This window comes from Cydia splendana, chromosome 15 (genome assembly GCF_910591565.1).
Source record: "Cydia splendana chromosome 15, ilCydSple1.2, whole genome shotgun sequence".
In the NCBI taxonomy this organism is placed as follows: Eukaryota; Metazoa; Arthropoda; class Insecta; order Lepidoptera; family Tortricidae; genus Cydia; species Cydia splendana.
This window is the reverse complement of record NC_085974.1, coordinates 8,699,472-8,843,650: the sequence shown is the minus strand read 5'-3', so window position 1 is coordinate 8,843,650 and position 144,179 is coordinate 8,699,472. Positions and strand designations below refer to the sequence as shown.

General features: G+C 36.5%; 2 protein-coding genes across 4 annotated transcripts in view; both read right to left on the bottom strand.

Moving 5' to 3' along the window:
* The window catches only part of LOC134797524 (rap1 GTPase-activating protein 1), a 432,711-nt gene extending 412,989 nt beyond the window's left edge, over positions 1-19,722 (bottom strand). The window contains exon 1 of the mRNA XM_063769789.1: positions 19,585-19,722. The gene's annotated coding sequence lies outside the window, so the exon portion shown is untranslated. The remainder of the gene's footprint in view (positions 1-19,584) is intronic.
* Positions 19,723-50,959: 31,237 nt separating this feature from the next.
* LOC134797520 (cGMP-dependent protein kinase, isozyme 2 forms cD4/T1/T3A/T3B) lies at positions 50,960-143,555 on the bottom strand. 3 transcript variants are annotated; one of them, XM_063769771.1, is made up of 12 exons: positions 110,311-110,435; positions 101,534-102,056; positions 95,851-96,017; positions 76,807-77,026; positions 67,922-68,063; positions 58,630-58,721; positions 58,065-58,211; positions 56,341-56,660; positions 55,294-55,381; positions 53,971-54,155; positions 53,411-53,627; positions 50,960-52,722 (listed from the first exon to the last, which is right to left on the bottom strand). In XM_063769771.1, the coding sequence occupies exons 2-12, from the start codon at positions 101,950-101,952 to the stop codon at positions 52,557-52,559; spliced, it is 2,163 nt and encodes a 720-aa protein (XP_063625841.1). In that variant the 5' UTR covers positions 101,953-102,056; positions 110,311-110,435; the 3' UTR covers positions 50,960-52,556. The 3 variants fall into 3 exon arrangements, with proteins under 3 accessions (XP_063625841.1, XP_063625840.1, XP_063625839.1); XM_063769770.1 differs by lacking the exons at positions 101,534-102,056; positions 110,311-110,435 and adding an exon at positions 142,987-143,555; XM_063769769.1 differs by lacking the exons at positions 95,851-96,017; positions 101,534-102,056; positions 110,311-110,435 and adding an exon at positions 81,647-83,388.
* Positions 143,556-144,179: the final 624 nt, after the last annotated feature.

Below are 144,179 nucleotides of genomic sequence, written 5' to 3'. Positions count from 1 at the left end.
AATTCAAACTTTTCTGTTTGGTAACCGCGCTACTAGTGTTAGGGCAACGAAATGACTAATTTTGCCAGCTGGCTAGCTCATCCGTCATTCACCGCTAATGTAACCATTGCAAACATGGTTGAATGTCTTAAAAAGGTGTAAAAGGGGGTTAATTTCAGATATTAAGTGTTTTCACGCCCAAAGGTGGCCGTTGGCTTCGCACTGAAGGCATCGGAAGCGGAATCGGGTCTCATTCAAGCTTGGCCATTGTTCAAATTTCAAGCGTTGCTCCCTCGCAGCCCAATCTTTGGCCTCGCATCGCTCGCATAGAAGTAAGCCGCTATCTGAACCTCCAAGTTTTCGACCCTGTTTGTAGCCTAACTTTAGGCCTCGCTTTTAAAATGCTTGGTCATTGGTTCTTCTCCGATCTTAGCTCCACTGCTGCACAGCCTTTGGCCTCGTACAAATGCACCTGCAGGAAAGCTCCAGGTCTTTAACACTATGGCCTCGGTCTTTATCGGCCTTCGGACTTGCTTACACTGGACCAATAGTTCAATTCCAGCTTTGCTCTTTTGCAGCTTGTCCTTCGGCCTCGCAAAGAAGCGCGCCGTAGTCGGCGCTCCGCGCATTCGGCCTTCAGCCAAGCTCACACTTGGCGTTCGATTCTAAGCTGTAAGCTTACCTGCAACTCAGCATCTAGCCTCTCATGGGAAGGCGTCGGAATCAGGTCTTCGGTGTTAGGTGGAGCTCGGCCTTTTTGACATTAATCGGTTTGTTGGGTCGATATTGGTTCATGACGGAGTTTGATTTTCCTCACTTCGGCTCTTTGGACTGTCGACCAGACGTTTCCATGATACAGTCAATCCGCTACTTTTTACTTAGTACAAAAGATAAGGGCCACGGAAAGATCTTCCGGCCAGGGCCTCGCCAAGATTAAGACCGCCTCTGATGATGCGCGCTATCGTTTATACTATATTAAAAAAACCGGACAAGTGTGAGTCGGACTCGCCCACCGAGGGTTCCGTACTTTTTAGTATTTGTTGTTATAGCGGCAATAGAAATACATCATCTGTGAAAATTTAAACTGTCTAGCTATCACGGTTCGTGAGATACAGCCTGGTGACAGACGGACGGACGGACGGACGGACAGCGGAGTCTTAGTGATAGGGTCCCGTTTTACCCTTTGGGTACGGAACCCTAAAAATCGTATCTTTATTCAATAAATTTTGCTTGAAATTGAAAAATGCACTTATTTTATAACTTTCTTACAGAAAAAACATGTATTTTCGGTAAAATTTTGGTTTGATTTCTTTTTTCATTAATCAAAGGTGTTTCAAGGCCACGCCGCCGATTCGCCGCCGCCGCCGACCGATTTTGACCGGCGCGCCGCCGCCGGCTAAATGCCTATCGGCGCTCATATCTAAACCGAAGTACGTATTTTTTATGCAGGTGGTTGTGGCACGTGGCACGAGCGGTTTTACTTAACAATAGACAATAGGATTAGCCGTCGAGCTCTATTTGAAAGCTACACAGTATAATACGACAAGTAATGACTTTTTAAAACGTTTTGAAACACCTAACATCCCTCTGTTTAATTTATTTACCATAAAAACTACCAGAAAATTTGATAATATTACTCTTCGCATACTTGGCAATGTCCAACATACTGGACTTTGCAAAAGTGCCGTGTAATCGACAACGGTTAAAACACTGGACATTATACTTTATAAGTGTGTTTTACCCGTTTTACCCATACATACAACACATTTTTATGTAAATCATACTGCCACATAAGAAATACTTAGTATGGTGTTGGTGCGACATAGAATAGTAGAAATTAAATTATATAACCAGAAACTTTCCGTACTAAATTATTGCCATCTTTAAGTTAGTATTCTACGTCAAAAATGTGAGAGTTACGTCGGAAGTCACGCCCGCAATAATTTTCAACTATTTCTTATCGGACTATAACCTATTACATATTTTAACGCTGCATAATACTGTCTTATAAAAAAATATTCGGCGCGAATTTTAAACTACCGGCGGCGGCGGCGGCGCGCTGACTCCTTATGGCGGCGGCGCGCCGCGGCGGCGCGCACGTCTAATGGGGCCTAATACGACTCCACGACGAAAAGCGAAGCGTCTCCGTTTCAGTTCGGGCAAAAGTGCTTTCGTATGTCTGGCTGTCCAGTTGTTTTCGTATACATGTCACAGCTATAATTTTAGTCGATACATTTTTTTAGTTATTTTCTAATGAGCTGTTACATGAATTTTAACCATACAAGTAGAACTGTAAAATTGTTTTTAAACTGGCCACACTGCATAAAAGTAGTCCTTTTGTTTAGCAGATTAAGGTCAGATCTGAAAAATCACATCAAAAAAATTCATCTAATAATTCTTACTGTGGAGTGTTATAATTTTCAGTAGTTTAGTGGTAATTATCCCCATCCTGTCTTGGTCCCCATCCGGTATCCCGGGGTTCGATTACCTATTGATAATAAATTTGGCAGCTTTCGAGATGTTGTCGCAGGATCTCAGTCTATAATAGTTTGGCTGATTCGGGACGTCATCTGAACGTGACTCGGGGGCTTCCTATGGCACTCGTTCCGGCAATTTCCGGCGCAAACGTGCCGCCACTGTACGGCAGCGTTAGACGGGTTAACGTAACAACTATCTTGGATTTCTTAGTAGGTATTGTATCAAATATGTGGTTATCCAATGTCTAATGCTTCCATGAGGAACTTCGATTGGACTTCCGGAATAGGTAAAAACTAGCTTCTGCCCGCGACTTCGTCTGCGTGGGATGATGATGATGATTGATAAAAACTATCCTATGTCCTTCGTGCTCAGACGAAGTTGCGGGCAGAAACTAAAATGTAATAAGTAAATTCAAGAGGTATCTTGGTTTAAAGTGATATAGGGTTAAACCAATAAAAGTCTGCAGCGATTTTGATAGCCCACGCAGTGTAAGTGTTATTTATACGTCATAATTTCATAGAAGTTTTACGTTTAACACTTGCACTGCGTGGGCTATCAAAATCGCTGCAGACTTTTCTTGATCTAACTCTTATTTGATTTTGGAAATGTAACTTTAGCTAAGGTTTGCCAACAAATAAACGAGGATCTTGTTAAGAATGTATTTTTCCTTACTCCTGTACACTGGCGTTCAAAAGTGCACGGACATGTGTCAACCGTAATATTAAGGCGCTACGGTCGATATCTATCCATGCACTTTTGAACGCCACTGTACATATTTCCATTTTTTTACGATACTGTGTCACGGCGACATCATCGACCACGCACGTTGCGGCTCGCAATTAGCCACGGCTGATCGACTTTTTCATCCGCCGGTTGAACACGACCTTTTTATACTGCGACCAATAACATACGCTAGCTCTTATCTGGTGCGCTCTAAGAAATATGTACAGAGTAGAGTCTGTGCGGAAAGAGAAGAGTCGTGGAATGTATGGGCCCCAGTACATTCCACGACTCTTCTCTTTCCGGACAGACTCTAACAGTTTTTTTTTGTACATTTTTAATAATTATGTGACATTGACATGGTGAATATACTTTTATTTGAAAATAAGTAGGGTCAGTTGTTCTACATTGAAACAATCGGACACAGTGTAACTTTGCGATATCTCAGAAACTAGGTGTTACCAGCTAGTGCCGTCTGTCAAGCAAGGGCAGGCTCAGGGACCCCCAGCACCTCCCCAAAACACGAGCGCGCCTCGGAGAAGGAGCACGCTGCTACGAGCATTATTGTGAATTCGTGCAACAAAAGTAAATTTTTTCATTTAAGTTTCGCAATTTTTTACCAAGATATAGACTCGAGTTTGGCGTTTTTTAAGTTTTTGTTATGTTCTATGTGTATTAAAGTTTATTTGGAGCTAAATATTTTTAAATTTCTTTCACTCTTTGGTGCAGTTTTTATTAATTGATTAAAAAAACACCCCCTAGTCTCACAATGAAACATTTTTATGTAGTATACAATGAAACATGATGGTCACTGAACACCAGTACCAGCACACAATGAAACAAACTCATTATTTTTTTAAATACTTAAAACCTATGTGCTAAATTTGTGAAACTAAAATACCATGAAAATTGGTAATAATTTGTCTATCATATGACATAATATAAGATACTTAACTTTAGGAATGGCTGAGATAGGATGGCTTATATGTTGAATGTTTCATTGATGGCAAGGTTAAGGACACATGTCCTACATTGAAACAGTCGTGTATAAACACTATGTTGCAAGAAAGTGTATGAAATCAAGCATGGAGATGCTCAAAACCCTCCCGCGTCTACCTAGTTGGCAATCATGCTCCGTGGACATAAAAGGCGCCTTTTTCGCAGCATGCCGTACCTGCCGACCAGATTTTCGATTCACAATGAAACTCAGGTGTGTGTACAATGAAACACGTCTTTCGCTTTTAGATATTTCAGCAATCTTATAATGATTCCATATGCCGGAAACCTTTTAAATAACTAATTTCAGCCTACCACTATTTTCTCCTTTCCTTTCTCATTAATTGAGTGAAAGCATATATGTATTAATGTCACTTATTTATTACACCGTTTCAATGTTTATTAACGATATTTCATGGTAGACTATAATTATTACATTTGTTTCACTGTAAAAATCAGAGTGTTTCATTGAAAACATACACAAGTACACAATGAAACAAAACTCATTTTTCAAAAAAAGGCTTATAACACAGGAACTGTTACAGATAAGTAGAAACCAAGAATGCCATATGATAGCCAACGAAATTGTTTATCTTCATACGAAATGTCACACTCATAACTTTAAAAACACCAGAGATAGAAAGGCTTGAACTTTTAGTGTTTCATTGATCAACAAGTTACCCTACTCTTAAAGCACAATTATCAATAATTATTGGCGACAGATTTGTTGATGCGTGCTGTGGTCCCGCGTCGATAACAATAAGAGTCATCACTTGTAGTTAGGACCTAACCACAAGTGATGACTCTTAGTTAGGACCTAACTACAAGTGATGAGTCTTATATCTTACGCACGACTTTGTAATTAACAATTTATCAATAATTTATCATTGATAAATTGCGATAACAATAAGAGTCATCACTTGTAGTTAGGACCTAACTACAAGTGATGACTCTTAGTTAGGACCTAACTACAAGTGATGAGACTTATTGTTACGCACGACTTTGTAATTAACAATTTATCAATAACATATATCATTGATAAATTGTTAATTACAAAGTCATGCGATTTTTATCACTTTGTTAGTGACAAATTATATTTTTTACTGTAGCGTCAGCATCTTCGGTAGGGGACCTGTCACGCGGGAGACTGGGGTTCGATTCCCCGCCGGAGCGATTCATTTTATAGTTTTTATTAATGATAAGTATTGTAAATATGAACCCATTTTTAGAAAGATATTTTTGTTGATACAATCTTTATACTCGTATTACATCTCTCATCATTGCATCGTATCATAGCTATAAATGAATAGCTATTTATTAGATGTATTATGTTTCGACTATCTGGTCTAGCCATCCTACCAACGCTCCAGTTCCAATTGTAGGTAACTATCAATAGTTATCAATCGAAATAATAAGAGCCTATTGCTTTTCTATAATAGATCCAAGTGAATAGGATACCTAGTTCTCTATTGACAATCATAATAAATTGGCCTCGATATCCAATATAACAGATATCAAGTCTAGTCCTCTGTACCTCTACCTCTACCTCTACCTCTACCTCTACCTCTACCTCTACCCCTACCCCTACCTCTACCTCTACCTCTACCTCTACCTCTACCTCTACCTCTATTTCTATTTCCACCACCACAAGAATGCATAGATTGTCGAATAGTGAACACGTTATCTACGCCCGTCTCAAACAGGATAGATAGAGTTAGACCAAGAAAAATCTGCAGCGTTTTTGATAGCCCACGCAGTGCAAGTGTTATTCTGCCGTCATAATCCCGATAATTCACAACAAACACCGATAACGAACTCTGCGAAACATGAAGTCATAAATGTCATGTGAAAAATGTCGTTCTGACTTTTTGACTATTTTAAGGTTAGGCTACAGGCCCTTAACCCGATCGTCTTTGTTTTAGGCTCAAATTCTGGCTGACTAAATTGTCCAGAGCCGTTTTTCTCAAATTTTTGATATCATTCTTCGTTTCCAAATTATCGAGCACCAAAATCAAAAATTCGGAAAAAATTGAATTTTATTTTCACTATTTCGACAATAACTTTTTTCGTTTTTGACTTTCTCATATCTTCACAACTTTCCGAGATATAAGGGGATCGCACTTTTTCGTGAAATCGGACCCTATCGGGAAATCGGAGCGAACGAAAAGACATTTCCAATGTCAAAATAATGCTCTTTTTCAGTTTTTTGCTTGTAGTTCAAAAACGGTACGTCCGACGGAAAATTTGCTCTAATCATGATAAAAATTGACATCTGAGGATCCGAAAAGTACTTACCTTAATATGGATTCGTAGTCAAACATTGTAAAAACTGGCCGCCACTTTGAATTTCTTTTTTTGAGTCTGATTGCTTTATTCTCTTTTATCTAACAGTTTGATTAGAAAAATGCAATTGCGAATGCAAAACGGTGTTCAAATCCAATTATGCACAAAATTGATAGAGCTAAGATTACGAATGGGTTCACATTTATGTTTGGAAGTATGTTTAGCTCAAAAATATTTTTTTGTGTCATTTCGCTGGTCATAAAAAGGCACGTTTTTTTGTCATTGCATAGACAAACAGTACTTTTAAACCATAGGTCTCTTGTCAAGATACTACATCTGTACTACCATTCTATGAAGTGGTTATCGCAAAGAGACGCATCGTTGTCAAACTCTATGGCCGGCTAAAATCCGTCGACAATAGTTTAATAATAGTAAAGTAACTAATATTTATAATTTATGAATGAAATCAGAAGAAATGTCTTGAAACATACATGAATATAAAACCCTGCGAAATTCGCAAATATAATAAGCCGCATAATTTAGTCAACCGACCCAACCGATATATTATGAAGTGAGGATCCTATGATTATCCGGCGGATTATATTCCCCATATCAATACAGTGAAGTGTGAGAGCACAGTACAGTGTGTAAGACGGAACTACCCACTCGCGTATTGTACTTAGCAATACTGTATTCTTCTTGTAACAATATGATCGATACTACGAAAAAAGCAGCTTGTGAACTTTGTTTACCTGCGAGGTTATCAACATAGTTGAGCGAGAAATTTACCAAGCTTAAGAGGAAAGTGGAAGAACAGTCCTCCGTTCAAACAAAATCGTAATTTCCCTCCCAGGATGTTGATTATGGAAAATATTATAACAATTTGATGTATATTAAATCATAGCTTAACTCCTTTGACTTTATTCTTCGTTTAAAGTACCTACCTCTATACTCATACAAGAGGAATGCAAAAAAAGGTTTAATTATACGTTTAATTACTGGATTACAGCACCTAAAGCAATTTCAAAATAGTAATTAAACTTTTTTGCGTTCCTCTAAATTTGTCCATGACTATTATAAAAGTAATGAGCGAGAAAAAAAAGTTTTTTTTTTAAGCTCCAAACTCAAACTCAAAAAACTTGCATTACAAAGAGGCATAGCTCGTCAACATTCATCAAATTGTGTAAACATCTATAATGCTAACATTCAGAGAGGATAATGGGCACCAGGTTTGTCTGGAGAAGCGGTCGCAGTATAAGTTGAGAAGCACGTCCCTTTCTCGTCAAACCTACGGTCGCTGCGGTTATCGTAGGGAACAAAGTAAAAGATCAAAAGATAAAAGAAACTGCAATTAAACATACATCGTGTAATGATGATGACGATGATAATTGCCATCTGCGCGAGATTCGGCACGATTACTCAACTGGTATCATAACAATAACAACGCTCACCGACACGCATTCAAAATGCGTTAGATATGTATCCAATGTATGATGAATTTGTTAATGATGATCTTACCTCTCGCGTATTGCAGTAAGTAAATATATAAGAGGCGGGCAGTGAAGAGAGGAAGTACCGAAACTAATAGTAGTGAGCTAATTCCTTGCGAGTCCTATTTTCCACTTTGAATTTTTTTGAAAATCTTAATCGACAAAAAATTTAAATTATCGAACTGCTCACAAAATTTTACAAGAGTTGGTTAACGAAATATTTTTTTCCAAAGTAAAGGTAAAACGGAGACTTCTATAGAAGACAACCAGATACTTAGGTATATTTTAATATAACTTATATTTTAATTTAATAAGTATCAGTTTTTAATATGTTAAATATGATCTCGAAAATTAAGCGGATTACACCATGATTGTGTGATCTCAACTGCAATTACTTGAGTTCTCCAATTATATTTTATAAAATTAACTACGGTCTACATAATTGTATACTTATTAACTTATGTAAGTAGGTACGCCTTTTAAATAACTGTTGTACACGATGTATAAAGTAGAGAGCATTGCACATATAACTTATATCCAACAACCTTAGATATTCAAGATATCGGTCGCAATAAGTGCAAAGTAAAGAATATTTCAGGAACGCGGAAAGGATCGGGGAAATATGATATAAGGACTGTTCACACACCGAGCAAATAGTCAACAACCACAGGTAAACCAGTATAAGTCTAAATCTCATTTATGGATCATTGTTTGGGTTGTCATATCAAGTTATATTGGAGAGGACGAAGAGAAAATGTTTTGTGAATGAAGTGAAGATCCGCCCTGTGACCCAGTTATTGACCAGGGATGTTTACAGAGTTTTAAAGTGAACTATGTACTTTACTGAGTAAGTACACACTGTGCTTGATAACCGTACTTAGTAGTTGCCGCGTAAGCATTATTATACTTATAGCGTTAATTACCGACATTATTATGTACCTATTCAACCCTGCCAGTGTTCATAACTCTGTGATAGGGACTTCTTATTTGTAACCGTTATTTGGATAAATTAATTCGCAAATTTCTCAATAAATGATGTCATTTGATAAGATAAAATGATGGCAAAATTGTATTTTTTAAAATTATTATTTATTTTTATAAGCCCAGTCCAGTCAGCAAAAATGTTCATTAGATTAATTTCCGCCTTAAGACGGATTCGGACGACCACCGCCCATATATCGCCTTTTCATACAAACGTAGGTAGTCCCCATTTTCCTTTCTGGACATAACAATACTTACTACGGTGACGCAACGATCCAAAAAGAGTCCTGGGCTCCGATACCAGATCACGCCATATTTCTCGGTCTTGCGATAGCTCTCGCCAGTCGCTATGGCCGAGGTTGAGCAGGTCTTGAGCAACGACGTCGTTTCTGCGGTACCTAGGACGTCCAATCGGGTGTCTCCCATTTCGTTGTCCCAAGTACGCTCTCTTCACGGCAAGATCCTCTCCCATTCTCTCTGTGTCCGAGCCACTGAAGCTAAGCCGCTTTGGTCTCTCCAATACCCAAATATATCGGAACACATCCTTATTTCTATGGCAACAAAGTTATATTACGATATATTTGGCTACTTTAGCCTGATCTATTTCATACTGACTGTACATTGGCTTCATGAATGTGTAGTTGCCATTAGATATATATCGTAGCCACCAAGGTCGCTCAAAAATATCTGAACATGCACTTTAAAGTTACATTATAATTTACATTGTTCAGACTTCAGATATTTGTGAATACCTCATCCACTCCGATATATCTGATGGTGACTTTCAGCAAGAAGAAAAATCTTACCTGGTCGAGTCGTATCGTATTACGCGAGAAAACAGTTTCCAAATTGATTAAGTATACCTATCTCTAAAGTCATCCCTTGAACTGATGGACTTCATATTAACGTATCCACTTTGTATTTCTGGCCTATCTCGGCAGCCCGTTCCCCGGACGAATGGCAATGTTTGCCGAAGTCGAATTTCTTTTTGACTTGATTGACTGTGAATTCAAATTGACTCCGAATAATATAACTCAAAATAAATTTAAAACAACAAAATACAAATTATTAATAATATGATAATATTAATTTGATTGATGTCATATTTGGCATAAGTCACTCGTATGGGCGTACACTAAGGTTGAGGTTGACATCACTTTTTATATTACTTCGTATAAAAACACGTAGGAATAACTGTATACCAACATGACAAACATAATTTAGATTACTTTACACCGAAACGAAACCAACCGAGAGTTTCCGAAAATAGCCGATAGTCGTAAAATGAAGAATGTTATGAAAATTTATTTTGCTTATTGTAAATTAAATACGCATCGAAAGCGATAGTTTTTATGATAGTTTTTATTATACGATATTCTACCCTACGCTAGCGCGAAATAAACATGTTCGTAAAGTGAGCTCCTCAAATATAATTAATATCATGCGTTTAAAACAACTATTTAAGACCATATTTGTGCTGAAAGTGTAGTTTTATATCGTCACTATTAGACTGTTATGGTGTGAACAATAGAAAGTGAACTTTTAACATGTAATCAACGAGATAATGTCGTCTGTGAAACAAAATAAAACTGTGTAGAACAACGTCGTAAGCCCACGCAATTTCCTGGCGCTTACGCCCTTCCTGTGGACAACTATTTTATGTGTTGGACGGTTATCGAGTGTCAGCTTGTTAAAGGATATTCGTATATTTACATCGAATTACGAAGTAAAAGGAAACAACTACGGCTAGAAATTAAATGTCCCGATTCGTTTGATATTGTTGGTTAACTCGGCCCAATTAACTTTTCGTGTTATAAAGACCGTATGCTGTCACGTGAAGGTGTTTTGTTGCTTGACTTATAACTGTGACATTGTGGTTTCGATTCAACTTGCTAAGATCTCGTTTAAATACAGTACAGTAGCAATATAAGTATTTGTTTTTACTACGCAGCCGTTACTGAACTATAAATATGCTTTCTGACGCACGCGAATCTTGGGGATGTTGTGACAATGAGGGCGTAGAAGATACACGGTCCGTCGACTGTGTCAAATGTCAGTTGTCATATCACATAACTTGCGTGTGGACCCCGGGCTTTGAGCCAGAGTCTGCAACCACAAATGACTGGACGTGCCCGGCATGCATATCTAACGTACCCAAAGCCGCCAGACACGATTCGACTCCTGTTCGAAACGTCACCGTTGTCAGAGGTAACAAGAGACAGGCCCTGAATTCCCCTCCCGCACCCGCCGCGGCCGTCACAGCTGAAGATGTACGTACCATTGTCCAAGACCTATTACAGCAAGAACTGAAGAACGCTGTAACGGAAATTAGCTGCACGTTGGGTAAAACTATTGCGGATCAATTGAAACCAATAAAAACGGAAATCGAGGCACTGAAAAATTCAATGGATTTCATGAGTTCCAGGTTCGATGAAATGGAGGTGGAATTAGGTGACTCCAAGAAAAAGATGATCGAAATTCAAAAGGAGCGAGAATGTTTCCAAACTCGCATTGCCTGCCTGGAAAACGAGCTAAAAGACGTCCAATTGAGCTCGCGCACGTCCATGGTGGAAATAAGAAACGTGCCCAACAAAATAAATGAATCCACAACCGAACTCGCACAAGTGGTGACCAAGATTGGCTCAGCACTAGATTTTACTATCCAGCCTGCACAAATTCGGGACGTGTACCGTCTCCCTGCAAAACCTGGCAGCAACAAAACCATTATTGCGGACTTTAACTCGGTGCAAACCAAAGAAAACCTGCTTAGGGCAGTCCGCGCGTACAACAATGGTAAACCAGCTGATGACAAACTCAATGCTAAACTATTGGACACCAATTGTGAGCCTGCGCCCATCTACGTCAGTGACTACCTCCCACCAAGCAAGCGAAGATTGTATCTGAAGGCCCGACATTTTAAAAAGACGCACGGGTACGAGTTCTGCTGGACCAGCAACGGCAACATCTTCCTACGCAAAAACAAAGAATCTAAATACATTCAAATTAACTCTGAACAATGTTTAAACGACTTGCATTCTGAGTAGTTCCGATAAAAACACCACCACTTATCTTCACGCAAAACCTTTTAGTTTAATTACGTAATACTCTTCCAGGAAATTCTGCCGTTATTTTTTATTTTTTTATTTTTGCGTACTTATAAAAAAAAATTGTTAATATCTTTTGTTTTACCTACCTACTTCCCATTTGTACCTAATAGGCTCTAAGTATTTCTTTTTTATTTTTCTTTTGTTTTTATAACTGTTTTTTTTTTAATATTTTATTTCTAACTCAGTTGTTGTGTTATATACTTTTGCAATAAAAAAAAATAATAAGTTGTCATTTGCTTGCTGGCACCGCTTTGTAGGTATATACTTTTAGTTAATTGTTTTATTCACATTTCTTGCTAAACTCATTGTTGTTATAAGCCACTAATAATACCGAATAAAAATAAACACATCAACACTTCTCACGTATACTCAAAATACATCCTTATAATACATATTATAATATAATATATATATAAAAAAAAAAAACATTAATAAAGAGGTATTGTATTGTATTTATAATCACATATACATTTATATACTAAATAAAAAAATTACGGATATTGACACTACCGCAACCGAAATAGACGAGTTTAATATCTCGAGCTCCTATGTTTGCAAACCCGACTCCTGCCTCAAACACGTTAAGCTGATTCGGAAGCCGCTCAATGTAATTCATATGAATATTCGAAGCATTCATAAAAATATTGATGAATTCAAAGTTTTGCTAAAAATTTTAAAAATAAACTATGACGTGATCATTTTCTCTGAATGTTGGCTAAGTAAGTATTCACTAATTCCACACATCAATGGATACTCTTCTGTGCATACTATTAACAATGCAAACCAGAACGATGGCGTAGTCATATACACAAAAGACTATTTACAATGTAAAATCTATGAACCCGCGTTTGTAGACGCGAATTGTCTTGTCTGCACAATTAACAATAACACGGCCATAATAGCTTTATACCGTTCTCCATCCATTAGATGCCTAGATAACTTTTATAATAGTCTAAACAATGTATTATCATCCCTTTCGTCTTACAAAAAAATAACGGTAATTGGCGATCTTAACATAGACATAAAACTGACCAATACTGATAGCCGCTCCTTCGAATACCTTAATTTTATGGCTTTACATGGACTACTACCTGCCCATTTATATCCGACTAGATATGAAAACTGCCTAGATCATGTATTCCTTAGATCTGATACACCAGCCATAACTATAGTTGTAGAATCTTTCATAACTGACCACACTCCCGTCATGCTCACTATAGAAACAGATGCGCTAAGTCCCAAAGCCAATGACACACGCACTCGAATTGATCATAATGCAATTCGTCTGGAGATTGACGCAACTGACTTCTCATCTGTTTTAGCAGCAACTGATGCCAATACCGCGACTAACCTACTTCTTGCTATCCTTGGTGCGATTATTAAAAGACACACAAAAATTATCAAAATTCCCAAAAAGAATAGAAACATTAAGCCATGGATCACCCCCGGTCTGCTACGCTGCATCAGAAATCGAGACAATCTACATCAAAAAGCCAAAAAGTCACCAGACAACTTTACTCTTAAAGTCACCTACACCAGATATCGGAATTTTTGCAATAGACTACTTAGAAAACGAAAACTAGAGTATGAACGTAATGAGTTCAGTAAGTGTAAAAATAATCCAAAAGCAACCTGGAACCTCATAAAAACCATTACCCATACAAAACGCCCCTTCTCATCTTCCAACGACGTAATCCATTCTTCAGGCACACCTAGGGAAACAATAAACTCCATGAATAAGTTCTTCGCCAGTATTGGCACAGCATTGGCCACTAATATTAGATCTAGTACTCCCCCTTCAACTTTTACGCTTCGACCTACAATGTCACAATGCAACTCCCTAGTTATACTTGAGGTCAGCGAAAGGGACATCGAAAACATTATTAAAAAACTGCGTAGTGACTGCGCCACCGGTTGGGATGGTGTTTCGGCATTAATGTTGAAAAACTCGCTTTCGTCGCTTACCCCATCGATTACCCATATCTGTAACACCTCGATACGAACCGGGACCTTTCCTAATAATTTTAAAAGAGCCATCGTGCACCCTATATATAAAAGTGGCGATCACGCTGACTTTAATAATTATAGACCGATTTCCGTCCTAACTGCTCTGTCTAAGATCTTGGAGAGAATCATGAACACTGCCCTAGTTAACTTCTTGGAATGCTACAATCTCATAGCAGATAATCAGTTTGGCTTCCGGTCAGGAAGGTCAACTGAAGACGCAGTTGCCGAGCTCACTACCTTCTTAACTCATCACCTAGACCAAAAGCGCCGGTGCCTTGGCATTTTTCTCGACCTCTCCAAGGCCTTCGACACAGTCTCGGTTCCTATCCTTTTGCACAAATTAGAACACCTGGGCGTCCGAGGTACCTCCTTGGATATGTTCCACGATTATTTATCACGCCGGACGCAGTCATTAAAACTGAGCTCATACGTAAGTAACGAAGAACCAATTAGTTACGGTGTCCCTCAGGGCAGCATTCTGGGTCCCACGCTCTTTCAGATATATGTGAACGAACTGTGTAAGCTGTCACTTCCAAATTGCAAAATCCTCGCATATGCCGATGACACGGCCTTACTATTTTATGGCTCTGACTGGGCTGAAACAAAAATGCATGCCGAAAAAGGCCTAAAAACTGTAATGCAGTGGCTTAAGAATAACCTCCTCACTCTTAATTTAGATAAAACTAAAGTCATGCCTTTCGTCATTGCTAATTCATCGTTACCCTCTGAACCACTTACAGTACAAAGCCACATATGTCAGTCTCCTTCAACTAACTGCCTATGTCCTTCTCTTACTCTGACCTCTAGTATTAAGTATCTTGGAGTTGTCCTTGATCAAAATCTGAATTGGCACACCCATATAAACTCTGTGACAGCTCGAGTCCGGAAGCTTATGTACGTCTTTAAGCAACTCCGTCATTCAGCCGACTCCAAAATCCTAATGATGGTGTATAAATCGTTGTGCCAAACTCTCCTCACGTATTGTTTACCACTCTGGGGAGCTGCCGGTAAGACAACCATGATAACAATAGAACGTGCACAGAGAGCTGTGCTAAAAGTGGCAACTTCTAAGCCATTTAGATTCCCTACTACTCAATTATACGCTGAGTGTAGTGTCCTCACAGTTAGACAACTATACGTTCTTCGTGCTATTCTTCGCCGACATCGTCACCTCCCTCTCTGTGCCAAAGTATTAAGTAAGCGAAGTAAGCAAACCTCTTGTCCGGTGGTTCCCCAGCGGACAGTATTTGCTAACCACCAATACATATCAATGAGTGCCCGTCTTTATAATAAAATTAATAAACAATTAAATATTTATCCTCTAAACTCCTATAGCTGCAGAACAAAACTAAGTGCCTTTTTACAAACACTATCATATCAGGAAACTGAAAATCTCTTATCGTGCTTGAAATAAATACCCATAAATAACTCTTGCTCTCCACCTTAAAAATATCATGCTACTTATAATTACAAACTGCATTACCTACACTCTCTCTAACTTCACACCTCCCCATACACACTTCATACACACCTACACATACTATACACATGAACCCGCGCATGCACTGACTTACTCACAATTACAGACATACACTTATCTTGTATTAGTTGGCTTATTTTCTTTTTCTTTTTTTTTTGTATATTACTGTTTTTTTTTTTTGTCATTTGCTTTGTTACCATATTGAGAGCTCACACCTAGAAGAGGAGGAATCACTGACTCCCGAGTCACAGGCTTGGACCTAGTTCGGGAGGCAGAGGCTCAACCCCACTACCTAAATGTGTTACAAACCTGATACATCTGTTTTATAATGTTAATACATTTTATAATGTAAAAAACAATGTAATGTTTAAGGTTTAAAAGCAATAAAGATTTTTATTTTTATTATTTTTATTATTATTTATTATGCTCTAGTTATATTCTCATACTTAGATAATAGATTAGAACAGTTTTTTCTTATCATACGTGCGTCGTATTGGAGAAACGTGTCAAAAACTTTTTTAGAAATTTGTAAGGCGCCATCTCGCTTCTTCCCTCGTTTTTTATCCCGTTCTGGTTTTTCAATTTTATATATATGATTAGTGAGAAAACTGAGGACGAAATTGAGTTTGAAAAATAAAGAAACCAAAATCAGCAAAATAAAAAAACCAAATGTGCTTGAGTTCATAGATTACATTCCTAAATAATGAGGTGAGCCTAATTTCATACAAATACTTAATACCTATTTAAAACAGCAGTTTCCAATTTTTTGTTTAATGTTTAAATTGTGATAGTAAAATTGAAAACTTCTTTATTCATTTGTCCATAACTTTTCTGTGGTTCTTGGTCGCGGAAAAATGTATATAAGTATTTAATTTGATAATGTATCATGAATGACCATTATTATGACTTTTATGACTAGATACGAATTCTATAAAACCCAGTCATTGCAAGCCTATGTTCCGAAGACATTTATTGTTAAATGATGTCATGTTTTGATTCAAATTAAAAACAAAATGTAGGTGTTAAGACGAATTGACCTTCGGAACATACAAACGGCATAGGTATTCAAAGACAATAGGACTCCCATTTTTGGCTTCACTGTCGCTTGGCACCATTGAGGTCAAACGTGATACCACAACCACTAAAAGGAAAAGTTGTACCCAATCAAGCCGTCTGGAGGTACTACATTTTGAAAACTATCCATAATCCAAGCTAGATACCACCAATTGTTATTTTGGCCGAATACCGAATACCGTATTTTTTACCAAACTCAGCCAAAGTGCCAAATACTCGGCAGCCGAATAGGCCGAAAAAAAAATCGCGTCATCTCTATCACATACGATATGCATGTAAAACTGATTACAATAGTAAAGTCGATTGTACAAGACTTATGTAGATTGACTAAGACGTAATACAATACAAAGGTTCATTCATAAAGATTCTTGCTACTTTCCCCCATCGTAGTAGATAATGAACTCCGTGACCGACATTTTCGCAAGAAGCGTTAGTTACATCTAAATTATGTATTTCTTACGTAGGTACAATTAAGAACAAAAAAAGCTTAAGAACTTGTTTAAAAAACTGGTCTTGAATTTATGATGTTTGTTTGATTCTTGGTTCCCGGCCTAGGTAGTTTTTTTTAGCACTAAGTAAGTCAGCGACCGAGATGTACTGAGAGTTATGTGGAATCAACTCAATACCAAATCAAACCCAGGTTCTTAAAATTATATTACTAAGCTGACTATATTTTTCGGAAACCTGAGCAAATTTCTTTCAAAATAAATAAGTACATAGGTAAATGTTACTTATGACGGTTTCATGTTTCAATTCATAATAGTGGTCAACTTATAATTTCAATTGAACACGGAACAAAATGTTTAATACATAGATATTTATTATACCAAACTAAAGATAAATGGAACCAAAATGTGCTTGAATATGACGTCAGGCAATATTCAATGTGCGTACAGGCATCTCGTTGACAAGAATTTTATCTTTACCTTTGTAGGTATTTTAGGTACTTTATTGATAAACCATTAGTCATTATTTATAGCAAGATTATTATGACAGTCAATCAATACTCAGCGGAGATAATGCGTGGTCTCAATGCCTGTCGGCACACCACCAACATATTTGTACAATACACTCATTCTTAATTCAGAGACGTAGAGTTTATTATTGCTTGTTTGTGCATTAGATAAGTTGGTCAATGAATAATTTGTCACCGGTTCGGTGAGATAAGAATTCAGTCAGCTGATTGAATTACGTTTTGATTGGATGCATATTTTAGGTATATGATGGACGTTGAAGTCAATGAGAAATATAGCTTTATATTTGTTAAACTAATTCCAAATCAGCTGCATATGAAGTACTTACGTAACTATGTAGATTTTGTGCTTTCCAAAATATTTTGTAGATCAAGTTAGGGGTTGATTTTTAATATCTTTGAATCCAAACCATGCTGCATACCTGTTGCCTAAACTTAAGTAACCAAAGCGCTGTAAAGATGAAGAAACTCAATTTAGACTACCTTTTTACCTATATGTATTTATATATTTCCGTATAGTTCCAAGATCCTAAAATACATGTTCGCGGTCGCGATACACACTGTGTGCCCATTTGATCCCCTTTGAAGGATTTTTACCATCCGTACTGTTTGTCTGTCTGTCGCTGTACGTCTGTCACTAGGCTGTATTTTCACAGATGATGTATTTCTGTCGCTACAACAACAAATACTAAAAATTACGAAACCCTCGGTAGGCGAGTCCGACTCGCACTCGATTTTTTATTTTTATTACTAAGTTTTTTCTTGTACACGAACAGTGCGAAGCCTCTAGAATTTCGTAGAAAATGGCGAAACAAATATTGTTACAAAGTCTCTGCGAAGTCTCAAGACTGGCTTTAAAAACTTTTCCTCATACAAACTTTTAACCCCTTTTTAACTTGAAATTACATTTCGTAATAGTCCTTAGATTTTCGTCACGAGTACGGCGTATAAATGCCTCCTGAAAAAAGCTCCAGCTCCTAGTTTCAGTATATTTTGGATAATACGTTTTTTATAAGTGTATCATTCAGTCGGTCAGTCAATCAAGACTTATACTTTGATATATTACGAGTATACAGTCATTTTCATTTGACAGCCCAGTCTCCTAATTATTAGGTATAGGTACGCAGTAGGGTTGCCAACTTTTTTTTGGTGGAATATAGTATTTTCCAGAATAAGGCATCAAAAATATAGTACATTTAAAAAAAATATAGTACTTTTAGATAAAATACTAAACATGAGTGTAATATACGTTTAATCGGAAATATAGTATTTTAGCGTACCTACTAGTATATATTTTTCCAAAAGTAAATAGTACAGAGAGCCAAAATATAGTACAATACTATATAATATAGTACGGTTGGCAACCCTGGTACGCAGACAGAAATGATTCTGCGGTGGGATTATTCCATGAAAAAGGGCTGCATTTCATTCGTGGAGAACGAGGGTATTGTTTCAGCAACATCGTTATCTCTCTGCAAACGGATAGTGCCTCCTAGCGCTGAAGATTTTCCACGAAAATTGGTAGAAGCAAAGAAGTTAAAATTAGTTGTAACTTGTAAACTCTGTCTTCTTCATTTTCGTAGAATAAGGATTTGCAGTACTTTCATTTCACAGCATTTTGAATACTCAGTAAACACATTTTTTCCTGGAAATTTATTAAGATTTATACAATCGCGTAAAAGTATTTTAAGCGTCTATCGAAAATAACAAACGGCCCGATTCGAACTTAAAGATATACTTAAAGATTTCTTCAAACAAAAACGTCACTTTCGACACTGACACATCTACTTAATCCATATCGTTTCTAGACCTAATATTTGACGTGTCTCAAAGTTCGAATCGGGCCGAGAAAATCAAAACGGTTTTACACGAATTCGGCAACAACCTGTTGCATGTGCAGAATCATATTTCAGCCAACTATCCGTCTGTCGGAAACCTCAAATAGGTACAAACAATTTTAACGAATCATATACACACGAGGAAAACATAGCCGGCATTTTTAATGCAACTGCCTACCTGAAAAACTGGAAGTCAACGACCGGTAATAATTGCCACTAGTCCTAAGTCACACACACCAATCACTAACGAAAACAAATGACACAATAGTTTAAAAACATAATAAATATCCTGGATCACGCTATTGTTTAGCTACGTTCATGTTTTGATTCATCTTTTTCGTTTTGTTTATGTTTCGCGATCTCGTGATCGAGCGAGGGCGCGGCGTGCGCTCGCATCCACAATCCGCTTGCAACTGACACAGCGTGAAGAAAATCGTTCGCACCGTAGCCATCCGAGTGTGGAAAACGCTTTCGTCACTACGCATATACGGTAATACTAAGTAACGTCTTCTCGGGCTGAGGAAATCATTCGAGTTTTAATTGCAGCTGCGCTGCGAGGTTATTGCAATAGCGGTATTGTGCTGGAGAACAAAATACTACTTTGTACTACTATACTTAGTGCGCCCTAAAATGGTAGAAATTAAATAAAATGGAACTATAGTTGGTCAAACCAATTTGTCAGTCACTAAGAACCAGGAAAACTATACTCATCCTTTTCTTTTGGGTGCTAGTACTGCTAGTACTAGTGTAAGACAATGATAGTATGATTCTCTCTGTCTATGATTGAAATGAGACAGTCCTTTGACAAACTATAAAAAAAAACCATATTAAATTGTTGCCATGTTTAAGCATTTTACGTCAAAAATGTGACAGTTACGTAGGAAGTGGCATTCATTTATTTTCTACTATAGTTTGTCAAAGGAGAAATTTCAATCATAGATAGAGAGAATCATCTATCTTTGTTTTACACTAGTACTAGCACCCAAAAGAAAAGGATGAGTACAGATTTCCTGGTTGTTACAGACTGACGAATTGGTTTGACCAACTATATATTATGTCGCACTATAAGTGTAGGTATACCTATATTGAAGCATTTAATTAATTAAAAAAACATCACATTGGAATGACTTCGGAAGGGGATATTTCCGAAAATAGCAAAGCAATATTACATTAGAAAACACTTCGGGCTGCAAACCAGGGATGTTGCGGATGCAGATTTTTTGACATCCGCGGATGCGGATGCGGATATTTAAAGGCTCACATCCGCGTCCGCGGATATTAGAAAACGTCAAATATTACATTTTTAGTATTTTTTTATTTAAAAAAACCGAAACGTTTAGTATTTGAGCAAGAATATAGGTGCGTTATATTTAATTAACAGTAACTTGGCCGACTTTTCTGTATTTAGACGATTTCGTTATAGGTAATGACGAGACACTTACGCCGCCGCTAAGACGTTCCTGTACCGACTTGTTCGACATCCGCATCCGCATAAGCTCCGCATCGATTGCGGATGCGGATGCAGATGCGGATGTTGAAAATAATGCGGAAGTTCCGCGGTTGCGGATGCGGATGCGGATGTTCGCAACATCCCTGCTGCAAACTAATGAATTGACCTTTATTTTCATCAAAGGGCATCGTTCCCATAGGAGCTGAAAAAAGAGATTGATTACTTAGGTACTTTTGCTTTTGGCATCCCCTCAGACATGTATCGTAGTAGACCACTGAACATCAACACACTGATGTTGTCATGCACATGTCAAGTGATATAACTCTAGCTACTGTGTAAGCATTATAGCTAGTAGTTGTTTCTTCAAAGTGAATTGAAATAGTTATATACGATACAAGTGCGGAAAAGAGGAAATTCGAACAAGTTGCGAATTACCTATTCGCACGTGTATCGTACAACGTTTTACAGTCCATATGGCCCTTTAAACTTTTGACATCGCACGAAAAGTGGTATTTTACGCACTAGTGCCAGAAAATAGACCATTGTACTGTAAAAATATTTTTGAGCATATATTTATAGGTAATTTGAATTGCTTTTATTTTAATATGTACATGCAGGGCCTTGCCCAAAGAGGTACCTAACAAGACTTTATCTTGTACAAGTATTTTCTGGTTTGTTTAACTATAATCAAATTTTTGTTAATAAGGGGCAATAAAGATATAAGATCTACTAAATCGATTAACTGGTTTAATAAAGAGAAACAAGTCAGTTACTAATATTATATCTGGGGTATAGTGGTCGTCACATTATAATATCATTCATCAGTTCATCACAGATATTATAATGGTTGGTCGTAGGTACTTTTTTTTTTTTTTCTGGCTTACTCCCTGGAATTTTGCACAGGGTGGATTTGCCAATGTCGGTGTTGTCGTAGGTACTTGTCTACTTAAGAGCTTGACCATGACATGATGACAGTGTCTGTCTCTATCAATCGAGCGATGTTAAAAAGTGACGTTTATTTTATTACGTGGATAACGCCATCCGACAAACGCGATGAGGTAGGTGCATTTGGTACATGAGATCACTATTTCTTGTATATCTCTAGCCATGTCCAAGGAAACAAAGTGGGTCATTGGAGCTTTTCGGATTCAGAGAGCGCACCTGCTACCACTAGGCCTTTCCGAGCTTGGTAGAGAAATAAGTTTTTGGCAAAAATTCCATTTTTGGTACAAGCTTTCATCGCTGACTGTAGGTAGTTTTCTTTCCCAGACAACTAAATAATACTTATCGAGACCATTCTATAATCCCCAAACACAATTAGGTTGCGTTATTTTATCACAGACTTTTTATGGCCACCTCCTGTCTCCATCATCAGATCAGCTCGATGGTACCATAATATTGCATTGTCACCCGACTTACATAGGTATGTATGCAAATTTTCAGCTTCATTTGAAGTCGGAAAATGGGTCAAATTTAGCTTAGATTTGACCAGTACAAACATAGTTACATAACTACATATTTACATAGGTACATTGCAAGTTAAATAAAAGCTTGTAACTTGTAAAATCAGTACGACGCGCAACATAACGATCTGATTGTAGTGAATGTAGGGTTGCGCCTTCCGACCTTCGTCGTCAATCTCGAAGAAATACTGCGTAATACAGTCGATAAATTTATTTTTTCGCACCATATCGTAGGTATCTTTTAAAAAGCGACAATCAATATAAAAACCGCTATTAGATCTCATATTATTGCCACTGTGACAAGGGACGATGGTCAATGACCTTTTATTTATGTAGACGTGTGACGTTCATAGTTGACAAAATTAAAAATTGATCCAACGATTTTGACAGCTTGACAGGTTGGCGTCACCCATACGCCTAACTAAATATAGGTTCCGGAACCTATATTTAATGGCTCACAATCGTGCGCCTGGTACCATATCTACCTCAATTTACTTACATCTATGACGATGGTATCATCAAATTCTTTGACCGTTCCCACAGAAAACCGCCTAGGTGGTTGGTCTGTGTCCGTACCTAATACGTATTCTTCTTCTATGGTTAGTAGGAGAATGATGAGTTAATATCAAACTATTGATATGAGTAGTGTAGCTGGTTTGTTAGTGCACGACACCTTGCATTTTGAGACTATGCGCTGAAACTTGGCACAGTTGGCAATATTTAAAAAGGGGACCTTAGAATTTATTTTCTCTCTTTAATATCGTTTTTAATATTGATCCTAGCGAAAAAGTTTGAATGCCTTTTTTCGTAGGAAATTTTATGTAAATTATTCATGTAATAAAACATTTTTTGCTATTGGCCATCGTTTACGAGATATTTACGAATGACTAAAAGAGGGGACCTTAGAATTTATTATCTCCCTTCAATATTTTTGATCCTAGCGAAAAAGAAATTTTTTTGCTTTTACGTAAAATATATTTTTTTGCTGTAGGCTACCGTTTACGAGTTATTTACGAAAAACTAAAAAAAATAAACGATTGTAGAACAAATTATAAGTAACCTTCCCACCTTCATATGAGATCACTCTGACCCACGCTTAATATTATTTTTTATCTCCCATTTATCAACAGATTTGTATAATAAACCATATTTTTTTTTAACGTAATAAGTGTAGCTTTACGACTATATTTTTAATTTCAGATACCTGCAACGCTTTAAAAAAATTGGTAATTATAAAAAAATCAAAAATAACAATAAACAATAAACAATGCACTTTCTAACAAAAAATTTTTTTGTTAGAAAGTGCATTGTTTTTGTTCTAAAAATAAATTCCTCATCCTTAGTTTATCTGAAAATGATATATCATATGCCCTAATAGTATAGTTTTAGAGAAATGTTGCTCCAAGTGAAGCGCGGCAGTTTACCACTCTCCCCCCACTAAATGAGAGGTGGCTCTCGATGTCTCCCGGTCTGTATCTGCTCAAGACCAGCTAAGAACCAACTGTGCCAAGTTTCAGCGCATATTAGTCTCAAAGTGCAAGGTCCCCATACAACGGTGTGCACTAACAAACCAGCTAGTGTCTATGTCTGTGTAATCATAATCAATCTCAGTGTCTTAACTTAAATGGTGAGAGAGGAAAATATCAGAAACTTCGTCAAATAGATGCAGGAAGACAAAAGTCTTCTTCTATTGCCAAAAATGAATGCGCTCGATGCACTACGAGTAATGTCATATTAAGATTTTTAATGACCGCATACTTTTCCAAGCTACATGTTTAAGTTGGGTCTCTGGAGGCCTACCAAAATGACAACAACAAACACAACAATGAAACATATAAAGTACCTGGGCCATACTAAAAGTTTCTGGATTCTGATATAAGAGACGACTTCTTTTTTCTAAGTGGCCAGTTCCAGGAATTTTCAGTATGCCCTAAGTATAAACGCAACGAAAAGTGATCTGATCATTTCTAGACATTATTTAAGATTCGTTTGCCGTTTTCTACAAAAGATTGTCAGTTGGCTAGGCCCGCTGAAAGCAAACACACTTCCAATCTAACATCAATCGGAGGCTTATAAAGGAATCTTCCGCGATCCTCATTGACAACTATCACGCTCCCGTCAGCTGACTGACAATTGGGTCAAGCAGGCGAATTCGAACTTACAATGTTAAACCAGTTAAACCTAAAGATGTCATTTTGTTATTTATTCGCCCGTGCGTCTCGTTCGCGCCAATAAGTATATCACAAGTAAGAGCGCAATGCACGAGCAAATGATGTCAAAATGACAGCAAAATTCAAAATGTAACTTTGATTTGGCTTAATGATGTAAGAAGCCTTACGGCCCGATACTCACAGCTACAATAAACAGAGGAAACACTTTTTATATAATTAAAAGTCAGTGGACTCAGTGGAGAGTTGCCAAAGTTATTTAAGTAGTCTACTGCTTGGCTTTTTAAGCCAAATAGCTCGTAGAACCGATAGGCACCGGAGTAAAAAATTCTCTGGATCGCTCAGTTTTCGCATGAAAACCATTTCAGCGCGCATAAGTAAATAACATGCTCTAATGAGTTTCCACATGACTGTAGAAATAGCAATGCCACTATAAGTCATAAGTTAATTACGATGCAAAAGTGTAAACATATCTACGTCACATATTAACACATATTGTTGTAGTGTAACATACTGACGTCGACTGTACCTACAACATACTCATGGATCATTTAAATGCTGCCCTAACTACTGAACCAGCGGGTATCTAATTAAGTAGAAGAGTCTAGAAGAGTGAACAAAAAGGTACCAAAATCTTTTTTTGTATGAGTTAAGGTTATACTTTTTTCCTGTGTACATTATTAAATGAACTTCACACCCTAATTTTCATACAGAACCCGGTCATATGAAAACATTCTGCCCAAGGGAAACGGAAACGCTTTTCGCTTACAGCATCAATAATATGAGCAAACGTTTTCGTATGTACCCTAAATAGGTATAAAGCATGTGGTAAATGTCAGCTGTTTATTTCTTTTTGTCGTGATTTTCTGTCACTTCGGCATCGGCCTATTTCGCCGACTAATCGTCGACTACAATTGAGCCCCAATAGACGGCTTTCCCGACTAGTCGAGACATCCCTAGTTACTAGTAAACTCCGAAGGCGAACTTAAAGACTTTTTGAAATCAGTGGATAAGCTGTTTATATGTCAAGCTGTGTTAAACAACTCCAAGCGGATTTTAAGAAGGCAATAGATCCCTGTATTCCCTGTAACTGACATCGATGTTCTTCAAGTTTTCTTAAGGAACGTTGATAAATGAAGGTGAGGTTTTGATTTTCGTGGCCCTTCAAGAGCCGGTCGATATCACAATTCAGCTTTAACTGACTTGATGGTTAGGTACTTATAAAATGTATGTCTATTTCATAAGTCTATAATGGTACATTACGATACAAGTGCCAAAAATAGGAAATTCGCAACGAGTGGCGATAAATTAAAAAACGTGTCGAACACGACAACGTAAATCGATACGTGTTGCAAATTACCCATTCGCACATGTATAGTACAACGTTTTACAGTACATATGGCCCTTAGAATTTTCGACATAGTTGCGTAATGTGCTAATTATCGCACTAGTGCGGTAAAGTAGCTCCGTATGTACTGTAAAGATTATTTTCAACTCTTTTGGTATTGATGATGTTATAAATTCATGGCCGGTATTTTACGTATGTGTCTTGTAGAAGTTACGAAGTGCATAAGTGTTCTAATCGAACTTAACAGCTGTTTCAGCTATAAGGTTTCACACGGACTGACCCCGTTGCCAGTCAGCTATCGAGAGCATGATAGTTCTCAATTAAGGTCTCGAGGAAGATTCCTCATCCTCATCTATGACGCATGCATGGGTATACAGTGGAAACTGGATAAGTGGAACCTGGGTTAGTGGAAAACCTCTTTAAGTGGACCCAAGTTCTCGGTTCCAGTCCCTTGGCAACGAATTACCTCTATAAGTGGAATTTTGGGATCTCTATAAGCGGAATCCATTTTTTCGAAAATTTCTTATTTTTACCTCTGTAACTGGAAGCAGCCGTCTCCGAAACCTCTATGAGTGGAATAGCTCGGCGTTATAAAATTTGTATTTTTAATAAACCGTCACAAGGAGGGTAGTTTGTTTCGTTAACATTATGGTTCGTGTTTTAACTACGTATTTTGTATGAGATCACACATCGTTCAGTTTTTTTTGCATTAAAGTACAATCGGTACATTGATTTATTTAACCATACTGGTTTCTCTTGCATAAATAAATATTAGGAGTGATTTTGTTTTTGTAATTTTGAAAATTGTATACGAGTAGGTACTGTGGATTATTTACAGTATTGCTTTTTTTAAAGTCAGGATTACATACCTATTTTTGTTAATATATACATATCTACATACATATTTAATAAAAGATGATTATTTCAGTCTTGATCATACCATACGTGACCTCTATAAGCGACATTACTAGCATCCACAACCTCTGTTAGCGAGAGCCTCTGTAAGTGAGAAAATGTTTTATTTGAACCTGGTTTAGTGGAAAACTGGATAAATGGAAAACCTGGATAAGCGGAACTAAACAGCCGGTCCCTTGCGATTCCACTTATCCAGTTTCCACTGTATATATGGATGTATGTATGTATGTGTAGGTATGAGTTTTTTTTTTATATTAGGGGACATCTAACACAGAGCTAGCTCCAAACTAAGAAAAGCTTGTACTATCGGTGCTAGTCGACGATATACATACTTATATAGATAAATACATACATACATAGTATGTGGTTATGTTCTCGCCAAATATAAAAGATGTTTGAGCTATAACGTTTCTCATAAAGTAATTCCACAATAGAATAAAATAGAAGAAGATTGCTGAACTGTTTTATCTCGCATAATAAGTACCTAAGCATAAACTAAAAGCTCCATTTTTCAAAAGGGTTTTCTAGTATTATTTTTCCTTCATATCGACCTTACTTCCTTCATTATTTTGATGTCATCATCATCAGCCCGTTTCACTCCACTGCTGGACATAGGCCTCTCCCAAGGTACGCCACGTGGCCCGGGCTGCCGCTTTATGGCTCCTCTACACGATGGGCCAGCGCCGGCCACTCCAAGGGACGCAACCATGCGGTAGAATGAAATAACAATATCACTTGCTCCCACTAACGCATAAATTCGTCCCTTGGAGTGGCCGGCGCTGGCCCATCGTGTAGAGGAGTTTTATACATCCAGTCGCTGCCATTTTGATGTCGCCCAGATCTATATGTAAAAGATAGTATGAGACAACAGAACGTTAATTGCATGCACTGTTGACTTCTAACGAGTGTCAAAGTCAGTGCACGCGGAATTACATGCTGCATACATATTGTCGCATAACAAAATGCACAGAATGCACACCCTCATTGTTTTCCCTCTCGCCGAACACGAACGCTAACAAACAACGATGTTATGACAACGATATAGATCGTATGTGTGTTCAATAAGGACGCACACAGACACAGACGGACAGAGGTTTTAAGCGTTAGGGCGAACAAATTAAGTAGGTAGGTACCGGTAAAAGGGTGATTACTTTGAATCGCGAGGAAACATTGAGTGTCGATTTTTAAACTATAAGGAATTGGGTTCTGAACGTTTTGTGTGTATCTGTCAAGGTTGCCAACCACATCATAAGATTTTTAAGCGTGCATTCTAATCTATTTTTCAATAATCGACGATCAATGTTTTCCCGTGATTAAAAGTAACCTCAGTTTACGGGACGTACATTTTCCTAATAAAATTGTTTAACATGTACCTACAAAACATATTCAAACGGTAGTTGCGATATCACTCGTAGTGAAACATTTGTAAAAAATCTGATAATTTTCAAAGAGTAATAAATTAAAGTAAGTACATTTTACTCTAAATCGCTAGAATTAAAAGTTATTTTGACATAGCACTGCCGAATTGCCAAACTTAATAACATAAATGCAATAAGGCCACTTGTACCATCCCACTAACCCGGGGTTAAGCGGTTAAACCGTTAACCCAGTGTCAAATTGTACTGGTAACCATGGTAACTCCAGGTTTAACCGCGGTTAACTCCGGGTTAGTGGGATGGCAAGATGGCGCTAAGTCGGAACAAAAAAACTGCGCGTCCATACGTTTCGTTTGTCGCCGTTTTCAAACGACACATGACGTCGTGTCTGAGGATGGTCGGCAATCAGAAAACTAATTGCTTTGTTAGACAATCATCACGCAAGAGATGGATTTAATGTATCGGACTGGAATTTGCCCGATTTGATCCTGATAAGACGGTAGTGGGCTGTAATTTGTGTACCGAATATTCGCAAAAAGGGATTTTAATAGGTTGTAATTTACCTATCGGCGCGATTCGGGAAATGAATTAGAGAGATCCACTAGATATGAAATAGTAAAGATATGTGACGTTCCACGGCAAAAGGCACCTTATGGCGGCCGCAATAATATTGGAGCGGCCTTAATAATAGCGTAAGCGCCAACCGCCATAAGGTACCTTTTCTCTTGGAACGTCACATATCTTTACTATTTCATATCTATAGTGAATCTCTAATTCATTTCCCTATTCGCGCCGTATGTATCGAATCTTCGCAGGAAGTGTTTTTTACATTTCCATACTAAATTGCTTATCCAGAGTGGAGCAAATCATATCTGACAATCACTAATAGAAATCGAAACTTAAGGAAATTGTAAGTATTAGGTAAATGTACGCTTGGAATGAACATACGAATAGGTCATTTTTAGGGTTCCGTACCATAAAGGTACAAAAGGAACCCTTATGGTGGGACTCTGTCCGTATTTTTAAGGTAAATTTAAGAACATGGATTTTAATAAAATATATCATATAACACAGATAATCCCTCACGGCTTAACACATCTCGTAGCGCTACGCCGTAGCTCGTTAAAGCTGTTTCTCGTTTTGTAGCAAAATTCCTCCGTATACCTACAGACAGGTCTATTCGGATTTCGAGATAATCACAAGATCTTGAGACGATTTAGAGATCAACTAGATCTACATTAGATATCGACTAGATGTGACTTGGATATCTAAGTCATAACTTGTCGAAATCGTTCAAGAATCGCGGAAACATCAAATTTGACAATCTATCTTACAAATATCTTTAAATTATCCGTATCGTAACTTGTTGAAGTCTAGTAGAAATCTAATTCATTTTCCGAATCGAGCCGAGAGTGGCTAAAATAACTACATTCCCGTTGCCAGGGATTTCGCGATTTCGGGGTTGGTCCCATAGTCAAAGTTGGTCAGTATAACCCCAAAACCTCCTTGGCAACGGGAATGCAGTTATTTTTAGTCACCGTGTATAGGTGCGACGACTATTTGTCGTAGGTACTTAATTAAGTTAGCGATACTTAAATCGGTTAAAATGATAAATGATAAAATAGGTTAGGTGTTAAATAATTTTACATAGGTACTTTTTTCGAATAAGTAACAAAACAGTAATTAGTGTAACACCTACTCAGACGTAATTTTCATAACGCCACCCCACGCAGTTCAATGACCTCATGCAGTGTTTTTACGCTACACTCGCCAATTTGTACCCGGACCGTGGCAACGTCTCCATTACTATGTCACCACAGGCATGCCATCTCATTCTAACTCACGCAACATATGAACGGACTGACAGTGACGGCGGTTCAATTTTATTTTGACAACTTAATTTTAAAATCTCCTATCATTGCTGTTTATTAGATAGTATAAGGAACTCTAAATTGAGGACCATAAAGTTGAAATTTCAATACTTTTAAAAACTAGATATCATGTTGTCAAAGTAACAAATAAAATATGATATTTGCTACCAATGTGTAGTAGGGTGGACAGGGTGGTTTGTGTATACCTATGGTTTTTATTAATTAGACTTTTGTTCTTTTATACAACAAAGGTGCGACGTTTTGATTAAATTAACCTTCCTTTTGTGCTGGCATTGTTTTAATTTAATTTAACTAAATTACGTGGGTATTCATATCGAAATGAAGCAATAAAATTCAATTTGAAACCTGGGATTACGGCGAAAATTGAATTGCATACTATTTTTAGGTGTTTGGATTGACATAAGTACCTAAATATGAATGAGAATATGTCGATAAGAAATCAATCAATCAATCATGGGGTCCCAGCGCGCATAAGTTGTTCGCAGAAATCGCGAAGCGTCTGGTTGACGTGACTGGTGACCGAAGAGCTGGCGGCTACCTCGCACAACGTATCAGCATTGCGATACAGCGAGGAAATGCCGCCAGCATCCTTGGTACAATGCCTCAAGGGCCTATTTTAGATTTAAGCTAGTTATTAATTTCGTTTAGTAGTACTTCAAGATTTCATACAACTTTTTTGCATTGCTGGTGGTAAATATATACTTATATTTAACCGTTGTTAATAAACGCATTTAGTTAAACAAGTCATAAATTCTAGCACAAGTCTTGAAGAAAATAAGCAGGCTAAATAATCTTTAACTTGCCCAAACACTATGAATTGTGATTCGTACTTAGAATTACTTGTTTGCAACCCATGAACGGACTTGTTTACAAAACTGACTTCATCAATACACAATTCAACCGAGAATAGAGTTTATATATAGAGCAATAAAGCACAAAAAGCAAAATACGGCGTATTTCCCCTTGCACCAGATAAATTAATTATTTAGTAGAGGGAAAATTTCAGCCTTTTCACCACCCTTACTCAACGTATATAGGCCATTCGGACAAATACCCGATGCACTCACGAAACTAATATCCAATCGCATTGACTCGTATTACAAAGGTAATATGGTTGATAATTTACGTAATTGCGTTTTTTGATTGTATAATGTATGTTTGTTTGTAGTGTTAGGTTCATTTCATCGTATTCACACTAATAAGGGGCACGCCAGGGTTGTCCATTGTAATAAAAACGATTCATGTTATGTGGAAAGGATTAATTGCATGGGAGTAGTGAAGATCGGAAGTGTTTTCGATCCGGTTCTCTAGAAATTGTTTTGTGGCAGCAATGTAAACAGATTTGGGTATCGTCGAAGTCTAAATATTTAAATTTATATCTTACGGTCCTATAGTATCCTATATATTAGAATGTATAGGTATAATAAGTCTTCGGGAAAAGCGCTGTTAGTACAGAAAGTGCTATTAATTAATCTTTTTATTTAAAATTTCTATCGATCAGTTTCGCTCCGATCCGATCCGATAATGCAAGGATATTCGTATGTTCTTTTTAGTCCTGTCAATTTTGAGAGTGAGAAAATGTAAATTTATGTGAGCAGAAATTTTTATACCATTTGACATCTGCCGAGGGTCAAACAACATGAAAATTTGCGCCAAACGGGGGCCACTACCGTCGCGCACACCGCCAATACAATAATACTTTGTAATTGTGACTATAATCGTAAGCATAGAGAAATATAGTAAGAAAGGACTATTATTTTCGCAGTCGACATCTAGCATCGAGTAGCGGAATTATCAGATGTCGACTACGAAAATAATAGTATTTATGGTACTAAAACGGAAGATTGAAGTGAGCACTCTATGTATTTTTTTCTCTATGTCGTAAGCGACAACCCTTATTAACACTCATGAAATGTTACGTTTAAATTATTAATAATTAATTATCAACCCGTCTAGCGCCCTCTGAAATGTAAATATGCTAATACTAACACGACCTGAGCTTACACATGAATTGTATTAAGAAACGGGCCTCAGTAAGGCGTCATATTATGATACAAAAGGTATGCATGAATACAATTGTGCTTGTGTATAACCAAACCACTATTTAAAGCCGTTGACAAAAGACGTACAGCCTGGCAAAAAAGAGTAGAAATTAAAAAGTGGCAACACTGTAGTGTCGTCCCGTTCTCTTATATAAATTGATTTGAAAGGGACGACACTACAGTGTTACCACTTTTTAATTTCTACTCTTTTTTGCCAGGCTGTAGGTACCTATTTACTAAGCGAGACATTAAACTTGGAAGGGGAGTAAAACAGAAACCATGACGAGAATGCATGACAAGCATTTTTGGAAAACTAAATAAACTGCTGTTCTAGTATTTGAAAAAAGCCTCAGACAAGGCTCGGATAAAAATATCGAATAATCTGTTAGAATTATTTTTTTTTGTAGGAAATTAAGTCATAGTCATCATCGGAATTTTATTTGTCATTTTTGTTTTTTGAAACTAGGCCTTATTGGGATTAGTCTAAGGTCTGTGTACTCCCGAAAATTACTTAATATTATTGTATTTAAGTACCTAATATTACCTCAATTTGCCGATGATTCAATCACTGTAACTATTACATTCAGTAATTATTTGCGAGAACATAAAATGTATATTTTCATGTTCATACTTATTGCTTGTTATTCGTGTTCACACATCCATTGTGTGTTATTCATAATAAATCGGCGTTTGTTCTCCATTATAAATGATGGGATAGTTTTGAATAATCTTCATGAATGGACCATTATATAGCATAGCGCTTTCTATTTTCAATTAAAAACTGACAGTTTTTCAAATCAAGCCCGTTTCTGAAAAGCTTGTAACTTGTAATACAAGCGGATGTCACTTTTTGACAGCTTTTGTTAGAAAGGGACTTCCACTTGTATTACAATACAAGCTTTTGAGAAACGGGCCCTAGGTCCGAGGCAATTAAGAGGGAAAAAGCCGGTTTGTATGTAAAGAAACCATCTTCTAAAACTCTAAATTAATCAATCCGGATTTATTAGAAAATCCTTCCGGCTGGATCTTGCTGTGCACAGTTGCACACGCGCATGGGTCCGGTGCGGTCATGCACTCATCCAAAGATCCTTGTGATATTCATTATGAGTCCTTGTTTGGGCTCTTCTCCGTTCTCACACTGCGTTTCCGGATTTTCTGTCGCTACGTTAAAATGATTCTGCCCCATCGGCCGTTAGTTCTACGAACAATGCCCACACTTGAATCATCTGTGAAGTTCCTCTGTTCTGGTCCGATCTCGCAGAAAGACTTTGAGTGACTTTAACGAAGACCAGACCTGCTAGCATTCAATGAGCTACGTTCGCGCGCGCGACTCCATACATCTTGCGCGACTTCAAAGTATAGACTCGCGCGCGAGAACGCAACTGATGCTAGATTGCCTGTTAGGATCGACCACACCGAAACTTGATGCAACGGATTACGCAGTAAAGTGTCGTAGGTATGCGTTCCGTTTTTGTCATATAAATTGCTTACAAAACATGCAGACCACTCAAACGTACAATGACATCAGAATGACATCTACTTATCTATCGATCACTTATCTCAGGCAGTTGGTCTTTACCAACTTACTGATTTTCTGGTAGACGATAAGCGATAACTGAGTTTGGTGACTGAAAGTAGTTTTAGCATATGTCACATTATTACTTAACATAATACAAATCAGCTTCATGCAGTCAAGCCTTCAATCACTCCGTAGCTAACCATACAAACTTCTTACCAACCGCCTCAGGACGGTAGACCAATAATAGTTATGTTAATGTAGGAAATAATGTTCAATCTTAACAAACACACTTAATTCACAATGCCAAAAGCCAAGCTCCTTCGAATTAAGTCTTGACCCGTGTTTTTTCATTTCGCCTTTGCAAATAAATTTTAATGCAGCCGTCAAAGAAACTCCAAGAATAATAAAATACAAGCGAGTCCGCGCTGGGGTGAGATTAATTTGGGCCTCTTTCATTCCTCGGGTCTCCTTTTGAAATATGTTTCGGGCTGTATTATTTTATTATGGACCTTATCTATATTCTATACACATAAACTGGACGGACGTACCTACTAACCTTTTAAATATATTAAAACGGGTCACTCACGGATTTTAAGTCGAAACCCTGGACATGAGAGTGAGCGGTTTTAATATATTTAATACGTCTGTGTCTCACGGAAGTTTTGTTATTAAAACTACCTACTGACAAGTGACAATCTAGCATGAGTTGCATTCTCGCGCGCGAATCCATACCTACTTAAAGTCGCGCAAAATGTATCTAGCCGTGCACGAGAACACAACGCATACTAGCAGGTCTGATATATTGAAGCCAAATTAGATATTCATTTCATAATAAGCCCTATAATAATTCGATTATTTTTATTATTTCGGTCAGGTCAAGTCCCAGACGCAACCCTTTCCTTTCAGAACTATCTGACTTTGGTGACATACAATTATTTATGTAAGAATCCTAATACCTTAAACTTTCGCCATCACCATGTTCTGAACTTCTGACTGAAGGAATAAAGTATTTATTGGCTGGATGTTCACTAAATTTATTGAATTCCAATATAGTCCGATCAAAATAGAGATAGGTGTGTTACAATAGTATAAACTTTTTATTCTATAAAAAAGGCTGTATCAATATTACATTTCCAGTAGTAACTATGCGTATTTTTTTAAATTGATTCTTTCTTTTATTTTTAAGATTAAGCATTTTGTAATCTTCCCTTGCGCCAGTATAGTGTCGAGACAATCGGAACTGTGGTGTAGGTTACATAGTTGGTGGTAGTTTTTGACATTCATAAGTACATTGTAATGTGCCTGAATTTACGAATGAGGATTTTCAAGCGCGGTCTTCACAGATTATGGCACACATATACCTATTCAAGACAAACTATAAATTAGTCACTATTGTCACTAAGCAAAAATATCAATTTCAGCAAGTTATTAGCGAAGTTATTTCTGCTGCTAACTTCACGTCAATGATTGGACTACTTTCGAATTCCTGCCACGGTAAAGTTGGTGAATTGCTCTCAACTTCAGAGTTCTTCGCCGATATTAATGATATTCGCAAATAACCTTTACTAATGGATTAAACAAATATGAGGTCGTCCTTTTCTCCTTTGTAATGTGTAATCGTAAAACACACTGCCCGATTCGAACTTTAAGATACGTCAATTAATACCTAGATCTAGAAACGATATGGATTAGATGTGTCAGTGTCAAATGTGACGTTTTTGTTTGAAGAAACGTCACATTTGACACTGACATATCTAATCCATATCGTTTCTAGATCTCTTAATTGACGTATCTTAAAGTTCGAATCGGGCAGACAGACAATTGAGCGTCTGACTCGCGTCACTTTGTGAAGCTTCTGTCATTTATTACTAACTTAACAAGATAAAATTTTATTTTGCAGATGCGATATTATTATTCATATAGGTACCTACATTTATAGGTTGAAAACGTTTAATATTCTAAAATAACATCACACTACATACCTTTTCTTGGCCAATTTAGCTTTTTTTCTTGATGCCATATGGGGCATTATCTAGCGCCGCGGGTAAAACGTAGTGATTTAATTCTCTTTGCGCGGGTCATTGTATTTATATCGGAGCATCGTTAATAATGGCGTAAGCATCATCGACAATAAGGTTTCATAGATAACGTCAAATTTATCTACTTTGTCATGACTATCTCTATTATATTCAAACAAGTACCTACGCAATATCTTTAATTTGCTAGAATAATCTTATCTGTTTGGGGGCCCTAATGGCCCTATATATCTACAATGTACAAAATCGCCTGAAAAATTAGCTGAGTGGGGGGGTTCCTTTTTAACGTCCATCTCATCTATTTCTTGTATGTAATTAACTGGTTTGGTTTGACGTAAATAAATGTATTATCTTTCTTTCTTTCTTTCAAAAACATCTTTCTTTCTTTCAAAAAAATCAAAAGCGCGACTAAAATCAGAATAATCCCAATTTTCCAAGTGCCATTGGAAGTATTGAATTCAGAATTAATATGTGATTGCTTAAATTATTTCCTTACGTATATATTCCAAGATATAACCACCCATCGTACCTCCTAAATGCAGTTTTTCCTACTCAAGATTTATTAGACGCTCAAAACGTTGTTTCATTTGTCGCCTGCCTCTTTCGCACTCATGAAATGTCCATATTATTCGTGATGGCTTCCTTATTGCACACTTCAATTACATTTAAGCATAAGCGACATTCTTGACCTGTAACCCCTAACAAGGTCGTCCTTGTATCCACGTGGATACACTTCGACTTAATGACATATTTTGTGAATTAGTCCACTCTCTGTACCATCAATTTAATAAAAATAATGATGAAGCCCATTGGTAGTACGTGGCTAAGGTACTCTGTATCTTCATCATCATCATCAGGCTATAGTAGTCTACTGCTGGACATAGCCCTCCCCTAAAGAGCGCCATAGCGCCCTGTCCTCAGCTTGCCGCATTTTGTTTACTCTTTTTTAAATACCTAATGATACAGACATAGGTGGCAACATACCTAAAGATACACATCTACTCTCAACTGGCTTAAGAGCCAACGGGAGTGGTCATTTCTCCATACAAACGTACTCCTCGTTTTCCTCCGTGGTTTTTGAAGCTAGAGCAATGATTTTTTCAACACAGATTAATATTGTCAATATCTGTGTCGGACCGTTTTGCTTTTTTTGATATTTTTGTTTTTTAAGGCGCTAGAGCCCTTCAAAAATGGCCAAAATGGCCTAATTGACTATGCCGCAATGAGAGGCGTGGCATTCAACACTGATATCAATTAGCCAAAAAAGCAAAACGGTCCAACACAGATAATTTCATAATCATTTAGATTTCCAAATTTGGTTACGATTGGTTAAGTTTTGGAGGAGGAAACAGAGGAGTACGAAACCTCGATTTTTGAGATTTTTACGCAGGATTTTTCGCCTTGTCCTTATCGCACTACTTTTAGGTGCCGCTTCCGTTAGCGAGACGGGTATATTTACCTAAAATATTTAAAACTCAGCTCCTCTTTCGTCTTAAGAAGCCATTTGAGAGTAGAATTTGTTTACTCTTTTTTAAATACCTAAAGATACAGACTTATACACGGTGTAACATGAGGAAACCGAATAATTTTAACAGCGTATTCCTGGTCATATTTAGAGACAAAAATGTCCTATAAACTTTTTTGAAATTCGCCTAGTTTCAGATATAATATTAATTAAAAAAAAAACATGTTTTTATTGTTACATAGTGTAAAAGGCCTTTTTGATGGTGATGTTGCTGCTATGGGACGTAGTAAGTAAGTATCCCTATTGATAGATGTCAAAAAGTGACAAGTAACACTTTGCAAAAAGTAGTTTTTACGCAAAAAAAGTGTTAATTTTAAGTGACAAGTTTACCAATAACATTTATTTTTTATGTACAAATAATACTTCTTCTTCTTCTTCTCTTCTTCTTCTTTGCCATGTCCCGTTATTTGGGGTCGGCCCTCCTCGTACGAAGGCGCCAGGTTTTTCTGTCCTGGGTTGTCGATGTGTTGATCTGCGCCCGCTCCATGTCTTTGGTAACGGTTGTCCACCACGTGGTAAGCGGCCTCCCTTTGCCGTTCGTTTTCTCTGGGATGGCCAAGGCTTTTTTGACTGCATACTCTTCGTCACGCCTCATCACATGTCCGAACCATCTCATACGGCTTTCAGCCATCTTTTCTGCAATGGGAGCGACCTTAAAAGAGCCTCGTACATATACATTTCGGACTCTGTCCAGTCTCGTCACTCCCGCTGCCCACCTCAGCATTTTCATCTCATTGGTGTGCATTTTCTGTTCATGTTTCTTCTTGGTCGCCCAGCACTCGGAGCCATACATTAATGCCGGTCGTACTGCGGTTTTGTAGACGCGCCCTTTTAGCCGTATTGGCATGCGGCTGTCACAGAGTACCTCGGTTAGGGTCCTCCATCTCAACCATCCTGCGTTTACTCTGTGGGTGACGTCTGCGTCTATGTTGGCATCTGTCGTCAGCATGGATCCGAGGTACTTAAACTGATCAACCTTAGGCACTGGCTGTCCTTCAATGACGATGTCTGCGCTTGGGATTGACTGGTCACTGAAGCTGCATTTTAGATATTCGGTCTTGGATCGACTGATGCGCAGACCGTTGTCCTCGAGCGCTTGTCTCCATTGCTGGAGGGTGGCATTTAATTTGTTCGCGCATTTGTCGATGAGCACAATGTCGTCTGCGTAGAGCATTGTCCACGGGAGAGAGGACTGGATATCTTTAGTGAGATAATCCATAGACAGGTTAAACAGGAATGGGCTAAGTGCTGATCCCTGATGCACTCCTACCTTTACTTCGAACGGTGCGCTGAGTCCGGCTAAGCTTTTAACTTGCGTGCTGATGCGATCATACATGTCCTGTATTAGGGATATATAGTGTTCGGGTATTAGCTGTGACCTCATAGCCTGCCACACTAATTTGCGTGGTACCCTGTCAAAGGCTTTTTCGAGGTCTATGAACACAAGGTGTAAGTCTTCCCTATTACGCCGGTGTTTTTCCATTAGGACTCTTATGGTCTGGATCGCATCTGTTGTAGCTTTCCCTGGCGCAAATCCAAATTGGTTATCAGATATGGAAACAAGCTGGCCTATACGGTTTTTGAGAACGCGTTCCCAAATTTTGAGTGTGTGAGAAGTAAGTTTGATGCCTCTGTAGTTGCTGCAGTCACTGACGTCTCCTTTGTTTTTATAGAAGGGGACTAGAATGCTATGGCGCCATGAATCTGGGATCTTCTTCGAAATAAGGATTAAATTGAAAAGTTTAGCAAGCCATTCTCCTGCCACAGGTCTAAGGTATTTCCACACGTCCGCCGGTATATTATCTGGCCCTACTGCTTTGTGGTTTTTAACTTTCATAAGGGCATTCAAAACCTCCTGCACACTTATTCTGTCGAGGGGTCCAGCAGTTGTTGGTATAGCACTTAAGGGCTTGTTCGGAAATTCCTCGTTGAGAAGGCGTTGATAATATTGACACCACCGATGATTGATCTTATCGTTTTCGGTCAGTAAAATGCCGTTATCGTCTTTGACATATTTGTTAATTTTGATGTCGAGACTTGCACCGTGTCGATGTTTCGCGAGCTTAAATACTTCTTTATCGTTAGTGGCTTTCTCAAGTCTGGTGTAGAAGCGATTTCTAGAGTCTGCCCTATTTTGTGCTACTATGCGTTTGGCCAGCTTCTTAGCGTTTTTGTATTCAATATGGTCGGTGTCTTGTCCTGTGCTCTGCCATTGTTTGAAGAGCTCTTTTTTACGCCTCAGAGTCTCCTTCACTTCTTCATTCCACCATGTGGGATCTTTGTTGGTGCTTAGACTACCTTTTGATACTCCAAGTGTTATTTTGGCTTCTCTTACACATAGCTCTTCGAAACGCGACCACATCTCTTCCGCTGTAGTGTATTTGTCTTCCATATCTTCTACCATCTTTTTCCGAAGTGTATCTAGTAGGTTGCCTCCTTTTTCGGTGTTAAGTAAATGCCACTTAATTTTTGGGGTTCTGTTTGGAATAAATTTTATCGGTTTCGGAAGCCTTATACTGCTAACCAAAATCCTGTGTTGCGACGTAAGCGCTTCTCCAGGGATCACTTTACAGTCCTTAAAGGTTTTAAGCATGTTCCTATCAGCTAGAATAAAATCGATTTGAGATTTTTTATTTCCACTTTTGTATGTAATCAAATGTTGTATGCTTTTCTTGAAAAATGTATTAATTATTGCCAGATTATGTCTCATACAAAATTCTAAGATTTGTTCCCCATCTTTGTTAAGTGTGCCATATCCAGACTCTCCCTGAATAGTCCTATACGCTGGGTTGCGGTTTCCCACATGGCCGTTGAGGTCGCCTCCGATGTACTTTACTTCTCCTGGACCGATCGAGTTGAGCAGGTCATCAAAGTCTTCCCAGAACGCATCCTTTTCGGTATCTGTACATCCGGTTTGCGGGGCGTACGCTGATATGACATTCAGGGGTGGTTGTCCGTCCATGGCCAATTTTACAGATATAAGTCGGTCACTTCTTCTGTCTACTTTAATTACACGCTGTTTCAAGTACGAGTCCAGTACCACGGCTACTCCGTTTCTTGTGTTGGTGGTGCCGTGATATAACAGCTGATATCCAAGTCCCAAATCCCGTGATTTTGAGCCTTTCCATTTTGTCTCTTGTAGGCAGCATATATTAAGTTTTCGCGCCTGCATTATTTTTGCTAGTTCTTGACTTCGTCCGGTAAGGGTGCCGAGATTCCACGTGGCCAGCCTAATGTTTGACTGTATTTGGGTATGCGAATTCTTGTTCTTGTCATCCATTTCGTCGCTTACGGGGGACGCCCTAGCACTATCTTCTTGACTCGCATAGTTCGCATCTCCATTTCCAGCGTCGCTTCCGGGGTACGCCCTAGCAGTAATCACTCTCTTTGTTTTGCCTTTATTCATATTACGAGGAGGAGTGGGTTGACTTTAAGTTTTACGGCCGGTTGTCACCTGACGCCAAGGCTGTATCTTACACTAAGGTGTGGGCGCTGCCGTTGACCGTTTTTTGGTTCATCCGCCACCATCCCTTCTGAGCGCTCCAGCCTAAACACTCAGCACTGCATGGACCTCTACTTTAGTTACGCCAAAGAAGCTCTCTGCAGGGGTTTGGTATCGAAGTATCCATCTCCGGCCTGTTGGTCCGCGGAAGCTATTTAATTTCACTCCTACCCCCCAGATTCTTAGAGAAAGAACCTGGTGAGTGTTCCCCTATCCGCCACCTGGGGACGCGTTCTCTAGGGGTGAGGCTCCCCCGAGAATGTTATGTACAAATAATACATTCAAAAAATTGAAAAAAACAAAACAAAAAAAAAATTTTTTTTGGCGGATTTGACCTAAACTCATAGGTATTACATTTTTTTCTTCTTTTGACCTCAGAAATGCGTGGTTAAAATTATTCGGTTTCCTCATGTTACACCGTGTATATAGGTGGCAACAGACTTATAGGTGACAACAGCAAAGTAAGCATTTCATTCTTTGTCTATCGAGGGCGTGGCATTCATATATTATGTTGTTGCACTGTTTCCTTCTCCTGGCCACACATGCATTTTATTAGCTTGGTGAGATAATGTGCGTGGTGGCTGATGAAAGCGATAACGCCACCACCATCACGGTAAAATTGTGAACATCTAAGGACCCACATCATATCACCATTATCTTCTCTTCTTAGTCGGTACACTCTTGCCAGAGTGGTCGTGGTCATCATTGTGAATCTCGATGAGTGATGATCTTGCTAATACGGCGCCATTCGTCGCGGACTGCAGCTTTCCGGGTACATTCGTAAACCGAGCACTTATCTGGTCTGTCCATCTCATTGGTGATCTACCACGTGGCCTGGTGCCTTCGACCTTTCCCTGCACTACGAGACGCTCTATGGAGTCATTACCACGACGAGAAACATGGCAGAAGAAAGTCAGAATGCGTGACTCCACTGTGGTTGATAGGCGCTGCACGCTGTCTGATGCCGATTTCTTTTAATATGGAGTCATTTGTACGAAACTCTGTCCACGATACTCCTAGCATCCGTCTCCAGCACCACATCTCCAAAGCGTCAACTCTTTTCTTCTCGGTTTCACGAAGGGTCCATGTCTCCGACGCATAAAGGAAAATGGGTCACCATTATAGGTAGATACTATTAGGGTAGGCACAGAATAAATAATAGTACTAAGTACCGTACAGAAAGGAAACTTCCTACAAAACCGAAGTTTGACAGCGGTTCAGGGTCGAATCATGCTGTCCTTTTCTAATATATGGCACTAAAGTGTCATTCTATGGAACTTGCTAACTATGTAAACAAAAGTCACTAGTAAATTCATCATACTTTGACAATTTCAATATGGCGGTTTGTTTACATAGTTATCAAGTTCCATAGAATGACACTTTATCCCTTTCGGCTATTATTTAGGGTTGTCAAAATTCAAGCCATTATCTTATCTGTGGTCGTGCACGCAAAAGGACATCAAGTTGTGTCAATCCTAAAAATTTCTCGGAGCAATGCTGAGCCGAACGGTGCCGAGTTTGCCCGAAGAGAGGAGTTTCGCACCCCTGGGGTAGGCAAAGGCAGGTACTATTTATTGCATACCATTACGTTCCTACAAACTGCAGTTTATCCACCAAAGTCAATCACTAACCATTGACATGCCAATAACTGAGGGTCGGACCCCTGGCACGGAACCAAATTATCCCATTTAACAATAGACCGAAACACTAAGGCCTTCGCTTTGTACGTGGTCTCATACAAGTGAGAGATCAAGTAACATTTTGCATTGGGACCACAGGAATGATGTGATCACCGCGCGAAAATGTATTGCTTCCTTGCCTCACGCTTAGGGCCGGGGCAATCAAAAGGGAAATTAATTTCTGGTTTTAGAAACTGTTGCAATCACGAATCTATCTGTTGTTCTACGGTCCCATCTCTGTAGTAGCCGATTTCGAGTAAAACAGCAATTTATTTTCCTCTTGAAAATCGCCTTAATAGTTTAACGCTAGGATGGAACGCGCGACACACTTAAGGATGACTCACGTTAGACCGGGCCTTGTCCGGCCCGGAGCTTCCGGCGCATCGTTTTCTATGGAAACCATCACGTGATCACCTGTCATGTCATATAAAAGTAAGCTCCGGAAGCTCCAGTCCGAACACGGCCCGGTCTGACGTGAGTCATCCTTTAAGCACACACCTACGAATCAGGACTGCGAAAAAATCATACCTAAGCCTTCCCTTTTGCTTTGCCGTGTTCAGGTAAAAAATAAGTAAAAACTGGTTAAATAAAGTTAAATAAAAGAAAGTAGAATCCTCGAGCGTAAAATGAGCTAAGGTAATAACTACTATACGTAACTGGTATTTTTTCTACCTGCTTTAAAGTTATCTACTCCTGATTTGAGTAGGTAGTATTTTCCCAAAATAATTCAAAACAATGACTGAATTTTTTCCTCTTTTAAAATAAATGTGGTGATACAATAGGTACCTTACCTACTTCAAATACCTGATTCATTTTTTGTAGAGCTTATAAACGTCGCCATAACGTGGAAAAATCATAGCTTTATTAGTTTATATTAGAAGTTCCTAACACAACACTATATTAAGATGAGGTGCAGTCTCTTGTACCACCCGATGGGCAAGGTTTCTTATAAGCAATGTGGTTTACATTAAAAACATGAGTCATGTTCATTGGTCTGTCTATTTCAGCCAAGACATATGACAGTACAAGACATCTCTTCAACTTGTTAACAAATATTTCTTTCTGTGACTAGAATTTGTTACGTTTCTTATAACACATGTTCAATGTCTAGAAAATGCGTTGTGAATTATACGCTCATTGATCGTAAATAAGTGACATCGGTCTAATAAATGTGAGCCGTTATATGCGGTAAACTGACGTAAGTTTGTGTAGAAGGCATTTAGAAAATGTGTGTAGATAACCTTAGAATACTAGTACTCGTAGCATAATCTAGAAATCTAGGTCCTAATGGAGTAAAAAAAATGAAATTAATTACGTAGATCTTATCTAGGTACTTACGTAATTTCATTTTTTTTACTCCGCGAGTATTCGTTATTCGTATTAAAATGAAATATCACTTAGGTACATTGTATTATGTTGAAAGGCATATTTATTTGTTTAGCACACTGACAATGACTGACAATTGTTAATGTTTCTTCTATTTGATTTGTTTTAGTTTCAAAAATGTTTGTGTTGGTTTTCCTTTCATAAATATTCTACAAAATATGAGAAGCATCATTTATCTAGAACGTGCAATGCGAGGGAGAAGGGGGATCGTTATAGGGGTTTCATAACACAAAGTGAAAAATATCACTTTATATTAAGGTAAACATATTCGGCATAATATACACTGAGGTGCACACACATTTATATGAAGAATTTTCATGCATTAGCTCGCTCGTTCTAAATCAACATTACGATCCTTGTAAGTACAGGATTCTGTTCAATTTAACTTTGTCTATTGTAACTGACGTTATTTACGCTTGACCCCATTATGCTGAGCAAATATACGCAAACATTTGCGAACGCAACCCACTCGATACATACGGAAGAGAAAAGGGGTGTTATTCCAGTTGCTTAGGCCTTAGTCTTATGTTGATATCGTATGCAGCGCACAATAGATATAAGTAGACTTCGACCACGCTAAGCTCGCATCGCATTGGAGCGCCATACTTGGTACCTATGTATATCATTGGCATAAAAACATCGTATGATCCTACTCTAACAATAAGATTCAATAAGATTTATTTAATAACATAAGCTTGCAGCAGAGACAATACTCTTATAAAATACTAATTGTAACGACTGGTAGCAATGTAGATAGCGTTACATGGCTATGGACATGACATTCGTATGGCTATGCATTTAAAAATGTTTGCAGAGTCGTGAAAGACATCTATTTTGGCTTTATGAACAGCCAATTCGTTCAAAAGTAAGAATGGCCGTATAGTAAAAATCCTAAAACGTGCTTTTTAAAATATCTTGGAATTTACTCTACCTACACGCATACAGACTTAGTACACTGGTTCGGCCGAGAATTTGTTCGACTCACCCGCGCTTGATGTTAAAGGAATATCAGGAATAGGCTAGCAACTTTGTAGGGAGTCGGACAGGATAGGGAAGGAGGTGGTGATAGGGCGCGCGGCGGAATTCCGGGTTCTGATGCAGTTGGAGGACTTTGGGGATGGTGCAGTGGAAAGGCGGCTTCGGACCAAAGAAAGGCAAAGATTAGGTACTAATTCTCTAATGTCTACTCCTACTCGATCGCTCGGAAGTGATCTCAGATTGTATAGAAGTAACATGTATGTGACTGGAGACAAAACAAGATGCACACTGCCTAAAATGATGATATCATCCGCCCTTGCCACTGTCAATGCTCCGGCTATTCTCGAACCAAACGGCGTCTCGAAAGACGATGGCAAGAGACCGGACGACATTGGTCATGGTCCTGGTTCCTTGGACCCATCTCTATGTCCCGGCAGCCCCAGTTATAAGAATGCATATGACATCTCATCATAATGACTGAACGTACTTTTTCCTCTTGGTCCTCGCCTTATCCCGTTACGCGGGGTCGGCTTTCTTGATCTTAAGACGCCATCTATTCCGCAGAGGCCACATTCTTTTATATCCTTCTGGACGTTGGTCACCCAGTAGTATATGGCCTGCCCTTCCCCGTTTTGTGTATTAGTCATGGAATAATACTTTTTAAAAATGTGGTCATCGGTTGTCATTCATGGGGTCGGGGGTGAAATTTTCCTGTAATAGGGGGTGCAACTTTCAATTTCCTCCTTACTGGACGTACTTTAATTCTCAAAATCGCTTGAATCTGTTTACTCGCGTCTCAGCTGTTCATGCATCTACATACTGTAATGTAAATTTACATGTAAACATAAGTTTTTAGAAATTATCCGATACAGCGAATTAAGTTAGTTGCTTACGTAACTCACAATTCGATAATTGATGTTAAATATTTTCTGTAAATTAAATTAATGCAGCAGAAATAAAGCACTACCTACTAGAAACTTGTCGTAGCAAAGATCTTAATATGCGTTGCGTTCTTGCCATGGGTTCATTTTTCTGTGTAAACGGTGCATCGTCTTTCGGGATGTGCGTAGGCGGCGTATTTTGTGATCGATAACTTACCAACCTCTTGGAGTGAGTGTCCGAGTATGCCACTGATACTGATTCCAGGGGGCCGATTTTTGAAATTCGACCGCTCGATTTCGTGTATTTTGTTCAATAATATCTCCACTACTAGGCATTTAAATTCTACTAATAGAATTGAAAACGAGTGGTCAATACCACTAGATTCCCAATTTCTATCGCCCGTATTTCAAAAATTAGCATTTCGCCGTTTTCCACCGATTTTCGAGTGACGAAATCGAACGATTGAAATTCAAAATTCGGCCCCCTGTCATCTTTCTAATATTGTCGTATCAAGTTGGTATACGGCCAACGCTTCTTTTTAATAAATTCTCCATCATCAATATCATCACTATCATCAGTTATTGTATTAGCCGACGTACTTAAACAATGAGTCGTGGACTTCGCAGAAGGTTTATTTAATGATTCTTTTTTTATTAATTTAAGTAGTTACTGTAATCTTGGCAAGAACTCGGAGTATGAAAAAAGTAAATCCCTCTAAAACCGTACCATGCTCAGGCTTGTTGGGTGTAGATAGTGGACTTAAGCTGCCCAGCCGTAAAAACTCATCTCTTTAACCCTCTTACCCGTTTGAATTAGTTTCAATTTTCATTTAGTTGGACAAACTACTAGCTGTTGTTAAGAATATAGAAGTTGGTTGTATTTGGTCGAGCGATGCAGATGAACGAATAAATTCATTGTAGGTGCTCTGTACCTATTAGTTAGCATTTTATAGACCGCGAGCCAGGAACAGATTTCCATAACCAATCGCCTCCCGGGCGAAAACTCGTATAGTGGTTAACGGCTATGAATGATGAACCCTCGTGGACGTCAGCTGCCGCTCCGTCAGTGGGTTGAGGAATGGCAGCCACCGAAACACGTAAAAAAAAAAAAATTTAGTCATCGCCGCTTGATACTTTGTCGGATGATAGTTTAGATGCTATTGTGAATAAAAATATTGTCAGCCGGTTGTATCACGGTGGAAAGAACGTCCTGGCCCGCGGTCTATTACCTATCGAATATTGCATGCATCTAAATGGGGCTTAAGACATATTTTTACACAAGAGTTCTTTAAAACTGTCCGCCATTTGTACTTATAATTTTATGTGCAATAAAGTTTAAATAAATAATAAAAATAAAACTATAATTAAAGTAATAATAGAGTTAACAATATGTGTTTACTATTTGATCAGCTGCAACTCATTCATTTAGTCAGCCGTAGGCCTTCATTTCGAAGACATTGCGAACGATATTGCACGTGGTTCAAGATGGACAGAAAAATATTTTTGTACTCTTTATTGATACTGGTAAGTAGGGACCTACTGCCGTATTCGAACTTCAAGATATTCACAAGAGACGACACGTACTAGATCCATTCTAGTTACGTTATAGTTTCTGGTTATAGTTTAGATATCAACTAGTTCTCTTTTGCAGCGCAATTCGGGCAACCAATGTCACTTTTACGTTAGATAGCGTATCTATTAGATGTGAATTGGATCTCTAAGTCATATCCTGAGGAAATCGTACAAGAGTATCTCCAGAATCGCGCAAATGTCATATTTGACAGGTTAGATCTTAAACATATCGTTATCGTATCTTGGTGATGTCTAAAAGATATCTAATAGATGTCTATTTCAAAATCCGAATCGGGCCCCTAAACACTCTTATCAATTTCTTAATACACTTTAGGTACATTTCTTAACTCAAAATTTAATAAATTGAATCATATGTATGGGACTCCGCAAGACAGGCTCAGTCTATAGTTCTTTTTTTTTTAGCATTAGAAAAAAGGTAAACAATCTTGACGTGTCTTTTTATTGGAAAATACTTTTGAAAATTAACTCACGGCAAATATTATGAATCATATAGGTATAGGTCGATTATTTACATTCTTTTGCATAAGTAATTAGTTCGGTACTGAATTTATTGATTTTTAAAAAGCTGTTTTCAATTAAAAGACACGGCAAGATCGCGTAGTCTTTTTCTAATGCTAAAAAAACGAACTATAGTGTCAGTCACAGTAAAAAATTTAGGTACAGAATGTTCTCTGTCAATGAACATAATTTTATATATTTTGTATTTGTATTTAGATATTTTTCACTCGCAAGAGGGCTTGGGCTATAGTCCCCACGCTGGCCCAATGCGGATTGGGGACTCTCCGGCGCCCTCTTGCGGGTGAGAGGAAGCCTGTGCCTAGCAGTGGGACGTATATAGGCTGAATGATGATGATGATTTAGATATTTTTGTCATAGTAAATCTGAATAAGCCTGAAAATTTCAGTATCCTAAAAACCTTAGACTAAAACAATATTTCTTCAACAACCTATTTTTTTATTTTAACCCAGAACCAAAAGAGACTTAAGGAACTGTCATTCATAGGATGGTCCCTATGTATGACAGTTCCTTAAGACATTCGACACATTAGGTATAAATTATGGATAGGTACCTAGATGAGTAAATGTTGTGATTAAAATAAGCGTTTTCTTCTGAACAGGCGGCAGCTTGTGAGTTGTTCGACAGTTTGGTGGATGAGGCAGACGAACTAATCTTCCGCCCAGTTGGTGAGTAAAATATAATTTCGAATCCTGGATAGGTAACTAAGAGCCTCACTATAAAAAAATCTAACTTCCCAATATCGGAACGAGTAACCAATAGTCTAAACTAAATGAATAGTAAGTTCAAGCCGTCTGGCTTGGTGTGTCTACACCTCATATCGTCCTTAAACCAGTACATTCATTAAATTTCACAACAGAAAGACCGACCGCTTACATGAGTCCTGGCTCCTCGCCTGCGCAAGCGCCCGCCGCCCGCACCTTCCCGCCACCCTTAGTCGTCCTACCCCGGCGCCCCCGTACCGCGCAGGCGAGGACTCATTTAAGCGGTTTATACATATGTAGAATGTTTTAATTCTCAAAAAAAATATAAATTGATATCTAATATAAATAAAAGATAAAAAAATATTCGTATGTGGTTTTAGATCGTTAGGATATTTTAAACTAAAACTTAGGTACTTAGTAGGTACTTGTTTCAGATTACGCCTTAGACAGTTTGCCGCTGCCTCTTACCCACCGGCGGCGCTTTCGTGCTACAACTGATTCTCCGACAAATGACAAATTCAATAACTTCAACAACGAAGACATTGATGACGACAGTTAAATTTAAACAAATTGAAACTACCCTCATAGTTAATATTGCCATCCACTAACGCGATAGTTATTAATGATTAGCTACGCGCTACGCTTGCTTGTACCAGATAGCCTCTTTGTCAGATTTGTAGCGAAAAGCGCCTTCTGACAGAGAATCTGCCTGGCGGGTCACTGGCATCGAGTGTAGTTAATAAAACATATTAAACGAATTGTATCGTGTACCTATATAAACAATTTATACAAAATGTCGGGATGCAGGCAGGGTTGGGCAAAATACTGGCTTCCACGTATTTCAAATACAAATTACAAAATACATTTTTAAAAGTATTTGAAATACCAAATACAAACTACTTTGGTGACTGGTATTTGAAATACAAAATACAAATTACAGTGTTTAAAATAATGTATTTCAAATACAAAATACAAAATACTTTTAATTTTTTTTTGTTTAATCATTTAGTTTTTTAGGGTTTCGTACCCAAAGGGTAAAACGGGACCCTATTACTAAGACCCCGCTGTCCGTCCGTCCGTCCGTCCGTCTGTCACCGGGCTGTATCTCACGAACCGTGATAGCTAGACAGTTGAAATTTTCACAGATGATGTATTTCTGTTGCCGCTATAAAAACAAATACTAAAAACAGAATAAAATAAAGATTTAAGTGGGGCTCCCATACAACAAACGTGATTTTTGACCGAAGTTAAGCAACGACCGTCTTTTTTTGCCGTTTTTTTGCATTATGGTACGGAACCCTTCGTGCGCGAGTCCGACTCGCACTTGGCCGGTTTTTAACGAATATCCTTTCCTAAAAACTTATAGGGTCATTGTGCTTGTTTTCGTCCAGCTCTAGTTTTCTTCCACTTGACGAAATTTGAATAGGTATAAACCTACATTGCTGCACAAATTTGGACTGATTTCAATCCTTAGCTAAACAATATACCTGTCTACATATAAAAATTATATTTGGCAAATAGTAAATAAAAATGAAATATATTATTTGCTAATCTGTCAAGTGGTCGAAAACTAGAGCATGGACGGAAACTACTGCAATGACCATATCCCCTGGCTGTTGACGATAAGTTCCGCGCAGAATAGCTCGCGCATTGTACCTACATATTTGCACCTCGTACAAGTCGTACATTAGGTATATTTAAAAAAACGTTCCATTTTAGGATCAAAGAATTTAATAAAAAAATGTATTTTGTAGAAATGTATTTTGAAGCTTAAAGTATTTGAAATACAAAATACAAAATACATGTGAGTGCAGTATTTGAAATACCAAATACAAAATACTTTTCCAGGTAGTATTTGAAATACAAATACAAAATACTAAAATGTATTTCAAATACGTATTTCAAATACATGTAATTGAAATACTGCCCAACCCTGGATGCAGGATACGAGAAGGTATAATAATTATAAATAATGTATAACTATTATTATACAATAATATTAAGTATCATCAATAATCCGTAGCTGTCCTAAATTTAAGTAAATTCGTTTGATTTAAAGAAAATGTAAAATTATTTTTCATTTCATAGTTTATTATTAAACTGACTGAATCTTATGACATTGAAGTTGTTAAAAATAAAACTGCCTTATTGTAAGACAATAACCTTCGCCATGACTAATATATTATTTATTTGAACAGCATTTCTCTTGCTTTATTAATTCTATATCAGTACCAGTAAGGAATGTTGTTTTGTTTGTGGTGAGAAACAAGCGCATAGCCATTGTTCAGAACGCATCTTATGTGACGTCAGGACGTCACGGACGGCCGATTGCTGAGATTCGAAGATCTGCAACGAACCAGCAGCCAACGACAAGCTTCCAAAATATATTGAACGACAAACTCGAGTTGTACTATATTAATTTAATTATAATTTATAAAATAAATCTTTGTACGTACACAAGTTTAAATAACAAGTCTTCATTGAAGATCCACTTAGCATCCCTGCACTACCTAGGTTCAGCCTAGGCCTCAGCAGCCCTGATAGTAGAACCATGCGGCAATGAGAGTAAATAATACACAATTTATTTAAACTAAAGTATATTTTACATACTTTCTCAAATATTCGCGTAATTACTTAAACTGATTACAAAAATAGTGTTCTTATAAATAAAAAATATATTTCATAATTACAACATCATAAATTCACGTCTCAAAAACAATTTTTACTTACAAATTCATACACAATTTAATTATAAATGTTATTTATAACGTTATCGAATTTTACTAATAGGATATTTACAATGACGTGTTGTTAAATGGAAGACTTAGAATTAAATTGACTATTTTAATTATTCCGATTTATATTATAGTCTTAACAATCTTACAATAGGTATGTCATGTTTACGAGATAGCTACCAGTAGAGAAAGCAACCTACGTTTAGTACATGACAAACTAAACTTTAATAACGTAAATGTCCCAGTACTTGGCACTAGCCCAATAGTTGCCACCTTATTCTTAATGTAGCAATATAGGTTACAACGGTGTTAATAGTTGATGTCAAACATTGGGACATTTACCTTAGATACTTATCAAAATACTAAACAAAAGATTAGTGGACTTTTGGATATTAAAATATAATTCATAAATTATTTTAACTCCTAGTAAATAACTAATATTTAATACATAATGTGGTTATGTATATTGTTAGGAATTATAAAAATAGCAAACTCTTTTATACACCATTTGAGCACCATGCTGAATTAAAATATAAGTATAACAAAAGTAACATACACTTTACACGCAGAATAAATGAAATGTTTTAAACAATGTCATTCACTGTCATTTTAAAAGCATAAAGATGTGGTTCAGTAATTGATAATTGATGAAATAATTGTAGTGTGTAATAAGCCTTAATATGTAGTCAACTAAGTATTAGATTCAGTTTTATAAACTGTATTATATACAAATATAATCGGCCTTTACACGGGAGAAGAAATAGAAGAATAAATAAAAACATACTCACCTAACAACACGAGTGGTATAATCGGGGATATTCTATAATAGATACTTAATTATTATATTATGGTGACTATGGTAAAAATTTAAGGTCGGTAAAAATAAAATAAAAACGGAAACGTTATTGAACAGCATTAGCAAATTGATATACATGCACATGTATTTTTGTTATTGGAAATATGGTAACACGATATTTTGGCATTCCGGTCACCCTGTTAAAATATAACTTAACTAAAGTTAATGGCAATATAACATTAACTACGCCGCAACGTAGGATTGTTCTGACAATTGCAATTTAAAAGATTTAAGTTGGCAAGGTTTGAGACTACAATTTCGTACTAATAAATAAACTTTAGGATTTTGCCATCTCCGAACCTAAGTCGCATTTACCCGCAGTGACGCTTAATAGCGACCTCTCGTGGCCAGCTTCGCCAGTCGCGTTCTCGAATATCGAGTCTCGACGACTCTTAAATTAATTTCATCCATGTCTTTTTCATAAACAAGTTTCATATCTTAAAATGGCCATAAACTTTTCCACAGTAGACCGGTAAAGTCCACGATAGTAATGTATCTCCTTGTTACAAAGGTTATCTCGCTTTCAAAACTCTTTGGGCCAATTTTAGGTTAGAAAGTAGTTTACTAAAAAGCACCAGCTTATTCTTTAGAAGGTGGCGTCCCAGCCGGAGAGGTCATCCGGTGGCGGCTCGTCGGCGTCAGGAGGGTACTGGTCGAAGTTGTGCGTGTCCACCGGGTTCTTGACCACGGGCATGATGGGTGGGTCCAGGGTGCGCTGCGCCAGGCCTTCCCAGTTGAAGCCATCGAACCATCTGGAATGGGATTTGGGAATGAATGCTTGGTTGGTTAAACTGCGCGTACACATTGTATGGGGAGACAAGCAAGTTATATGGAATATGACGCTATAAGCTGCATCAGAGTTCAATCGGATAACTTAGAAATGCAAGTTATTGGAAAAGCCAACTGTAAAAGGAGTCTGACTTTTAACGGATTAATTAGCTGGCCAAATATTATGAACTCAATTTCCTAGATTTTCGAGATATACAGCTAGCTACACTTCGGTGGATTTTACTGAAATTAGAATTGCCTTATTCACTGCTTCTGATAGGTGGAAGATAATGATTTATTGAACAAATATAGAATCAACGGTAGTTTTTGCAATTGAGAACTACAATCCCAGTTTGTTGGTATTAAAGGCGTTACTTGGAAGTTGTTTAGTTTCATCTATCGAATGAAAAACTTAAAAATAACAACCATTTCATCCTATCGCCTGGTATTCCACATCCACTCGTCGATCGTCTGGTAAAAATATTATGTGCTTAGTTTATGAATTTTAACTTTATGTGATTTTATTTTTATTTTTATTTAACATTTATTAGTATTATTGTGATGTATGATTATTATTGTTATTTGTAATTGTATCTAAATTTATCATGTATGGATCATAGTTATCTGCAATAAATGTATTTTGATTTGATTTTTGAAAAAGTAAACACTTACTTGTGCTTCTGTATCTCCGTGATGCCTCCTCGTTGGTAGCCAAGCCGCTCGGCAGGGTTGTCCCTGCACAGCTTCTTGATAAGATTGGCCGCGTTCCTCGTTATGCAGCGCGGGAACTCCACGGCGTCGATGCCCTTGAGGATCTTATTATAGGTCTTCATCGGGTCGGCGCCCGTGAACGGCGGAGAGCCCGTGAGCAACTCGAACATGAGGACACCTGTAATGTTAAGATTGAAATGTTAATAACAGCGCCATCTGTCGGTGAGTAGCCGAACTGCTAGGACAAGTCGTAAGCGGGAGCGCTAGAGCCATCTTTTGAGCAGTGAGGATTATAATTGTTCTCTGCTTGTGCTTGGTATTTGAGAAAACAACATACTCGGTTTAAACATGTCTAGTTTAACATGTATTACAAAAAAAAATGAGGTACCTGCTGAATCTTTCTCACTACATAACACTCGAGAGCAATGCGAGCGGGTCACTTAGTGTTAAAATTTCCTTAGAAAGTGTGAGTTTTATTCGCATTCAGTCATACTGTGCTGTATTTTCTTCCCATATCTTACCTAAGGACCAATAATCCGCGCTAATGTCGTGACCCCTATTCATGATGACCTCAGGCGCCACATACTCCGGCGTACCACAGAACGTCCACGTCTTGCGACTGGCCTGAAGCTTCTTGGAGAAGCCGAAGTCCACGAGTTTTACGTAGCCCTTGGAGTCCAAGAGGAGATTTTCGGGTTTAAGATCCCTGGAACAGAATAATAGTGCTTAAATAATATATCTACAATTCTACAGAAATGGGGAGATATGAATCCTGATTACCGATAGTAAAATACCAGTTAGTAACCTTTCTGTCTCGACAAACATGATTTTGATTTAAATAGCTTCAAGCGACATAATGACATCATCAAATTTTAAAACAGATAAATTTAAATTTAGAACGACTCTTTAGTTTATTTAGGCATATTGCTGATTAGCATGTTACACACTTCTTTATTTTGATCAACTACTGTCGTTGCTTCTTGTAGGTACAGTCGCCATCAGATATATCGGAGCGGCCAAGGTGTTCACAATATCTGAACACGCGCTCTAACGCCCTGACAATAGAGGCGTGTTCCGATATTTGTGAGCACCTTGGCCGCTCCGATATATCTGATGGCGACTGTACATGGATTTTTGTAAGGAGATTAATTATTAAAAAGTTACTTAATCACGTACATATACTTACATTTATTTATTTGTCTTGATGTATCAAACATGAGAAACAATAATATGACAGCAAGACTGAACACCACACGTTTATAGTCAAGGAAAGTAAAATAATGAAATATATAACCGAGTAAAATAATTAAAGTGTAAAGAAATAGTTATTTGTTTTACAAGGGGGCAAAGTTGTTGTTTAACCGCTCGTGCTAATATTGATACCCGAGCAAGCGAAAGATTCCAAAATTGAACCACGAGCGTAGCGAGTGGTCCGAAAAATGGAATCTTGAGCGTTGCGAGGGTTTCAACGCACGAGAGGTAAACAAAATTTGCCCCGAGTGAAACACAAAATTTTTCACCACACCAACCTGAAGAAAATATTAACTGTAAGATATCAAACAAAAACAAACAAAATCAAATCCAAATGTATGTTATTAAATATATACCTATATATTATTGTATATCATTCAAAATAATCATTTAAAAGTCAATTCAACCAGCAAACATAAGAAAACAACTCAAAATATGCATTTGACTACTTTGCCTCACATGTGAATAAAATGCAACTTTTCTATCGGTTTTTGAACAATCAAGAGACCCTTTACCAGCTCAGGTGTGGCGAAAATATTGTGGGAAATTAGTTCTCCTGGACGAACAATACATTAACAGTAAGTAAAGTTTACCTGTATATAATATTCCTAGAATGTAGATAGTGGAACGCCTCTACTACACAAGCTGTGTAGAATCTTGTAGTTGCATCGTCAAATTGTCCTGAAACGAAAACATTAATAATTAATTATTATGTAGGACAAGTTTAGACAAGTTGACCAAAATAAGAATGGTTTCTTCGCATACAAGTCATCCGTAACAAATATGCTTGTTCATCCCACAAAAACATGCCCATATTGTGATTCGAACCTTAGACCACCAATTTCGTAGGTCACAAACAACTATGCGAATGAGTTCGTCGACTTAAATTGGACAAAAGATTCAACGGCTTATGTTGGCCATATTAAGGCTACAAAGGAATGTATTTACAAAGGCCCCAAGTATAAGCCCTTTTCTATATTTGGTTAGTAGTTATTGCCTTCATTATAGAATGTATAATTGTATATAGAGATATTCAAATATCTATAGAAGCTTTGAATATGCTTGCTTTAGACTAAATAAGCTATACAACTGGTAATTTAAAATGGCATTCATAACATAATAGTTCGCTCTTATATTTACCTAACATTTATTGCACAAGAAATACCTGTATTATATAGTAAATATTGAATATATTAAAATATAAGGCATTCTGTAGAAATGTATCTAATAAGGATCGCTCACAAAAAGGATGAATTATATAACCTATTGTAGATGTAGATCATGTGTTTTTGCTTCATTTTAACGTTTTCATTATGGTCTTTTCGGGTATGGTCGGGAAGCTAGAGGATAATACGACTAACAAGAGCTCATCTTTATCCCTGAGTATCGTCCACAACTCTCCTCCAAGACACGTCTCCATCAGCATATACAAGTACTTCCGATGCTTAAACGTCTTGTAGAGTTTCACAATAAACTCGCAGTTCATCTCAGACATGATCTCCTTCTCCGACATGATATGCTGTTGCTGTCTCGTTTCAACGATCTGGGCCTTCATCTGTTTCAGCGCGAAGGACCTGCTCGAGTATGGTCGGGACGCTAGAGGTAATACGCTAATACGACTAATAATAACAAGAGCTCACCTTTATCCCTGAGTATCGTCCACAACTCTCCTCCAAGACAAGTCTCCATCAGCATATACAAGTACTTCCGATCCTTAAACGTCTTGTACAGTTTCACAATAAACTCGCAGTTCATCTCCGCCATGATCTCCTTCTCCGACATGATGTGCTGTTGCTGTCTCGTTTCAACGATCTGGGCCTTTTTCATCTGTTTCAGCGCGAAGGACCTGGTCGGGTCTCCCTGGATCTGGACGAGCTCTACGCGCCCGAAGCCGCCGATGCCGAGGGTCGCGATGATACGCAGGTCTGAGAGGCGCAAGTTTGCGAATTCTTCGTTAAGTCTGGAAATATTGGAGTTAGGTTAATAGACATTTTCAATTCAAACTAGGCACCTACACACTTACACAGGTACGTATATTTGTCACTGCTACAGTTTCAAACAAACTGTAGGCACGAAGTATAAGTTTTTTTGGGAGCTAAAAATCTAAATTCGTTAGGGAGTTTAATAAGCCAGCTACCGATTCAATACCTATATCCCTATGTCCTATATAGCATCATACACTAGTAACATTTTGTGGCTAGTATGGTCATTTTCTTTAAGAATAAGACTGTGGAATTTTGACTGTGGTTTTCAATTAACATAAACGGTAAGTTCTTTTCTGACAATAAGATTGAGCAATATACAGCAACGTAGACAATTTCGAAATATTTAATAGTCCTGATGCAATGGCACCTGCAATCAACTCTTTTGTTATTAATTAACTTTTGTTCATTCTCAATTTCATTTCCATTATATTTGACGAAGATATCTTCTATACAGGCGTATTGTGTTCTCAGGTGTCATTCACATCGCTTGCAGAGCTCGGGCGAGTTGATGATTCGATTGAACCAATATCCAAACGCTCTCCGATATCCGACGTTTATTACGGATTTAGAGACCAGGATACGCTGGTTCGCTCAAAAACTCGACGCGCCCGCTCTCCGGCAAACGAAGAATTCACAGACTGTGCTTAGCACTTCACAATCGCATAAAACCGCGGGAATGGCAATTACTACTCAATGCCGCTTGTTAAAACAGGTGTTTTCCGAGCTAAGAGAAAAGTTAATAACCATCTTAAACACTGGCTTCCATCCTATAATTAAAGACTTCTTTCAAACCGCATTGACATTGAGAAGTTTCTGTAAATCAACCATCATGTTGTGACACTTATAAATTATTCAAAAACACAAAAAAATGTTTTTCAACACTTACCACAATTTTCCTCGCAATTGTTGGCATCAAAGAAACAGAACGAATTAAAGACAGTGAAATCAACGGGCGTAAAACACCAAAATATGCATTGTTTTGGTGAAAAATAAAAGATAAGCGACACAATAGTAGAGGACTCATTCATTTGAGATCTATTGTTGCGTCGAAGCCTGTTTAGCTCCGGTTTTTATGATGAACTTGACATAGGAAACTTGGCTACTTCATTACTTTTTCAAATCTCATTAGTCATTAGGTGCTTGGGTGATTATCATCTGAGAACTGCCATTCATGCGTCATAGCTGGGACCTGATCATCGACAATTAGAATGTCTGTGACTCTTGATTCGGTAATTTGAACTGCAGGCAATTTTTAGTTACCCAACAACTTGGGAGTTCGATACGTTAGTTGGAATATAGTTTGGCTTAGCTGCTGGACTACTGCGCGTTGACAATAGGTTTTGCCAAAAAGGAACAAATAAATTTAAAAGAACCCTTACCTAGCTCTGCTCTCGCCTTCATCCTTATACTTGGTACGGATCTCGTCAAGGGTGGAGATGAGCTGGTTGAAGGTCTCCCTGTCGATGACGAGACAAGTGGTGCCTTCAGGGGCGTCAGCAATGATGTTCGCTGTTCGGAGGTCGTCACTGAAATTTACAAAAGTTGTAATTAATTTTCAAACTAATCGGCTTACTCGTATGTTCAAAGAAAATAATTAGCAGGAGCACTTAAATAATTATGCATAGGTAATATTGAAAGTTCTTAGAATGGTTCACTTAGAGATCAAACAGGATGGAGGGTTCAGTACGGATCAAAAGAAGTCCGCTGATAGAGAACCATAGCAGTTACCGATCAACGAATTGACCCCATAAGTTCAGTGATAATTAGGTACCTAAAGGTGCATCATATATGATAGGACCAAACATAACCAGGCATTATAGCACTAGAGATACGACTTTCGAAAACATGTTTTGCATTAGGTACGTCTTAACATTCAACTTAAAAAATATAAAACATATAAAAATATAAAAGGAGTCAGAAAAAAAGATAAGATTAAAAACTTACCCTTGTAACGCTTTTTCACCGAAGAAGTCTCCTTTAGTGAGGCTCCTGATGAATTTCTCGTCATTATTAGGTAGCTTCTGTGTAACTTTGACCTGGAAAAAATAACATACAATTTAGCCTCAATTTTCACATCACACGAACCGGTTTAGTCCATAGGGAGCCTAGTCATTATTAGAATAATTATACTTAAGAGTACAAGTTAAGCAGGTTCATTTAGAGTGGCGTGCGTGTCATTATAGAAAACAACTGCCGACTAGGTGCCTACATAATATATTTACTTTGTATTGTATAACCTACTATATGAATGCAGTATGCTACGTGAGATTTGCGTTCATATCGCGTGCTATCACAACATCGAATATCTAACACAATAGCTAGGTAGGTTTTATATATAATCATTAGACCGTTTTACATAAATTTTAGGTAGGTGCCTGCTAAATAACAACTACATGCTGGGATGTAACGATTTTTTTTATTATACAATCCAGTCTAAAGTTACGTGATGCCTAAGAAAGTTATATTATTTTTTGTTTTACACAATGCTTAATGGGTTGGTTAGTTATTCTGTAGCTATTATGTAAAACCTTTTCGCCAACTTCATAATCATAACCGGTTTAAATATTTTTATAAATATTGTTATTTTCATAACTCACATTATGCAATGAGGTAAGAAACGGTTAATTTAGCAAACCACACAAAAAGTCATAAAAAGACAAGTTCCTAATCCAATAAACTTGCAACGAACTGGATAAGATCAAAAAAGTGACTTGCTTATTCAGTGAGGTAACCGTATCCAGTCAAACTAAAATGGTCTAAGCGTACTCGTACTTACTCCACTAACTGACACTGTCAGATGGTTATGATACTTTAGATTTTCTACCTTATCACATATAAATAAAGTCCATATTTATAACACGTCACCTAAAAGTGTTACCTATGTGATATATACCTTATGTTTATAAAACTAAGGTTGTAAATCAAATGTAGCTCACTCCCAAACTTGACCATAGAAGACATAACTTAAGCTCTTTTGCAAACCCGATGACCTAAGGAAGCGGATGAGATAACCACGGTTGAAGTAACTAGTTTACTTTACGTAAATACGGTCATTTCACAAGTACCGGCCATTCTCGTTACGGATTAGTTAGCTCATCTACTTTCTTTTGGAAATATTGTGTTTATTGTAAGATTTGTCAGGGTTAATTGGGTGTTCTCGAGGTTACACTTTCCCTTTGCCTGAGGCAAAGTTTATTTGTGACTGGGTTTAGTTGAAATTCTAATGCATTTTGGTTACGTGATGCGACTTCAATAGCGTTTGGCGAAATTGTCTGAGAGTGAGATGAATGGGTTGTGACAAAATAACATTATCGGTACAATGCTTCCAAAAGGCTGAGCTACTTAGAGTACTTAGTAATGACATACATATTTTGTAAACTTTGACTTCATATCCATTCTAAATATTTGCAACAAGGGGCAAATACGGATCCGTCTCTCGTTTGCCACCTATTTTTAATAAAAATCTATAATTTACTAGGATCATCAAATTCAAAATTCTAACCCCTGCGTTAAGAGCCAACAGGAGTGGTCATTCCTCCATACAAACGTAGTCCTCGTTTTCCTCCGTGGTTTTTGAAGCTAGAGCAATGATTTTTTCAACACAGATTAATATTGTCAATATCTGTGTCGGACCGTTTTGCTTTTTTTGATATTTTTGTTTTTTAAGGCGCTAGAGCCCTTCAAAAACGGCCAAAATGGCCTAATAGACTATGCCGCAATGAGAGGCGTGGTATTCAAAACTGATATCAATTAGCCAAAAAAGCAAAACGGTCCGACACAGATAATTTCATAATCATTTAGATTTCCAAATTTGGTTACGATTGGTTAAGTTTTGGGGGAGGAAAAAGAGGACTACGAAACCTCGATTTTTGTCATTTTTACGCAGGATTTTTCGCCTCAGCTGCAGTTGTCCCTATCGCACTAATTTTAGGGGCGGAGTCAAGTTTCTAAATACGTACACAGCCAGAAAAGTGATGGGCAATAGTCGACATTTAATGTCGATAATCTAGTGATGTAAGAAGTTATCGATAAACCGTCTTGTGTGAAAATATCTAGATCCTAAGATACAAGGGGTTTTGGGTTGAGAGTAGGGAACACATTTTTGTAGTTATGATATACAATCTATTATGAACTTTTTGATTCTAATATTTCAAATTAGAAATCAAAATCAAAAATATTTTATTGCATGGTTAAAATGGGTTAACAAAATTTTTAGGTACCTACAGGCACGCTTCGTAATTGTCGAGCAATTTAGGGTCCTAGCTGAATTGGTTGTTCCATACTTACTCGTGCTCTATGGAATGTCCAATTTAGCTAGAACCCTAAATGGCTCAACAATCACGGAGCGTGACAGTACTAATGATTCATGTTCTGTATATCCTGCCCTACAATGGCGTTAATATTTGGTTGTCATGTCTATACTTCGTTTTTAAGCATTATTGAAAAAAAAATAGTAAGTAAATACTAATATTAACCACTAAGTACATAACTATTACAAAAAAAGCTAAATAATTATACGATTGCATGCTTAAAAAAGACACGTCACCTTCACTCTAATGCTAAACAAACGAAGAATAAGAACTAACAGCGATAAGACCGCCTGTTGCTACCTTTATCTACATTGTAAATCGGATTTAGGGTTCCGTACCCAAAGGGTAAAACACGGGACCCTATTACTAAGATTCCGCTGTCCGTCCGTCCGTCTGTCACCAGGCTGTATCTCACGAACCGTGATAGCTAGACAGTTGAAATTTTCACAGATGATTTATTTCTGTTGCCGCTATAACAACAAATACTAAAAACAGGATAAAATAAAAATTTTAGTGGGGCCTCCCATACAACAAACGTGATTTTTGACCGAAGTTAAGCAACGTCGGGCGGGGTCAGTACTTGGATGGGTGACCGTTTTTATAAATAATGGTACGGAACCCTTCGTGTGCGAGTCCGACTTGCACTTCGCCGGTTTTTTTTTAATTTGTTTTTATGTTTGTGGTGTAATAAAGAATATTTTAGAGTCAGACCAAGAAAAGTCTACAGCAATTTTGATAGCACACGCAGTGCAAGTGTTATTTATATGTCATAATTTCATAGAAGCGACGTTTGAAATAATACTTGCACTGCGTGTTCTATCAAAATCGCTATAGATTTTTCTTGGCCTAACTCTACTTTAAATTACAAAGTAAGGCCTAAATTATAAAATAAGGCCCATCAATGTTTTTTTTTTGTGTTTATTAAACTTGACATTTTGTCTATAGTATTAGCGGACATGGCCTCAAAATTTAAACCCGCTTAAGAATCGGGCCTTATTTCGTGCATTATATACAATACTACCCATTTTTGTGTAGTCATTATTTATACTATAGAAGCATTGTTTGAGTAGCCAATTATTTAAACAGTATTTTTTTAAAGGGCAACGGTGGCAATATTTTAAGGTCTGGATAATAAGATACAGATCTTAATAAGGATATCAATGTAAGTGAATGTTACCATGACTACCAAACAAACAAATGTGATAGAATTTGCCAGCTGGCATTGTAACATTCAGACAGTTACCTATGTACCTAATCTGAAATATGAATAAATTAGTAATATTTTAAACAGGAAAGTAAACCGAATTTTGGCCTTTTGCTGGACACAATCACAATAGTAATTTGTTTTACAAGAGGGCAAAGTTTATCGCCACCGGTTGATGCATTTGCAGCACCAATGGTAGAAAATGCAAGCTCATCATCAACTGCATAATCGACGTTTGATATGACTATTGAATCCGAGCTTTTTGATCATGAATCATGATAAAACAAAATTTTAGAAGGTCGCAGAATAGTGGATTTAAAATATTTATTTTCTGTGATCTCAAATATCAGGCACGATCATACAAATTGTACATTTGCTGATCTTGCCTTTGTCATTGAAAGACGTAAGGGTTTACACAGAGAATATATATTTAAGTGTAATATGTGCAAAAAAAAGGAAACGATACACTCTGAAGACCCAAAAAGAAAATGTTAGTAAATACTGCTCCTCCCCATGGTTACTTGGTTCCTTATTCAACCTACCTGAAATTAAACGAGTAGGTTAGTAAATTATATCATTTTACATTATAAAGTTAAATGTTTAGGTATCTCAATCACTTACTCACTGGTGGACATGGACGCAAAATTTTTGCCCATCTACTTATACTATCTTATAAAAAATGAAATTTTGAAAGTTAGCACGCTTAAAGTTCGTTGTTTTTGCATTAAGGTAACAGATTTTGACATGTCTTATTAAAAATTACCATTGAAAAATAAGTCATAGCAAATATGTTAGAATTATAAATCATATTAATCATATTAATGAGCAAGAGCACCCTAAACCGGCGAGCGTGTATGAGGAATGTTATGAATGTGAAGGAAGCGAAAGTGGTATGTCAGGATCGTAGCAAGTGGAAATCCGTGGTCTCTGCCTACCCCTCCGGGAAATAGGCGTGATTGTATGTATGTATGTATTAATCATATACTTTTTTATATTCTTTTGCTTTCATAAGTAATATAAACTAATTTTTGAAAGCGTTTTTCAAAAATTATTAATAAAAAGACACGTCATGATTGTTTACCTTCTTTCTAATGCTAAAAAATAACGAACTATAATAACCGGGCCTTATTTGGTACAGAACCTTGATTTGATAGGTACATCGGATATTCTGGGCCCCTGAGTTTGTTACGTAAAGGACAAAATGGTGACATGTGGTTAGAGCTGATACTGTTAAACTAGTGGTTCTGTGCGCTAAGTATAAAAAATAAGCTTCAGCGAACTCATTAAGCCTAGAAAAAACCCTACACCCTACTGCCACTTAAGTCAGTCTTGAGTCTTTGAATCAATTTCCGTAGTAGTACTACTACTACTAAGGTACTAGGAGGTAATAAGGCCTATAGTAGGTATAATAAGGCCTACCTGAAAAATAATGTTCTTACAACAGTGTAACCGTGTTAGTTATTTGAGTAACATATATGTAAAGTGATACAATTAAAAGCTAACAGCAAACCAGTACATAAATTATATCTTATGTACTTCTTATGAATTACACTCTTATAAAGGTTTCGGCTAATTACTCTTAATTACTTGAATAAAGGTAGATGCATTGCGTCCGGTCCAATAGGTAACCACAACTCACGGAGTCCAAAACAATAAGCTGATCAGCAAAGTCAAGTAAACAAAGCCAAGTCACAGTAGTAGAAAGATTATCGAGTTCCGTAAACGTAAGCCGGGTCAAAAAATTCAATCGCAACACAGTAAGTAATAAGTGAACGCCTCGTGGCAGTAACGCACGAAAAATAACATTGCAAATTGTCGGCAATGAGGCGCGCGCGGGTGCAAGCGTACGCATCTGTGTGCGTGCATTACACACACAAATACAGTCTCTCACGCCCCGTCAGAGCGACGGGTATATTCAGCTTGAAATCTCAAAATTGACTTTTAGCTCAGCTCCCGTTTCGTCTTAAGATGTAGTAGTAGTACATTTAATTTTCCCATGATGATTGATAATAAGCAATAGGTAGGTACTTAGCATAAAAGTATATATTTGGGTTCTGCTCGATTAATATGAAAATTTATAATTTTGCTTATACAATGCCTCTGTATTGAACCCAAGGTCAAGTACCTTACAATAACCGAATGAACGAGGAAACTTGCTTTGTACTTGCAGTTTAATTCTCACGGTAATAAATATTATAGCAATTCACTTTAGCAGTTAAAATAAAACATCACGTGGTCGAAGGTCCTTTGTTATAAAAGCAATGTTAATACTCGTATTTCTTATGCATTCAGCACTTAAATCAGTATATACAAGTACCGTCCACCGGGGTGAAAGGGATGGCTGGGGTGAATAGGGACAATACTTAAAATGTGATTTACCTGTCAATTTCTTAAAAAATACCCACACAAATTGTATTATTCGATTGAAAATAATCGTAGGTTTTGTATGATACAATTTGTGTGCGTATTTGTTTAAGAAATTGTCAATCACCTTTTAACAGTGGTCCCTATTCACCCCAACCATCCCTATTCACCCCGGTTGACGGTACCTATTTTATTTACACAGTTTATACTCTCGTTATGCTTATTAAAAAAAATAAGAACAAAAATTCAAGGAAGTAAAGAAAATATAAAATTAACTGCGTAAATTAACAAAGGTTTAATGTTTGTTTTTATCTGTCAGTGGCCTAACATAATATGTAACCTGTGTGACCTAATATAGGTTTCACGGTCGATTATCTCCTATGCACCACATCACACATGTAATAGGTATAGTAAGCTTATCTATGACGCAACGAATGTCGAAAATTATATTTTATTTTATTTTTAACTTTACTTGGAATCCGCAGAGTTAGTCTAAATGCTTGAAATAAAAGATATAATTTAAAAATCGCTCCTCGGGCGCGACTCATTAAATGATATTAAACACCTCTATGTTAGGGTGGTATTTCACCTGTCAAATTTCTTTGTCCAATGTGTATTTTGTCTCACATTTTGCTTAATGAGAGAATGACATGCAATGACATTGGACCAAGATGTTGGACAGATGGAATACCACCCTTAAACACTACAGAGATACAGATAATTTTTACATTTTGAGGAACTATTGTAAGCATCACTGTAATGAATATCCTGTACGTGGCCTTATACTGGTGAAACCGTGTACTATGCACCCGGCTTTATAATCTGTGGTTGTTGTGTTTATGACTATGTTTAGTTTTTATGGAGGACTGTCAGACATGTTTTTCGGAGGGAATACGATTGTGTTACTGGAGATACATGAATAAGCTCAAATAAGCTCATCAAAACAAGAGTAATTAATAAAACTGAATTATATTCATAGAAATTGAAGTTTGATTCTATACTATTTAATTACAAATCACATATTATTCTTACTGTTTCTGAAAATGTTAACTTCCTACGTACTACTAAATACGATATATAAAAATAGTGTTTAGCAACTAAAATACATGGCCGAGGAAAAGTAATCAAAGCTGATTAAATAAAGGACCTCACGCCGCTCATAAGTATCTCAAACGAATCAAAAAATCTGTTAAACTAGTAGTTGCCGGTATCGAAGCAACATGTGGGTACGATATAAACATTACGAACACAGGCCGTTTAGTAACACAATCTCTGCCACGTTCCACGTTCGAAAATCACTGTTTCGCCCTATGGTTGACTGGTAGAGAATGCCTTAAGGCAATAAGTCCACCATTTGTACTTATTTTTATTATGCAATAAAGTTTAAATAAATAAATAATAGTTTTCCAACATCATTCATGAAATTGTTGTACAGTCAACGAATTAATTTGGACCCATTTTGTACCTTGTCACAGTGACAATAGTGTATGACGTCTCTATTAACGACATTCATATTGATTGTCACTGTGACAAGGTACGAAATAGGTCGGAAACTAAATGCTTTGACTGTATACAATGATTCGAAAAAAGGTACAGGTTTATTTTTGAGACGCTTGTAACGAGTACCGAGTCCACGGATGCCACCTTCTCCACGGTTCCACCAGATATAATTACCACCACTCATATTACGAGTAATCACATTGCAATTGTCACTAAAGTAACAGAAGTATACTTATGCTAATATATACAAAGTAAATTAATAATTACAAAGTGATTAAAAATGGTTATCTGACTTTGAAACCAGCAACTTGCATACCTAAGAACATTGCGAAGTAAAATATAATTTGTAAAAGTAATTACAGTACGGTCAACAGCCAAAAACGCAGAAAATTCAATGTACCAAATTCCAACTGCACTGTAATTCCCTACATTCCCACACGGGTTAAAAAATCTGGCCTTAAAATACCGCGCATAAGCCTCACTCAGAACACTGACCTTGGAAGCACAATAGCTTGACTTTCTGGCCTCTACCGCTACAGCTATGTGCAGTTGAAAAATCTTTAGCCACACGCCCATTCCACATATGTACATCAAATCTCGACCTTCGATAGACCACACTGGAGGTGTAACAATAACAAAGTTGTGGTCAGATCAGACAGAAAAGAAAGCCAGCGTTTCTATTCGAATCAAAATTCTTAAAGACGATATAGGTATTAATCAAATTTGAATTAAGAACCACAGAACGTCATCAGACGAGAAACATTATTTATTGCGGAAGTCAATAAAGTACCCTATCTAGACGCATTGAGTAATTCAAGAATCGATTAAATAATAAAAAAGTCTTTTAGACACAAATTGTATCGGCTATTGTAAAATAATTACGTGATTTGACGATTACGATATCGAAAATGAGTAATGATCAAAGGCTAAGTTATTATGTTTACAAAACATAGAGGCGTGGTTGAAGAAGTCACGCCGGAGCCGGTCTCTCGAAAGTTGAACCGCGGAACGAAAGTGAAATTGTTGACTTTCGTATTTGGAGAACATCTTCACACGTACGAGCCGATGTCATCCAAATAAATAGTGATATAAAGATCTCAAATGCAATATGATGACGACGAATGAAAAGTGATTACTGGACGACAAATAAAAAAAGTTGATAAAATATGAATCATGTTGACTAATGACTCGTTTAACTCTTGTGACTAACAAGACCTTGGTCATTACTGTTACTATGACATGTCCGACTGAAAGATTTTTTCAAAAGAATAATAGGAATATACTTAAGTGCATAATATATGTACACATATAAAGACAGTATACCACTACACCTTATAAAACAAAGTCCCCCGCCGTGTCTGTCTGTTTGTGTGTTTGTATGTTCGCGATAAACGGATTTTCATGCGGTTTTCACCTATCAATAGAGTGTTTCTTAAGGAAGGTTTAGGTGTATAATTTCAAATTGGTAACCCGTGCGATGCCGGGCGGGCCGCTAGTATAATATATTCGTAACTAACAATAGATTAATTACCTATACCTTTATAGGATTTCAAAGCAATGGTTTTCAACATGTTGTTAATTCAACTTTCAAGAGGGTTTGTATAATAATTTTCATCCTGGGAATATTTTCGAACTTTACAAATATGTATGTGCATCTCTCTCGTACCAAATGTATGATCTATGTCAATAAAATGGACAGGATAAAAATAATAATTATTAATAATGGGCTATTAGCAAAGAGATCGCTTGACCCTAAAAGACCAAACATTAAATTTATAAAATACCCAATCCGACGAAACAAAAATAAATAAAGGTTAACTATGCTATTTTTAAAACTATAAATTGATTTGATATTCACCTGTCCTTTAGAAATGATGAAGAACGTGTCACCTCGGGCACCTTGCCTGACGATGTAATCTCCATTCTGGTAATGCGTCTCTTCTAGCACGTCCGAGATCTTAATAAGCGTGTCCTCGGGTAAGTTCTTGAAGATCGGAACGCTGAAACAACAAAAAAGAAGTCAGAAACTGGACCAGTAGTTACATCATCGGAAACCGGTCAAGTGCAAGTTGATCGCGGGTGTCGGGGTTTCGGACTTCTGATTGGTTTTTTATCGTCTGTGTCTAATGTGAACGTACTTGATAATTATTCTGATTGACTGCATTTCAATTAGAGCAAGAGACGTGTTGTTACGTTTTGATGTTTGTAAATGCTTTTGAACTAGATTTGATGTATTAATGGATGAAATGAACTATACTGTAGTGTAGGTAGGTAAAGCAATGTGAGCCGAATGGAACGAATGAAATTACACGCACAGTTAAATAAAGAGAGTATAGAAAAAAGAAATTCAAAATCAATATCAGTATGACGTTGCATGCGTAACTTACGATGCGATGCTTATTATACTAAATAGAACACACAAAAGTTACCATGAAGATTATTATAAAATTATGGCTCAAGAACCACGATTGAGGGCATTATTTTACGCCGTCCGAGTAGAAAGTAATGGACAAAAAATTACGTACACATTACGAAATTCTCGAAATAGGTTTACCTAAGTTAGTTATCCCCGCAAATAGAAAACGTTTTATGCAATAAATTTATCTCTATCTCGGCGTATAAAACGCTCTTTACCGAGTAATTTATAACAGTAATCATGCTGTAATTGCATGACTTGAATTTCTTTATATTTATTTAAGTAGTTTTTGCTTTAGTTAGTAATAATGATTGGACAACGTTTATCTTTTTTGCAAATGATTAATGATTTGAATAATTTGATCGAAAATAAATACCTGGTCTACTTGATAAGATGCAGGTAAATGCCGTATAAATGTTACTGGTTTGTATTGAAAGTGAGCGTTAATATACTAGTCTAAATTGAAAGGCTATTTTTGTGACTTGATTTGTGTAACTGGTTATGCGTAATTCGTAAAATTGATCTTTTATATAATCAATGCTGTTAGTTAATAAATACACTCTAGCGTAGTGGAAACGGGACACTTTGTATGGAAATTGTATATAAAAAGTGACCCGATTTCATTGCTGTTGAGAGTATTAGGTAGGTACTTGAAAAGTTACATAGATACTAATAGTTGTTTAACAAACGAATTATACTTATATATATACTTATACCTAATAATAGCTGTACTTACTTTCGGACTTTATTAATTACGTACAACGAACGAACGAAACAACAACACAACACAACACAACAAAGAACAGGACAATCAGTAAATAATTTTGATGTAAAACGATTCACATCATGGATTTATTATACTGCCTATCCTGTGCCATAATTGTGTTGTTTTTTATGTTCTGTACATACAACATGAAGTATTATGTAGTATGTACTACATAATACTTCTATTCTAAAACTGTATAATACAAGTTGTGAGCTAATGGGTCCATCATAACCATCATAACATCATTTAACTAAAACCAACTAGTTAAGGTAAATGTTTGTGAGTAAAGTATGTCGGGGACTTAAGGATGTGCTAGTTACGTCTCGCATAGAGGAAAATAGCTCCGATCCTCATCATAATACCCTGAGACCTAGCTGGTTGATAAGACTAAACTAATTTATTACCTACATATGCCACTTGAGATTGCCCTAACAAATAGTGGTCCTGTCTAGAAAAGCGGGTGGAGGGTTAATATCCTAGTACCTAAATTTTTGTGTAGTGCAATGCAACGAAAATGATATCTGAGCCTTGATCTCTTCTTATATAAATCAAATTGTGAGCATGTAGTGAAAAAAGTAATAAAATGGGGTTTTCTTGGCCATTGATCAAATTACATCTGTCAAAATTCAAAATACCAACAACTTTTTTTTTGCACCCAAGAAACCAGTTTTAGATTTAAATGACAAGATTTCTACTTAAAAGACATCAATGCATTTGCAGGACTCGTTGACCGTCGGACATTGAAATATCGCATCGTGTACGTGTCGTTAATGTTTGATTCAATTTAAGTCTGATTGAACAACAAGTATAGGGTTGCCGATGTCAGAACGTATTCTGATATGCCAGGAATTTTGTACAATTGTATGAAATACAGACAAACATATGATGTAATGTTTTTGTTATTCTATTTCGACGCCTGTAAGGAGCCTGTAAGTGTTATTCATGGAAATAAGTATAAATAAAGCGAAGAATTGGAAGAATCATGAATCTTGTCAAGATTTTTTTATAACTATCCAGCCAGTACGGGATGACCTGGACACAAAACAAAACTATTCGAAGGAAGCACTAAACCGGGAGTCGTGGAAATTGCCGAGCATTGGGACCTGTGGGACACTCAAAAGCTGGTGCTGCGATGCATCACGAGAGCCATAATCCCCAGCATTAGAGTAACGATAAGAAAGAGGGGACCCAATAAAAACTTTTGGCACAACCCTAAACAATCGTTATTGGTGAGGACGTGGATGCAGTGAAAGGATTGCAAATATCATGAAGGCGAGAACGTGCCGGTGTGTCGCAAATCGCTTGGGTAACGCAGTGACACTAGTACTAGTTTCATAAACAATTCCTTTGTTTTACTTTTGTTCTCATTTGATAGGTTGTACCTACCTATGATTGTCTTATGTTCACAGTCTATGTATTTAGTTCTGTGTCACTTCAATTCATTTATCTGCCTGACTAATAGTCTAATAAGGCTGACGAGTTTTAACGTTTGAGTTTAATTTAATTTGTCTCCGTTGTGTGAGTAGAAAGTCAGTTTTCTTCTAAATTTACGTTGGATTTCTTTATTATTTTATTATTATATAGTAAACACTTATTTAGTTTATCGCGGGTTGAAGTCCTATCAGTACCAAGTTTCACTCCACGAAAGCATTACATTCCTAATGCGTTAAGCGTAACAATTTTATTATAACCGTCGTCGGTAACCATATACCCCACACGATAGAGACATTAATCTTTATTGTGTTAATGCCTTCTCAGAAGATGGATCGCCATAAGAGGCGAACACGAAAGGCACATAAGGATTCACTGTAGCAGCTGCTGACATTATCATACCTCCGCACGATATCCTTGGACAATGTACCAAGCTGTCTGTAATTACATTAAGAACTAGAGGCAGTCGAACAGGTTTTTGTAAAGGTTCTTTGGTAATGTAATGAGTGAACTTACCTAATAATAGGTGACCAAAATATTTTACTTTTCTAGTAGTACCAGTTAACAATTACGTACTTAGGAGTAATTTATTTTTAACTGCCTTCGAGGCTCCGGCTTCTGGGTTATGTTGCTTTTTTACTCCAAAAACAACAATATGTGCAAAGCTAAGACCTATATTTTACTTACTATTCACCACGCTCCTGCCCTACCATATAAAGAATTGGGGTTTAAGCAAACATACATTATTAAGAACAGCATTTATATTGTCCTCACGTCTACTAGACGAGTCACCCATCCACAGAAGCACGCTTTTAACATTTGTGTTTGTAATGCCAAGTGCCAACTAAACTACCACGAATATTATGCATAATAGCATACGAATATATTAGGTATTCGTGCATGCAAATGTCCTGGTTCAAAAGCAGAAGAGTGGGCCACTGCACGGCTAATATTTGCATAAATGTCTTGCTTGAGGTCATTATCCTTTCTTTTGTCATTGGTATTGTGCCTTGTGCCCTAGACGGAATTCTTGAACCCTTGTGTACTCCAGCAACTTTGAATGTCTTTTGTTTGTTTGTTTAAGATTTAGTCTTGTTATCAACGAGATACTCGACGACAGCATTATTTACAACATTGCATTGTGATTGTGTGTCAACAATTTCAAATAGCAAAGTTAATACTCGACACTCGTATATATTTAAACATTCTGCCGTGCTAAAGATACGTTGAATGATAATTAGAGATAAAAATAAGATTTTATCAGGTAAAGAACAATATATTACCTATAGGTAGCTTAAATATAACAAGTGAGCGGTTGTTCCTTATGTGGACGTCAAAACAAACTTTTAAATAAATCCAAGACGAGCGGGGTTAGTGGCCTCGTTGTTACAAACAACGTCCCATTACGAACAAAAAACCGAAATAGCCGTTCCAGATAGAGATGTTTTCTTCATTCGAACGTAGTAACAGAAAGTAAAATGGAATGCGTAGGTGAATAATTCCAATTACGAACCTATACGTGACAACAGTTTTATGCAATCATATAGCTAAAACAAGCAATGTAAAAATTGTAAAAAAAAACTTATTACAAAAATAATTAAACAACTAGGACAATTAAACAACACCTTAGGATTACATTTAAAATCTATTAAGCCGGTAAAGCAGGTAGTGTTGTACTCGTTGTCAAAGAGAGATATGCACACATGACACAACACGACACATCCCAGAAATATTAGTAGATAGATATTCTTAAATCGAAGAATAATCATTAAAGTAATATGCCGAGTATTTAAGCTCCAGTCAAAAAACAATTCCGTAGCTTTAATTGACAGGTTTAATAATACCGCCTCAATTAAAACGTACGACGAACTTCCGAAACATTTCAAGTCTGGTTGAACGAGTCTTATCAGCGACGTCATGCATTTCTGGGTCATCCTGATTGCTAGTGGACAGAGCAGTTTTTATTCGGGTCTCAGTACGTGTTGTAACCTTAACGAGGCCTGGGTTTAAATATTTATATGATGATAAAGAATTGTTTAACTTAAAATATACCTGTTGTACCGCCAATTAACTATGTCACAATGAATCTTCACATCACACAGACCATCAACTACCACCGTAGTGTTCAGTGCGGTAATATCATTAAATCGCTTAGCAAACTAACAAGATGACGATGGCGAAGGCCTGATAAGGAAGGCTATAATAAAGTTTCAGAAATTTAATTTAAACATTGCTTTACAAAATCACTAAATTAACTAAATTTCTATAATTTCGCCTTAGACTTTTAAGTTTGCCTTAGATTCTTCGTCACATTTCGCAATCATATACTTAGCGTCTATTTTAAACTCATTTGCGCGGTTTACGGAACCTATTGACTGTATATGCTACTGGGTAATTTGTGTTCACAGTGCACTTATACCAACGAATGCAGTTTGGAGAGCTCCTTGTATTACTGAAGCAATGTGATGAAAAAATTGACTTGCTTATATTATCAGAAGTAAATGTTAAAGAAGAAGAACTGTCATTTTATTCAATACCTGGATATAATCTGCATTCTAATACGAGAGAAGAAAGTAGAGGAGGAGGATTGCTGATATATGCGAATAATAACCTCGATTTTACTGCGGATAAAAGGGATATTACATCATCGGAAATGTTACATGGGAAGTTGAAGATCGAAGATAAAATAGTACATGTTTTCTCTTTTTATAGACCGCCTAAAAATAACAAGATAAGGTTTGTGGAGGAAGTCAGATACCTACTCAAACAGATTCCCCCTAATGAGGACGTAATCGTGATCGGGGATATGAATTTAGATATATCAAGCGACGATATGAATACATGTTTTCTCTTTTTATAGACCGCCTAAAAATAACAAGATAAGGTTTGTGGAGGAAGTCAGATACCTACTCAAACAGATTCCCCCTAATGAGGACGTAATCGTGATCGGGGATATGAATTTAGATATATCAAGCGACGATATGAATACCATTATTACAAGTTATAAAACCATGTTGTGTGAATACGGTCTCCAGTGCGCTATACCGTCGACGGAGATAACGCGCGAGGCGATCGTAGATGGAAGGCTGCAGTCGTCGTGTATCGATCATGCGTGGGTGCGAAGGCGCAGTGTATCGCGCGCCGTCGCCGCGCACATGCTTACCTGCAAGTTGTCCGACCACCACATCATAGGGATACGGCTAGACTTAGTTACAAGCGATAATGACCCGAATGTGCGTGCGTATAGATATGCATTGAATAACCGTAAAATTATAGAACAGCTGAAAATAATAAATTGGTCTGAGTTGTTAACAATCGACTGTCCCTTGATTCTATATGAAAAAATATGTTCTGTTTTTAGCAACATCTATAATGAGTCATTAACTGAATGTAAACAGGAAAATAAAAGAGTAACACAACCATGGATAAATAAAAGATTAGAAAGCATGATTGCGCAGAGGGATACATTATTTAGAATTTGGAAATGTAATCCTAAAAATATGAATTTGAGGCTAGAATATACGCGATACCGAAATAAATTAAACAAAATTATAAATGTTGCTAAGAATAAATACAGACAAAATGAAATTGTAAAATGTGAGGGTGATTTTCGAAAAATATGGGGCAAAATTAATAATTGGATAGGTCGAGTTAAGGGGAATGTAGACAGCACAATAATGAAATATCTGGGAAAAACTAATAATGTGGAAAGTATCTGTAATCAGTTTTCAAGTACTTTTACACAGGAAATTGTAGAAATAAAACACAACTGCGATCAAAAGTTCTTAAATAGAAACTCCTATGTGAACGAGAGTGATGTGTCTTTTAAATTCAAAAATGTAAATGGCAGCGATGTCGAAAAAATAATTGACAAATTGAGTTATGGGAAAGCACCTGGCATAGATAAAATAAGAGTGCAGGATATAAAAAGTGTTAAAAAGGACTTAAGTATAATTTTGGCTAAGTTTATTAATCTGTGTTTGTCAAAAGGCCTATACCCCGATCAATTAAAAAAATCTATAATTAGGCCAATTTACAAGCAAGGCTCCCATTTAGACTATACAAATTATAGGCCAATTGCTATTTTGCCTGTAATAAATAAAATAGTGGAAAAAGTTGTGGTAGGACAAGTGAGCACTTTTTTAGAAAATTTCAATATAATATCGCAAGCGCAGCATGGTTTCAGGAAGGGACGTAGTACCGCTACAGCCTTGACCCAGTTCTCTAATTATGTAAACAAGAGCCTTGACGGCGGACAACAGGTATTTGCTTTGTTTATTGATTATAAAAAAGCATTCGACACGCTGGACCACGAGCAGCTGTTGCAGGCAATGGATGAATGTGGCATCAGAGGACCCACGAAACAATGGTTCCGCGAATACCTAAACAACAGGACCCTGCGCACGGCCATCAACGGGGAGTCGGGTACCGACGCGCACGTCGCTCTCGGTGTGCCGACCGGTTCTGTATATGGGCCGGTCGGGTACATCATGCATGTGAACAGCGTGTCGAATGTAGTCCAAAACTGCACAGTCTACATGTACGCGGATGACATGTGCCTGTTGTTGGCCGGCAAGGACGTCGCAGACATGGTGAGTAAGGTGCAGGTGGATTTTGAGAATGTTACTAAATGGGCCCATGACAATGGAATAATTTTGAATTTAAATAAAACTAAATGTATGCATATATTTTCTCCGTACAACAAGATAGCCAAAAATGTAAAGGCATGTGAAATTAATGTCGTAGGACATTCATATGAATGTTTACATAAAAATAAAAATAATTGCACTTGTAATAAATTAGAAGTAGTTGAGGAATTTAAGTATCTGGGATTACTAATAGATAAACATTTCAATTTCAAACTTCATATAAATCAAATATGCAATAGGCTTAGGTCTATTTTGGGTCAATTTTACCACCTAAATCGAATTGTTAATAAACGCACCTTGCACATTGTTTACCATGCACTTGCTGACGCATTATTAAGCTATGGACTCAGCTGTTACGGACTTACCTTTAAAACTTATTTAGATAAAATAAAGCTACTCCAGATAAGATTAATTAAATATTTGGTCGGTTATAAAACTAGGAAAAAGCACAGACATAATTATGATACACTTTTCTCAACTTGTAAGATACTTCCTGTGCATTGTAAGGTTGTATATTTAAATGTGTTACATAGTTACTACACTGATGATTGTAAAATACCAAGAATAAGTAAGCGTGACACTAGGTCTGCTAAGAGAATAAGATTGACACAACCGTCAGCAAAAAAACTATTATGGTCGAAGAACAAAAGAATACTTGATCCCCAAAATTTATAACGAGTACCCTCTTTTACTTGAAACACCTAAATTGAACATAGGTAGATTGAAGTCGAAATTTAAACAGATTTTACTACACAAATATGAATATTTAACCTAGCTACCTACTTTCTTGTGTTAACAAAGCGTTTGTGCCGCTATAATATTATAAGAATTCTTCCTGTTATGTTCGTGTTATGAAATGTCACTATTAGTACTATGTTAGATTATCGCAAGATAGATTTAGGATACATACATATAGGTAAATTTATATGTTCTTAATGATAACTTAACTTGTCACTTAATAATTCGTGTACCTATTTAGCTTAAGATTAGTTTAGAGCGCACCGCCAACAAACTGTCTCACAGTTTGGCGAAACATTAGATTAAGGTACTAAATATTGTATTTTTTCTGTTAAATTTTCAATAAAAAAAAAAAAAAAAAAAAAAAAAAAAGAATCAAACGATGCAATTCCGGTCAGCTATCGTAATGCCTGATGCCTACACAGTATTGTAAACACTCACAGAAAGCGTGACGAGAACGTATTTTTTATGTAAAATGGTAAAGATTTAATAGCTGCTTTTAATGCTTTTACTTAACCACTAGGATCTTGGCATCAACAAAGTACTCTGTTTATGAGTAAGAGTATCCTACCTATACTTCGTTTTTTTTTTTTGTTTCAAATACCCACTGTATTTGATCCCCAAATAAAGGTCCCAATACTGATGACGCTGCATTAGCTGAACGCCTTATTATGGATGGCTTAGGCTCTTGTGAAGATGATTACGATTATGATGTTATAAAAGGAAATTCTACATCTACATACCTCTTGAGGAAGTCCGTGTATTCAGCCTGTCGGATGAGCCCAGTCCTCATCATGATGGTCTGGAAGCACTGGCGCTCGATGGCCCAGAGCCGACAATCGGTGGCCGCCTTGATGGTGGCCGTTCTCTTGCAGTTGTACAGGATGGCCAGCTCGCCGAACACCTTGCCGGGCGCCATGGTGCTGAGGTACTTGTTCTCACGAGACACCTCCACTCGGCCCTCTGGAAAAAATAGGAATTACGTTTACATGTGGAAGATGGTATTCTTACGCGCTCAGCAAATAAGACGTAAACACTTTAATAATTACCTGCATTATTGCTAGCCTCATCGCATTCCTTTTAATCTGAGTACCTAACAGTATAATATTTAAAGAGCCGAGGCTTTTAGGATAATCTCTTTAGCCCTTTACCTACGTTTATCGAACGGAATCGCCATTAACAAAGCCATTTCTGAGTAGGTACGGGTGGTGGCTATTGTCGATTTGGGAATGGGAACATTTTTTTAACGAATGTGAATCTGTTTTGTCTTAGTGTCGAAATGGATCAGGATTGTATATGTACAAAACCTAAACATAAATTGAAACAAAATCGGATTATATACGAGTTCTTAGTAAGTTCAAAGGCAAAGTTTTAAAGTAAGTAGAAAACATGAATTCATATTCATAGTGAACTATGAAAACTTAGTCATAGATTTATGACATATTAGTTATTCAGATATAATTTATTCATCACCGCCTTAAAATATACCGATACGTATGAGTCATTATCACGAAGCAGAAAATAATTTGGCAATATCACCAAAATTGCACATAAATTCAACTCGTCGGTTTTTTAACCACTATAGATATAAACTTCAAATTGCATGAACATTCCCATTCACAACGTTGTAAATTACCGGATCTGAGTTTGACGCAATCGGTTTCACCAAATAAGTGTTTTACCGTAGCCTTTCGCGTTTGGCTTTAAATATACAAGTCCAAATACAGACGAGGCAGATTTTTGTAATTTGTGTAAGTTAATTTCTAATATAATGTTATAAAAGTAGGTAGGTAGTTTTAGTTTATTTTGTTTAGTTCTTAGTTTCATTTATTTTTGTTGTTATAAACAAATGACACCGTGTATAAAATTTTGGAATATAATGTATATTCTTATCTGAATATGTATCTGGTAATATGTATATATATCTAGTATCTGTCTATATGCGTGGAAATATCACTCATCAAAGTTACTTAGTTGCATAATGTCCTAATTATTCTTTCTTCCTTCAATTATCCCAAATCCGAACGCAGTTTAGTTTCGATTACGTACTGTGTAAAAAATAAGAACCAACAACCATATCCGTGTTTGCAATAATTAAAAACCGGACAAGTGCGAGTCGGATTCGCCCACCAAGGGTACTTTTTAGTATTTGTTGCCATAGCGGCAACAGAAATACATCATCTGTGAAAATTTCAACTGTCTAGCTATCACAGTTCATGTGATACAGCCTGGTGATAGACAGACAGGCGGCCAGTGGAGTCTTAGTAATAGGATCCCGTTTTTGCCCTTTGGGTAACGAACCCTAAAAATGCATAAATATTAAAACTTTTAGTAGAATCAACTCAGGTAAAAAAAACCGGGGACGGGTCCCTTGGAAGTGAATGCATTTAAATATCAAGGCCAATACTTATAATAAAATTGCCACCAAACCACTATGACTCATTCTAGTGAATGGTAATGATAATGTACAATCTACCAATTTTAAAATAAGAAAAACTAGTGATTCAATTGTATTTATTATTTAAATTATTATGATTGAATTGATTTGTTATGAAATTTATAATTTGATTTGTTTGAATATATTAGGTTAATAAAAAGATTACGTCCAAGAATAAGACTTCTTAGTATAAGACATATCTTTTATTATAAGATTTATGAGTGAGTAGGAAGTATTTATGGCCCTCTTACGTTTCAAGTGGGCACATGCTTCTGGTAATGTTGGGCTAATCGCGAGCACAGTCAATGCCACCGATTGGTTCGTTTAAACGCTGAAGTTGATAACAGTGGGAACAAATAGAGAAGCGTGTGAAAATTATTGTACAGTCAACGGTAAAAATATGGGTGTACAAATCATTTCAAAAATATGTCCCATAACTCTTATGTCAGTGAATTAAGAACTATGGGACATATTTTTGAGTAAGTTGTCTACACCCATATTTTTACCGTTGACTGTACCACCATGTGTAATGTGCGCTTTTACATGTTCTTGGCGATTAAAAAGGCAATTGAAATTCAACGATTCCTTGACTCAACTAAACGATTATGTAGAAAAACTTAGTATTTCTTGTACAATACAAACTATTACAAACTTTATTATTGGATTATAAATTTTGCGTGTTATGATTATATCTGCGAATCGAATCTTCAAGTCAATCAGACCACTAGAAGTGGGTGAAAATTGATAATCCAAGATTTGATGCAACTATACATTATTACTACATACATACTTATTTTTACAAGCGCTTGTAAAATCAGCAATAAAAATATCTGAATCCCAAGTAGTTTATTTTTATATCCAGATACACCAGTTTTATTCCGTAACAAACGGATCTACAGTTCTTTTGTTTATTTCATAAAATAGCTTCTGACATTTAATAGAATAACGTCACTACTTTGAAAAAATCTTGGATCTCAAAGTTAGTCACTGCTACTCAAAGTTAAAACGCAGTAACTCTGTATGCATCCCATACATAGTACCTACCCACATTTTTCTTTTGATTGACAGAACAAGATACGAGTTTTCTTTAAATAGAGTCACGATATAACTAAAACGAGGCAATACTGGCAAGCATAAAAAAGTCCTCGAGTTATTAAAACCCATTGAGAATACTAATGTTTTTAAAGGTTTTCCTGCACAGTTGAATGATCTTCCTATATCCCGCTGCACACGCGTAGTGTCGGTGCGGTATGTATCCGGATTGTTTATATGGAGCCATTGTCCTTTGACACGTACAGTATTGTCTATTGAATGTGATAACTAACAGTACTATTGTAAAAGTTCCATGAGCACCAATAACTGTAAACATGAACATATATGCGATTCATGTTGTTTGTTATTTATTTGTATCATCAGTAGATCTCATAGAACTAATGATGGTCAATGGAGTAAATGCATTCCAAAAATCATACCTTACGGTTATCAAATCTCAACGACAATTACACATCAAAGCATATTATAAAACATAAAAAAGGTCATTTGGAAGATCAGGGAGGATAACCTCGAGTAAGATGTGAATCGAAGAAAATGCCTGTAGCAAATGAGTAAAGAGAAAGATAATCATGATCGATTTAAATTTGTCTTTATAAAATACTGGGAAAATCGGCGATACAAATTTCACAGCCCGCATCGTACGAAACTATTGAAATGTCAAGCTGGCTGATATTCTAACACGCAACTTAGTAATTTTTTACACCTTTTCTAACAAGGTAAAGATATATCAATAACTTGTCAATAAAGAAAAATAGCACCAACTTAACGAGAAGATAATTGTTTTAGCTTTCTTAGAGAAGAAATTGTTTGTACAGTCATGTTTAAAAGCAATTTAAACAGATATGTATCGAAAGTATAGGTACATACATAGATAAAATGAGATGATGTCAACTCGTGTTGCAATTTCGGAAAATGTTTAGTTGCTTCTATTTTCTCTAGTAAGTATTTCAATAAAATGAATATAAGATAAATACATTTTGATTTTATGTCGTTACTACAGCGCGGAGTAATGGTAATGACGCTAAAGATCGAAAGTGTTTCAAGGCAACTTGCTGTAGCATTTACTGGCGCGGGTTAAAAGTTCATACACCATAGGTACGCACGTTTAGTTTACATGAGTTATTTGAAAGTAAGAAGTGAATAAAAAGTAATTGAAAGTCGTAACAAAGTTAATAAAAAAAGCAATTATCAATAATCCTTAACAATTCCCATTTAAAAACGAATTGAGAAATAAATTGCAGTATTCTTAGTGTCGATATTTTTATTAAAATTATAAAGTTTCACAAAGTTTGTTTTCCTCTGCATTCTATCACATTTTACCACTTTTTGAAATTTTCGTTTAATTTTACTGTAAGTTGTAAGTTCCTAATTACTCGTAAAGTTATTTACGAAGTTCAGTAAGTTCTCCTTTTGTTATTTTTTCCTTAAAATACAGAAGTAAATAGAATTTTTAACCTCTATAACTGTACGCTTTAGACAGAAATCGTAGACTCGAAGATAAATCGCAATTGCATTTTTTTTATTACATCATTTCGGTTGCTTACTATATAAAAATTATGTAAATCTAGATCATTCAGCAGTCGGCTATAAGATATATTTATCGTTGATTTATCCCTGTTGTCATACTGATTAATTACCGAGTTCGTGATGAATCAAGTTTTCGGGGAATGTAATTAAATTGCAATAGTCAACCTATGATATAAATAGGTATGTATTTGTCACTTGTGATTGTCACGTTTTCCTCATAATTAATGCATGAATTTGTAAAGCTAATGTATATAAACAAACCTCAGTAATTGATGCCGACATACATAAGTATGCAATTACGAGGGTAACTGATAATGCAATACTACGTGATGACAGTAACCACAATATTATTTCTCAACAAATGACGTCAGAATTATATAGCACATGTAATGCACGGCCCTTCATATTTTAACTTAACCTTGTGCAAGTAAACAATTACATTCTGTCATCTATCAACATCAGTAAACAGAGGAGTTCGGTATTCGGGTGATAACAGATAAGTCTCTATTTTTAGATTGTTACAAGCAAGATCATATCACAAATTTAAACAAAAGAAGGTGTATTACCTGAATCGCCATTAGACGAAAGATGGACTCCAGCCAGTTGGTCACTTGTATCTTCCTCCAAACGAGTAACATCCAACAAAATCCCGGCATCCAGAGACGCTTCCGTGGCATTGCTATCACGCTGACAAAGATTTCCAGTCCTCCTTTTTCTCATTCCATATGTATGCACTGGCACTATTAACTTAGGTCTAGGAATAGAAAAATCCGAATCTGAACCGCTCGACGAACTTTTAGCACTTCTTGAGTATACACCGTTACCATTGGTGATGCGTGATTCCGCTGAACGTTCTTTCGGAGGCTCAAAAGTTGTAATGTCATTATACCTATCGTACCTACCATCACTTTTCACTCTCACTGTATTGTATAATTTGCCATATTTATCGGGTTTAAGTTGTTTCGATACACCGTTTGTAGTCCGATTATCACTTTCTTTAATTTTGTCAAGTGAATGATATCCATTGGACACAGGAGTTGCAGGAGGGTTTTGGTTTCCGTTGTACATTTTGTACTGCATCATCATCAACTGTTCGCTTGGAGATATGTTTCTTTTCGGTTGTGTGATAGTAACACCATTGTGAGGCTCACCGTCAGGCTGAACTACATCGAGATAAGCTCGAAGCGGTGCTCGCCCTTCGCTTTTAACTCTCAGGGATTTAGAACGAAAGCTACGTTTAGCGTCTTCGATGCGTCCGTTGCGTTCGGTCGTATGCTGTGTAGTGTTCTCAGTTAGGCGATTGCTTGCAGATGGTGAGCCGTTTATAGGTCGCATGTATATGCCCAAATCTTCTGCTTCGCAATCCGTGTTCTCATTACCGGATTTTATTGGCGTTAAATCTAATGTTGCCATCGAGTTTATTAATTGGTACATTGTGTCGTTGCTAAAACCTCTGACAGTTCCAGTTCCGTTTTGTTTAATATCCTTACTTGGATCTTTTTGTAACTGATTAAGTTTTTGGCTATCAGTATTATTATCCTGTTGACTAACTCTTGAATAATATTCGTAGTAAGATTCTGATGACGGGTCTGGAGGTACAGGACCTGGATCTGGGAGTGGATGTTTCTTGTCAATCTTCCTTTGCCGATGAGCATATTTGAGGGAATCTTTGCGCTGTGGTGGAACAGGCGGCGATTTCCCATTAGATGGAAACGATTCAATATCCCATTCTGTAAAATTTCTTCGTTTCACCCTTTTCAATGTTGATGGTCTATATCCATTGGGCATATCTTTAAAACTATAGCTATGTTTTAACTTATTCTGCATGATGAGATTATTGTTCGCTCTAGCTTTTTCCTCGATGTTTTGTTGATATTTGGCTAACTGAGATATATTTTCATTAGGAACATTGTTGGAATAAGAGTATCCATTGTCTTCTCTTGAGTATTCTTTATTACCATTAGGTTCGGCATTACGACCAATATTTCTGCATGATTCGCTTCGTGTTATGGAGTTAAATTGAGATTTTGGTGGTGAATTACTGTGTTCCCTGTATTCGCTGAGATTCCTTGCTCCGACCCAGTTGGCGGCGTACACCAGGTCCATCGTCCTGTCATTTATCGAAAGCCACGGGTCTTCCATGACCACTTTTCCAGGATACGGTTTTATTTTCATATTTTCGTGCTTACAAGCAGTTGATCACAATATTTCCAATTTATTCCCATCATCGAATGGGTCATATTTAAAAGTAATTTCATGTTCCCGTTTGATGGACGCAATTCACTGATTGAGTTAGCGGACTAGTGTTTCTAGGCAATCACGGTGTTTTTCTCGTGTTCATAGTTTTGTGTTCGGCTTCATTCGGCATTGACCTAAGACTGTTTAAATCATAGATATGTTATTTTATGCTATAACAACCTTAGCTTGGTATTTAAACGGATGTATGGGATTAATCTACTCGTACCTACACGAAATTGATTGTAGTCACGCTTCTTGTACCGATATTATAAGATTATCTCAATCCTGCCAGTCAAATTTAAGATACGATTAAACCAATACAAATTGCTTATAGGTAACTTCTACCAATGCATGTGCGTGTCAGAGTATAAATCCCTAGTAATGGTAGGTACCTTATTTAATCATCTCTAGAACTACATAAACATGCAATTGCCGGCTTCATTGTTTCAATACGTATGAAAATATTAATTTGTGATACAATGAGCATTTGCAACATAAACGCTTGGGCGCGCAGCGTAAAGAAACGACCTCTGTTTCATAAGCCAAGTTAATATTCAAAGATTCATAAACTGGCATTCTTACACGTAGCTATTGACTTGTTCATGAAGACCTCAAGTGACCTGGTGCAAATGGAGCAGCCGTGACGCAAGTCGTACAGATAGTAGCCTGATTACTTGACCCTCGAAACAAATTACAAGACGATAACGATCTAAATAAGTATTAAAATAGACTAAATAAAGTAGTTCAAGTGAAATATCAATTAATTTATGAAAGTATCAGCGCTAAATCAGCTACGGTCAATTTCGCAAGAACGGATGCGTCACGGGACGCAAGCATGTATTGCACAAGCGGTTCTTTGGCCCAAAACCTTAGTCTATAAGGAAGCGCTAACTGGGGCTCGGAGTCCATCAAATGAATGCAAATGGAATAAAGTTGCATAATAAATTAGATAAGTGGGACTGGGCGAGTGAGCCACGCGGCATTTATTGTTATCAACTGCACTTTCACTCTGATTGCACTGCAGAAAGAAAATTTATGCGAGACATTAACGCGAATTTAAAACAATAGTGATGCGTAATTAATTGTTGCAAATTAACTGAATAATCAGTATAAATGGATAGTGGAGTGTAACGCATAAGCTGCAATTACTGTACGCATGATCGGGCTAATAGGAAACGATTTCTAGATAGCAGCCGATAGCGGGTTGAAACCAGTTCGTTGGTCCACATATTCAGCGGACTGGCCAGAGGAGACGTGAGAATCTCTCCAGGAACGGAGAAAAACAGCTGTACCTACCGGCTTTAATGGGCTCGGGTAAACGAATACAGCTTATATCGATTCGATAAGTGAGCCAAGTCATTATAGCGTAACCGTATTCCGTGGGATACTCCATTCAATGTTTATGGCTAAGATAAAAATAAATAAAGATCGTATAATACCTAATGACTCTTTATTTATTGTTAATGACAGCAAAACAGGTATACAAAACAATAGTAGTTTATCTAATGAGCTCAACAATATAGATAATCTATTAGCCTGAATGAATCTTTACCTATTGAAACCCTTTTTTTTTGTCAAAATGATATTTGATTAGTCCGTAATAAAGACAGGCTGGTTTTAAATAACGACGTCTTTTAAAGCTCTGAATAGATCAGAGGTTGAATGCCACAAATAGTACGTACAAGGGTTTATTTATAACTGTAACGGTATGTTACTTAAGTCCAAGACAATGCTCCTTTCTCCACAATGACATAAACTCTTATTATTCCATCCATGTTCTGAATAACTGCGGCCGTTATCTTTAAATCGTAATGTTATGTTATGAATGGAGTATTTATTTGACTGTTTGCTATTTAAATATTTTTACGTTTGTTAGCTATCCCAAACTTTAGATCATGATACATGTTTTGTTTATGATGACTAAAAACTTTCAACGACAAATAAATCAGAGGTGTGCGCTGTAACCGTATTTTATAAAGGTAGGTATGACAATAGTTACAACACATTGTATGGCCTGATAGGCTTTCTAATGGTTCAGGTTATTATTTGTGATAAAATCATAATAACAGCCACGCCGCATGCCGTGCCATACTGCCTTCGTGTGTCAGGTACTGTGCTGTCTGTGCTGTCCAACCCGCTTACCGAATCGAAGCGATAAACATCTGACTTTCTAATCTTTCTTTGGAAGGCCGAACATGACGTTAATCTTCAAGTACGCTGGTTAAGTCATAGGTTAGACAACTATGAGTGAAGTTCAAGAAGTCAATAGTAAAAGTCATAATATAGGTATAGATTGGCGAATCGAAGTTAAATTTGATAGAAATTGTTGAAGATGTTCATCATACCGTTGTGACTTGTGTGTTTGTTTATCTATGCAAATTGTTAATACCATTGTAAAAGTTGTAATTTAGAATGGTATGAAACAATTTTATTATATGTAGTATACATCAGTATGGTGGTATGAAATATGTATATTTAAACCAACTTACTTCGATTACAAGGATATTTTGATGGATCGTGTCCGTAATCAATCTCACGTTATTTAAATGGAAATATCCTCGACATCTAAATTATCAAAAATATCTTGTCTTGCCTGTATAGGGTGGTATCGCATACTATCTTGTCTTTTGTAAGTGAAAATTTTAGAAGCGGTGTTGCTACAGGATTATGTGAACCCCCATAAAATTAAGTATGTACCTATTTCTATAAGTTTAGTTTTTCTCCTTTGCATGCTATGTTGTATGTAGGTACTTTATATGTTTGCTAAGGAACAAAAGAGGTTAAGTAGAGTTCATTGTTGCCAAAGAACGTAAACTACATATCGAATGAACCGAGCAAAACCGGTACTGTAGTAGTACCTAAAATGTAAGTGCGTGTATGTAAAAAGTGTGAATTATTTGAAAAATTTCCACGAGGCACTAACCGATTCATGCTGAGGCAACAGTTCATTAATTATTAAACGAGTCCGTCAGTTATATGGGGCAGTACACCCAGAACAATGCAATCGAAGTCGAGGCGAGTTAATAAATACCAATTCTAACATTCAGCCTCAAGATATTCAAATAGATGTGGGTGATCAAAATGTCACGATGTGAAACTATGCAGACTTAGAAAGTTCAGATGAGGATTAATATGTTAAAATACCTAAGCATCTATAGTGTGAAACAATGAAAAATACTTTCACGGCTAATAACATCCAGTAGTGACCGCAAACTCGAGAATGGATGCTAGTAACCTTGGAGGAGTGTGGAGAGCCTTCGAAAATACGACTTTCAGATTTCTTATACCTAGTGCGAAACATAACATATAGGTATTATTATTATACCTATGCGCATGTGTAGACTGTGTAGTCATCAACAATCCAAATGATTCATTTTTACTTATTTGTAATTATTGCCCATCACCTAACCATGTTTGTAAACAAAGAAATCAATAAAATATTCTGACATATTTTACAACACCGTAAAGTTCAACTATATCGTGAGCTAAATAGCAATGTAACGCAAGGTTGTTATAGCATAAAGTGGGTATCCAATCCGGAAACTTCAATATCAAGATTAACACTTGAGATCCTTTGAAATTTGTCTGAGGTGACAGCTGCAACTTCCGCGAAAAATGCATAATTATCACCACTATTTCAGACACGACACAAACCACAGCTTATAAAGTATTTCACAAACCAAACTTAACATAAGCCACGGGTCTTTGTTCTTTCACAGAAAACGTGATCACGACTATTTTAAATTCAGAACGCGAAGTGCCGCGACCGCAGCGACCAATCACGTCAGCGCCGCTCCGCTTACTGCCCTAGTCAAGACTCAAGAATCAACTCCGGCGCACGCACGGGTGACGCGTGCGAGCGAGACCACCCCATACAGACAAGCGAGATAGCTGGATCAAAAGCTCCAGAGAACTTCGTAATAATAATACAAAAGCTAGACAAGCTGGTAGACGGGAGGGATTTTTCAGTTGACTGACCTATATTCTGACAAAAAATGCAAAATGAGAACCGGTTTCTTTCATAAAACTACTACAACACAATTATTAAGTAGTTATTATCGTTGCTGGCGGTTTCATTCAAGTGTTTTTTATGTATAATTATTTTACCAAAGTTTTCTTTTTCTTTTCTATCGTATGTCCATCATTACTAAACATTTTATTTATTTAGTAGAGCCATCACATAAAATCTAGAAATATCTGATTTCTGGGTGTCGGTTAAATATAACTAATGATATTATATAAGAATTTGTATGTAGTAATTGTTAGCTTGAATTAATTATGTAGTCAAGTAAGAAAATAAAACATGGATCAGAACAAAAGAAGGGTTATTGGTTCATCTTCAATAGGCGAGACGTACTGAGAAACAATAGTAAATAAAGGATGTCAATACATCTACATCATCAGTGCACTTCGAATTCAAAACAACCAATCTAGCTAGACTAATAATAAACTCCTTGAATAATGAAACGGGAACTGCGTTTGACTAGTCTAAACCAGATCAAGGTGCGAAGTGACCGGGTACCGAAGATCACCTTCAAACTGTTACCAAAAGCAGCTTTTGCAATAAGGATGGAACGTAGATACCTATACGCCAAATCATTAAGATGATAATAGTAAATTGGCACTTAGTATAATACGGAATTAAACGATACTCAATATTAAAGTATCGTCATTATCCTTGAAGACAACGTGAATAATTAAAACAACAGTGAAAGGAAATGTTCTTATGAAACAAAAAGGAACATAAGCACTTAATTACAGTGTATTGTATAATTCTTTTAGCGAAGCATGGATTAAAGAGTTGCTAAAACCTCTAGATTTTGAAGGACTTGGTTAAGTGTTCACTACTCGAGTAAAAGTAAATTTATACAAACAGAAAGGCAAGAAGCAATAAAGATGTCGATAAACATTAAGAGAAATTCTAGATATTGCAAAATGCTAAGACAATTCAGCCAAGCGATGAAAATTGCAAATTGGATGATAGCGATAGAATATGCTACTTGTAACGATTTCTCTAGCTGCTGGTATACTTCCATTTCTTGGAGGCAATACTAAGTCTAAGACAAACGATAGCCGATGGATGAGATCATCTCCACTTTAAATCATCTAGGAAATAGAACATTAAGTACTTCCCACATATACCCATAGAATTCATTGCAAGGATCCTGCAACAGTATCAGTTAATTAAAATGCGTTTCATACTTGACTAGAATATTTTTTGATTAAAAAATATACAAATACCACCTCATCAGTTTGACTTCAGACATGAACCACTATTACAAAGTATGTACATTTGACATTTCGCGAACTATTGCCAAATCAGAGAACGAAAGTTCAAAGTAAAAGTAGAAATGGAAATAGGATGCAAATGGATATCCGAAGCCATGGATGATGTAAATCAGACCGCGGTCAAGGCTGCAAAAATCGTGATGATTTCACTTTCACGATCAGATATTCCATTACTTCAGCTCAGCTTCTGGGTATAAAAAATATTTGGATATTGCCTAACCAACCCATTAGACAGCTTACCTATACTTTTTTAAACATAAACTCCGTGTATTAAATTGGATGAAGGTATGTTACTAATGTCTTGCTGTGAATAATAAAAATAACATTTTATTGTTGTTGCCATAGCTATGTCATTGTTGTCACGTATGTATTATTGTCTACGTTTGTTTTGACAATGTTTCATTAGATAGACATTTCAGTATTATTCATCATGACATTCATGACTACCAATTGTGTGAAGGCCTTTTCACTTGTTTTGTGTATGACAGTTAAAATGTACACAGTTAAGCCATTACTTGACCATTTTCTGTCATAATATTTTTCATCGATGATATTTTATTTTCTGCCTGATCTACTCATCCGAACTTTACAGAAAGGCAGGAAAAGCAAAGCATAAACATCAATTTCAATATTAGTTTTACTATTTCATTAAAAAAACTAGACACCAGGTGACGGCAAAAACTTACATTATTTCAAGGTATTTTTTACGCAAGGATGCTGCTTAGCACCAAAAAATAACAAAACCAAACAACAGGTACGATTCACGTTTTTGTGTCAGAAGCTGGAAATAGCTTGTATTGTTTTTGCTTAGCGCGGTGGGCTTGAATAATAATCATGTATTTGCTCCTGCGGTTTACATCAGCCATACCTATTTGCGTAACTATTTACAAACTTTCTACACCGCACCTCGGCAAAGTTTATAAACGTCTCCTTTTACGTATCGATAAAAACAAAATTAAAATATCCTGGTTATGGAATTCTTCCAGATAAACTACTTGAGCTTGCGACAAACAGGAATTACTTATGAAAAGGAAACATAAGACTGAACATAAGATCTATAACGGAGTAAGCAGCGAATTGTACAGTTAAGAACATCTTATTCACAATCATCCAAGTGGAACTCGGCATGAATAGGACGGTTTACTATTACTGCATCGTTCCTGCTTTTGATTGAACAATGCAGGAATAATGCGAGTAATGCGACATACGGGCATTATCCCCTATTAGGTACGTCCTATTAGATCAATGGATGCTCTACGATTAACATTCTTCAGACCACAATGAGTTAGTTATGGGAAAGGGGTTCTTAATTGATATCGTCGGGATTCTAATGCGTGTAATGTCAAACAAGGAACTGGTCCTTTTATGGATGACGATTTAAACCGGTGACCTTTTTAAAGTAAGTGATCATCAGAAATAAAATTTAGGTCCTAAGTGCTCAATTGCTCATTTAGTTGAAACTGCGTATTACATTGCATGGTACCAAAATTGAAAGTAGAGCGTCCTTGGTTGATTTTTCGACAGAAAATGATCTTTAATGCAAGTTCAGTAATTATCAACGTTTTTATCCGGATTAATTAACAATAATTTAACATTGCTAAACTTATAAGTTACATATGTTCACGGTTATTGACTTAATAAAGTCTGAAGCAGAAATCAGGTGAACTAAACAACCATTTGCATTCGCGTATCCGAAAGTATCCGATTAACATTGTCGAGAGAGATCGCGTGATGTGGATAGATTAATCGTCAGAATGCGTAGAAGACGATCCGAAAGAAACGAATGATTATAAATACGTACATAGATGTGCACGAATGGACAGAGACTTTGATAACGAGGGGACTTTTGGCCTAGACCGTTTTATTTTCCGGCACTTACCTAGGAATTAGAACGTGTAATGGATACTAATTGATCTAGAAACAGTGCCAAGATTAATGATCTTTCCGGTGAAAAAGTTAAAATGCCGATGCAGAGTTATGGTCCGCTATCACGCGAAGATTTTCTCTTGTTCAATGTTGACGTTTTAGATGCAAGAAGAATTATGAACTAGATTTAATTTAGCATCGTTCACCGTCACCGTACTCATCGATTCTTACAAAAAATTGAGCTCTAGACATTCGACGATTATTATTATATTAAAGGCATGAGCAATATGTGTGAATTTGTAAATCAGTGTTGGAAAAGTGTTCTAACAAGTTTGATGAATGTAACATTCAATTTTAGCCCGCAAAAACAGAATCGATTTAGCTAAGATTCTTTTAAATTCTTCACCCTGATAAGGGACATAGGCCATTTTCTGTTTAAAAACAATCTCTCGATAACAAAACACCTATTTTATGAACAGAAGTGCTTCTCGAAACAGAATTTCAGACAATAAACTTAAAGCTTGGGGAACATTAAGGCCGTAGTAATGTTATTTTATTGCCCAACGTTCTCGCCTCAAGCAAGTGGAACTTACTTGAAAATTGCCTATTGCCCACGATTCTACAGAATACCACGTTTTGAAACACCTCTCTACAATACAGATATAACATAATTTCGGTTCAGAGAACAAAATTAAGTGACTACAATATTAAAACAAACACACATGACATCACCACACTCGTGTTTGCCTAAATTGTATATGTGGGAAGTTCAAATAACTGTACTTTATAAAACATTGACCTATTGGATAACCTAAGCGGTAATAAACATTTTTCTTGTATAACTTAACTACATGTAATGATTGCTACAAATCAAGACCTAGACTTGCTCGGACTTTGTTTATGACTACGCATGAAATATAGATGCAGTATGAGAGGCAATTATATTAATGATATTGCGATATAGAGAATATAGGGGTCTTTTCATCGCGTCCCGTGATCATTATGCACGTCTCATATTACTTTAAATTCCGATTTCTCAAATAAAACGGATACTCGATTGGTTTCCCTAAACGTAAATAGATATTGCATTTCATTGTCAAGCCCCTATTACGCTATCGTCAGCAAAAACTTCTAGTGACAATGCGTGATTGGCCTTGCCGTCCGAGATCGAGACCTTGCCAAGTTTTTACCGACTAGTCGACCAACAAACTTCAACAGAAACAGAAAGGGTGACGTCATTGGATCTCGATTCTATTCCGATACTTGCATTTAAGGCCAGGTTACGCTACAATAACAAAATATTCTTTATTTAAGGGGCATTAGGATAACTTTTCAAAGCGGGGTATTTTTGAAAATAGCCGGCTAAGCCTGTCGCGTGCGAATAGAGTTAGCCCATAATTAATTAATGAATTACCTAGGTCTATAGATGATCAATTTATTATAGTCTAATTTAAGGACTTGGCCTTAATGGAAGGTCAAATGTCTCGTTCATAACTAAATGCAGTTGCTTAGATACAGATTAGCTTATTTATAATACAAATTATCATTTTTGAATACTTAACTGATTCATGGAAAACAGTAAGTGAAAGTGTAGCCATTCTGCCGATCACTTGTAATTTGTGTGAAGTCATGTTTACGGTGGCCGATGGGATAATGCCCAACTATTTGAGTTGATAATACAGCGGTTTATGGCACGTGGCTGATAATTTGCGTGACTTGCCTGTGCGTAAACTTACACATTAATGCCTAAGTGCGCTATTAACGTTCTTATATACTTTCTGCTTTTTCTAAGTTTCTTTTGAGTGAAAACGAAAGAGATATGCAGCGTATCATGTGTTTATATGTATATATAAACACATGATACTTCTATATGTACATAAAGTTATTTATGTACATATAGAAGTAGTTAACTAATAGTGTCGTTTAGGCAAATTGATTTGGAAAACCACACAAATACAAGAAAATAAAGACAAAAAAAATAAATGTGTGTATTTTTCACGCATTAGAGCTAATCCGACGGCAAAATCTAACTCTACAGTTTACCGTCAAAACTAACATATGTTATATAAAAAAACTGATAAACCTAAATTGTCCGTGGACGATACACAAAAAAAAATCATTTTTAAGACATTTATTTATTTCGTTATTTTTATTTAATTCGTTCCTTTGTGTAAGGAAAAAAACCACATAAACGGACCAGTTTTCGCTCACAATGAAATCAGTTTAATTATTAATATACAACCTACAACAATTTTGAAATTTACCTGGATAGTTGGTTCATATATTTCTTTTGGATTTTTTTTTGACTTATGATCACTGTGATTTATGATAGACATGAATCATAAAACAGAACACATCCAAAACTTTCAACACATTAGAGCTGGTTGTGGTTTAGCCTATAAGTATTACACTTTTTTATTCGTTTTGCATTTTACTACGAGTATAAAGGTTTAATGGTGATTTGATGACCGACGAGCTAAAGCCAGCGACACAGTCAGACACATTGTTATTTTATAGAAATCCAACCCAAAGTATAAGCTATAAGACAATTTTTTTATTGAACGCTTATTACCATAAAGCAAAAGGGTTATCGAGGTTATTTCCTGTGTTATTAAATCATTACTTAAGGAACTATTGCCCACAGGAGTGACAAACGAACTTTGATCTATGTCTGACCCAATCCTTAATGAGGAATTTTTAATATTAGAAAGAAGATAAGCAATATTATTATTTCATCGGTAATTATTAATTAACATCCATATAGTGGCGGTGTGCCTAAGAAATTCCCACACCCGGCGGATATATGACAGAATAATTGTCGGAAATATAATAATCTGGGTCCTGTCCGCGTTCCTACAGTTCCATACCACGCAGGTCGCGCATAGCCAATATATACCACATTATAGCACGTAAATACCCGTTCAAATATGACAAAAATTAAGTTTCAATATACTGATTGATACATGTGTTACTTTACTAGTATGCAATGTCGCGTTGAGTCAGCTATGTGAGCCATGTATCCTTGACTCATACAACTTCGTCTCTTTGTTTAACCTTACTGAATTTCATGTTTATTGATGACTCCGACTTGGCTTGATCGGTAATGACAATGACATATCCGGGTGTAACAAGGACAACTAGGACAAGTCTAATATTATTTTATTTAACATAAATATTTTGTAAATAACGGAAGCGAACAAATAACTATTGTTGTCAATCATAATAAATCATAACAATTGACTAGGACTCGCGTTCCGCGTAAAAAAAGCAATTTATTTCATATTATATTTATTTTGTAGAGCTGTACCTAAGTGTCCTAAGTATGCGGTAACACGTGATTTGGAGTAGCATGCAATTGTATATTTTATTAAGTAAATACGTATAACATTGAGGATAAATTTGGCATTAAGACATGATATGTAAAAATATTTCTTATCAATAAATGATCATATAATATAACATTTAACCCGACAAGTGCTCTACCTAAACTAAGTAGGTAATATTAATCTTCTTCTTCTTCCTCGCGTTATCCCGGCATTTTGCCACGGCTCATGGGAGCCTGGGGTCCGCTTGACAACTAATCCCAAGAATTGACGTAGGCACTAGTTTTTACGGAAGCGACTGCCATCTGACCTTCCAACCCAGAGGGTAAACTAAGCCTTATTGGGATTAGTCCGGTTTCCTCACGATGTTTTCCTTCACCGAAAAGCGACTGGTACAAATCAACTGATATTCCGTACATTAGTTCCGAAAAACTCATTGGTACGAACCGGGGTTTGAACTAGGTAATATTAATATGTAATAATAAAATAAGTAGGCTAAACAGGTAGGTACTTAGGTAGGTATAATATCTGTCGTGCTTTTTCGTTTCATCGTGTTTTGTTTTTCTTGTTAGATTCAATATTACGTTGCAGTGCAGAATGTTATAATTTATAAGAAACCATGATGCTGTCTGGCTCTGAACTATTGATTACATCATAAAGCCCATATTCATAGTTAATATTTTATGAATCATTAGGTAATCATTATCATATTAGATAGGTAATTACCGGCGAAAATAGAGGCTCTATCGCTCTTGCATAATATTCGAGCGATGGAGAGGCAGATACGGAAATGACGATTTTCCTTTTTCGCGGTAGGCCCTTTTAGAGCTAGTGAGTATTTTGTAACCAATGGTTACAAATTAATACCTAATAAAACAACAACACAGTTAACAACACTAATTAATTAGCCTAGCTAATGTGCTAAATATTTTCTCCGGACTATAAATATTACCTACTTACATTCAATCACTAGTTTGACAAAACATTTTTTACAGTAAGTACAACAATTTGCCAAGTTCCTAATTAGGTACGAAAGCATTCGGTATCGCACGGCGGAAAACTAGTTCCGCTAGTTCCGAGCCGCCGCAGGAAAATCGCCTGCTTTTCCGCTTTCTCGCACACCACTCAGGGAAAGTACCTGGTTCTTAACGTGTTCATGTTTATGTTTACTTGATACTAGTTGAGTTTTTATTGAATATAAAAAAATGGAGAATCAAGCCTATACGTTGAAGTCCACAAAAGTAAAAATTGCTACTTTTAGTCTTTATACACGGTATTATTATACTTTAATAACAACAGCATTCTATTGTCGGGATCATATCCATATATTTCTAAGTACGAATATCATGAAGGTATATTTTATTTAGTAGGTATATACCTATATAATTCGTACCTAAATATATATTTTTTGTCATCGATAGACTAATGCAGGGGTCTCCAAACCCCGGCCAGCGACGCGTTCCTATCCGGCCCGCCGACACCCAAAGCGAGTGCCCACTGTCCGGCCCGCGGGAGCCAGGCTCCAGGGGTTCAGCATTCATTGAGAGTGGAACTGTTCCTAACAGCAGCAACCAGACACCCTCCCCCGGTGCAAAAACCGACGGTGGCCCGCTCGAAAGTATCTGAGGCGCAATATGGCCCTCAGCTAAAAAAGTTTGGAGACCGCTGGACTAATGCAAGTAATACTCTAGTACGCTACTATTATACGCTGTATATTATTTTCAAATTTCGATCAAATTATTATTATTTTGTTTAAAGATTATAACATTTGTAAATATGTTACAGAATCCGAAAAACCAACTGCAGACTTCATTACTGACGCCATACATACATACATACTACGCAAACAAAACTAAACCCACCTATAAATAATTTTGATAACAGCGCCCTCTAGCGGCGAATAGCCAAACTAGAGCCACTGTTGGTAAGCTGTGCAACTTGCGTTACATGATTTAGCGACGAGCTAATAGATGGAAGCACGTACGTATATTAGTTATACTACTCGCCGCTAGATGGCTTCAAAAAAGTAAAAGTTAAGTGATGTTATATTTTACCTTCCATAACATACACGATGCTGCCGACATCTCCCTCCTTGATGATGAGGCTACCCGCGGCATATTCCACTGGATACATGCAGTCCACGATCTCGCGGATCTGCGTCATCTCAAGGTTCTTCATGAAGTCATTGTCTAGTATCGCGCTCTTGATGAGTTCCCGAGATCTGCAATCGAAAAAGTAAGAGTTAAGAGAAATTATTTTCTTAGGCAATACGTATCGGTTTAAGTTAATAATAAACGCATTATCAATTTACCATCCCCAAACACTGGGTTTATCATTCAATGAATGAGGAAGATATTGCTATGTTTATTCATAATAGTCATACGGATAAAATTAGTACTTAGTATTTATCTGTCTATCCGAATCGTAATCGAATTAAGCTTACTTTAAAATACCTATAAGATAAGATAATGTATCTGTGCTATAAAATGACGGGAAACCCTTTTGCAGTTTTAAATCTATTTTAATCAATAAATAATAATAAGAAATTTTCATATATCAATAGATAATAAGTATTACATGTATTTATCTACAAATTATCGCATTTATCGAAATTTGAGTTGCCTATGGTATGATTTCTGACTTGCTGCAAACTACCCAGGTAATTCTTCCGACAGTCAATTCATAAATACTATTCATAGCCGTTGGGGTAAAAACATTTCTCGGTTACCTAATCGATGCTAAATAATAATGTACCTACAAAGGTAATATGATTATCCAATTTGCGGCTACTTATACTCTACTTAACACTCGTTTGTAAATTAAAAGTATAGACAGACAGCACCAACGCAAAGGATGTAAAATTATAAAATTTAAAAAAAGAATACCAGAGACTAATAATTATAAACAATACCTACAACCAGAAAAGTCATAAAACAACTACTCGTAATGTCCGATCGAACTTTTGGTTTCAGTTCCGGCCAAAAACTGCAGAACCTTTCGGCCGCGCCTTACGCAAGTGTGCAACCGAAGTTTCGGCTTCGGCAGGTATCGGAATAAATATCTGGTTTCTGTCGGACACAATATATAACGATTTTTTCTTTTATAATTTGTAGCGTTTTGTACAGTCGGCTTCAGATATAGGTACCTGACCCTGCTGCAAACAATTATGCAAAACGGTCAAATGTCTCTGCAGCTGACACCTTCATTCTGCATTTATGTAAACATAGTTTGTACGGTATTTGGTAAATAGTAAATACCTCGTGTTTCCTTTTGAATTTTTTTGATAAAGCGCATTACGATATTGGTCACGTTTTCTTGAATTAACACTCAGTAAAGTATTTATAGACGCTGAGCAACCTGCAATTTTATACAATTACACTTAAAAGGTGCTAAATTTATTAACCCAAGGCTCATAGTCTATCATTCAGCCAATAATTACCGGCTTGCAGCAGAAAGCGGTACATACATACATCAGTAGTTAATGGTCAGATGTCAAACATTACGTGAGACCATTAAGTTCCGAGCAACATCAGTAATAGGCTTAACAAGGATAACCTTTAAGTCCCTCATAAACTAGAAGACAGATTTATGAAAAGATCATGGCTCTAATGATAGTCTGTTAGGCGTAACGACTTCTAGGCTATCCTGATTGCCGAGATAAGGTATATACCTCTAATGGGCTAAAATATTACTTCTCTTATATTATTCGCCTCGAGCGGGCGAGGCTAGCGTTTAAAGTTGTGTTTATATCGCAGGCATTTTGTAAGAATCCGCTGTTTACAAACGGCGTCGTTAATTTACAAACGGCTTCACGTTTGTAAATTAAAAAAATAAATTTTATTAAATTAAATATCATTTATTACCAGGCAACTAAGGCCCACAGATACATACATATCTTACAAACTAACATACATATAAAATACTTACAAGCTAAAAATTATTTCGGCGACACGGCGGTTTTCAGTTGTGTCGCATGTTCCGGTGTAGGATTTGAAATGACGACGCCGTTTGTAAACGGCGGATTCTTACAATTTGCCTGTGACATTTACACCGAGACGTCTGCTGGATTCGTCTGTTAAATAATATCTGGGGGCCTAGCCAAGTGACCATCGTCGATAGTAAACGCCAATCGGAACTTAAATTATGGATGGAAATTGACAAGTGCCTTTTCGTAGCACCCGTCTCCACGATAGATTTTTTTTACATTTGGCGTTTGTCAATGTCCAATTGTTACCTTGGCTAGGCCCCCACCCCCAGGGGTATAAAGTACCTGTCAGCGTACCCATCGAGTTTTAAAAATACTTATGACGTGACGTGATTAAGTAAATCGGTTTTAGTTTATACCTAGGTAAAAAGACTTTTAGGTACGAAAAACACGTTAAGTATTATGTTGGCTTTCAATGTTGAAACAGCCTTTTTAAGTACCTATTTAAGTGTTACATTTTTGTACATTTCCTCTCTTTTATCAGATATCGTCAATCCTCCAATAAAACATTCGTTGATAAATAGCAGTTTCTCGTAAAATAAACTTTCAATCGAACGTAAAATACTTATCTTTCGCGAATGATAACATAATTTTGTCATAAAAATAAAATTACGACATCATTATTATTATTTATTTATCGTATGGCTTCGTTACATGTCACTGGATACAAAAATTTATCATTCACAACCATTACTTGCTGAAAGAAAATTTAATTTCCATCGTTAACATTTCTGTAAAATACACGTAAGTCAAAAAAAAATTTATTTTTTATTTTTGAAGGAGTGACCACTCCAAAAGCCTTATTTAAAGTTCTGCCTGTCATATTAGTTTGATGGTTAAAATCAAATGGCAACAGTGTCTAAAGAAAGTCTAAATGAAAAAATATGTTCGTTGGATTTTATGAAGGGCATTTTTTCTTCCTTTATACTGCTACGGCCTTTACGCGAATACAACACATACTTACAATGGAATTTTAATAAAAATTCTAGTTACTAGTTTCACTTACAAATGGTTTGGTGGCTTTAGTGCTACTGATTCTTAATTCCTTAAAATAAATTCATACCAACTACATAGTTAAGTCAACTGGTTTTTTGCCATTTACCAATTCAGCAAAACGTGGCGCCACTGCCTTTGAACTAGACTGCATATTGTACGTGACAACGTTAGTTCCGATTTCAGCCACCGGAACTCTTATGTTTGCGTTGACGTGATAAGGTCAAGAACGACCGGTTAAAATACAACAATAGCTTGTCATATTCGGAAGTACCTATACGTGCACGGCATGGGAGCGACAAACGATATTACGTGGTAAGGTCGAATATTACTAGTCTGACCTAAAAAATAACATTAGGAAGCTAAAGAGTCATGATTGTCATCAAACTATGTTTGTTGGCCTATTTTCCTTAAAGGAAAGCGGCTGAGAACTTAATTTTATTTAAAACTAGCGACCCGCACCGGCTTCGCACGGGTTACACAAAACCTAAACAAATTATACACCCAAACCTTCCTCAAGAATCACTCTATCGATAGGTGAAAACCGCATGAAAATCCGTTCAGTAGTTTATGAGTTTATCGCGAACATACAAACACACAAACAGACAGACGCGGCGGGAGACTTTGTTTTATAAGGTGTAGTGATAATAAATAATAATATGTCAATGTACAGTGTATGTGATGGTATGTATGTATGTGTATTAGCAAATAACCAAAAAAAAAACAAATAACTACGTATTTGTTTTAACGAAATGCATCTACGACAAACGATGCCACCGTATATGGCCTATGATTTATATCATCAATCGTGACACAGCCGATGGCGAGGACAAACTTGAGGTTCGCCCCGTTCGCAATTATACCAAATGGGTTCAGCCAAGGTACCCCGGCTAACACATGTTGGCCTTGGACGGTTCCATGCACATGCTTACTGTGAAATTCAATCAGTTTGATGGATGACTGTATTGACAGGGTGAACTCATGAGTAGACCAATTAAATCTATACTTAATGGTTATGCTAATGCGAACTAGCTATATCTATATGGACTATGGAGGTAGGTACATACTGTATGCCATATTTGGTGAATCAAAGTCAAAAACTGTTATTTTGTGTAACTTATTAGCGATATCAGATAAACAAGGTTTTACACTACTTTACAAATATGTAATTCTAATTTTATATGTATTTACCTGTATAGTTACCGATAGGTACTGCTAACCTTCTAGTATAGAATTAAAAATAAATATAGGTACCTACCTATTGACTTCTATCCAGACAATATTTATGCGCAAATTTATAATTTATTGTTACTCAATAAGCGCGAAAAGTTATAAAGTAATAAGGATATGCCTAAAGTTATATTCTAATTTGTATAGATATTGGTAGACACCAATTGACAATTTCAAATGGGTTTTATGTTTCTTTTATTAGTTTTAACACGTTTACGGAAACAAAGTAGGTAAAGCGCCTGTAAACGTAAGTCTATTGTAGTTTTTGTCATTTTGGTTCGCTTTATAATTAGATCAATTTGTACAAAATTGGTTTGGGAGTTGCTGTTCGTATGTGTCAGATCTTCATATTTATGTATATTTTGCTCGACTAAACATCTCTTAACCCTTTAGTGGGTAACGGCAAGATATTTGCCCATTATTAAATTGTACAACGGGACCTAATCGTATTTAAGTTTAAGTGTAAGATATTTGCCGTCAGATAACCCAGACGTTTATTTTTTTTTCTCAATAAACGCGTTGTTAGTTAACATAAATTTTAGTTCGCATTGGAGTATATACTAGTATATAGTTAGTATAGTTAACATAAATTTTAGTTCGCATTGGAGTATATAGTAGTATATAACTAGCGAACTAAAATTTATGTTAACTAACAACGCGTTTATTGTGAAAAAATTGTTAATTGTAAATATTAAACAATTGTTAACCAATCTATGAAAAAAAGGAGAGCTGATAAATGTTATTCGATCTCTTGTAAAATGTTAATTCTTTGGCAAGATCTTCGATATTTTAACAAAAATATCTATAAAAATAATTGGTTATGCTTGATTTTGTTGATAATCATAATTCTCATATTTCAAACGTCAAATTAATGCTTTTACACCTACATTAAATTTACTTATTATATAAAAAAAAATCGCTACAAAGTTTCAGTCGCACTATGAATATTGGTACCTACTTTATGACATTCACTGACCGACAATGGCAAACATATTGCAGTCTTGTAACTTGGAAAAAACAACAGATGGAAAAAATAATTCTCGCTTAAAATTAATAAAAAAATAACCTAGATCGTACGTGCTTGCAATTTTTTAGGTTCTAGATAGGTTTGAAATTTGCCAAGACATGCAATTTTAAGGATACAAAATACAGATTCAAAACACAATGGAATATAAGACTTTTATAACAGACCTCTGGGTGGCTAGAATATATTAAGCTAGAAGATATTTAGTTAATAGCCAACTACAGGAAATTCCGTTCAATCCATGTACGTAGGTATGATATATATTTGTAATATGTACGTACACATATTACAAATATATATCAGACAAAATTAGCCGTAGCGACACTTTCGACCTGTCAATGACCCGTCGTTAAAATTAAATTGTTTACTTTAACACGACGATGAATCCTTATTGCAAGTACCTATACATACACTTACGGTCGAGCTAAAAATGCTTTGTAAAATTGTTTCAAAAAACAGCTCGACACTAATTTTTAAAAGGTTAGTTCTTTTAAGCAATACTCACTTGCTGCTTTTGGGTATCTTGACTAATTTCATCTCATTGTCTTGAGTGAGAGATGACAACGGCTCAGCTGATATGGCGGTTCTTTTGAGCCGGGGCTCAATAAGTGGCAACACTCTAGTATTTTCCACGCCCGGCGTTTTCATCACAAATCCATCTTCATCGCCGTCTGTTCCATTTCTATGACTGTCTATTATCTGTCTAGTCAAAGGCTTAACAACTTGTCTGAATTTGTCAATTTCATTTTTCAAATATCTTATTGTAGCATCTCTTTCATCTATTTCATTTTCAAGGAGAGCGATAATTTTATCCCTACGTTTCAATTCTTCTGTCTTTTCTATCACTAGCCGCTTCATCTCGAGATATTTCTTCTCCAATTTGTAATTGTGATCCATTTTGCACTGTGTATGCGTTTGCGCCATTTTTGTCACTGTTTTATATGGTCACTATGACGCAATTTAATGTTCCGAATGTAATTTCATAATAATTTTTGACACGTTCACTGCACCAGTATTACAAGCGCTAACTGTGTAATAAAGTGTTTTGTTATCGCTAATATGGATAATAGATAAAGATAAATATCTACTCGTGAAAAGTATTAGGATGTCAATTTGTTACATGTATAAATCTACTTATACATGTTGCCTTACACTCATGATTAGGTACGTCACAACTCCTAAAAATAACTAATGTAAGTATATTGACAGAATTAGCAGACTCGCACAAAGTGAAAAATAAAGGCACTTAACGACTGTTAAGAAACACTTCTGTAGAAAACCAATGGTGTGTTCAATGGTTAAAAGTAACATGTGTGCCTAGAATAATCAAGAAGCTTCACTCGTTCACTCCCATTGTTCCAACAGACATTAAACAAATGAGTATGTCGTATACTTCATGTCGAGCGTAGCCACTTGGAGACTGGCTCAAAGTTTAAATTAGTTGACCCTTTCAACGACAGTAAATTCGACTACATTTACAATGTACATTTCGCTTAGTGTACATACGATACGTTCTAATCAAACTTGATTAACTACTGACCATCAATCAAAGCTGAACTATTAAAATATAAATACAATCGTTCTTCCGTGGGCCGCCTCAAGCGAGGACTTTGCAAAGGCCCATTAGGATTTTTATGATCTCGCATGAGAGTTTAATGAAGGTCTATGCAAATTTGGCCATAAAACAGAAAGTGCAACATTCTGAGTGCCATTTTAAAATACTGGTTAATTAAGGTTATTATCTAGTGATGACTTCATCACGTGAAGCAAGCTAATGAAAAGCGTGTGATGCCACTAAATTCTAAAATGTTTGAAAAGCTGTTACTTTGTCCATCGTACAAAGTTAGGAATTATGTACCTAAACAAATTCCAAAGATAGAATAGAAATAACATAAGACATAAATAAGACAATCACAATTGATGATTGTGTAGGCACGTGTTGTTATTTTCTCGACAACTATAAATGGTAGTGGCATTTTGTCTTGTTATATTTATGTCACCATACTCATTATTCACTAAATCAATAGTCGTTTTGAAAGTGGGAGTGTGAAAAGAACTAGTTGCTAAGTTGCTATGCGTAGGTAATTTTTTTAGAAGGCCGATCCACCGTTGTAACCGATACCTACCTTTCTAAGTATAGCAGAGGTGTTTGTTCAGGGTGAGTCACATTGACATAATGGTAAGGTAAAAGCACGATACGCTGCATAATTGATTGATTATCGACGGTGATTTTTTTGAATATATGGCAATATTTACGAAAAAGAAAATGAATATAAAAAAATATTTACAATGAAGCTATGCAAATGATATTTAACACAACAACAGTGTTAACACTTAAGCACATTTTGTTGCAATGTGTGTAGCTAATAGCTGTCTTCAATCCGACCTAGACCTGTTTTTCACGTTGGATGGGAGCCCAGACTGTATGTTGTTTGATACATTAAACCTTTACAACCAATCTTACATCCGAATTGATGCCTAACCATTTATTCTGTAAATTTCAAGCATTCTGAAGATCCAAATAAATCTAAAATTACAAAAAGTAGGTATGTAGTAAAACCTTCATATTATATTGCTTAAATTATTGATAAATCTGTTCTAATACGTTCTACCTATAGAACAGAAACTGATGGGGTTAATGGCTATGACGTCAAAATAAAACTGAACGCAAAGAATTACCTCTAATCAAATGCTGGTAATCTTGAAGAGATCATACATTTAACAGGTGCCTTTTAAAAGTATAAACATTCAATGCAATGAATAAATCACGTTAATGGCTACTTAATTTAAATATTTGAAGAATGATAAATGATAGCTATCAACCTTAACCATATCAAGAATTACCTTTAATTTATTTTAAAATCAATAGTCTAACAATGGGTCCAGTAATATTCTGAAAGTTTCATTGGCTTTTTCGTAGGCTTTGTTTCTTTTTACGATTTACTAGGTAATAGTACTTACTTACTATTTTCTTTACAAATAAAATTTGCAATTTACTTGATTTTATCTTCTTAGTGCAATTTACTTTATCATGTTTAATTTGGCGATAGTATATAGAAGCTGGATAATCTCCATGATACCACTGACGTCACTCGTCTAATTAAGCCCGTTTTAGCCAGGTTGACAGTTGGCTATTCAGTGGATTGACGTTATCACGACAAACGCCGGCTCCATTAGCAGAAGCATCCCATCATGACGTAAGGACATGTGAGCCTGCACGTGGTGAGGTGATGTTTACCTCAGGAAATGGTAGCGACGACGTTATATATGCCTTGGATCGCAGATCAGAGGTAAATCTTGGAATTTGCTTTGGCCTGGAAGCGGTATGCGGCTGTAATATTCTAGATCAATCTGAGAAATATAACGTCAATTCAGATTAATTTATCACTTGCATTCGATGCTACTAATAAAAATAAAACCTTACTAAATGCATACTTTCAATTTTGCGTTCTCCCGACCGAATTATAAAGAAGTCCTGTGACTAATGTGAACTTATTAAGTAGGTACCGTAAAATGGGGTGAGTAGGGACGAAATCGAAGTTCAAACCTGGATAAAAGTTTATTTTTATATGTGGCACATTGTATTATATATAAAAAAAGTATTCCGGATGTATGAATTTTAGTTTGTCAACGATAATTTGTTGTTTCATTTCATAACTTTAGAGATAAACACGAAATAGTAGGAAATCCCAGCTCACCCCGGGGTGACGAGGGATTTCCTACTAAGGTGAGTTTTGAAAATTGTCGGATCGACACTTTGGGATAGCTTGATTTGTTATTCGAATATATAATTTACGTAGCAGTAGCCTGTAAAAACCAACTCACCCCTCTGTCATCCCTCCTCAACCCATTCATAACCCAACTGCCCTCGTAATCCCTACTCACCCCATTTTACGGTACTTACTGTAAGTAAAAAAAGTGTGGTGTCATGTAGCAAGACTACAATAGATCAAAGTGATTTTGACGTAAATATTTACGTATTTAAATTTGCTTCCAATGAGGATGCAATCCGAGAAGTGTGTCTGAGGGCCACCCTACACTAGCGTCTTCCGAGCGTCGGCGTATAGCCAAATGGCTGCTGCTCGACGCAACGTCGGCGCAACTGCGCAGCAACGCCATTTTTCATAGCGTTGACTAGACGCTCAAAAGACGCTAGTGTGCTTCTTATAAGGAAACTCATACATTTAATAAGAACAGGTGCGACAATTAATGTCACCTTCTTATATTTGTTCCCAAAGAAACCACATAATTAAGCACTGCTATTTCTTGTTAATTCATGAACGGATGATTTAACGATTTAGGCGTGTATTTACAGGTACTTCACCCTGACACACATTGTGGAGAAATTCTGCACGTCCGTGAGTTTGTAAAAAAATAAAAAGTTAATAGGTCGATGTCAGATGAGGGGAAAATAGCCACTTAACGAGTTATTTTCGTTAGTCACTGTAAACGTCGCGGAGATTTGACTGATGTGACTCATACTCTACTGTTGAAATCGAAAACGTGTCATTATGAAACAACACTAGGGAATATGAATATTTCAGAACTATCTGTAAGTATATTACGGACGAGACTACAAGCAAAGAGAATTTAGTATAGTATAGAGGCGTATTGTTCTTTCACTGATATGTGTAATATCAAACGAGTATAGGACAAAGGTATGTCGCCATCATTTCGAGCATAAATCTTGATTATCCGCACATTTTTCTAGACTTTATTTACCTATCTTCTACGGAGTTATACCTATAGTGATACAATATAAAGATATGCTTATGTAAGGAATGCTGAAAAAAGGACTATTAAGGAGTAGTAGACGTATTTAGTTTACAAGTAATTAGTCGCTGCCATAAAATCAAAATTACGCGCTCATTTTAAAACTATATGCTGAAATAACATGAATCTTGGCATAAATATTAAAGCGACATACATATATCTATGCCTGGTATTAATTTTCGTTATTATATAATGTAAGTACTTACTTAATACAAAATTAACTAATTTTCAAGACCGAAGTGATCCTATAAGTGTTCAGTGATCAAAGTTTTGTACGGAACACTTAAAATAGAACGAGTAGTGTGAGTGTGTGTGTGTGTTATTTCAGCATGTCGTTTTAAAATCTGCGGCGGCTAAGTTGTGACGCTTAAGAGTTAAGACTAATTCAATCGGAAGAACACTAAATTAAGAATATGCAGTTAGTAAAATTCTTATTTTTATTGTAGCATCGAACGCAAGTAAATTTTAATTGACGTTATATTTCTCAGATTGATCTAGAATATTATAGCCGGATACCGCTACCATGCCAAAGAAAATTCCAAGATTCACCTCTTATCTGCGATCTCATATTAAGATATGTGCTTAATACCCTAAAAGAAAATACTGAAGTGTACACCATCTTTATTAATCATATCAGCTCCACTGGTTACCTACATTTTAAACAAAGATAAAAAAAAACATATAAGTACCTATCATAAGAACAGCGAGTTTGAATTATTTATGATCCAGATGTGCCAACTCTTTTAGAAAACAATCAAGGACTGTGTCAAAGTAAACCTATTAAGCAACGATATGACCTAACACTATTGTTCTATTCTTATTAGGGATCAACTTCTCCCTATGGACAATTATAACTACAATGGTATTCAATGCAAATGGACCGGAAACATTAGCAATTACCTACTTATATGTGTCGTAAATAAATCAGATGATACAAAGATGAGAACTAACGGATAATCATACTTGAAACTTTTATGGGTTTTACAGAGAAGCAGGTTTTTTTTAAAGATTTACTACGTAAATAGCCTCATGCTGCCTACCATACAAAATTATAACCAAGGAAGTTAGAATCTTGTTGTATATCCAATTGGGTTGAATTTCATTTGTTCGAAAATTTTACGAGATGCTACCTATTTTGTTTTTAATTAAGGTTGACATTATTGAGTTGACATTGCATCGAAACTGAGTGTACATCCTAATGTACAAGCACAAGCTGCAAATAAGCAATGTGCTGGGCGGCACAAGGATAGGTATCTCTATATTCCTACTTCTATCCACAAAAATATAGTAGGTACACTGACGTTGTTCCAGCAGAACAGACTTTTTGGGTGATTATGATTTGTTGAAGCTCTATTTTAAATGCATATTATTTTAATTGAATTCTGTGTATAATGATTAAAAATCTAATGCTTATTAAATTACTTTGTCAAATCGTGTTTCGTCGAATACCTAAAGGTAAAGTTTGTGTGGATAGAGAAGAGTTGTGGCATGTATTGGGACCCAATACATTCCACGGCTCGGCTCTTCTCTTTCCGAACAGACTGTAATATGCAACGCACAAAATATTTCAAAGATTTGCAACACATACTCTGAGGAAGAAACACAAACAGAAAGAATAATTGCGCGATTTCCATCTCGTTCACACACAGATGCAGAAAGCTACGTATATCGTCCTCAAGGCAAGCCCTACTAAATCGATTTATTTATGTCAACACTGCACAAATGGTAAGACAAGATAGCCAACAGACAATTAATTGGAAAAAAATAGAATTCCGGAAGGCGTTTACGAAGGCTGATCTCGATGTCGGAAGTCACCGATGCGAGTCCACTGCCCGTGCGTCGCGGCTGCGCTGCCAAGCTGCGCGTGCGACGGGAATTCAAAGGGCTATAAAAAGGACAGTCGATTATGATAATGTTATTTTATTATAGTAAAGAGTTAAGATAAACTAGCGTCTGCCTGTTACTCTATCTGATGATTTCCCGCACTATGCTGTCACGCACATTCCGCTGGCTCCAGAGAAAACCAGCGCCGTTGACCACGCTAGTCGTGCCAGCTGCATTGCTGAGTGGAGACCATTTCGGCTCTATTTCCACTGCTTTGTTTATCTTTGCCTTGTACTTGTATATGGATGTGTTATTTGTATTGATGTGTTGTTTGAATAAATGATTTCTATTCTATTCTTTTTTGGTAGTAAAAACTATCCTGTGTCCTTCCCCAGGACTTCAACTACTCCCACTCCCATACGAAATTGTAACTAACGCGGTTTAAGTGTGAAAAGATAATAGACAGACAGAGTTAATTTTATTTTCATAACATTAGTAGGGATAGTTAGTAATGGATAATCACGCAAAACAGGTGCAATATCATGACATCGAGTTGCCAAGACCAAGCCCGCGAAAAACCAAGCCCGAGAAAACCTTACGGTAGATTGACAGATTCTCAAAAGCTCAATGTTGTGTGGAAGAATAAATATTTACTGTCAAAGCGCTCTTGCGTTACAATTAAATAATTAGCTGGGTAGATAAATATATGTTTGTAAGAAGAAAAATGTGAACATAAGTGGAATAAACTTTGACCCACACTCAAACACGAAAACGTAGATTTCAAGCATTGGGTAGGTTTAAAAAAAAGCTACAAACTTAATCCATTTTACTGACAGTTTAACACTGCAGCTAAGCGTGACTATACCACGATCTTACATTTACTTAAATACCTAAGGTCCGTATTTAATTTCATATTAAAAATGGATGCAGCACGATTTTTTTGAGACCGTGAGTTCTTACTTCTTATCACGATCGCAACTGCTATCTCAAGAGGTGAATCTTGCACCAAGACCTATGCAACTGCATTCGACGTTACCGTCAATGTATAAACAGCGAGCTGCAAAAGTGCCTACCCTAATGTGGGTAATGTAGATATGGATATGCTACACGTTTGCAGCTGGATGTACATATGTATAATAACTACGAAAGTAGAACCAAAACAAAAGTACAACCATCTTATCCCGAGACAACACTTATGTAAGTAGGTACCTTACCTGCGTCATATACCTACATATATAGATAGCTACATATATATATTTTAGCCAATTGTTTGTGTGTCATTAACGTTTGTTTAGCACGTGGTTGAATATATTTGAAAAAAATGTGTCTGAACATAGGTGTACATTTGTTACTTATACTACATTTACATTACCTACCTACTCAAAAGCAGCAAAATTTTTACTACTTACATATATTTATTTACTTATATATGCAATTTGATATGAAACTTAGATCCTGAGTATAAATAGGTTCAAAAGGTACACTTTATCCCGAAAATTTACTGTGAAAAAGGCTTAGTATTTATTTAAACTTTATTGCACAAAATATATACAACAATGTACAAATGGCGGACTTAATGCAAAATGGCATTCTCTACCAGTCAACCATTTTATGAGTAGGTATAGTATTTATATAATTAGTAAATGTTATCTGTGGCATTAGGAGCAAGGATAATTTGTCGTCGGTTTGTTCATATCAGCTGATCTGGCCCGACGACGTACAGACAGCCAGTTTGACAACTACGTGACAGCGGCTATTTTTTAACAAGGGCGTTATGGATGTTGCGCTAACGAACTGATTAAACAAAATCATAAGCAGGCATCGTAAATTTTGTAGCATTTTAGGTGCAGCGGAGTGGTGTTAACGGAATTGGTGTAAACAATTTCAACCCTAATTAATTACGTTAATATTACCCTTAATTTACCATTTCAGTTGGAATTATCTATACCAATTCCGTTAACACCACTCCGCTGCACTAAAAATGCTATAAAATTTACGATGTCTGATAAGACTTTTTTTTTATAAGCTTAATGGCGATAAACGGAAGAACGATTTGTATTGAATTGTGTGAAAATTTATCAATTCCGAAGTGTACAAATAAGATCAAATGTTAGTTAAACAAAAAAGTGATGGAAATGCCTCAAATGTCTCAATGACGATCTTCCCAATTGACACCACGATGCTAAATGTTTATTGTTTTTTCTTTGTAACGATGATATCATAGCTCTATGCTCAATTCTCCCAATAATTATTAAAGTAAATATAAATCTGTTAGAAATAATTTCATTGAATTTGTGACTTGATTATTTATGTAATGAATTATTGTAAATTTTTAATGTATTTTTTTTATTTTACTTTGGTGTGTGATGACTCAATTGAGTAATTTTACTGTATTTGATGTTATTTATTAACTCTCGACTTGTAAATTGGCTTTATAAAATAAATTACTATGACTAATGTAACTGCATGACCAATTAAGTTTCAGTGGCTACTTTTTACATTTCTTAATTTTATGATTGACTGCCTATCCTACTTAATTTAACCAATTTTATTCTAGCCATAACAGTTTAATTATGTGTTGAATCTAATTACAACTAAACCAATAAAAACTCTCAAAAATTTTGCACATTAAAGAACTTAAAAAACGTCGCCCAATTTGCACTTGATCACTGGCAGGTTACCAACTTTGAAATTAAAAATAAACAATTCGGCTATTTTTGTTTATGGTCACGTTCTCGCGTTCGATTTTTAAATCGTGGAGCGGTCGCGTGAGACCGGCGTGCGCGCCGCGCGTTGACTGCGCGGTGTCAGTGCGGCCTTCCTGAAGACTTGAGGAGTGCTTAGCTGATGCTTTTCGAGGATTTGACCTTTGCTGAAGTGGATTGCATAGCTTTTGCCTTAATATTTGCACTTATTAGTTTGTTAGGTATTTACATATATGTACATAGTCACCTAAGGTTGACGACGTTTGACCTGCCTTAAATTAGACGCGTAGGAGTAAATGTATAAAACATTTAAAGTACCTATGAATATTTATTTTTTCTTGGATTTATCATAGATCAAAATAAAGTCCTTTTGAATTATCAAAACACAGGTACCAAATATAAAAACAAAAAACAATACAAACGGCCCGATTCGAACAATGCTCCTAAGAAGTCACAGCGATACGATACTGATCTGTCAGTATCAAAAGTGTTTTATTTTTTGGTTGAAGGAAGAAACATCAGTTTTAACTAGGGTTGCCAGATCGAAAGGCGCTATTATCGGGAAATAATATCTATTTTTCGGGATTTTGGGACTTAAGTCGGGAAAAAAAAACATACAAATTAATGTAATTGTATTAAAAACAACGATATTTTACACTACGTCAGCTGCTCTGTCCATCAGCCCATAGAGGTTTTTATATAAAAATAGTATAAATTCTTTGAGAACATGAACAAACAAAAAAAATGAGGCGGCAAAAAGTGACAGTTCGGAACTTAAAATTATTGTTTTATAATGTGAAGCTGTTTTTCGGGACAGTTTTCACTTTGTCGGGAATCGGGAACACATGCTAAAAATCGGGAGAATCCCGCCAAATCCCGAACGTCTGGCAACCCTAGTTTTAACACTGACATATCGGTATCGTACCTTCATACCGCTGTGATTTCCTTGCAAGCAGAAAATATTGGCTGATTCCATGCTGTTTCAAATACTAGTTGTTAGTAAGTACGTAATTACGTTCAACTTGTTTTGTACAACACTAGTACCGACTTTTACGACTACGTAGTGGCTCTTTGAGCTGTAGGTAGTCCTGGCGAACCCTCATGGCCAATTAGAAAAAATCCAAAAACTGAATCCGTTTAATAAACGAACCTACTCACAAAATTTTACGTGAATTGCGAAAACATCCGAACAGCCGAACATAAGAAAATATTGTTTTGCATAAGCTGAAACGGAAACCTTCTCGCGGTTGGGTCTACTATAAAAACCAGACTGAAACTTACTATTATTATTGCCATTACTACGGTATACGATACGAGCATAATTCACAATGCAAATGTAGGTGAGACAGATAAATGAACATGTTTTATTCATTAGTCAATTAATTTGTGTAAAAGTTAATTGATATTTATTATTCCTCGAACCAATGTAAATACATCAATTAAGTAATAACCTATATTGTAAATTTAGGGCATTTTTTTTGTTTACAAGACCTTTGAAGTAGTAACATCAAACTATTTAGTAGTTCTAATCTGTTAACTGTAGACCTTGAGAGTCCAAAAACTGAGTCTACAAAAGTTATATAAAATTTACAAACATGCTCACAAAATTTCACGAGGGTCGGTTGAGAAATGCGAGTAAAGGAGAACAGCTGAACATTTGAAAGCATTTTTGCCCACGCTCAAACGGAGACACTTCGCGCTTTGCGCTCATTCGGTCTAAAACATTATTATTCATAGCACATATAATTATTGTGGTTTAATAATATGATTCCTTCAAACTATTTGGGAAGTCGAAACGAAGCAAAGCCACGAACCAAGTGGTCGGACGACATTAAAAAAAATTGCCTGGTAGCTATAAAATAGCAACATTAAAAACGACATGGAAATTCATGAAATTTCGCTAAGAAGAAAGGTAGTCAAAATTGCTAAAGATAATTATTCTTGTTTACAATTTTAATATTGTAAGCGTGCCAGCAAGCAGCGGATGTGGTACTCAGGGCGAAATGTCAGTTTATTAGACGATACCTAAACATGACACTAAAAATAGCGCAAACGTTGATCTCTAGACGCCTTTAGCAACCACGAGGTAAGTATATAAATGGAAATATCCAACGATGGAGGCAAGTATGTGCAATGTCATGCGAGTCGACGCGACCATATTGCTTGTTGTCTTCCAGGTGCGCAACTGCGCACTACCTCACTGTTTTTTTACTCAAAGAAAATCTTTAAAGAAGAATTAAAAACTAATGTTACCATTACACACAGTATGATAACAGTGTATTTAATTTGTTTAGTGTAAACCCTGCCTTCACAACAGTACACCTGTTGACATTCGCCAAACCTTAGTATGCTAGTAAATGATCGGTTTATAAATGGTAAATTAGATATAGATAAGTTGCTTCTGTATGTATATGTAGGTTGTTGTTGTTGTTGATATTGACATGTTGACCTAAGCGTATTCTACATATGTACCTATCCTTATCCTCTAAAATTATCTACCTAAATGGATGAAATGATAATCAAACCGTGAGTACGTACAGTCAGCATCAAACGTAGCAAATCAGACTACGCGTCAAAAGTATCTACCATTCTTGAATAAAAATAATAAATTAACAAAAAGAGACACTTACATAGGTTCTTCTCTCTATAAAACAATTTGACTTTGACAGATACTTTAGCGAACTGTAGAGGTACCTAAAAGCTCTATAATTTGGAAATGTATTCCAGGGTGGCAGATACTATCCTCGTAAGTCCCCGTGTACTTGTACAAGTACAAATTAAATAGGAGTTTTGAACTCATATAGAAACAAAAGAAAGATCCAAATTCAAAAGCGCAAAAATTGCCCTGGGTCTTACGAGGCTATGGCACGGTGCTTCATCAGGTAGGTACAGTAAAGGGCCATAAAGTTTGCACATCGGAATTTCGGCTTCGTAGAGCGTTGTCTCTTTCATTCTCGTTGCCTCCAATATTCTCTTTCTAAATACCGATGTGCAAACTTTATGGCCCTTTACATTGATGCTAACTGTACGTTACGTTACGTTGTTTTTCAAAAGTTACAAAAAACTAGCCAACTCCAGAAAGTTCGTGACTTGCAAATTTTCACCAGTACCTATATTGGTCACAATTGACAAGATGAGCATCTATTACCAACATAATGACCAATTCGTATGCGAGCCGCGTTCTATTTTGGGCCAGCCTGTATATTTTCAACCTTGAATCTGTTTTGCCATAAAACATCACAGAAACGCCTTCCTAATCTAAATGGGCGTATCTTCAAGTTCATAGCAGTAGATTTCAAAATATCTTAAGCTATTTTGCATCTTATTCAATTGTGATAAGGCGAAAACTGTATACATATATTACATATCTTTGACGTCGACCTCACCACATGTGCCTTTTTCCACGGAAAAGTTATTTTAGATTTACCTCTTTGATGAAAACTCTGTTTTGTTTGCAATTCATTTTTTTGTGAAAAGTGTTAGCGTTAAGTTGTTCTGTGTAAAAAGTGTTGATAAGTATGTTACAGTTTTAATTTCATTTTTATACGAGCGATCTTTATGTAAGTAATCGTACTAATCGTGTATTAATGACAATACTTATATCAATGTGATGAGGATTTTACCTTATTTAACTTTTTCAAAAACCGACTTCATAAACTAGTAATATGCCATAATTTTGGTCTTCCTTAGCAGTGCAACGACGAGTTAAGTACTAAAAAATAGGAAGAATCTATAGCGATTAAAGATCATTGGGAGTAAGTACACTGTGATAATGATTGAACGAAGTTTTTTATTTTAAAGTACATTTTTTTTAATTATCGCAAGATCTACACCTCACAGAGCCACTAGTTTATTTTATACTCAAATCATACATAAAATCGTACAAAAAAGCGGCGTGATACCCAGTCAATTGAAAATATTGGAATATTTGTGGTAGGTACAGTAGACAAAGTTTATAAAAATATAAACAAGTATAGAGGCACCTAGCAAAAATGTAAAAATATTGTAAGAATTCAGGTAATTCTAACTACTTCAAAATGTCGGTAAATTCCGAAACTCACTTATAATTCCATCATATTAGAGTCAATTTTTTTAGGGTTTCGTATTGGAATTACTCGAATACACCCACTTCCCCATACATACTCGCATAGTCCCAGAACCAATAAAAGCGTATGGGACTAAAATTTTGTAATTACATACTTAAGATTTAGGATTTTTTTAATTGTATATGCTCATTATTCATACTTACAGAAATAGAAAACCGCAAGTTAATATTGTACACGTACACTGGTAAGTTTTCAGTGCTGCCATCTCCACGCCTATACTTCAAACTACTACTTTACTACTGCAATTTTGATCATTTCTACTACTCGACGGCAGATGGCGCTACTGCACAACCATACACAATTTTGTCTAACGTAAATAACGTAATACACTCGGCAAAAAACGAGCAGTGTTATCTATCAACTTATTACTTACTAAATTTAGACTGTCAAAATGTTTCTTATGAATAATACCTACGCCTAAAGTTCAACAGTGACAAAACATTTCAATGATACAAGCGGCGGGCATACAACAATGCGTCTTGATGGGTCAAATTGATTGCGTGGCGGCTCGTGATGAGCGATTCACAGTTCACATCTCGTTTATGTACTAAAAATAGACTGCCCACTCAAATGTTGTTTAGTGTGTGTTATTCTTATGGTAAGAATTGTCTGATCTGAATTCTTACGTCGCGAGAATAAATAGTACACTTAGAATTTAAATTTATGTGGGCTTGGTAGAGCGCCTTTGCTGTTAGTATAAATTAAGTAGGTGTAGGTACCTAGTGTGATGTTATAGGGGATACAAGAACGTAGAACACTTAAAAGGCATAAATCCAACAGCGTAACTGGTTTAGATATAATCAGTAACAGAAATTATTACTGAAATAAAATGATCCATATGATCTGCATTCTACGTTATTTATTGCTTGCCCATACAATAATGATTAAGACCCAACGCGTTTGCTATGCGCCAACTAAATGACATTATTGTTCGGTTTCAGGAGCCAAGTTGTTTGCCAAATTGTAGACGCAATATTGCCAAAATTTATGTCGTTCAGAAAATTAGTGTAAATTACACTTTTTGGCATTAACACACCGACAAAATATTTCGTTCATCTTTGTGGACCTGTTGATCAGTTAATTCTTGTAACCACTTCAATATAGATGGAATATTAATGACTATATTACAGTTCAATTATATTGATACTGAGAGACGACGCATATTTAGACAATTAGACAACCATAGGCTCGACTTTAAAATTTGAAGAAAGGGTTTTTTACAAGCTTTTTGTTAACTTGCAATGTACTTACCTATACGGGTCAAATCTTGCAAGTTAAATTTGACCCACTTTCCAACTTCCAATGAAGTTGAAAATGTGCATACATACGTAAGCTGGGTGACAATGCAAATATTATGGTACCATCGAGCTGATCTGATGATAGAGACTAAAACTACGCAACCTAATTGTGTTTGGAGTTTTTAGAATTGTCTCGATGAGTATTAGTTGCCTGTAGAAAGTACAGTCAGCGATAAAAGCTTGTAACAAAAATGAAATTTTTGCCAAAAACTTAAATCAAATCAAATCAAATCAAATCAAAAATATACTTTATTCATGTAGGCCTAGCAACAAGCTCTTATGAATCGTAATTAATCTTAATCTAATTATCAGAGCAATTTATTGATGTTAATATTATTCCATAATAAAATTGGATTATTATACATATCAAATTTAACACTAAGAATTTCACAAAAGGATCGTCAAACATTAAAAAGATTGTATAAAAAAATACTAGTCTAGAATTTCTAGAATAAAATCTAAATGTCAAAAAAAAAAAAGCATAAGTAACAAAAGAAGTAGATAGTATTACATCGGAATATCCATTTCCTCATCAATAATCAAATGTACCTAATAAATAAATAATCATTTCGAATAACAATTAATCCCACGTTGTAATATCATTCATGTAGTCTTGTGTGGTATAATAAGCTTTAGAAATAAGTTTACGCTTTACATAATTCTTAAATTTATTAATAGATAATTCAGTAATATGGTTTGGAAGTTTATTATAAAATCTTACACAATTACCCATGAATGATTTTTTAATTTTATGGAGCCGAGTGAAGGGCACTGCGAGCTTATGTTTATTTCTAGTATTAATATTATGAATTTCACAGTTTTTCCTAAAATTTACAATATTTTTATGTACATACAGAATATTCTCATAAATGTATTGACAGTGCACTGTCATTATGTCAATTTCCTTAAATTTATCTCTAAGTGAGTCTCTATGGTTCATTTTGTATATTGCTCGAATAGCCCTCTTCTGCAGAACAAAAATGGTATTTATCTCTGAAGCACCGCCCCACAGTAAAATACCATATGCCATAATGCTATGGAAGTAACTAAAATATACTAATCGAGCTGTTTTCACGTCAGTTAACTGACGGATTTTGCTCACTGCAAAAGCTGCAGAGCTCAGTCTATTCGAAAGAGTAGCAATATGGGGACCCCACTGGAGTTTAGAATCTAAAGTTATACCAAGAAAAACTGTACTATCAACTAATTCCAATTCCTCATCCTTCACAATGACACTTGTTTGCACATGCCTTACGTTACTACTAGTGACAAACTTAATACATTTAGTCTTTTTCTCATTTAACAATAAATTATTAACATTGAACCAATTTACTACTTTTGAAATGGCATTGTTTACATCATTGTAAGCTTGTTGCTGTCGTTTGACTTTGAAAATAAGTGAGGTGTCGTCTGCAAACAATACTATATCATGGTGGGTCTTAACAAGGAATGGCAAGTCATTTATGTAGATAAGGAACAGGAAAGGCCCCAATATTGACCCCTGTGGTACACCCATAGAGACCAATGACCCAGGTGATCGCTGTCCATTCACATCGACCCTTTGTATTCTACCATTTAAGTAGGACTTAAGTAAATTCAGTGCCGATCCTCTAACTCCGTAATAATGAAGTTTCCTGATTAATGTTTCATGACAAACACAGTCGAAGGCCTTAGATAAATCACAGAAGACACCTAAAGCATCTCGTGACTCCTCCCAGGCATCGAAAATATGCTTAATTAGCTCAACACCGGCATCGGTTGTTGAGCGACCCCGTGTAAAACCAAACTGCTTATTATGCATCAAATTATTAACGTTAAAATGTCGTACTAATTGAGAAAGAACTAATTTTTCAAAAATCTTGCTAAATGTTGGTAGCACAGATATCGGTCTAAAGTTAGTGGGGTCAGAGCTGCTACCAGATTTAAATAAAGGAATTACTTTACTATGTTTCATTAGATCAGGAAACTCGCCGCAATCAACACTGTTGTTAAATATAACTACCAAGTCAGGCGCTACAATTTCAACTAAGGATTTGACAGCATGGACAGAGACTCCCCAGAGGTCATTAGTTTTTTTGACATTAATTGATTTAAACGCCTTTATTACATCTGAGGTACAAACATGTTCAAAATGAAGGTCTCCACAACACTCTGGAGCGTTATGTTTTAATAATGTAACAGCAGATGAGGGTGATGAATTTAAATCCTTAGTTGTGGATACTGGTACCTCGGTGAAAAATTTTTCAAATTCTGTAGCTACTTCTAAATTGGAATCTATAATTTTGTTATCAATGTTTAGTTTAAGCTCTTTAATTGTGTGTTTAGAGCGACCAGTCTCCACATTTATAACTTTCCAGGTTGCTTTAACAATGTCGGAACTACTTTTTATTTTCTGACTTAGATAATTTCGCTTAGCTATATGACAATCTACTTTAAACTTCTTCGAATACTCCTTCACATGTTCTTTAAATTCATCACTCTGATTAAACCGCCGTTCCTCATATAAGGCATACAGTTCACGTCTTCTTTGATGTAAGTCCGCAGTAGCCCACTCACTAAAAACTGATGCACCACTAACTACGACCGATTTTGAGGTGAATATCGCATTATAATGATCCATAAAAGTGTGAAAGAATGAATTATACATACTATTAGGACTCATATCGGAAGACAAAAAGGGTAGCGCCTGAACTAAACTTAGCTTCATTCTTTCCACGCGGTCAGAGGTTACTGGTACAAAAGTTATTTGTTTTCTCATGGTATTTTTCCTTAATGCCTCAAATACCATTAATTGACCTAAGTGGTCTGATTCTAAATTGCTGATAACTTTTTTAGCAATAGGAAAAATATCTGTGAAAATATTATCTATACAGGTTGCACTAGTAGCAGTCACTCTAGTGGGCTCCATAAACATGTGGTTGAGATTACAAGATTTAAAAAGATTCAATAATCTACAAGACATTGTTGAATTTTCCATAATATTTACATTAAAGTCGCCGCATATAAGCAATTTCTTACTAGAAGATGATATTTTAAGTAGGGCAGATTCCATTATGTTTTCAAATAATTCAAAATTACTTAATGGCGGCCTATACACACAGACAACAATAAATTGCTCTAATTCTACTGCACTTAGTTCTATAGTCCGTTCAACAGACATGGATACAATGTCCTTACGTTCCTTAAATTTTAACTGACTATTTAATATAATTAATGACCCACCATGTATGGAACTAAGTCTGGTGAACGAACTTCCCGCCTGGTGATTATTAAATTGGGGCATTAATTCATTATTATTTAACCAATGTTCAGTAAGACATAAAATATCAATATTAAAATCATTCAAAAAAAGTTCTATCTGTAAATTTTTTCCTCTAATACATTGAATATTTTGATGCACCAGGTGGATATACTTTCCATGTTTGCAGTATTTTTCATTATATTTATTTAAAACTAAATTGCCAGAGACAGAATCTTTTGTCTTAACACCTAGTTTAAATCTATTAAATCATTGGTTATGACTGGAACCAATTCCATGTTCATACTGGGCTGCTCAATAGGAGCAGAATTGTCTGCCAAATTCTTGGCAGAAATGTCAAGTAAATATGATAGCGATAAAGCTATTTGTCTTTTGTAATAATTTGAAAGGCAACACTTGCCTTTAGTCAAAAACACCATAGGCATATGGTATTTACTAACAAAATTGTTAGTGTCAATTATGCTAAACTTACTACTATATGTACAAAGATTATATAGAGATATATTTAACTTATGTCTAGTGGTATTTTCTGCCTCTGACATTTGCTCACAATAGGGGAATGTGAAAAAAATAATTTCATGCACTGCAAGCGAGTTTAACTGTTCAAAGTATTTAATTAAATTATTTTTGTTCACATTACCCCTATTCCCCATAAGAATAAGCAGTGTTGTCTTAGAATTAATATTACTGTCATTTAAAATTTGTTTTAAGATATTTTCAAAGCTACTGTGAGGCAGACAATTGCTGATTGTACTAAGTCCCTTTAGGTAAAAGCTTAAAAATGAGCTCATATTGCTTCCAATTTCATCAGAATACATAATAACATTAGGTTTAGGTGTGCTTTGTTGTGTAGTGTGGAAGGAGCTATTATCATTTACATGCTGTTGTGGTAAACCGTCACACAGGCTTAGGTCGAGTAAACTGGTCGACGAATGTTCAGTCACTGCACATGACTGGGCATTGGTCAGTGACTCAAACCGTTCTGAATTAAGCTTAATCTGGGATATTAAATCATCCATGGCCAAAGAATATTCATTAATCACCTTTTTAGAACTCTCATTTATTTTTTCTAAGGATTCTATGGAATCCTCCAAACTCTGAATTTTTAATTTTAAAGTCTGTGTGTCGGTTTCATATTGCAATTGACTATTTTCTAACTGGGCAGAATATAAATCTAACTTATCCACTAAATTAACATTAATTTTACAAAATCTCAATTTTTTAAAAAACAATTTATTTATTTTTGACAAGTTTCGGTTTTTTTTTATTAGTCTATTTAATTTAATATATTTCTTTAGTTTGTTCCCGCTGCAATTTACTAACCTTGGTGTGGTAGTATCATAGGCTAAATCTGTAGGGGCCACAAGGTTTTCAATTGGTGCGGCAACCAACTGAGAGTCGGGCCGGACCAGTTCTTCGAACAAGCTCTGAGAGTGTGCCACTGCTGCATTGTGTTGGGCCTCCTGTAGCTCATAGATTTGTTCGTGGGCGTCGTGCAGTGCTCTCTCAAATGAGTTGATGTCCTTCAGGGCCTGCTCATACGCAGCACTACACTCAGTGAACCTGTCAACCGTCTCCTGAAGCCGGGCCCGCTCTGAATTTACATTATTGTAGTCAGTTTCTAATGAGCAAAGTTCCTTTTTAAGCTTATCATTGCTATTAAGTACTAATAATAGTTCCTTCTCACTGTCTTCCCTTTCACTGAGCAATTGAGCACAAGATTCCTTGGATATTTTCAACTCCAGCAAGGTAAGTTGGAGTTTATCAGTCTCCTGCTGGCGAGCCGCTGCGGCTGCTCTGCGGGTAAGCATTGTAGACAGTTTTGCAATTGAAATTAAACCCAAAAATAAACAAGGAATCGCTCACTCAAGCTAAGTGATATTTAGGTACGTACTTACGTGAAATAGTGACGATTGACTGTATCTACACTGCGTTCTAACCCTGTACAATGATCAACGCTTTATTATGAACACACTTAGTAAATATTTGTGATAAAAAAAAACCCAGAAAGGAATCCAAGGCGAAAGCAGGTTTCAAATTTATAACCTGTAACGGCTACAAATCTGAGATATTACAAGACACTAGTAAACGTCACTAAAGCACTTCACTTATTATGTATACATAAAACTTAATGTTAAAACTATTTGATTCACACTTTTAATGCTTAATATTACATGAAATATCATTAAAATTAAAATAATTACAAGGGACCTAGCAAAATCAGCTGCTTATCGTTTGACAGCCGGGGTTGCCATCCTTGATCATAATTTAACTGAATCCCCTAAAGAGGTGAAACCCGGGGTGAAAGCTTTTTTTAATAAGGCGGGCAAAGTCGCAAACGGAGCTTAGTTATTCTTATCTAATTACGGGTCATTGTTCATTATGTTCAAAATGATTAATTGCATGCAATTTTCCTAAACTGCATATTACAAATACAAGTGCATATACTGGGTCAAGCAGATCTTGTCAGTAGAAAAAGGCGGCAAATTTGAAAAATGTAGGCGCGAAAGGATATCTTCCCATAGAAAATTTGAATTTCGCGCCTTTTTCTACTGACACGATTTGCTTGACCATCTATATATAACACATACATAACCCTAGCACATAGTCTTTTACTACTTTACCGTAATGACTTAAATGACTATAACATAACGCGCTTAGCGGACATAATTATTTTAATTACGTACTCCCCATGTCAGGAGTCGTAAGTATATAATTACACAGTGTCATTCAAGTATGACTATGCTATGTACAGTACATAATTATTACAGGTAAACTCTCAGCTTGGCGTAACCAGCCACATTCCTATCAAATGTAGCAATATTAAGAGGATAGTGGACGCTTTTCCATACAAACGCAGTCTCCATTTTCCTCTCTGTACATTATCTCTATACCAACATTGACATGGAAAATTGTAATTTACAAACAAGATATATACAGTGGTATTACTAAAAGAATGAAAAAAATTTCTCAGAGTTTGAAATATATTAACCATAATGTAATGATGCCTCTTCGTTTGACTATTTTAAATGTTTAAATTTGGCACAGACAAAGTGATGTTGATAGTGACACTTTCACACTTTGAAAAGTCGTCGCAGAACTAGTTTACATGTAGACTTATAGTAAGGCGCAGAGGTACCTAACTGACCCCCCAGCATAGACATTTGTTTGCAGAATTATTTAATTTAATTTCAGAAATATATAAAACAACTTGTCAATAAAACATAACGCAAGAAAAGAAAAAAAAAATACAAATTTGTACGAGTATGTACTAAGGTATGTAAGGTATGTTAGTAAGACGTAACAGGAGCTGAGTTTTAAATATTTTAGGTAAATATACCCGTCTCGCTAACGGAAGCGGCACCTAAAAGTAGTGCGATAAGGACAAGGCGAAAAATCCTGCGTAAAAATCTCAAAAATCGAGGTTTCGTACTCCTCTGTTTCCTCCTCCAAAACTTAACCAATCGTAACTAAATTTGGAAATCTAAATGATTATGAAATTATCTGTGTCGGACCGTTTTGCTTTTTTGGCTAATTGATATCAGTTTTGAATGCCACGCCTCTCATTGCGGCATAGTCAATTAGGCCATTTTGGCCATTTTTGAAGGGCTCTAGCGCCTTAAAAAACAAAAATATCAAAAAAAGCAAAACGGTCCGACACAGATATTGACAATATTAATCTGTGTTGAAAAAATCATTGCTCTAGCTTCAAGAACCACGGAGGAAAACGAGGAGTACGTTTGTATGGAGAAATGACCACTCCCGTTGGCTCTTAAGGAGGTAATGTAACTTTTTTAACTTTTTATGTTTGTATTTTTTATTCAATTTTCAGTCCATTCTCATAATCAAAGTATTGACATGAACGGAGCGTTAATTGATACTTCCTTTTAAAATGAACCGGTTTCCGAGAACTCATTAACTGTTTAATATAATACATCTTTCATTTAAACGCACAATCATTCATTGAAGTTCGTCATTGCCAACATAGCCTATAAGCGGCTCTTTATAAGACTATCTCAATTGAATTTACGATGTCGTCGAATTATAATTTATTAAGTACACTTGCGTGTTCTAATTTAATTCCTAGTACGTTATCAATAAGGTCTAAATTTAGATAAATAGGACAGTTTTATCTGGGCAGCGTGTGGACGCAGCGCAGCCCGCATCGGAGAATCTGTGCACTATTTTAAGTGCGATGATTTCATATTGGCCGCTTAGCGTCATACTCATAACTCATTTTAAAGGAATTTTAACCTTTTCACCACGTCATAGGGTTGCTGTTCCCATTTAGATACATAAAAATATCTGCCCAGTGCCCATCAATTTTATGAAGGAAGTTGAATTGCATTTCATTTATTAGTTACGAATATTTAATCACTTCATGGTACATCATTTACTACTTTATGATGTACAACATATAAAAGTTTTATGAACATGAGTAACATCACGTTAAGGATGTTATTAAAATTATAAGCGACGTAAATAGTTAAAGGAAAATTGTTAGAATACTCGTACATGCTACATGTACTAACGTACGAATGTACATGTACGAATATTTATAATTCTATTAGTGGCTATGTACCTACGTACATAGCCACTAATAGAATTATAAATATTCGTATAGGTACATAAAACATAAATACAAGGGCAACTTTTTTAATAATATTAATTAGCAGTACCACCTAGCATCTAGAAGGAATAACAATGTTGACTGATTTATAATTTTATAGTTAAAATACATTAAATTATTAATAGCCTAAACCGTTGAAGGCATGCAGAATATTGAAATTTGAAACACGTTTTTTTTTTAATGTAGCGCTCGTTGCTCAACTAAGAAGGTAAAAATGGGGGTTAAAAATTTCTACGCGGACGAAGGCGCGGAGCTAGAAAATGAACAAACTGTTATATAATGTACTAAAAAAAAGTAAAACGTAAGCAATCTCTGCAGTCCTCTATCACAATCTTAATAATTAATTAATGAGCTTACCATGAGAATTATTACAATAGGGCGTATTTTAATAACAGTGAGCCTACTTACACAATCAATCCAATAATTCTAACATATTAATATGTATCTGCAACTTCTGTAAAAATACTTATCTTTGCATATCGGTGTCAAGTTAGTAATACGCAGTTGACAGGCCACTCGACTGGCCTAACAGGCCGTGTCCAGTAATCACTAATCAGATTAGGTGTAGATTTATGTTGAGTCGGCACCAGATATATTAAACCACACATAAAATTACCACTTTAAGGATCGACCACACTGGTGTTTGAAAGACGTTAACACTTTCGGTGCCAGGCGCCCCGTTTCCAGTATACAAAATCAAAAAGAATAGATAGTATAGAGGGGTCCTGTCATTGTAAATTTTGTAGTCACTGTAAATTTACTGCCATCTATCGACACACGACTAAGACTCAAAATGAAAACGTATAAAGTTATCAAAAAATGTATATATATGGATAAATGATTTTATTATTTTTATATCATTTTGATCCATGTTCATTCACTGATATCTATGTGTTAAATATGAAACGGTGTCGTCACGCCATCTAGCCGAGGATAGGCTAAAGGTGTGTGCGGCATCTATTCGAGAATGACTTTTACTTGAATTCCGAGGCACGTTTTTTCCTTACACTTTATTCGTCTTATACGAAGTTACATATGTCTTTGACAAAATGAACACACATACGTTCCTGGCAGTGAATGTGTTAAAGGAGAGCGAGGAACCAGATCGGTGAGAGGTAGTATTATCATTGGTGAGTGTTTTTCCATTGGTTGATTTATTTACCGATGGAAACGTAAAATTGCAAACACCCGTCTGTTTACAATCTCGAATAATCTCGATAGTTAAATAAACGGACGGTAAGAAGGTTACAAACTAACCTAACCTACGTTAGATTGTAAACTAACAGTTTTGACACACCACACTCCGCTACAATCATCACTAGTAAAGCTTAGGCACTTTTTAGAAAACTATCCCCACCTTGTTCAGGTTTTCAAAATTACTCGTTATTTCACACATTCTTTCGACCCTGATAAAAGCAAAAAGTAAACCAGAATTTTTTTATTTAACTTCATTACGAGACCTTTTCTATGTATTTTGTATCATGGTGAAAAAAGTGTAACACGTTTATTTTCTCCTTTTTTTGGATCAAAAGAGCGCTGGATTCTTAAAAGAAGTAATTTAAAAGTTCCAAAAACCTAAAATAAGTGGACATACGATTTTTCTGGACCCGGGTATGTCCTTAAACTACGTCCAAGACCACCGGTGGACGCGCAGCAGCGTCCCTCAAATTCGGTGTACTCGACTGCGATCGCCAACCCGCCTGCCAAGCGTGGCGATTATGGCATTCACCCCCCCAAAGGGGGAGGCCTATGTTCAGCAGTGGACATCTTATGGCTGAGATGATGATGATGATGACGATTTTTCTAAGAGCGACCGTTTCGCACCGTTTAAAAGTTGCTTTAAGTTTCGGTGTGGTCGGTTCTTTAGTATCTAAGGCGTGAAGTGGAAATTTTGTGACAAATCGTTTGCTTGTAAAGTGGTCTCACCTCGAGGCATCTATGGGGCCCTTAATAGCTTTGTGACTTTGATTAAGGGCTTCATTAAGGGCATGCGATTTGATAAGGTACCGGAAATTAATGCATAAATATTAAAGTACTGTTCCGTAAAAAAGTGCTTTGTGTAGGTACTTGTAAAGATATGTAGATACAAAAACTACAAAGACTTGCAATCATTTGAAAAAAAAAAATGTTGGTAGACTAAGTATATACCATCGCTCACACTGTTGACTGTACATCGGTGGACCTTATGCCTTTTGTAATAAGGTCCACCGATGTACAGTTAGGTTAGGAGTCCTAACCTAAGCCAGGGATGTTGCCAATATCCGCATCCGCATCCGCGGAACATCAGCATTATTTTCAACATCGGCATCCGCATAAAATCGATGCGGAGCTCATGCGCATGCGGATGTCGACCAAGTCGGTAACAGGAACGTCTTAGCGGCGGCGTAATGCTAGGTAATTTCGTCATTATACATAACGAAATCGTCTAGATCCCGAAAAGTCGACCAAGTTACTGTTTATTAAATAAAACGCACCTATATTCTTGCTCAAATACTAAACGTTTCGTTTTTTTAATAAAAATTACTAAAAATGTAATATTTGACGTTTTTTAAGTACCAAATCTTGACATCCGCATCCGCGGATGTGAGGCTTTAAATATCCGCGTCCGCATCCGCATCCGCGGATGTCAAAAAACCTGCATCCGCAACATCCCTGGTTAGGAGTGTTGCGGTTTGTAGCTACTAGTAACTACGTACAAGAAAAAATATATGTATACCGGGTGTGGCCTGTAATACGAGCAAAAAATTAAACTGTAGGCTGTACTCCTCATACTGACCAACATTTGTTCAGCAACTTTTAAAAATAACTTGTGGTTTGATTTTTATTACACTTTAAAGTTTATTCTAAGACGCAATGTATTGCGAATTTTGTTATGTTTAAGGCGTGACAAGCAACGTCAATCACAATGATATGGCGTGGCGATGGCATCCATTGAAGATAATATTTATTTTGTATGAAAAATAGGGAGTCTAAATACTTCATAATTTTTAAAAGTTGTTGAACAAAAGTTACACCGTTTGAGGAGTACAATCTATGTTTTAATTATTTGCTCGTGTTACAGGCCACACCCGGTATATAAAATGTCATTATCTAGTGAATTCAAAAACATGTTTTCGCTTTTGTCTCATTTTAATAAGGCAAATAAAAAATATCTATTTTTAACCGTTGTTGACCATAACAAAGCATAAGGAAAGTAGGTAATATAAACAAATCTACCAAAATAGAATACCTACCTACCTACCTACCTACATATTAGTCCGAAATAGTTATTTACGATACAAGTGCGGAAAAGAGGAAATTCGAAGCGAGTGGCGATAAATTAAATCACAATCGTAGGGAGTGTTTTAAATCGACACGAGTTGCGAATTACCTATTCGCACGTGAATCGTACAACGTTTTACAGTACATATGGCCCTTTAAACTTTTGGCGTACGCACGAAAAGTGCTATTTTAGGCACTAGTGCGGGAAAATAGGACCATATGTATACTGTAAAATATTATTCAAAGTATTCGGACTAATTGAGCTTAACAAATAACATGTTTTCTGACCACTAATTAAATTCTTCTGTCCATACAGAGAGAACTAAAACTTTCCATGTCTATAAATAATACCCAGGTTTTCAAATACTTGCAAGTTAATTTATTACACACTTTGTTAGTGGGGAAACTATGATGATCGATAGCTTGTTTACCTACTACTGGCTGCATTTTAACTATAGGTATTTCCATGAATTCTGGAAAATATCATAACGCGAGAAGCGTCAAAAACAAATCAACCATTTATTAATTGTGTATTTCCCCGCCAAAGGCGAAAAATTCAAAAGGACGTGCTAAACGATAACAATTCCGAAATCACATTTTATAACAGTCTTGTCAAAATCAGGTTTTAAACTTGCATTAGACTTTCGAGCATCATCAATGTCCAGTACGGACACGATACGATGGTCGTTTATAGGTGACAGCATGATAAAACGGTGTCCGTCATGTTCTATCTATTCTATCCCGCGGAGTTCAAAAGTGACAGTTATTGTATCACGTGGATAAAGCGATCCATAATACGCCTGCAGAAGCGGTATCATGGTCGCATTTTTATCACCTGGCATGCCATGCGTCACTTTCGCACTTACATATTTGTTAGAACGTGACAGGCATGGTGACAAATGATAAAGAGCCGACTATCTTAGCCCTACAGGTTCAGATAGAACCGTTTGAACATAATGGACAAACGGAGGCAAGTATGACAGCTATGATAAAAGCTCATTAGTAATTACATTGAAACGTTTATTTTCAAGGGAAAATGTAACCACTGTTGTAAAGCAATATACCTATATATGAATAGTGCTACATACGTAGAGCAGGGCCGCATTCCTGCAATCTACGAGTACAACAGAACTGAAATCTTTCAAAAAAGAATTATGATACAATTAAGGTATTTAAATTACTTAATTCTAATATTGTTTTGTCTATGTAAATGAATTTTTAATTAAATTAGTGACGACTTTGAATGATAAAACCTAGAGTTACCATGGTGACCAGTACAATTTGACACTAGGCTAACGGTTTACCCGGTTAACCCCGGGTTAGTGGGAAGGTGCAAGTGGCAAGGATTAAATGTCAAATACGGCCCTGCAGACATCGCAGACATGCAGTGGCCTAGTTTCCTCACGTCAATGGTGACAGGCAGAGATCGTGATTAATGCACGTCAATGCAAGTTCGGGACCGATCGGAGATTAGAGCGCCTGGTGACACGCTCGGACATATAGGAAATATTAATTAGTGGTCATTTAGATATAGAGGCCAATAGAATTTACATTTTGACATCAAAATGATGCCTAAATGATGTATATTTCATCTATTTGTTATCATTCACCCGTGCATCTTGCTCACGCTAAAACATGTAGGTACGGACATGTACGCGCGAGTGACTACTAAATTACATCATATAGATATAGGTATGTAATTTTCATGTCAAAAGTGGTTCGAATTGGCCTCCTTGACATAGGAAGGGCCATAAAATATGCATTTGCACCTTTTCCAATGATATAAAGTAAAAAAATACCGTGACTTTACTTACGGGTGTGATAAACGCCTATATATAGAATGAATGCAAGTTGGTAATGTGAGTGTGACCGATCGGAGATTAGAAATAAATTAAATTAAATTAATGTTGACATTTATGGACAGAAAGGAAATACTAATTAACGGTTATTTACTTAAGTAAGTGTTAAATGTGTAAATTTAGTTTGACAAATCAAGGTGAATAAATTAGGTAGATAGGTACAATGTGAGATCGTTTAATCAATTACCAAGAAGAAGGAAGTCTTTTATTTGTCTGTAGATAATTTTTTTTTGTGTCACGGGAAAATTAATTCAGTAAGTAGGTAATTACCTACTGTAATTAGCCAAGATCTAAATCGGTTTTGGGTTTCATATAGTTTATAAGGCCCTCAATTAGATGGCTTTATTTGCTGAAAGGAAACATTATTTTACTTTTCCAAAGCAGTATAAACGCAAAAATGTTAGCAGTAAATATTTTAATGCCGGTTGACGCCAATCTATCTGAACGTTTTAAAGAAGTTCCAAGGAAGGCCCATGTTTTTTTGCCACCTTTTCAAAATTAGCTTCCGATTGGAACTTTAGAAGCAAGTTTACAGACACTAAGATAATTTATTGACCAATGAGTTGGTGATGGTAGATTTAATGCAACCCGGCGATGTCTCGAGGCATTAATATCCTCCAATAATGGCGCTGCGTTGACGATGGCACTCCATACTTAGTTAAAATGCGAAAATAATTCAATCAACTTTACCGACTACTTTAAGCGTAATTTTAAGTCCATTTTTCTTTTTCAGAGTAAATTACGTTTATTTATGGCTGCGTCGTAATCGTCTCACGGTTACGCTTTTTAGGTGGTCTGTAATTAATGTAATTATCAGGTATAAGTGTCCAAATATAACCTTCAGGCTCACAAAAAAGGTTGACTCGTATTATCTACACTTAAGGGCGAAGTTACCGTGGCAATCGAAGATGCGACTGCAACAGCAATGCAAAAGGAAAAGTATCACCTTTATGCTCTCGAATGTTATTAACGCATTATGAAGTTGTCAGAATGCATTGCAATAACAGCGTAGTTTATATGAATCGATTTGTCTCTGATATCTGAAATGTTTTGTCATTAAACATTCTGACTCAATCTGAAACCAGTTCGATGCAATTTTAAATCAGACAAACGGGCGCCAGCATTCGCAATAAATTTATTTCTGATAAAAGTTTTAGTATAGGCTAGGCATATTATATGTAATAACTATCTTATATCCTTCCTTTCGGCAAGCCCAGATATGCATATGAGCAAGGCTCCCCGTATCCTTAGCGGGGTCCTTGCTCACAAGAGCTGTGCGCGCGCCACATCGAAAAAACAAAAAAACCTTTTAACACGTCAATTGACAAGTACAACTATAGCCATTACCTCCGCCGAGAAGTATATAGAAAGTTTCAACATGCCTGTAAGTGTAAATGTTCCTAGGAAATTTATTTTCTGACGTGCACAGGAAAGACGTTCAGTCATACTAAAAAAATGTCCCATTCCGCACTGTAGATTAGAGTGGGCGCTTGACGTTTAAAATCGCTGATCTACTGTAATCTAATAAAGAAAACAGTGTACAAGCAGGAGCGAGGTCGCTTTCGTCGGCGGAAGTCGCTAGTTCGCTCCTTCCGTACTGGAACTGCTTATTATGCGCCATTTTTGCTGCGAGCTGATCGACGCAGACGCACGGTATCGAGTCGAGAGATACGCGCAGATCACGGTATTTCTAAAGTAAAGATTTTCCATAATTTGAGAAAAAAAAAACATTAAAAACCATCTATAGAGGCAACTCAAAACTTATTGTAATAAAGAAAAAAAATACTAATTCCCTCTTTATAAAGTAGTTTTCCATTATAATTGGTATATCTAGAAACGTAATCGTTATTTTAAATGCAGTTATTGAATTGATTCATTCGTGACGTATGATGATTACTTCTAGTACCTATATATTTAAAAAAAGGTACAGTCAAGCACATACTGAGGAAAGTTTACTTAAGTGAATCGTTACTTTAATAATTTATAATCAAAAAAAGATGGCCTTTCTGCACACGTGCGAAACAATAGCACTATTATCTGTGTATACGCTATAATTTATAATACGGACCCTAATACCCTATTCTACCCTAAATTGGACCCATGTATGGTACATTGTATAGGTACTACATGCCTTGTAATAAGTAACAGAATCTTGCAAATCTTGTTAGTATTCGTACTTAACGTATGAGCTTTTTGCTGCAAATAATGTTGCCAAGAGTAATGACTTAGATTCCTGTAATTAATTAAACGTAATGTTGTCGCTCTTAAGGACAAAATTAATGGCAACTGGTTTCCAAGACATAAAACTAGCCTTTTCGGACTCAATCCGGTAGATAAATAAGATATGCAGAGATCTTATCTTGGAATGGATGATGCAGAGTAAATGCTTAAAGAATGTCACCGTTTGCTAATGCGATGAAAAGACGTCATGACTAGATATTTATCGGACAGGATAGAACAAACATGCTTGATTGCATAAATAAAGTGGAAATATTTGTGCATATACACAATTAGATAGCCTATAGCCTAATGACAAATTTAAAGCATCAGGTTCGCAAGCAGGGTCACTACCAACGGCCCTAAACAAGTCGTCAAGAGGGAAATTATCAACTTGTAATAGTATATTGTAACTAGGCCCAGAAATTAGGGATTGGCGGCCAAGTACTTTTAGACACGTCACCTTGAACGTCATGCCCAGATCAACGGCTTAGGGCCAGCAATATTGTAGGAACATCCATTGCCAGCTCGCATCGCAGAAGCGCTCGCAACTTGATGCTTTGCAAAACATAATGACAAATTGACAATATGTCTGCGCGTGTATGAGAAAAATACAAAGTATGTATTGCTTGACGAGAGCCTGGTCAGTGGTCAGATTATTTTAATCTAGTAAGTAATATCTCGTACTGGCCACGGACCATCTCCAATATTAAATTATGGAAATTGACCGGACAAAACCCAAGGAGAAGGCTAAGGAGATACTGCGGAAATATTTTACGAAGGCCAAACAACCACCTATCCAAGCAAGGGCGGACCTGGAAAATTCCCGGAAAAAGAGGGAAAGGTCGCCCACGTACCACCTGGAGGCGCACAGTGGAAAAAAAGGCAGCATTAGTTGGCCTCGGCTGGGCGGAGCTGGAGGAGGCCGCGCCGGACCGCGAAAAATGGAAATCCCTTCTGAGAGCCCTATGTCCCTGATGAGGGATAACAGGATATCATCATCATCAAGTAATATACTGGAGGAATCGACTGAAGTGTCTCGGCCCTAAAATTCGAGTATAACGCCCACGCAAATACGCAAGTGACGCAAGTCCGAAAGAGTTAAAGCAAATAATTTCGTGTTAGCCAAACATGCGATGTGTACATTGACGTTATGCCCTTCACTTCGCCAGGTTAGGACCTGGCACTAAAAGGACTTGAAAGTTGTGAATATTCTCGTACATGTAATAAAGTACGTTTTCTACAATCTCCATATTTAGGATTTCACGCAACATCAATTTATTGGATGTAGGTACATGTAATGATGTGCACTAAATAAACGATTCTCTTTAGTCCACTGCTAGTTACCAGTCGGTAAGAACGCTTTTTTACGTGCTTGTATTGTAAAATAAGGAAATAGTGTTCTATTATAACTATCCATTAAAAAATTCAGTTATACCTGGAAAATGGTTACGTTACCGGAAATATTACTACATATTTTTTTACCATCCCTAGAAACTGGAAATGAGTATAATTTTTTATAGCAATGGCATAACTATCATTGGTTACAGACAATATCAATTGCTATTTGCGTAATAAAAGCCTTCGAAAATAATGGAATGTCATTTAAAACTAAAATACTAATATTAGGAAAATGTATTAAATTACCGTAGAGAAAAAAAAAGTTTAGGGAACATTTTCGAGCATGAGAATGATCGGATCCATCTCTAAACACTAAACATGGCGTAAGTAATTGGTAACCATGTAGTTAACGCCCTCTAGTAGCAATTTATACATACCTAACATATCAAGTGTTAAATAACGATAGGTACATCAAGGTAATTAGCGCCATGTATGGGCAATTAACATCGTATTATCCAGCGATTTCATGTAATGAGGGCTTCGTACAGCATTTTTGTCACTGGCTAGTTTTCTAAGAAACAACATTATGAATACAAATATAAACTCTGTGATGACATTATGAGTAAATATTCGGAAGACAATGTCGGCAGTAATACAAAGTATCGCATTTTTTAATCATCATCATCTTCCTTTTTTTATGAGAAACTAGATTATAACGAATGATTATTATGAATATTATGATCACAAAACGGTATTACTAGAAATATACGACCGAAAAATTATATGTGAGCCAATATAGACCTGCTGATTAAGATAATTGAATGGCAGCGCTTAACAAATACTGTACCTTAAAACTTTTCGCGTATTTTAATTAAAATTAACTGTAATTTAACAATCGGTCCTAACGTAAGAAAAATATACCAATACCTTTACTATGCTAATTTAAGCAAAAACTAACACGCTAAACATATTTACAGTCCGCATCTCACAAATGGGGCATTATCTGTGAAAAGGGACCTTATTGTCGATGGCGCTTACGCCGCACAGCGTCGCGCGGCATTGTATATACAGCGGAGCATCGATATTAATGGCGTAAGCGCCATTGACAATAAGGTCCCTTTTCATAGATAACGTCACAAATTGCGATCCGCGGACGGGAGGCGTCCCGAACTGGTTATGATTTCTTCCACGCGGTGGCTACTGGTTCGGTGCACCGCTGATATATGGTCAGGCGCTTTCTGATGTAGTTTTAAAATAGCTCAGGTATTTCAACTGATCCACACGGCGCGATTCGGGAAATGAATTAGAGATTCACTAGATATGAAATAGTAAAGATATGTGACGTTCCACGGCAAAAGGTACCATTGCCCTGGCTGAATATTGGAGCGGCGTTAATAATAGCGTAAGCGCCAGCCGCCATAAGGTATTATTTATTTATTTATTGATCAAATAAGTAACACAGCATTACATTATAAAACCAAGGCACTGTGAAACTACAAAAATGTTTGCCGTGGAATGTCACATATCTTTACTATTTCATATCTAGTGAATCTCTAATTCATTTCCCGAATCGCGCCGTTATTCCTTACTCAAAACCTTACTCGCGCCGTTATTTCTTACCTATGAGTACGTATATCGTGTTGTAACATGTCAATAATTGTCTTGTTTGCCTCTTTTGTGGGGAAAATCTTACAGCTGTATTCGAACAATGAGATACGTCAAATACTAGATATTGAAACAATATGTAGGTACTTATTGGATATGTCAGTGTCAAAAAAGTGTCGAAAGTGAAGTTTTTGTTTGAAGAAACGTCACTTTTGACACTTGTTTGACACTGGCATATCCGATCCATATTGTTTCAATATCTAGTATTTGACGTATCTCATTGTTTGAATACGGCTGCTAGTATTAGTAGATACGAGGGTTGCACTGAAAATGTCGGGAATAGAGAAAACTGTCGCATCTAGACGGTCAATCTTTATTTTAATACATACTTAAACTCAAACTGACCACGCATATAAATTTTCTTTTGAAAGTAATCATTCTGTAATGCACACGGCTCATAATCCCAAAGTCCTTTTTGTATGGCGATTTTGGGGCCTTAGTGGTTTTGTATGAAATTCGTGGAGTAGCCAACGGAATTGAAGTTTTTTTACATATATATATATATATAAAAGATTTTTTTACTGTTGTCATATGAATATTTAGGAATGTCGAAATCTGCCGATATGCAACTTTTTTGGCAGTCTTTTTAATTAACAGCACAAATGCGATTTTAATTTTTGACGTCGCTTTGGAATGACATGCTTCTTTAAGATCACCCATGGGATAAAATGAAAGTGACTTTCATATTTAATTTTAACTGCAAACGAGCGTACGATGAACTCTAGTTCATAAAAAAATAACAGAAGCCCATTGTAACTTTTATTTGTTCGCTGAGGGCATATTAAATTAAATTAAATTAAATATTCCTTTATTTCAGACCTGTGGCCCATAAAAGTTGTTAGTAACAATGCCTTATTCTATGTTAGTATACAAAAAAGTAAAAACTAATAACAATTAAAATAACAACTAAATAAATTAATATCTATATTTTACACAAGCCCCAGCATTGTTTGCCTCCATTTGTTATAAATGGGGCAGTCAAACCTATACGCAAACAGTCCCAGGATGCTGTTGCTGCTGCTTCGAACGCGACTGAGCAAGGAGGCCACTTTCTTGCGGATGATGGCGTGGAACCCGTCCGTGTGCGCCTCCGCGAACATACCAGATGCGCTACAGAACCGGGGCAGCTTCATCAGCATCCTGAAAATGTTGTTGTATTGGATGCGCAGAACATTGGCAGCCTTACGGGTGTATGTCACCCACAGACTGCTCGCGTAAAAAGATTGGCAATATGCCTTAAAAAGTGCCACTTTAACCGGCTTAGAGCATCGAGCAAATCTGCGAACAATCATGTTACCCCTGACTGCCAATGCTCTGCGCTCCCTTTCAAGGTCACTGTCATCTTTCAAGTCTTCGGTGACTACATGACCTAAATATTTAAATTTAGTCACCACCTGAAGTGCGCTGCCGTTCAACTTAATGGGCGGAACATTCATCGGCTTTATTTTACCGCTCTTAAAAACAAGCACTTCACTCTTATCACAGTTATATTTGAGCCCGTGTTCCGTCGCATAGGCTTCACAAATAGCGACGAGTTCTCGGATTGACCTCACCGACGGCCCCAACAACACCATATCATCCGCATAGCTGATATTGTTAACACACGTATTGTCTATGTGACAGCCTGTATGAGTGTTGCTGAGCTCGCCTATGAGGTCATTGATATATAGGTTGAAAAGCAGAGGAGACGTAAGTCCCCCCTGCCTCACACCACATTCCATGCCATATGAGTGTGACAAAGCCGAGCCCCACCTCACCTGATTCTGTTGATGACCGTACCAGTACCTCAGGATAGATATACATTCAGCCGGTACACCCGCGCCCTCCAGTTTGTCCCAAAGCTTGCTATATAATACGGTATCAAAAGCTTTTGACAAATCTAGAAAGCACGCGTATACCGGTGAGTTCCTCTCTGTGTAATAATTGACTGTCCCCTTGAGACACAAAATTGCTGATTCTGTAGACAACCCAGCCCGGAACCCGAACTGGGCATCATGCAGTTTTATGTGCCGCAAAAGAACGTCATTTAATAGGGCATCACACACCTTAGCGAGGATGGTAGCAAGTGAGATAGGTCTGTAATTAGCAATGCTGGCCACATCACCGGTTTTGTTCTTTATTATGGGGACTACAATCGTCTTCGTCATCTCACTAGGCACGAAACCATGCCCTAAACACAAATTAAATAAAAGAGCGAGAACCCTTGGCAAATGCCCCCCCGCGTGTTTCAGGTGCTCAATGCTGAGGCTGTCGTAGCCCGGTGATTTCCCTCGCTTCATTCCTTGTATCGCCTTTTTAACCTGCTTGGCCGTGAATACGACAGAACGACCGGTCACACTCAGCTCAGCATTGACCGCCCGAACCGTAGTGCCTTGCCCGTGCGTGTTGGCTTGGACGCTAAAATATCGTTTGAACAAGTTGGCGATATCATTTGAGTCACTTATTCCTTCTATATCAGTAGGTTGGCCCGGCTTAACATTTAACTTGTTTGTCTGTTTCCAAAAGTTTTTAAAATCCTTACTGGCATGCAAAGAAGCTAGACTATCCATTTTTAGCTGTTCCTGTCTATCTTGGCACCATTTTAACCTGCGTTTAAAAACCTTTCTACTTTCACGCATATTGAGATACACTGGGCCACAAGTCGGTTTCCCAGCTTGGACCCAGGTAAGAAAATGCAGCCGAGCCTCCCTGTGATAACGAGCGACATATTTGTTCCAGCCTGCGATATACCCACCTCTTCTCTGCGGTTTTCTTTGCCTGTAACACGCACTTGCCGCATTTGACAATATTGCTATGACATCACAATACATATTACGCAGCAAATTTCTATGACCTTCACAAGTACAAACCCTATCAGCACAGTGTGTAAGTTCAGATGGGAAATCAATTTTCTTCAACTCTTTATCACACATTCTCTGATAGAGTTCCACCTGTTCAGGTTTTCTTTCGCCCCAAATAACTCTATTAATGTCATTGTTAATAGGGTGACTCAACTTCAACTTAACTCTAAACAAGTTACACTGTACAAATAAGGGCAAGTGATCTGACCACATAGCATCATTTTTAATCCACACTCTTTTGACTGTCTCTAAGGCCGCGCTGGTAGTAATACAGTGATCTAGCCATCTAGTAGACCCGTGTGCTTCGCTCACAAAAGTAAATGTCCCAGAGCCATGCCCTAGCAAGTCCATATCCACACAATGTAGACCTTGGTCTTCACAAAAAGCTAGCATCTCATTACAAAACCGTTCTTTAGGGTGCGCGTTAAAATCTCCCATTATGTACACAGCCTCAGTGTCAATTTGATCAGTTATGACAGAGTTAATTATACCTAAACACTCCGTGAACTCGGGTAAATTCTCTAAACTGTTCGTTGGCATGTAGACACTGAAAAATAGCACTGACCTCTTACTTATTGTCATTTTCACAGCCGCCACTCTCGCACTATTACAGTTAATAACACTTACTGAGTCGAAAGTAGATTTTCGCCATAATATAGCAACCCCTCCGAAAGGCCTTCCACGTAGGACACCTGTCGAGGTGTCCACTGCCGAGGTCCCAGTACTACCAAAATCACCGTCCACAGTGTTCAAGACTCCCAGATCATGTGACGTCAACCACGTCTCTTGCAACGCAACGACATCCGCCAATTTGCAAAGTTGTCTAACACCTTCCATTGACCTTTTCAGACATTTACAATTAAAAGAAACAAAGTTTGTCAACTGTTTATTGTCACTATCCATTTTGTGAAAGGTTAATATTGAAAACCGTTTAAAAATATGATCCGAAAAATCACTTGGCCAAAAATTCAAATAATGTTCGACATACAATTTTCAAATTGCCAGTAATTCTTAAATACAAATGACAACCAAATGGAATATACCTTAAAAGTTTTATAAAGAGTTACATTTTTATAAATTATATGCCTGTTTCTATTATGTTATTTCTAAGTGTCCCATTCCCGAATATTTCAGTGCGACCCTCGTACAGCCTTACTTTACTACTAAAACTTCATTTTACTCGTATGATTCTGGACCGGAGCACGACGCATTCTGATGTATTTTTTAACTGGTTTAGATGTTTCAACTGATCCCTATTCCTCACACATTCTGAGTGTAATTCTACAGATTCAACATGAATAATGTTAGAACTAATACTAATATCAGCTTTTATATTATTTATATTTTTAAGGAGAGTTATTAAAACTACTGTATACGATCTACTGTAATAAGACTAGTAAGATTAATAGGTTACTTAAAGTTCCGCTTCTGGAGTACCGTCGCTTAAAATACCGTTTTCTGCGGGCTCAGCACGGTTCCATTTTTATCGACTATCACTATGCGCGTCCCTTTCGCACTTACATACTTGTTAGAACGTGACAGGCATGGTGACAAGGGATAAAAACGCAAACGTGCTAAGCCGCCTGATGTACCTACATATTTTTAAATAGTTTTGGCATTCGAACTGATTCGCATCCGCAAAGATTACTTACTTACACAGCACCTAAAGACTAATCCTTGCTTGCCTCACGACAAGAGATAATGTACCCACTATACTCAGCCATGTTTTCCCCCGTTTTGGTTGTATGAACGAATAAACATGGTACGAGAAATAGAAAGTTATAAATATTTATATTTAGTAAATATTACGTAATACAATATAAGCAAAATATTACTGTTAAATGCCTAGGTATGTATATAATAGGTACATGCCTAATAAATTCAACAGGACCCACATATGTAAACGATAATCTATATAACTACTCTACTATTGAAGTTATCGTTTCATATTAAACACCAACTCGACTCCCTTTAATAAATTATTGAAAATAAGAGGTATCAAGGAACAGGATCATTATATCACGAATTAACCCAATTTGTCAATGCAAAATTGCCGCGCCGCAATTACCGCCCTATCATAAGCAGGCCAACTAATTATCATACTGATATTAAACACAATTAGTAACAATAAAAGAACAATAAAGAATTATGCTGCAGACTGCAGATATCCTTAGGTTTCAATTAGCAACAATTCAACCCCGATGTCCTTTCTCGACATGAACAATAAAACAAACAATAACACTCTTGAATATCTTGACACAGTTTTGATTCGTACCCTCTTGAATCCGTTTGGAAATAAAGAAAAATATTGTGGCAAATCTGTGGCACACCCATACCTTATTTCACAAAACAAGGTCTACCGCCTTCTTGACCTGGTTCTTATGTATGAGTTCGCGGGAACGATGACATATTAACCACAAACGCGCCTTTTAATTGAGTAAAAATTACTATACCCTTAATGCTACCTACCTGTACATAAACGTAAAGGTTAATTTTGGAACGACATTTCTCTGAATGCTACTTTTGGGCGTGTTCTTACAGTTGAATTTCCACCCCGTTTTCAATTAACTTTAAAGTGTTCGTCATTTCTCACGCCAAGAAATTATAGTAATCCGAGAATCAAGAGCGACGATCTGAAATCCAAGCAGTGCGATAGTGCCATATTTATTGGTTATAGCTATGCAACTTGTTAAAATTCAGCCGGAGTATCAAACTTACGACTAAGTGATAAATTTACCTCCTTATCGGCTATCCTTAAGAAGTTCATGTCAAAGGTCAGTTTAATATCACGAAGTTTCATTAAAAATGACGTTTGTGAATGAGATTATATAACAATATTTTATACACTTATATCAAAAGATAAACACGAAATGTAAGATGTTAAAATCACAACGCTAGTCTAAATAATGATTGAAGAAATCGTAAATGGATTAAATTATTTCGAGTACTATCACATTATCAGATTAGATAAGATATTTTGAAAGAGGCTTGTTTAAAAGATATGACGAAGGACACAGCTCTGGCTTTATTCGTAATCTTCATTTGTTTCACTAGTTCCTAAATTAGCATACATGTGGAGGTTAAGTAAACAAGATAGATGTAATGATGACAAATGAAAGACAAAATTTGAACTCACGTGTCTGTTTTTGGCTCTGAATTAGCCATGACTTTGGAACACGATTTGATGCATTTTCTTGAGTGTGAGACACTTTTACCCCTCGAAGTCACAAACACTTGTGAACCACCACGAGTTATTGGCATGGGTTTGGAATCACCTGAATCAATAACGGAATATAATTCCCTCAACAAAAAGCAACTGTTATTAAATTTGCATTGCTAACCTACGGAACACAGCTAGATATGTGTTTCATTTCTAATAATAATACAATTAATTTCATCTTTTTTAAACAGTAGCCGTTAATAACAACATAAACGATAAAACTGATATCTACACTGAGACCTACATAGAGAACCCCTTCAAGTTTATGATATGTATTATCATAATTGAAATCGATGTAAACCTACATATGATCTAGATAAGTCTAACTATGTAAATATTAATTTGCATGGCAATTATACAACTATGATTAATAAATGCAATTAGTCAAAGATATACAAATTATTAGTAGCTTTAAAATATTGCTTTAGTCAATTCAAGACCTAAGAGCTAATTCATAATCGAACACGAAATTTCATAAACATGTTCAAATAATATTGTTTATGCTCATAAATTACGTCATCTATTTTTGACGATTTTTGACTCCCCCTCCCCCCCCCCCAAATCATCCAAAAATCATGCTTCGAATGACCCCGTTTCCTCCTACGTCATGCTACCATCATCCGATGTCCAGACCCCCCCGCCCCCCATTTGAAATGACGTAATTTATGAATAGCCCCTAGGACAGTTTTTTTATTTATAAGTTTTTTATTATGTTTCTACCCATTTGTGTTTTGTCAATTAATTAAATAATGACGTATTATTATTATAATCCCGAAGTTCAAGTATATGTCAATAAATTTGAATGTTTTGATGTGACGTGGAGATAACCATACCATACTTCCTAGAGCGGTTACACAACTTTACATTTGGAGCCTCCAAAAGAGATGAGATGCGTACTATCAGAAAAGTTATCTTAGTTTCCTTGAACTAGTGTTTTTGAAATAGTACATTAACACGTACAATACATACCTATAATTGGTTCTGATTATTCTTTCCTAGTAATAAAATCGCATAAATTTTAAATAAAAATAACTCACGTAAATGAAAATAAACATTAACCCACTATACAAAAGACTTTTATCTTTAATTATAATGAATAAAGATAGTCATGTGATCTAATTACAATTGCAAATTATATTTATCGGCTAAATTTCATTGCATGTCTACGTACTGCAGCAGTCCCACTGCATCAAGCGAAAGAAATATTTTTCAACACACCATTGATTTAAACAGGTTTCTTACAATGTCCTTACGAATGAAGACGTTTCTCAACAGTCGTTATATTTATTTAAGCCTGTACAAATGTGCATTTTCGCAATGGTCTTAAAATCTCCACCACTTTTTTCTACCAAATCGTTGTGTATCTACTGATGACTGAGATTAAAAATGGTTTTAGATTAGGATTATTCCAAATAATACTGGTGCTTACGAGTACGTTCCGTAATTTCTGGAATATCCATTGCAAGGTCAAATCAAATTCTACTTAGTTATCGATTTCCATCGACACCTACTACTCAAAACAATTGAACGTCAGATCCACCGATAACCTGTCAGTTCTGGTTGACGTGGCCTAGAAACAAGCGATCACATGATCGAAGGATGCAGACAAAATTAACCAAATTAGCCTTCCCGCATGTCGCTGCGTTGCATACGAAAAACGCCAAACTTGGTTGAAATTCAGGATCACCCATGCTATTACGATCCGTTTTAACCCTTTAACCGTTTGACATTCCTTTCTAGTCATTCGATTTCGAACCGTAATTCTTATAGTAGAGATGCGTTTTTGTTTTAGTATGATGGCAAATATGTTGCCGCTACGGACTAAAGGGTTAGGTGATCGCGCGTTAAGTACCGTCACGACGAGAATACTAATTTTATCAATGAGCGAGTGCTTAGTTCTTTTTGGCTATTACATGACCTTCTAGGCTTGTTTATGTCTATATGCGGGTAAATTGTTTACGTTTTGTTTGTTAGTTTTCTTACCCATAATTTTCCAGTAGGACATCGTAGAATACCTTTCACTACAACTTGGAATTACAACTCTTTTATACGCGTTAAGAATTATTTTATAGGTATAGGGAACAATGCTATCAAAAAATGCACGAAAAATAAGTCTTCAATTAAACAAGGCGTTTTAACGTCCTCAAAAAGAAGTTTTATTACTTAACGTTTCTGATGAAATTGTGATAAGCGACCTTGAACATGTAAAACTTAACGTGTAGCATTTTGGACTTATCAGATGCCAGATGTTTACTTTATATAGCATGGTACCCCGAACTTTGATAAGGGTAACATAAATATCCTGTTCGAAGTTCAAGATTTTCGTAGCATGGTTAGATTGGTTAGCGTAAATTTTTTTTTTTTTTTGGTATCATGTGACTATACAATTACCATTCATAATGGACAGCAGGATTTCAGTTCAACAAACAAACAAACAAAGTTAAGGCTCTGAAAAGAGTGCCAATTGAAATTGATGTGTGATATTCAACAACCCATCACGTTTTTTCAGTTCGTGAACAAAGAATGATCTTCCCACAAATTGTGATAATCATCCACAACAAACATGACATTTCTTGAACGTAAATTTGACTCATTATATCCATGTTACCTACGAGGAAACATTACTGGAAAATTATTTTATGAAGCATTGTTATATTTCTGTACTTAGAACCGTTTACAACTCTACAGCAGACTAGGATATCATAAACAACATTTGTTTGCATCAAAGTATAAACAATATTAACTAACTATGAATTATGATTCATCCTATTCTAATCTCTATTAATAACATGCACCCGCAGCGTATCCTCGATGCATTTATCAAGCACTCAACGCATTGTCTGCAAGATCAAAATAGTTTATACTACAACTACTACAAGCTTAAAACTGCATAAGAATTCCATATATTTTGCGTCAACGCGTTACGAAATATTTAGGAATTTGATAAGAATGGTACTCACGATTCGTTCTTGTCATAGACGGGGAAGGTCTGGTGCGCCAGGTCTTGCAGCGAGGAGCTGGTCTGCGGCTCGGCGGAGATACCCTGGGCCCTCTGCTTGCGGGGCGCGCGGGAGGCGCGAGCGTACTGCTGGTACGGGAATACGCTCTGCAGCTTGTCCAGCTGCGAGCGCAACTCCAGCATCTCCTGGTCGCGTTGCTTCAACAACGCTTCCAGTTCCCTAATCCTTTCAACTAAAGGCTGCATATCGTTTGTCACAGTCGCGTTCGCGACACAATTCTCTGAATCGGAATTCATGCTTGGAGTCCCCATTATTCCGTTCAGTTCGATGTCTCTATAAGTCTCGTTTAACGCGCGCCTATCGCCGTTGACTGTGGGAGCCACGGTAAGAGCTCCTCCACCAGTATGCACTACAACCCTCGGCTCATCGTCAGCAGCTACACGCTGTGACGATCCAAAGCAGAGGGTATCGAAACAGACGCGCATTCACTCGGCTACCGAGCACTTCACAGGAACACCACTGAGGTTTTCACTGGGGGGGGGTGAGGTTAGTTTTAGTTTGGTTACACTGACACTAGTGGACGGTGTACGAGCACAGGAAGCACGGGAAGTGAGCGACGTGCGACGCGAGCGCGGACGGGCGGTGTAGTGGAGATACGCGCGCGCCGCGGATCGGCCGCCGCGGAGTCAGGCCCACGTGCCTCGACAACGTCCTGCAAACAAATACAAAACATCAATATTACAAAATTATCAAACAATTATCTAAGATTTCATAAAAAATATTATAATGATTTTTCTTTTCAAAGGAGTCATCTTAAGAACGTAGGTAGAAACCTACGCTTTATATAATTGTACAAATTGAAAAACAAAGCTTATTATCACCTAAGAAAATGCGCCATTAAAAAACTTTATCGAACACAAAAGACTGCGTTCATTGTCCCGATCAACGAGTGTTTGTCGAAATATCTGATCACCTGATTCAGACACAAACCGTCCACATGACCGATATCTAATCCGACTCATCTCCTGCACTGACATTACACCGGGAAGATAACGGGTGATAAGCTGATACGACAGCTTGGTCAATATAACTTATGTCCTAAGAATTATTTTAAAAGTAGTATATATCGGCTAAATGTACATATTACCATTTAGATTGTGCAGAAAATTTAGGTGTGTAATATCTGTTACAAT

Coding starts and splice junctions, on each gene's coding strand:
- LOC134797520 (XM_063769769.1), bottom strand. CDS start 83,255: ATGAAAATAAAACCGTATCCTGGAAAAGTGGTCATGGAAGACCCGTGG. Junction 68,064..76,806: donor TACACGGACTTCCTCAAGAG/GTATGTAGATGT, acceptor TTGTTGTTTCAG/CGTTCCGATCTTCAAGAACT. Junction 56,661..58,064: donor GAAGGCGAGAGCAGAGCTAG/GTAAGGGTTCTT, acceptor CAATATTTCCAG/ACTTAACGAAGAATTCGCAA.